General features: G+C 46.7%; 2 protein-coding genes across 5 annotated transcripts; one reads left to right on the top strand and one right to left on the bottom strand.

Annotated features, from left to right (window-relative positions):
* The first annotated feature begins 3067 nt into the window (after window positions 1-3067).
* Window positions 3068-42729, top strand: BPHL (biphenyl hydrolase like). 2 transcript variants are annotated; one of them, XM_008159925.3, is made up of 7 exons: window positions 3068-3229; window positions 11517-11620; window positions 13280-13446; window positions 15358-15511; window positions 30868-30999; window positions 34055-34178; window positions 42188-42729. In XM_008159925.3, the coding sequence occupies exons 1-7, from the start codon at window positions 3123-3125 to the stop codon at window positions 42273-42275; spliced, it is 876 nt and encodes a 291-aa protein (XP_008158147.2). In that variant the 5' UTR covers window positions 3068-3122; the 3' UTR covers window positions 42276-42729. The 2 variants fall into 2 exon arrangements, with proteins under 2 accessions (XP_008158147.2, XP_054577532.1); XM_054721557.1 differs by lacking the exon at window positions 30868-30999.
* A 179-nt stretch (window positions 42730-42908) lies between these two features.
* LOC103302885 (tubulin beta-2B chain) lies at window positions 42909-97709 on the bottom strand. Of its 3 annotated transcripts, none has more exons than XM_054721556.1 (4): window positions 47827-47981; window positions 46283-46391; window positions 45830-45940; window positions 42909-44155 (listed from the first exon to the last, which is right to left on the bottom strand). In XM_054721556.1, the coding sequence occupies exons 1-4, from the start codon at window positions 47881-47883 to the stop codon at window positions 43095-43097; spliced, it is 1338 nt and encodes a 445-aa protein (XP_054577531.1). In that variant the 5' UTR covers window positions 47884-47981; the 3' UTR covers window positions 42909-43094. The 3 variants fall into 3 exon arrangements, with proteins under 3 accessions (XP_054577531.1, XP_054577529.1, XP_054577530.1); XM_054721555.1 differs by lacking the exons at window positions 42909-44155; window positions 45830-45940; window positions 46283-46391; window positions 47827-47981 and adding exons at window positions 94602-95901; window positions 96237-96347; window positions 96661-96769; window positions 97551-97709; XM_054721554.1 differs by lacking the exon at window positions 45830-45940 and having other exon boundaries at window positions 47827-47943.
* Between the last annotated feature and the right edge of the window lie 22602 nt (window positions 97710-120311).

Genomic DNA, 120311 nt, shown 5'->3' with positions numbered 1-120311 from the left:
CAGCCTGTGGACTGAAGGGTCGGGGGTTCAATTCCCAGTCAAGGGCACATACCTGGGTTGCTGGTTTGATCCCCAGTCCCAATAGGGCGCATGCAGGAGGCAACCAATTGATGTGTCTCTCTCATGTCAATGTTTCTCTCTCCATCTCCCCCTCCTCCCTCCCTTTCACTCTCTCTAGAAATTATTGGAAAAAATATCCTTGGGTGAGGACTTAAAAAATAAAAAGGTGTTTATAGGATGATTGCAGAGCTTTCTGATCACAAAACTGATCAGAATGGTGATGCTACTGCAGTGAATTCTATAATATGTAATAATTCACATGCGGGATTCTAAAATTGAGCAGACAAATCCCGCTCTGCCACTGTTTAGTTAAATATCTGGGTCCTACTTCCTAACCTCTCTTAGCCTCAGTTTCTCATCTATAAATAGAGAGGGCAAAGTGTCTAAGATTGGTGTGAAGAGTAAAATAAGATAATGCATCATAAGGTGCCTGGCACAGAAATATAGTTATTTTTAAACTATACTATAATGTTAATCCACACTATAAAGGACTAGTTCTCAAATGTGTACTTTAAATTGTGACCCCAATAATCTAAAATGTCACAGTGCTGCCATTTTGCTTACAAATAGGATAACTGGTGTTAATTATAGACAATTATTTTTAATCCTCATCATCTCTGACAAGAAACCCCAATCAACATTTCAGGAAAAAATAAAATGTTGGCCCTACCAAAGATTTGTGACATTCAAATGACAGCATCCAGCTGAAATATATGTTTTCTTTCTATTTGGGAAATTTAATGGGGTAGATTTATGTTGAAAGTAGAATATAAATATTTTTGCATCTTCCATATTAAGCCAAACCTGCCTTTACTGATCAAGAAGTTCTAATGGGCTAGTGAGGTCCCCAGAGGTAACAGAACTTTCCATGGCTATAACACTTAGAAGCACAGTGGGTTTCTTGGAGAAGAAATAATATATGCAAGGGAGCTGTAGTCATCTTGAATAATTCAAGCCAAGACTAAACAGCCACGAATCTGCCAGTCATTTCCAGTTAAGTAAGCATAATGGTAGAAAAAAGGGGTGTTGTTTTTCTCCACTGAATCTCCAGTTGTTAATAACCTTTATAAAGCTTGAATTATATGGTCACGAAGAAAATAATTCTAATGTGGTAAAATACACATGACATAAATTTACCATCTTAACCATTTTCAAGTGTACAGTTCAGTGGCGTTAAGTACATTGACATTGTGCTAATATCACCACCATCTTTCTCCATAACCTTTTCATTTTGCAAAACTGAAAGTCTGTCCCTATTAAACGACCTACCCCTCTGCCCCACTCCCTGACAACCACTATTCTACTTTCTATCTCTATGAATTTGTCTGCTTTGGGGACCTATCTATAAGTGGAATTGTCCAGTATTTGGCCTTTTGTGACTGGCTTATTCCACTGAGCATGATGGCCTCAAGATTCATCCATGTAGCAGGTGTCAGAATTGACAAAACAATATTCCATTATATGCATACATATTGTATTTATACCTTCATTCATTGATAGACAGTTGGGTTGCTTCCACTTTTTAGCTATTGTGAATAATGCTGCTATGAACTGGATGTATGAATATTAGCTTGAGACCCTGCTTTTGATTCTTTGGGGGGTCTATACCCAGAAGTGGAATTGCCTGATCATGGTAGTGTTACACTAGTGAGACGACAAGACCTCAGTTCTTGTCTTCTTGAAGGAAACATTTCAATTAAGAGACAAAGTGCAGGAAATTGTATTGGCTGCAGGAAAAGCACACTTAGGACAGTGAAACAAGGAAGGCATAGAAGAAGCAACAGGAGAGCCTACAGCCCAGGCTGAGCTGCTGTGTCTCACTGAGAAGTCAGAGAAAAGGGGGCCTTGGAGGCCGGTTCAGGGGGTTAGCCTGGACGAACTGCCACTGCCCATTGCTCCCCTGGTTGGGAGTCTTGTGGGGTCCCTTAGAGGGAAGAGGGAGAAAGGGAATGGCTCAGCTGTGCTCCCCTGGGGAAGAGCCAGCACTGGGTCCGTTGTGTTGAGGGTATTTACTTCTCTCTTGTAGGTGGGACTCTTAGGGGAGGTCTCAGGGGAAGGTCTCAATAGAATATTCCTCACGTTTCCAGGAGTGCTCTTTCAGGGTCATCTCCTCTGATTGGTCAGCACCAGGGCCGGGGTCATTAGTCAATGCAGCTGGTCCTGAGGCAGCCAGGAGGTCACTTGCCTGGTTTTGATGTTATCTCTTGAGAGGAAAGGCGTGTGTGTGGGGAGGGGAGAGGGGGGGGCGTTTTGGGGGCATTGTCTAAACCGCCTGACCAGCCAGATGAAAACTGCCTGACCAGGGATATGCTAGTTGAGGAAAGGCTACCTTGGGGACCAGGTTCTTGTTTTCCCAGTTTTGCCTCTTGCTAGGCCCCAGGAACTTTGCTCCCTGGTGACCTTCTGCACCTGGTCCATGGTCCTTGCTCTGCTCATGTCTATCTGACTGCCTATAACAGTAGTACAATGTCTAATTTTTTTTTTCCTATTTTTCACAGCCACTGCACCACTGTATATTCCCAACAATGCACAGGGTTTCTCCACATCCTCCAACACATTAATTTCTGTGTTGTTTTAAAATAACAGCTATTCTGATGAGTGTGAGGTGGTATGAAGAACAAAAATGTTTTAATCACATCATCTCTAGAAGCAAATGCACTTCACCCGCCTTGACAGCCAAACTCCGAGCCTACCCCCTCCTTGCCTCTAGGTGAGCTGGACAGGGGCTGCTCGCCCACCTGCACCGCCAGGTTACCCCGCCGAGCGCGGGGTGGGCAGATCCAACGGGGACGTGCCCTCGGAGCTGGAGCTGGCATCCCAAGTGAAGACGATCCGTGCCCGGGTCCCCGCAGGACCGCCAGTGCCCGTTCGGTCACGGATCAGCGAGCACCCACATTGCTATCCAGCGTCCGGCGGGGCGAGGCGTACCCGCGGAGGCTGGGACTGGGGGTGATGGGGCGGGCTGAGGCCCGGCGCATGCGCGGCCCGGCAGGCGGCGGCGCGTCCACGGAGCCTGAGTGGGTCACGCGTGCGCTCTCCTGGCGCCGGCGCGACCTGGGACCATGGCGATGGCGCGGAGCAGCCGCGGGGCGCTCCGCCTGCGTCTCCTCCTCTCGGCTCTGAAGTCGGGGCCCCACGTCCCCCTGGCCCGGCCCGCCGCGGCGTTCGGGTAATGGCCCCCTCCCCTGCGCGAGCTCCCGGGATGTGTTCGCGCCTCGGGGGGTGGAGTGGGGCGGGCGAGGTGCGCGGCCGGTCGCTGTGCACCGAAGGGCCGGGGAGGAAACGTCAGGGTTGGTCACAGGCACGCGTGGCCCATTACAGCCGCGAACCCGGTGCTCGGAGTCCGTGGCTCTGTCCAATCTCTTAAGCCCTTCAGGGCAATAATCTCTCCTGTTTCGTTTATCGAAAACCAGCCTGCGACTACTAGCGCTCAGAGCCAGGCTCCCTCCCGAGCGCCGAGCCTGCCTTGGCTGACCTCCTGCAGAAGCACCCGGTCCGGGAGCACCCAGGCCCCCGCCTGACTCCCACAGGTGCTGGGGGTCTGCGGAGACGCCCGAGAGCCTGCCTTTCTCTCGCGCCCTCCCCCCCCCCCCCCCCCCCCCCCCACACACACACATACATTTTGAGATAAACCACCACCAGCAACAAAAACCCGATTAATCTCTGACCCGCTGTCTTAAAAATGGTGCTTTGGGCCTAAGAGATACTAGGCGGACAGTGTGGATAGAACAGCAAGAATTCCCTACAGACCTACCTCCCTACACACACACACACACACAACACACACACACACACAATGCATGTAAGCAGTTAACTGGTTTGAAATATTTTTAAAACATATTTTTATTGATTTCAGAGAGGAAGGGAGAGGGAGAAAGATAAATATCAGTGATGAGAGAGAATCATTGATGGGCTGCCTCCTGCACACACCCCCACTGGGGCATGTGCCCCAACGAGGAATTGAACCATGACCTCTGGTCCATGCTCACTGTTGGAGAGTGGGAATTTTTGAGCACTACTGAGGCCGTGGACTATGCCCCAGATAGAGTTGTCAGTGCTGACACCAGGCCAGGCATTGAGATAGGGTCTCATGGCCCCTTCCCAGCACGTAGCCTTCTTTCACAGAACACTGTCAGCTTTCTGAAGAACAGGATGACCCTGTGAATAACATGGTCGTCATTGGCATGATCCTGACGTTGCTTGGGAAAAACTGTTTTGTCTTGGGTTACCTGTTCTGCAAAAACCGGATGTGGTTAATGTGCTTAAAAGCGGTCCTACACAAAGGGTCGCTGCTGCTCTCTGGTCTCCCTGCACGGAGAATGGCAGAGCAGTCGCCGGGTCTCCTGGCCACCCGGCTAATAAAGGCTCCCTAAATTTTAATTTGGTCTGGGCTCCAGTGGTCGTTCACTCGCATCTGCTCCATAACACTCACCACTGAGCCACACCAGGTGGGCGCAGTTAACTGTTGATGGGCAAGTTCCATTTGTGATTCGGAAGAAAAGTCAAATGCTAGAGAGAGCATTGAGAACCTCACTTTATCTAAGGTGGAAATTTCTCATTTGAAAACTTAATTTGAAAGGAGAAAGGAAGAAAATGTGACCAGCTTTACATTTTTATGTGATTGATTAGGAGTTTCATATTTGGTTCAGGTTCTTTTTTATTATTATTATAGACTAGAGGCCTGGTGCACGGAATTTGTGCACAGGCGGGGGTCCCTCAACCGGTCCTGCACTCTCTTCAATCGGGACTCCTCAGGGGATGTCCGACTGCTGGTATAGGCACAATCCCTACAGGACCACTGGCTCCTAACCACTCACCTGCCTGCCTTATCGCCCTTAACTGCCTCTGCTTGCTGGCCTGATCACCCCTTAACTGCCCCCCGGCTGGCCTGGTTGCCCCCTAACTGCCCCCTGGCTGGCTTGATTGCCCCCTAACTGCCCCCCTGCCATTCTGATTGCTCCCTAACTGCCCCCCTGCTGTCCTGATTGCCCCCTAACTGTTTCCCTGCCAGCCTGGTTGCCCCCTAACTGCTCCCCTGCTGGCCTGGTCACCTCCTAACCGCCTCTGCCTTGGCCCCTGCCACCGTGGCTTTGTCTGGAAGGATGTCCAGTCTAATTAGCATATGACCCTTTTATTAGTATAGATCTTTTAGAAGAATTTCAAGATTGTTTTGATGCAAATGGAAATATATGTCAATGGCCACAGTTGTAAACCAACACTGTAAAATGACAATTTATCCAGTTTCCTATTTGCAGAACAAAACTGAAATAAAATTACTGTGATTTTAACAATATCAAAGTTATGGTAGGTTATTTAATGGTTGCAGGAAGGCTGATTCATTAGCATTCAAATCATTCTTCCTAATATATCTCAAAAACAGGTTTCTCTGGAATTTGAACTGCCATTTTATAACTGTGGTTGCACATTGATGTGACATTTAATCAGGGAAAATAAGCAGTGGCATTGGTTAATCCTGAAACAAGGCTGCAGCCCAGAGTAAGTAGGTAAAGGCGCCCTGTCACAGCCAGTGCCCAACTACAATTGAGTTGTGTTCCGAAAACTTGTTTGTAAGTCTGTTATTTGGAATGCTGACTTTTCTTATTTCTAATCTGGAAGTTATGTTACATACAGTTGCAATATTAATAATTTACAGAACCTAACTAACTGCCTGACAAAAAAAATTTTCCGAATTGAACCTCGGAATGTTCTTTGGGAGAACCAGAGAGCTTCCTTCCCCTGGAACCTGCCACCACCTTCTGTCTGGCAGTCAGGGTGAGTGGCCCTAGTGCTGGAGCCCTGTTGGGGACCCTCTCCGGCCATGAGGTTACAGAAGAAGCATGGCCTTTGGTGTTCAAATGGCTACATTGCCACTTCTGGCTACATTAACCTGAGCAGGTTACTTAACCTCTCTGAGCTACATGCCTTGCAGAATTGTACAGAGTATTTGAGAGAGTGAATGTTAAAGGCCTTGGAGGTAAAAATTAAGTAATTAGTGGGTAAAGTTAGCAATTATACATATATGAATATCTAAATAACAAAGCAGGGTATAAAAGATGTAAAGTGTGCCATTAAAATTCATGTAAATCCATGCTCTGCGAGGTAGCTTTATTGTAGCCAATGGTTACTTTGGAAAAGATACACAAAAGAAATTGCTCAACATACAAGATATAGAGACTATGTAGGACTTTCAAAGCGAGAATGTATCCTATTAATAGTCCCCGTTTTTATTTCCGAGCAAAGTGTAAAAAGTGCCACAGGCTCTGGTGTCAGACAGTCAGGTGCTCATCTTGACTTTGCAACTTCCCAGCAGGATGACGGGGCAATTGCCTAACCCTCCGAACCATCAGCTTCCTCAATGGTAAAGTGTGGTTACTTATAATTAATGTGCCTTACATCGCAAAATGAAGGAGATGAGATAAGCGCTTAGTAGTCCATTATTTAGTTTAATAGTGACACTAAATGTTACTGTTAGTTTAGTTATTTGCCCCAAACTCTTACCTTCTGACCTCCCCCACAGTAGACTCTTCCCCTTTGAGGGGAGTGGCTCAGCCCCTCAATCAGGAACTGATTGCCATTGCATTGCTCCTGACCTTCCCTTTCACAAAATTGTCCAGCCTCCCAGGAAAAAAGGAGTCGAGGACAAATACAAGGTAAGACATAAGCTCTTGTAGATGAGCATGCCTTTCTACAGGCTTTTTAAAAGGGAGACAGGATTTTTATTTTTCTCCTCCAAGAAATTAACTCAGTATAGTAGTTCTTTACCTGGATTACCTATTAGAATGTCTTGGGGATTTAAAAAAATACAAATGCCTGGATCCCACCCCAGAGATGTTGATTTAGTGCAGCCTGGGCATCCAGAGATTTAAATTTGCCAGAAAAGGAAAAAAAAACAAACGTAAAAATGCAGTTATAACAATTAAAAGTTTTGCCACATGATTCAAATCTAAGTTTGAGCCCCATTGACATAGCGGGAGGCTGGAGACACTCTCATAGAAAGGAGCTGAGTGGGCAGCCACGTAGATGATAGTGAAGGCGTGGCGAACTTGATGTCTGCCACCTTCAACCCCAGGGTCTCCTGTACCCCCTACTCTTCTGTCATAATACTTGGCGAACTTCATAGTACCTGCTGGTTGCAGGATTCATTATCTTTCTTCCATGCCAGCCTCCAAGCCACACGGAGTGCCCAACGTACGTGTTCAGGAAATATATGAATGAATAGTACAATAGGGTGTAGGCATTTTAGAGAGTACATGCCTGCGTCCTACTCCAGTTACTAACTGGTGGTCCCCCAGAATTGTCCTAGGCAGGTATGTTTTTCCTCTTCACAGGTAATTCTAGTGAACACACCTGCTTAAGAACACCTTGGTTAGAAAGTAGTGGAAACAACAAATTAACTGCCCGAGGAAAGGGATTTACTTTTGTTCTTTAAATTTTCTGAACTTTTCTATATTTTTCCTAGCTGAGAGTTGGGAAAGTTGGTACTTTGAATGTAGTTCAAGTAATACGCACACGTCAGGGCCCTTCCAGGCCTGCTCCCTGCAGGTGACTCTTCACAGTGTAACCATGTTTATCTGAGGCCTGCCTGCCATCTAAGGACCCCTTGATAAGCTGGAGAAAAAAGGCTGTACCCATTTAAATTTTTATGTGAAAATGAATCACTCAATAAATATTTTTTAAATAAAACTTTTTTTCTTACGTTTGAAATGGATTTTCATTTAATTTACTTTTGTTTATAAGAAGTCCTCTATCCTGTTTCCCAAGACGGGAGATTGGTATATGTTGATGGCAGTGCACTAGGCCATTCCTTTCCCCTGAACCATAAACCTGTCACTGCTCAGCCTCAAAATATGCTCCCTCTTTCCCCCCACTCCTGCCAGGCTGAACACTGCCCTATCCCCACAGGTGTCCTTCCTCCTGTGCCTTCTATCACACTACTTCCTCTGTTAGGATCACCCTCCCACTGTATTCTGGGAAGTTCATTTCAAATGCTACTTTCTTCCTCTTTTTCAAATATCTCTGATGAAATCTCTCTGCCTCTCCTTTGAAATATGTTTGTTTTTTTTTTATTTCAGAGAGGAAGGGAGAGAGAGATAGAAACATCAGTGATTAGAGAGAATCATTGATTGACTGCCTCCTGCACGTCCCCTACCGGGGATGGAGCCTGCAACCTGGGCATGTGTTCTCGATTGGGAATCGAACCATGACCTCCTGGTTCATAGGTTGATGCTCAACCACTGAGCCACACTGGCCAGGCTGTCTCTCCTTTAAAGCTGCCTCTGCCCTAGTAATTTGACAAGTGCCATCATGCCCATTTTAGACTACCTGATTTTATTTCTGTACTAGGGGCCCGGTGCACGAAATTCGTGCACTGGGGGTCGGGGGTCCCTCAGCCCAACCTGCCCCCTCTCACATACTTGGAGCCCTCAGGGGATGTCCTTTGTGGGAGGCAACCAGGCTGATCAGGGGAAGGCACCAGCCCCATCACCCTGCTGCTGCAGCCACTGCCAGTCACTACAGCCACCAAGGTGTTTTCATCAACACAGACTCCAGTCCCTTCACCAAGAAAAAATGACAACTTTCTTTAGGCATTTTCAAGATGTGTCTTTCATAGGATATGCATTTCTTTCTTTATTTTTTTATCCTCACCTGAGGATATGCTTCCATTGACTTTTAGAGAATGTGGAAGAGAAAGGGAAAGACAGAGAGAAACATCAAAGTGAGAGGAACACTTTGATTGGTTGCCTCCTGCATGAGCCCTGATCTGGGCCCGGCCAGGGAGGAGCCTGCAACCTAGGTACATGCCCTTGATCAGAATTGAACCCAGACCCTGCTGTCTGCAGGCCAAGGCATTATTCACTGAGTCAAACCAGCTAGGGCAGGATATGACATTTCTTAGCCTTCCAGCAGCGGACCTTCGTTTTTTTCTCCAGAAGTGTGGTGGAAAAACCCTAGATCACCTTTTTGGATTCTTATTACCCAAGTTACTAAGAATATTACCAGTGGCATACAGGAAGCTTAGCCAATGTGCAGTCAGAAAAGGTGTTTCCTCTATAGTTCACACCAATCGTGGGCTGGGCCCTGCCCAGGCCTAAGCTTCTGGCTGAAGCTTTAAGCCTGGGCAGGGGCCCTCCAGCTCCCTCTGATCACTGGCTCCGCTCCTGCCCAGGCCTGCCCAAGCCGAAAGCCTCTGGCAGAGACTTTTGGCCTTGGGCAGGGCACCCCCAGCTCCTGCCCAGGGCAGGGGACCCCCAGCTCCCTGTGATCGCAGGCTCCGCCCCTGTCCAGGCCTGCCCAGCCCTAAAGCCTGGGCAGGGGACCCCAGGCTCCCTGTGATTTCAGGCTCTGCCCCTTGAGCAGGGGACCTCCAGCTCCCTGCGATCGATCGCAGGAGCAGACCCCCAGCTCCCTGCGATTGATGGCAGGCTCCGCTCCTGCCCAAGGCCGAAAGAGAGGCTTTTGAACTTGGGCAGGAGCGGACCCCCAGCTCCCTGCGATCAATCGCAGGCTCTGCTCCTGCCCCCTCATTCTGATTGCAGGCTTGGCCCTGCCCAGGAGCCCCCTGGCTCAGGCCCTTCCCAGGCTGCTCTGGGCCCATGCGGCCTTACCTCACAGTGACCTGGGTGCCAGGATGTTCCTGGGACACAGGAACTGGGCGCCTATGTATGCAAATTAACCGCCATCTTTTTTGGGTTAATTTGCATACTCACTCTGATTGGCTATGGGCGTAGCAAAGGAACGGTCAATTTACATCTTTGTCTATTATTAGGTAAGATTACTAGGCAACCAAAAGAATATGGGATTGGGATAATAATAAAGAAAAGAAATTTGGAATGGGGAATCAAAACAGAGAGCAAAGTGCAGAGGGAAAGCAGAGGGTTTTTTCATAACAGAGGTGAGCACTGAAGGGAAGGGAAGCCTGTTGGAGACAGAGCCCTAGGGCTGGCTCCTGGGTTCCCAGAGAGATGCAGACAGCAGCACCCAGTCATGAAAATGCACCAGCTTGGACATTGACAGAGTTGGGTGGGGGAGGGGGGACCCTCTGATGGTGCATAACATCCTCAGTGTACAAAATTACTTCTACAAGCAAGGAAGGGAGCCCCTTAAAAATCTTTAGGGCACAAGGAGCAAGAAAGGTACACATCACTATCGTGAGCTGTGCAAATGCCAGTCATCTTATCTGGGAACTTCCGCATCCCTGGGTGGTAAACACAGGAGATGCTAATAACCTTTGCTCCAACTGTGGACCTCAACTTCTTCCCTCAGTCATGACCTACCCCTCCCTGAGGGTTTGCTGGTGAATCTCTGTGGCTTCATCTTTTCTCCTAATAGACTGTGAGCAAAGCAAATGTGTCAGTAAACAAACATTTTAAATGAATATTAGTACAACGTTATTTGCTTTTATCTTGATCCTAGAGGCATCTTGACAATAGCAATAAATTAGAGGAATAGGACATCAATAATAAGTAACTTGGCAATGTTGGTATGATACTACCAGTGCCTTTATTATTGCTCTTCCCATAATATTTCTGTAGATAATGAGCTCACAGTCATGTCAGGCTTTATTACCAATCAATTCTGTCTTATTTTTCCAGAAATTATGTGTTGTTTAAGACTTGATGTACCTGTGTTCAGCACATTTGTTCCAGCATCTGTCCTGGCATGCCATAATGTCCCTTCCTGAAGTCACCCAGCCTTCTGGGAAATTGGGGGGAGGCTACTAGAACCTGATGTGGGGGCCTACATCCCGGCATCATGGGAGGTCTTGGGCCAAGGAGGGTTGGTAGCAGGGGGAGGGCTCTTGAGATGAGAGCTTATGGACCCAGCTATTTATCTATCAACACAGAAATATTTCAACACCTTAAACACTAGTTTGGCCATATCAGTGCAGACAAGCATCCTTAACTAGAGCCCTTCTGTAGTTGGCTAAAGAACGTGAGAAGTCATATGCCTAAGGACAGCCTTGAGATCCAGGCCTTCCCTGTGGACCCTGGAGATCAGTCTCATCCTTGGGAATGCTGCCAGGGCAGCTGCAGGTCCAGGTCGCTCCTCTGGACCCACTAAGGTTCAGAAGGTGGTCTGTGCTGCGCAGATGCTCATCATGTCCCCGTGTGGAGCTCCCCCATCAGCCTGCACATTGGCACTCCTGGCTTCCAGCTCCCTGGGCTTGTGCCCAGGGGCCTGTCTGGTCACTGATTTGAGCAAGCCTCTCAGTACTTTTGTAGGGTAAGCCCCAAGCTGGCATTCAAACGTGAAGACCCAGCCCAGATCTGCAGTCTAGTGAGGAAGATACAAACTCAGGTCATTTTTCAGGTTTGGAAAACTGAAGCACAAATCAGAATACTCTGAGAGGCCTGAAAAGGGCACTGGAGCCCTTGTATGAAAGGGCAGTTTTGTCATATTACATTGGCCCTGCTAACTTATCCTTTTCCTTTCTGGATGGGGTTTTTCTATTCTAGCACCTCAGTAACCTCCACCAAAGTGGCTGTGAACGGTGTCCACCTGCATTACCAGCGGACCGGAGAGGGCGAGCATGCCGTCCTGCTGCTTCCTGGAATGTTGGGTCTGCAAGGTTTTCATGGACTGCTCTAGCATGCGGTGTGATCCATGAGGCTTTCACAAGAGTAGTGGCCAAATGCTGATGACTAATTTTAGTGCTTTGCAGAAATGCTTTAAGTAGTATTTGCTACAGTAAATGTTAGGTGATTTAGAAAGATAACTTTCTGCTATATGTATTTTTTATTCCTTTATATACCTGTTTTTCCCCATGCACGTACACTGTGTAGTTGGTTGCCTACATTTTGGGAGGATGACAGGGTCAATGAAAGAGATATGGGAAGAATCTGAGTGAGTGACCAGCCATTCCGGATTGCCTGGAATTCTGGGTTTTCCATTTGGGAGACTTTCCGTGCTGAAAGATGGATTGATGGCCCTTTGTGGTTGACTGTGTGTTAAAATAAAAGCTAAGAACAAAACAGAGCTTAAAGATGTTTTAAAAATCAAAATTAGATCAATATGAATGGACTATTGTAAAGCCAGTTGAATCTCAATCTCATTTTACAGATAGGGGGTTTCAATGTAGTAGCAAGTTCAGGGGGAGGTTTTCTAATGATCTCAGGACATCTAAAATTTAGTTTTAAGTGTCTTAGTATTGGGTCGTTTTGTTTAATTAAATAATCCCAATTTATGCCTTTTTAAAAAAAATAATTTGCTTCTTTCTCCTAAAGTATTTCAGTTTATGGTTCCTCCTGACTGAACTTGAGCTGAATGTGGTACTGAAGCTATGGAGGCATCCTTGTCTAGATAGCATTTAGTATATGTTTTTCCTTAAGCTATTGTAATGAAGAAGGACATTTACTCCAATGGCTAATGTCGAGCCAAAGCGATCTATAAAAGCAATAAATAATTTACCGACTTAGATTTTCATTATTTCAGTATTGCAATCATTATCCAGTTGTAAAAACTTTGTTTATGTAAAACATTAACCTGATTCAAAAATCAGACAGTCAAATAGTGAGATTTTAATCTCCAAATCCCCTGTCCCCGGCACCCAGTTCCCCTCTCCACAGGCAGCCGGGCTGTTTTGTAAATTTTTAATGAAATAAACTAAATTGAGTTGTTTCTTCCACACCCCATCATTTCTGTGTTTAATTTTCTGATTTCTAGTTATAACCCCAAAATACCTACAGAGCTATTCACATTCGCTTAGTAAAAGAACATCTGGGATTTTAGAATTCTACTTTAAATAACTTGGATCAAATCTCATAAATTTGTTTACAGATATTATAATCTCTCTCACTTGTAATAGTCATTTTTTTAAAAGAAAAGAAAAAATAACCCATAATCATATCATATCAGTAAGTCTACTTCTGTGCAGTATCATGATTTATTTTTTAAAGGAGGATTAAGCTGAAGAGATATCAAAAGTGCAGGACTTCAGTAATAACACAGGACCAAATGAAGAATCAGGGCCTCTGTCTTTCTCAAAGTAGCCACTAGGGGGAGATAAGAGGCAGCTCTGAACTCTGTAGGGAAAGGAAGTCAGCCTCCCAGTTAATGGATTCTCATTGCAAGCAAGACTCCTTGGCTGATTACATTCTGATGTCTAACTTTGAGTAGAAACGAGTTACTTTGATTTAATAATGTAATTATTTATTTTTTACAATAATGTGTTTGAAACAGTGAAAGCATTCATCTGAATTAACCAAGTGGCTATTTTTAGGAAGTGGAGAGACTGATTTTGGACCTCAGATTAAAAACCTAAATAAGAAGCTCTTCACAGTGGTTGCTTGGGATCCTCGAGGATATGGACATTCCAGACCCCCAGATCGAGATTTCCCAGGGGACTTTTTTGAAAGGGATGCAAAAGACGCTGTTGATTTGATGAAGGTGGGTCTCTTAGGGAAGAGCCCAGGGAGGGAGAATGGCTGGACCTGTCACTTATTTTGTTTTTGGTTTTTATTTCTACAAGGGTAATACTGTGTGGTTCCTATAGAAAATTTTAAATGTTTAAATAGGTATAAAGAAGAAAGTAGAAATATCCCACAGCCCAACTATGTAGAGCTACCACTACCAAGCCTTTGAGGCTCTGCCTTTTTGGCTAATCTTATCTCTATATATAAAAGCCTAAGCAACTGGCCAACTGGCCAGTAGCTATGATGCATACTGGCCACCAGGGGGCAGACGTTCAACACAGGTGTGGAAACCACAGGCATGGAAACATGGAACAGATTGATGAATCTCAGAGGGAAGAGGGGAGAGGGGAAGCAGGAAGAGATTAACCAAAGATCTTATGCATACCAGAGGCCTAGTGCACAGATTCATGCACCAGTGGGGTCCCTCAGCATGGCCTGTGGGGATTGGGCTGAAACTGACTCTCAGATATCCCCCAAGGGGTCCTGGATTGCGAGAGAGCACAGGCCAGGCTGAGGGACCCCACTGGTGCATGAATCCGTGCACCGGGCCTCTAGTTACATATATAAATACACCATTTTATATTGATGGCATTATACCGTACCTACTGTTTCTCCAATTTGTCAAAGAGATACTTTCATGTCAATAAATATAAGTTTACATCAGCATTTTCTTTCTGCATTAAAAAAAGAAATCCTCACCTAAGGACATGCTGGGGCGGGGGGGGGGGGGAGGCGGTAAATGGGGGAAAGAGAAAGAAACATCGATATGAGAGAGAAACATTGACAGGTTGCTTTCTGTATGCTTCCCAACTGGCGATCAAACCCACAACTCAGGTATAGACTAGGAATTGAACCAGCAACCTTTTGGTACTCGGGACCATGTTCAACCAACTGAGCCACTCCAGCTGAGGTACATCAGTATTATAGGTGCATAGCATTTCCTTGTATGGATGTACTACTTCTTATTCACATCTCTTCTAATGGTAGATAAATAACTTCATTTTTACGTTGCCCTTTTCTTTGGTGATTATAAACAGCAGTATAGAGATCATTCTGTTGTCATTTTAGTCCTGTTTTTGTTTGTTGTTTGTTTTCTATTATAACAATGCTGCTGTGGATATCCTAGACCTATTTCCTGGTACATATGCATAAGAGTTCCATCCCACTTAGGAGATGGCTTGCTGGGTTACAGAAAATGCACGTGTTCGTTTCACAAGGTATTGCCAAGTTGTTATCCAGAGTAGTAATCCCAGTTTATCAGGAACTATCTTGGACTGGTATTTGTTAACTCTAACTTAATTTTCCTAATTCAAGTTTTACTTCTAGACAGCATCTCTGTTCTAGACAGCATTTCTGTCAGACAGCATCTCTGTTCATTTTCCCTGTGAAACACATTTTTAGAGCCCCGTTGGTTCACTCTGGGACTAACATAACCTCCCCATGACACCATACTCTTCCAAACTTCCTCCAGCCACTTCTTCACAATGTTGCAATTAGGGACTTTACCAGATGCAATGACTTAATTTCATCCAATTTCCCTTTCTGATCTGCACAGCTGTTCTCAAAGTCTTTGCTCAAGTGTTCATGTTATTGGTCATGTCCAAGTTCAGGTGATTTCCATTGTTTCCAGTTCCTGGAGATTTTATCCAAACAGAAGTAATTTCTTCAAAATTCAAAACAATACTTATGACAATTATATTTACACCAAACTAATTGAGAGAAAGCATTTATGTCGTCAAGTGGTAGACTCAATGATTTTTCATTAATTACCAATTGATATTCCAAACCCCACAGCTATATTGATTCTGTTAATTATTGATTATTGGATTCTTTTGACAGAGAGGAGCAATAATCTATGCTGTGCTTTTTGTTGTGTTTACCACAGACGCTGAAGTTTAAGAAGATCTCTTTGCTGGGGTGGAGTGATGGTGGTATAACAGCCCTCATTGCAGCTGCAAAATACCCATCTTACATCCATAAGATAGTGATTTGGGGGGCCAACGCCTATGTGACTGAGGAAGATGAGATGATTTATCAGGGTAGGTTCCATGAACTGGATACGTAATGATAAGTAGCATCCTCCTCTCCCCTCTCCCCTTCAGTTCTTATTTTGATATGTCCTGGCAAGTCATATCCTCTTCTAGTTCTCATTTCTAAGGTAGGAATAATAATTTCTCAGAAAAGTAATGCAATTTAGCCAGTCTGTGATTTAAAGCTTTCTCTTTCCAGAAGTGGCACATTTACGATTCAGGAAAGGGCAAAACTAGTATTTACATTTTCTCCTATTTGTAGTGAACTTATTCATAACCTCAATTAAAATAACATGAGTACAAAAGGAAATATTGTATTCAAATATGAAACCTGATATTTTCATAATGTTTGCGCTATTCACATTTTTTATTTTATTTTGTTTTCTTAATATTTTATTAAATGTACTAGAGGCCTGGTGCACAAAATTTGTGCACTGGGGGCGGGGTGTCCCTCAGCCCAGCCTGCACCCTCTCCAATCCAGGACCCCTCAGGGGATGTCCACAGGTATCAGGCCTAAACCAGCAGTTGGACATCCCTTTCACAATCCAGGACTGCTGGCTCCCAACCGCTTGCCTGCCTGCCTGCCTGATTGCCCCTAACCACTCCCCTGCCAGTCTGATCGATGCTGAACTGCTCCCCTGCTGGCCCTATTGCCCCCAACTGCCCTCCCCTGCCGGCCCAGTTGCCTCTAACTGCCCTCCCCTGCTGGCCTGGTTGCCCCCAACTGCCCTCCCCTGCTGGCCTGATTGCCCCAACTACCCTCTCCTGCCAGCCATCTTGTGGCAGCCATCTTTGACCACATGGAGGCAGCCATCTTCTGCGAGGGTGTGAGGGCCAATTTGCATATTACCTCTTTATTAGATAGGATTGGGGTGACATTGGTCAACATGAGCATATAGGTTTCAGGTGTGGGTTTCTATAAGATCAGTATATTGCACCATGTACTCACCACCCCAAGTCAAATCTTCTCCTGGCATCATATATTAGGACCCCCTTCTCCCTCATCCCTCTGGTAACCACCACACTGCTGTTTGTTTTCATGAATTTCAGTTTTATATCCCACATATGAGTGAAATCATATGGTTCTTAGCTTTTTCTGACTGACTTATTTCATTTAGCATAATGTCCTTAAGGTCCATCCATGTTGTTGCAAATGGCACAACTTCATCTTTTCTTATAGCCAAGTAGTATTCCATTGTGTATATGTACCACATCTTCTTTGTCCAGTCCCCTGTTAGAGGGCACTTTCGTTGTTTCCATGGCTTGGCCACCATGAATAATGTGGCAGTGAATATAGGGATGCATATATCTTTGTGAATACACCATTTCAAGGTTTTCGGGGATATACCCAGGAGAGAGATTGCTGGGTCATATGGTAGCTCTATTTGCAAATTTTTGAGGAATCGCCTGACTGCTTTCTATAGTGATTGTACCAGGCTACATTCCCACCAGCAGTGGATGAGGGTTCCCTTTTTTCCACAACCTGTCCAACACTTGTTATTGCTTGTCTTGTTGATAATGGCCATTCTAACTGGTATAAGGTAGTATCTCATTGTAGTTTTGATTTCCATTTCCCTAATTGCCAGTGAGGTTGAATCTCTTTTCATATATCTATTGGCTGTTCATTTGTCTTCTTGGAGTGGTGTATTGTTAGGTCCTCTTCCCATTTTTTGATTGGGTTGTTTGTTTGGTATTGAGTTTTATGAGTTCTTTATATATTTTAAAGAAAAGTAAACTTTTGTCAGAGCAACTATTTTCAAATATCATCTCCCATCTGGTTGGCTGCCTCTTTGTTTTATTGTCAGTGTCTTGCTGTGCAGAAGCTTTTTAGTTTGATACAGTCCCATTCCCTTATTTTTGCTTTTATTTCCCTCTTTGTTTTATTGTCAGTGTCTTGCTGTGCAGAAGCTTTTTAGTTTGATACAGTCCCATTCCCTTATTTTTGCTTTTATTTCCCTTGCCTTTGGAATTAAGTTCATAAAATGCTCTCTATGACCAAAGTCCATAAGTTTGGTACGTGTATTTTCTTCTATATAACTTATTGTTTTGGGTCTTATATTTATGTCTTTGATCCATTTTGAATTAATTTTTATACATGGGGACAAACTATAATCCAGTTTCATTCTTTTGCCTGTGGTTTCCAGTTTTCCAACCCTTTATTAAAGAGATCATTTTTACTCCATTGTGTGTTTCTGGCTCCTTTGTCAAAAATTATCTATCCATATACATGTGGTTTTATAGCTGAGCTCTCTATTCTGTTTCATTGATCTGTGTGTCTGTTTCTCTGCCAATACCATGCTGTTTTGCTTATTGTAGCTCTGTAGTATAATTTGAAGTCTGGTAGCATGATACCTCAAGCTTCATTCTTTTTTTATCAGGATAGCCTTGGCTATTCGAGGTCTTTTGTGGTTCCACACAAGTCTGATGATTTCTTTTTCTATTTCTTTAAAAAATTACATTCAGAGGCAGAAGGAATTGCCCCACATTGTTGGAAAACCTCTCGCCCCACCTGTGGACCATTGCTATTGCAATCAGTCTTCAGACAGAGGCAGGTCTCTGGAGGCTTTGAGTCTTTGCCTGATGTAATTAGTCAGAAACAGCATTTGACACTGTCCTGCACTAGATATTGGGAGGCATAGTAGATCTAGTTATTACATAGTCACAAATCCAAACAGGCAGGCAAAATGGGGAGACAAAAAACAACATTCCACAAACCAAAGAACAAGAGAATTCTCCAGAAAAAGAAGTAACTAAAATGGAGATAAGAAATTTATCAGACATAGAATTCAGAATAATGATGGCAAAGATGCTCAACAGCATGAGAAAATGTATAGTAACTATGAAGAATGGCATAGCACTAATAAAGAACACAGTGGAAGGAATACATAGCAGATTAGGGAAAGCCAAAGGTTGGATCAGTGAATCCGAAGACAGAGTAGAAAAAAATCAATCAGAGAACCAAAAAGAAAAAAAAAAAAAAACAATTTAAAAACAGGAGGACACTTTAAGGGAACTGTGGAACAACATGAAACATAACAATATTCGCATAATAGGTGTCCTAGAAGGACAAGAAAAGGAGCAAGGAATAGAGAACATGCTTGAAGGAATAAAGGCAGAAAACTTCCCTAACCTGATGAAGGAAAAAGTCACACAAGTACAAGAGGCACAAAGAGTCCCAAGCAAGAACCCACACAGGCCCATGCCCAGACACATCATAATTAAAATGTCAAAAATTAAAGACAAAGAGAGAATCTTAAAGGCAGCAAGAGAAAAGTAATTTGTTACTTACAAAGGAGCTCCAACAAGGCTGTGTGTTAGTCACAAGAGATACAAACTTGAATGACCTCCATGGGGTCCTGCTCTAAGCACCCTTCCTAGGGATCAATCACAGAGGGAAACAGTGGTTCTACTGCAATAGCTCTTGGTTTACAGATAATATGCTCTTTGACACAATTCCAAGGGCAATGGGAAGTGAGTTTTGGGATTCCAAGCAGCAGCAGGGCTCTGTGGTTCCATTTCTTTGTATGAAGCACCATTGCCAGCCAGACAGTGGAGAGCCACATGGCAGAACCCCATGCTCTGACCTCTGTTCTCTCTCTTGCCTCTCACCCTGCTGGTCTATCCTCCCTCCCCCACAGCTCTCTGTTCCTCCTGGGTGTGAGCTCCCAGTTGCCAGCTGCGTCTTCAGGTCATCTGCGCTTTCCCTCTTGTTGTCTTCCTGTTTATTCCTGGTTGCCCACCTTTAGATGTTTTAATGCACGGGTCTCTCAGGCATGCATCTGTGTTGAGCAGGGATTTCTTTGTTGAATTATAGTTGGTTAACTTGTTGAAATTTTGGGGGAGAGGACAAGGGGTTTTTCACACCACCATTCCTCTCTATTCACATGTTTTAAGATAGTACAGCTGCGTTGCTTGGAGGTGGGATTGCCCTACAGGCTTATCTTTGAGGTTTGTGGAGACATGAGAACATTTCCAGTTCACCATGTTTTTTTAAGACTCGGCACCAATGGGGAGGCTATTGTAGTGAGTCTTAGAGACCAATATAGGGTGTTCCTCTTCATCCCCATTTCCTCCTCCACTCCCAATATAGCTACCAGGACCTGGATTGGTGGTCATGTACACCTTGGTGACTGTTGATTATAACAAGGCACCCAGTCATAGAATTTCAGTTGACAATTCAGGAGTTGCTTAGCCTCCAGCAGGCTGCCCAAATTAAGACTGCCTGGCCCTGAGGAGAAAAGGGCGTATCAGTATCTGGGGGTCCCTGGAGCACAAAGTGAAATTGACCTGGGCTACCCTCCCTCCATCGCATGCTGGCCTGGCCCACCAAGACCCTTCTCTTCAGGCCAGGAGTGTGTTGCTGTAGGTTCCCAGATGGCCTACCCCAGACAGTTAGAGCCAGGAAGATCAGAAGTTTCTCTCCTTTTTCTACATATCTTTGGTTTTGCCTCTTGGCCTACAAAGCCTAAAATATTTACTCTCTGGTCCTTTACAGAAATAGCTTGCAGACCCATGTGTTAGAATATTACAAGTCTAGTCTTTTTCAGCTGTTCTGCAATTCACATGACTTAAGTAAGCTCTTTAACGGAAATGATTTATTATAGAACTAGAGGCCCGGTGCACGAAATTTGTGCATGGAGGAGGGTTGTCCCTCAGCCCAGCCTGTACCCTCTCCAATATGGGACCCCTTGAGGGATGTCCGACTGCCCATTTAGGCCCGATCCCGTCCGACTGCCCGTTTAGGCCCGGTGGGATCAGGCCTAAATGGGCAGTCGGACATCCCTCTCACAATCCAGGACTGCTGGCTCCCAACTGCTTGCCTGCCTGCCTTCCTGATTGCCCCTAACCGCTTCCCCCTAACCACTCTGCTGCCAGCCTGTTTGCCCGCAACTTCCCTCCTCTGCCGGCCTGGTCACCCCTAACTGCCCTCTCCTGCAGGGTTGATCACCTCCAACTGCCCTCCCTTGCAGGCTTGGTCCCTCTCAACTGCCCTCCCTTGCAGGCCAGGTGCCTCCCAACTACCCTCTCCTGCTGGCCATCTTGTGGTGGCCATCTTGTGTCCACATGGGGGCAGGATCTTTGACCACATGGGGGCAGCTATATTGTGTGTTGCAGTGATGATCAATCTGCATATTACTCTTTTATTAGATAGGATAGAGGCCTGGTACAGGGCTGGGGGCCAGCTGGTTTGCCCTGAAGGGCGTCCCGGATCAGGTGGGGATTCCCTTGGGGTGTGGGGCGGCCTGAGCGAGGGGCCTGTGGTGGTTTGCAGGCCGGCCACGCCCCCTGACAACGCAAGCGGAGGCCCTGGTATCTGGAATTTATTTTCCTTCTACAATTGAAACTTTGTAGCCTGGAGCAGAGCCAAACCTGGGGCTCCCTCCGAGGCTAGCAGCCATTTGTGTTGGGGTTATAATTGAAACTTTGTTGCCTTAAGCGGGTGGGCCCGGCCAGGGTGTGTGGAAAGCTTTGCTTCCCCTGTTGCCCGCGGCAACCCTGGCCTGCTCTCTCAAGCTCCATTCTGCCGCCATTTGTTTGAATTTGTTTGAATTTGTTTACCTTCTATAATTGAAACTTTGTAGCTTGAGTGGAGGCTTAGGCCTGGCAAGGGCAGGCGGAAAGCTTGGCTTCCTCTGTTACCTAGGAATCCTTGCTCTCTGTGGCTGTAGCCATCTTGGTTTGGGTTAATTTGCATGCTCGCTCTGATTGGATGGTGGGCGTGGCTTGTGGGCGTGGCTTGTGGGTGTGTCGGAGGTATGGTCAATTTGCAAATTTGTCTATTATTAGATAGGATCTTAGTTCTTTTTTGTTGATGTTAATCATAATCCAAGGATATTTTTTCCATTGATTTTTAGAAAGAGTAGAAGGGAGAGGGAATGACAGAGAGAGAAAGACACATCGATTAGTTGCCTCCTGCAGGCGCCCTGACCAGGGTCAGGGATTGAACCTGCAACCTTGATTGGAATCAAACCCAGAACCCTTCAATCCATGGACCAACGCCCTATCCACTGAGCCAAACTGGCTAGGACTGTAGAACCTTAGCTCTTGACAGTCTTTCTGTTTGATAAAGAACCATGAAATTCTTAAATGACAAGTCTGATTTTGTTTCCAATCCCAGTCGGAACTCCTGCCTGTCCTTAGTGTATCGCCCCCTGGTTCCAAGGAGAGTGTCTGTCTTGTGTAAAGCCGTTCCACTCTGTTGCTAGTCCTTTCCCTCCTGCTGCCTCTAGGACATGGTGCCTTTGGTTCTCCCTCCCTCTCCTGTATTATTGACTTCTCTCCCTGGACCTTCCCTCTCAGTCTATAAAGGTGGGCATTGTTCCTCCTCCAAAAGGTTGCCCTTCTTACCTGTAGTCACTACCTTACCATTCTTTGTCCTTTCCTGCAATCTTAAGGAAAAAGTTGTCTGCACTCCCTGCTTCTACACATTCTCTTCACATTCCTTCTTCAGTCTCTTCTGGACCATCTCTCATTCTGGCCCATACTGAAACTGTTCTCACTGAGATAAGTATAATCTCCTTGTTGTCAAAGCCAGTGGATTATTTTAGCGTACTTTGTAGTATTCCCTTATTACTTTTTAAAAGATTGTAAGGGCTATAGTGATATCCCCTCTTTTATTCCCCGAAACTGGTAACTTGTATGATCTCTCTTTTTATCCTGACCAGATTAACTAGAAGATTATCAATTTCATTGTTTTTTTCCCCAAAGAACTCGATTTTCTGAACTTAATGTTCAGAACAAATATTTCATATGATTTCAATTCTTTTACATTTGTTTTATGTCCCAGAATATAATCTATATTGATAAGTGTTCTATGTGCATTTGAAAATAATATGTGTTATGCTGCTGTTGGATGGAGTGTTCTATAAATGTCAATTATTAGTAGGTGAAGTTGGCTGGTAGTATTGTTCAGCCCTTCTTTATCCTTTCTGATTTTTCTCTACTTGTGCTGTCAGTAATGGAGAGATAAATGTTGCAGTCTCCAGATATAATTGTGGATTTTTCTCTTTCTCCTTTTTTAGTTTTTTGCTTTGTGTATTTTGGAGCACCAAATTTGGGAAATTTGTAGTCATTATTCTATCTGATATTTTTTCTTTGTCAATATCTTTCTCTTCTTCTGGAACTCTAATGGCACATGTGTTATAAAGTCTGCCCAGTTTCTCTTTAACTTGTGTGAAGATGGCTCCCCCCGCCCCCCACCCCCCCGCCCCTCCACCAGTCCAGAGAAAACAGTGCCTTTGTGCTACCACACCCCCAGGACACCTGGAATCAGACTTCTTAATTCCAGCCAGTCAATTAGTGATTAACTCACTAATTGATGATGAATGAGTGTTTTCTTCATTAAGTTTCCAGCACTTATCACAAATTATATGCTCAAAAAGAAATATATCAGTTTCTTTTTGGATATAAATTAGTTGTTTTGAATCAACAAACAGTTTGATTCAAATGGTAACTTTAGGAACTTAACCGTATAACTATGAAACGTAATTACTACTTATTTTTGGTGGAAATTATACTTTGGTGTAAAACTGGCTTCCTCTTTTAAAAAATTACAGAAGTAAATATATAAATACGTGGACTATTTTTGAGTGCTTGTTATAGGCCAAGCACTGTTGTTAGCACATTTCATCTCTAACTTATTTGCTTTTATCCCATAATGTTATTATAATTCTCATTTCTTAGGTAAGGAAACTATATCACAGAGAAGTTAAGGAACTTACTTGCTCAGGTTCGCAGAGCCAGTAAGTGCAAGAGCTGGGTTTCAGAAGTAGGCAGTGTGACTTCTAAGCCTGTGTTCTAACCACAGTGCTTGGTGTGAACAATTGGCTTGCCCAGCTCCAGCTGGATTTCCCTGCCCTTGAGATTCAGGTGATATTTCCTGTAGGAGGCTAAGGTCTTAACCCAGATTTCACATTCCCATAGGTACCTCTTGCTCCAGATGCCTGGCTTTACTAAGTTAATTCATTTGAAGGATCGCCTGCTGTCACAGTGTTTCAGTGACCCAGGACCTCTGTCTTTCTAAGTCCATCTCCCACTTTTCTCTTCCCTACCCCACGAACCCATCCTTTCCTTCAGCACCTCGTTAATCCAGTAATCATTATTGGAAGTCTGCTGTGTGTTAGTCACAACAGATACAAACTTGAATGAGATAGCATCTCTGCTCTTGAGTCAGGAACTTGTGAACAACCATGGTATTAGAGGGTCCTAAGTTGTCATGGCAGGAATTTACATTTTAGCAAGAAAAATATCTTCATATTGGACATTAGCCAATTTAGTTCTTAAAAGGTCTTGGCCTTCCTACCATGGGGGACTTACTTTATTTTGTAAAAATGTATATAAATTTATAAAATATATGTTTAAAATATTATATACAATATATTAATTTATATATTAACTAGAGGCCCAATGCACAAAATTTGTGCACGGGGGTGTGTGTCCCTCAGCCCAGCCTGCACCCTCTCCAATCTGGGACCTCTCGAGGGATGTCCGACTGCCCTCTCACAATCCAGGACTGCTGGCTCCCAACTGCTCGCTTGCCTGCCTTCCTGATTGCCCCTAACTGCTTCTGCCTGCCAGCCTGATCACCCCCTAACCACTCCCCTGCCAGCCTGATTGATGCCTAACTGCTCCCCTGCCAGCCCGGTCGCCCCCAACTTCCCTCCTCTGCCGGCCTGGTCACCCCTAACTGCCCTCCCCTGCAAGCTTGATCGCCCCCAACTGCCCTCCCTTGTAGGCCTGGTCCCTCCCAACTGCCCTCCCCTGCTGGCCATCTTGTGGCAGCCATCTGTGTCCACATGGGGGCAGCCATCTTTGACCACATGGGGGCAGCCATCTTGTGTGTTGGAGTGATGGTCAATTTGCATATTACTCTTTTATTAGATAGAATAGAGTCCTGGTGCACAGATGGGGGCCAGCTGGTTTGCCCTGAAGGGTTTCCCAGATCAGGGTGAGGGTTCCCTTTGGGCATGGGGCAGCCTGGGCGAGGGGCCTATGGTGGTTTGCAGGCCGGCCATGCCCCCCGGCGACCCAAGCGGAGGCCCTGGTATCTGGGATTTATTTATCTTCTATAATTGAAACTTTGTAGCCTTGAGTGGAGCCAAGCCTCCTGCTTGCTCCGTGGCTGCAGCCATCTTGGTTGGGTTAATTTGCATACTGGCTCCTGATTGACTGGTGGGCATGGCTTGTGGGTGTAACGGAATGATGGTTAATTTGCACATTACTCTTTTATTAGATAGGATGTTATAAAAATGTGTAACATTTCTATATAAATGTTAGATATATAAATCATAAATTAAACATACATTTATATTTTATTACATGCTATATTATATGTTTTATTATATATTTTGTTTTTGAACTATACTGAGTGATTTCACACTGTAGCTTGTCTTTTGTGATACTTCAGGGAGCATTATATTCCTAGAATTCATTCATGATGTTGATGTATCATACTCCACTGAGCAAGCATACTGCATTCTACTTTCACTTTCTTTTATCAATAGACAATTGGTCTGTTTCCAGTGTTGTCATGTACATTCTTGTACTTGTCCTGTGGAGCATGTGAGCCACAGTGTCTCTGTAGGGTGTAGGAAATTGCTGAGTGTTGTGGAATACAAATACACCCCATTGCCAGTGACAGATTGTTCTGCAACTAAATAAATTTACACTTACACCAGCAACACATGAGTACCTTAACTTAGATCCTCATCAAAGCTTGGAATCATCAGCCCTGGCCAGTTTTGCTCAGTGGATAGAGTGTTGCCCCACAGACTGAAGGGTCCCTGGTTCGATTCCAGTCAAGGGCATGTACCTCAGTTGCAGGCTCGATCCCGTAGGCAACTAATTGATGTGTCTTTCTCACATCGATGTTTCTCTTTCTCTGTCTCTCCCTTTCCCTTCCACTTTCTCTAAAAATCAATGGAAAAACATCCTCTAGTGAGGATTAACAAAAAAACAAACAAACAAACAACTTGGAATAATTAGACTTCTTAATTCCAGCCAGTCAAATGTGTGTAAAATGGTATCTTATTGGGTGTCCTAAATTTGCATTTTTCTATTACCAATAGGGTTGAGAATATTTTTATGTGTTTACGCACCACTAGGGTTTTTTCTTCTGTACTATACTTACTCATGTCTTTTTTTTTTTTTTTTTTGAGTGGAAGGGAGGGGGAGAGATAGAGAAACATCGATGTAAGAGAGATGCATCAATTGGTTGCCTCCCACACAAGCCCCAACCAGGGATCGAGCCTGCAACTGAGGTATATACCCTTGACCAGAATTGAACCTGGGACCCTTCAGTCCACAGGCCGGCACTCTAACCACTGAACAAACTGGCCAGGGCCATGTCATTTATTTTTCTTGATTTTTAAGGGTTTTTTTTTTCTTTAAATATATTTTATTGATTTTCAACAGAGAGAAAGGGAGAGGGATAGAGAGTCAGAAACAGCAATGAGAGAGAAACACCGATCAGCTGCCTCCTGTGCACCCTCCACTGGGGATGTGCCCGCAACCAAGGCACATGCCCCCGACTGGAATCGAACCCAGGACCCTCCAGTCCACAGGCTGACGCTCTATCCACTGAGCCAAACTGGCCAGGGCAATTTTTAAGTTTTTATCATGTAACTAGAGGCCCGGTGCATGAATTCGTGCATGGGTGGGGTCTCTCTGGGTGACCTGCAGGGATCAGGCCTAAACCCGCAGTCCAACGCTGCTTGCTGCTCCCAACTGTCACTCCCGCTCATCCCAGCCCTATTGTGCCTGCTGTGGGCTCGCGCCTAATCAGTCCTGTTCGGGAGAAGCTCGTGCTGCCACAGCAGTGCTCTCCAGCCACGAGCCCTGTGTCTGGTGCCCTCCCAAGGGGAGTGGCCTGCAGGATCAGGCTGAAACCGGCTCTCCAACATCACCTGAGGGGTCCCGGATTGCGAGAGGGCGCAGGCCAGGCTGAGGGACTCCACTGGTGCATGATCCAGGGAGGGACCTCAGGAGGGCTCCAGGGTATGTCTGGCCCATCTTGCTCAGTCCCAATTGGCTGGACCCCAGCAGGAAGCTAACCTACCAGTCAGAGCATCTGCCCGCTGGTGGTCAGTGCACATCATAGCAAGTGGTTGACCAGTTGACTGTCTGCCCCCTGGTGGTCGGTGCACATCATAGCAAGTGGTTGAGAAGCCTTAGCATATCATTAACATACTACGCTTTGATTGGTTGTTCCGTTGTTCTGCTATTCGGTCTTTTTGCATATTACCCTTTTATTATATAGGACTAGAGGCCCAGTGCATGAAATTTGTGCACAGAGGGGGGGTTCCTCAGCCCAGCCTGCACCCTTTCCAATCTAGGACACCTTGGGGGATGTCCGACTGCCGGTTTAGACCCGATCCCTGTGGGACCCTTAGACCTGTGGGATCGGGTCTAAACCGGCAGTTGGACAATCCAGGATGACTGGCTCCTAACCACTCGCCTGCCTGCCTGCCTGATCGCCCCTAACCCCTTGCCTGCTGGCCTGATCTCCCCTACCTTGCCCCCCTGCCGGCCTGATTGCCCCTACCTAGCCCCCCTGCCATCCTCATCGCCTCTACCTTGTCCCCCTGCTGGCCTGATTGCCCATACCTTGCCCCCACGCTGGCCTGATTGCCCCTACCTTGCCCCCCCTGCCTGCCTGATCACCCCTAACCTCTCTGCCTGCCTGCCTGATTGCCCCTAACTGCTTCTGCCTGCCAGCCTTATCACCCCTAACTGCCTCTGCCTCAGCCCCCACTACCATGGCTTTGTCCAGAAGGAAGTCAGATGTTTGGAAGATGGCTGGTCAACCCAGTCCAATTAACATATTACCCTTTTATTAGTATAGATAGATTATATAGGATAGGATTGCTTAAAGGGGGCGGGGACCCTTTTTCAGCAGGAGGAGATGCTCTTGGCAGACGAAAATACATAATCCCTATATCTTAACTGATAGCCAGCCATATGCACTATACTGCCAAACTGGTCATTAAAAAATTGAATCACTTTCTTACACCTTACACCAAACAGCTGTTGCTCTTAAAACCCCTCCTCAGCCCCCACTTTAGGTTCTGCCTTCGCAGTTCACCCCGATTTGGTTCTGATTGGTCAGTTTCTATGCCAGTCAGTGTCAAAAGTCCTGCCTCCTAGGCAACCATTGGCTCCTTGCAGTTCACCCAGATTTGGTTCTGATTGGTCGGTTTCTATGCCAGTCAGCATCTCTGGGCCTATCTCCGGGCCTGATCATAGAGGCAGGGCTGATCAGCAGCTGCCCCAGGCTGCTGGTGAGTGGGCTGAACTGCTGACCTCTAGGAAAGAGAGAGCGGCTTGGCTGCTGGCAAGGCCGGAGAGAGAAGCAGGGTCTGATCACCCTATTTCTCTCTCTGGGCCTCACCAGCAGCCACTGCCACTGCTGATCAGCCCCACCTCTCTCTCTCTCCGAGAAGTCAGCTGTTCAGCCCGCTCACCTGCTGTGCATGCAGCCTGGCATTTGGTCGAGCCTCCAGTCATTGTGGATGTTACGACCATGGCTCTCTCTATATATAGATAACTACACATATAACACAATATGTCTAACAGGTATACTTTGTTAGGTATAACAACAGACTGGAACACTTCCAATATTATTTCAGTGTTACTGGTTTGCAGCAGGGATGGTGGTTTTTTTATTAGTTTTGTTTTTTGATCATCTGATTGCTATCCCCTTGCTGGTTAGTAGTTATGTTGTACAACTTGTGGCTTGTCTTTTGCTTTCTTTTGGGGCAGAATTATTTAATTCAATGTAGGGAAATGTTATGTTTTATTTTATCATTAACTTGGTGAGTTTTGTTTTTACATTTACCAAACTGTCACCTGTCCTTTTTTCATTTCAGACATTCCTTCTAAGATCCTTTCTCTCTTTCCTGAAGTTATTCTTTAGAAGTTCTGTAAGGGCAGGTGTGTTAACCGTACCCTCGTACCTAAGAATGTCTTTTATGTCACCCTCATTCCTTAAAGATTGTTTGGCTAAGAATAGAAATATAAGTGGAAAATTATTTTCTCCAACATTAATCTGTCTGCTGCTTTCTTTAATTGCTATTGAGAAGTTTTGTCAATTTAATTTCCTTGCGATGGAGTGATGTGTCTGATCTCTGCTTGTTTTTCAGATTTTCTCTTTTTCTTTGATATGTTGCTGATATACTATTCTGTGTCTAAATGTGGCTTCTTTTTATTTCTCTTATTTGAATTACATTTTATTTTTGTCTGTGGACTCTTCTCTGTTATCAGTTCTAAAATCAGTCTTGCCTGTTTCTTTCAAGTATTGCATGCCCTGCATTCTCCTTCTCTCCTAATTTTCTGGAACTGGTTGGACTTTGTAGACCTTGTCTTTCCATCTTTTCTACCTCTTGTTCATTTTCCTATCTCTCAGTGTAGTGTTCTGCATAATTTTTTAAACCTTCTCTTTTAAGTTTATTTTTTAGCTTCATAAAGATTCTGATTGTTTTGTGATCTTGATTAGGAATGAGTATTTGCTTATTCTTACTCTGGGAACCACAGGAAAGACCAGTGAGTGTCATTGAGAATGCTTTCTCCACAGAGCATGTGCATTCACTACTCCTGGGAACCACAGGGTTGGACCAGGCGGGGCCAGTTTCACTTCAGCCAACCCAGGAGTCTCAAGTTCAGCTCCATGCTCCCAAGCCCAGCTAATAGTCACATTTCCCCAAAAGCAGCCCTTTGAGTAGTCTTACTACTCTTTGTTCTATTTTCAGGGTTCACTTTCGCTTACACATACACATATAAACTCATACATTCAAAAAAAATCTACAGGGAATATTTTTTAAATTTATTTTTAAAGCCTTCCCCCACCCCCCTTTTTCTCCGGTAATCACCATACTGTTGTATGTGTCTATGAGTTGTTGTTTCATTTTTTATTACTTAATCCCTTCACCTTTTTCACCCAGCCCCGCAACTCTTCACTCCTCTGACAGCTGACAGTCTGTTCTCTGTGAGTCTGTTCCTATTTTATTAGTTCATTTTGTTCATTAGATTCCACATATGAGTGAAATCATATGGTACTTGTCTTTCTCTGGCTAGCTTATTTCACTTAGCATAATATTTTCCAGGTCCATCCATGCTGTTTCAAAGGGTAAGATTTCCTTCTTTTTTATGGCTGAGTAGATCCCATGTACAGGGAATTTTTAATTGGCGATCTTGCTAGCACCTCTCTCCAACCACTTCCCCTCCCCACCCCCTTCAACTTTCCTTTTTCTTCTCCCCAAATCTCTTCCCACCTCTTAGTTTTTAGGCTCCTCTCTACAGCCATCTCTGGAGTCTTTTCACTTTTGCACAGAGAATTTCCACCTCCAGATTTAAACCAATCAGCAGAATGAAGGCAGGCTCTGGAGCAGGACCTTCCCCTTTTAGAAGGCAGTTACACAGCTGTAAGTAGCAGTTTCCTCCCCCCTCTACCCCCTTCCCGCCCCATTTCATTACTTCCATTCACTGAGTATATATTGGGCGTCTGCCAGGTCTGAGTGCTAAGATCTTGTTCAATGTGAATTCTCATTATTAGTGTCAGCTTGTCTTAAAGGTGCATCTTGTAGCAGAGGCGGTGTATTAAAAGTTCTAGATGAGCAACATTTAATATGCTCAGGAGGATTAGAATCTGTATCTCCGTGTATTTAAAGAATTATGGAAAAGATTAGGCTACGTAATTAAATGTGTTTATTTATTTTAAAGAGGTTTTTAACTATTATTTCCTTTTCTAATAGTGAATAATCTACAGTATAGTTTGAAGTTAGTATTTAGCCTTTTACAACCATATTTCTTCAGTAGCAGGAATTAGAATAAAAAATGTGTGTGCATTTCTCAATGTACATAAACACAATTCAGAAAAACAACCTCTTTTGTAAATAATATCACCCTTACTCAGATGACCCTAATTAGAGGAATATCTTTTTTAATTATATACCTTTAACAGAAAGCATTAACTGCAGATCTGATTTCACTCACTTGGTAAGAATTTATTGTTGCTTATTTTGTACTAAGCACTGGTCCAGGCCCTGGGGGTACAGTGGGGGGCAAAACAAAGCAAAGTGCCTTACACTGGGGCTTACATCCTTTTGGGGAGACAGACACTCAGCCATGGACACAGAAAACACTGCAAAGAAGTGGTAAGTGCTAAGCGGAGTAGGTGGAGGGAGGGTGGTCGGAAGGGAAGGCCTCGCTGACCCAGATGGAGTGAGGAGTGAGCCATACAGGAACCTGGGGAAGCGTTCTTGGCAACAGAGAGCAGACAGTGGCTCTGAGCTGGACTGTGCTTGGAATATTTACAGATAAACTTTAGTATGACACTAAACCTATCCTTGTTCACACTACTATTTTTCAGGTATCCGAGATGTTTCTAAGTGGAGTGAGAAAACAAAAAAGCCTCTAGAAACCCTATATGGGTATGACTACTTTGCAAAAACCTGTGAAAAGTGGGTGGATGGCATAAAACAGTTTAAACATCTTCCGGATGGTAGGTTACATGAACTATTTAATGGTTTCTTTGCTGATTATAGAGTTGGCCTGAGTTCCTCCCTGATGTTCCAGAATCCCTCAAGGATGAATGCATTCGCCCATGACCCTCACACATTGACATAGGAACAAAGGGTACTAGTGACTGTGTACATGCAATTTCTTGGGTATTAAATCCACTTCAACTAGACAGAGTGTTTAGTATAAAGGTCTTTAGTAGCAGACTGTTCTTTCTTCCTCAAAATAATTATCCAGAAGCCTCCAAGAGTCTTCATTTCCTAACTTCAGAATGAGGAATTGGAAAACAAACAAGCTGCAGTATATGCCACGTTTTTTTCTCTTTGCCCATTTAGATGAGTTACCCCAGGACAAAGAAGGAGGGACTTTCGCCTCTGCAGAATTAGCATGAGGAAGAGTGTTCAGTTCATCTCCCATCTTCAGAACTAAGTTATATGTCTTTAGCCCTAATCAATGTCTTCCTGTCTTTATCTGAAAATTAAAGATTTCCAATTACAGTAAGAATTGACATCTTTAAGAGACATTCTTAATTAAAGTGTTTTGTATAGATATTTACATTTTTAATTGCTTGTGTTTTGTTTGTTTTTTTAATTGCTGAAAAAATAGAGAATAGCTAAGATCTAATCTTGGAGAACATTCAGTACAAAATCATTGTGATTGAAGGGCCAATTTGATCTCTTAAGTAATAATTTCCAGAATGAGTCATCTGTCAAAACTTTCACAATGAAAAGGACATTTGGAAGTGTAACTTTCTTGGCTTAAGTTCAAAACAGCCAGTATCTCCTGTTTGAAAGCAGTATCCACTCATAGAAGCAGGTCCTTGAAATCCTTTTCCCCGAGCTCTGACAGCAAACAAAAAAACGCTGTACAACAATGTCTGAGACAATTCTCCACTAAAGAAGGCGACTTTGTGACATGCAGAGTTCTATGCTTTCTTGAAGAGAGTAGTGAACAGGTAGGATTTCTCAAAGGTAGAAGCAGAATTAAAAGAGCAGTTCAAAAATATGTCCTGTATATGTTAAAATTAAGAACTGCTGCTCTGCAAAAGGTACTGTCAGAAAAATGGAAGGACAGGCCACAGACTGGGAGGAAATATGTGCCAAAGACCCATGTGCAAAAGAACTACCCAAAATATACAAAGAACTCTTAAAAGTGAACAATAAGAAAACAATCCAATTAAAAACTGGGCCAAACAACAATGTGATCCCCTATTCACCTATTAGAACGGCCACCAGAGGGATTCTGAGACAGTGCAAATGCTCTGTGTGCTTACCATACTGGACATGTCCTTATACATTAGTCCACACCCACGGTTTGTCCAACACCAAGCGTGAGCCCTAAGGAAAACTGTGGACTTTGGGCGAAAATGGTATGTCAGTGGAGGCTCATTCACTGTAAAAATGTATCACTCAGGGATGTTGGTATGGGGGAGGCCATCTGTGAAGGCAGGGGTGTTGTGGGGAAATCTCTGTCCTTTTCCCTCAGTTTTTCTGTAAACCTAAAGCTCTAAAAAGTAAAATCTATCTTTAAAAAAGAAAAAGAGAGTGAAAAAATGTCATAATATGGAGGATCTAGCAGTGTATCAATCATCTTATGGCAAGATTGTTAATAAACTACTCATCCCCCTTCTGTACTAATTTGGCAAGAGCCCTTTTTCATGGTTGTACACTCAAGTTTATGGACGCTCAGACTAGCATAGGGATTAATTGCACAGATTTGGAGTTAGACAGGCCTGAGTGTGAATTCTGGTTTTGCCGCTTGGCTTGCTGTTAGAATGGATGCCGGCAGATCATTTTGCTTCTCTAAGCTGCAGCTTCCTGTCTGAGAACTGGAGATACTAGTAACTACCTCATGCAGTTGTTTTGAGGACTGAATGAGTTATATATGTTCAGCTTTGGTCACTCCCAAGTACAGAGGAAGTGCTTAATAAAAGTACTTGATTTATAGTCGTACATACTAAATGAGTTAAAAGGTAACTGCCATGTGTTTTGTGGGTATTAAATAATTTGAACAGTTCCTAACAGACAATGAGCACTCAGTAATAGCACTTTAATTATCTGAGTATACAGTTGGCAGGTGCGTGTCATCCCAGGGACAGGCGAGGGAAGTGTCAGTGACCTGGGGAAGTATTTCCCTGGTCCACCCGACTGAGAGGAGGGGAGAGGCAGGTGCCCAGACAGCACCCCAGGCTGGCCCCTAGCTTCTCGGAGCCACAGAGCTTTCTGCTGGGCACATGCAGAGGAAGGGAAGAGGGAGGTGCTGGCTTTGTGGAGCAACTGCTGGTGCCAGAAACCTGAGCTCTGGCTTCTCTTCCTGGCCCCTTGGCCACCAGGGAACTGGGGTTAATCCCTGTTTGATCAGAGGAGAAGGCTGAAGCTCAAAGTGGTTGAAGAGCCACTGAGACTGAATGGTGGGGGGGGGGGGGGAGCAGGTAGACGGGGCAGGAGCCCAGGCTGTGCCATATTTGCCTCAGAAATGTTGTTAAAAGTGGGAGTGAGGACTTTATCATCTCTCAAAAGTCTGTCAGAATGTCAAAGGCAGGAGGGATGAGAGAAGCTGTGTAAATTGTAAGTTCACTGTGAAGTGTATAGGCTTTGAGGGCTAACTGGGACCCCAAGGACCACCTAAGCCATTGTTGCACAGCAGATGCTTTTCAGACGCAAGCACCTACCATGGCTTTGCACACTGGGAACTGCCTCTATGTAATATAAAGAGTTGTGGGCGTTTGTTTGTTTGTTTTTCTTAATGTTTTACATGGATGATGCATTTAAACCAGGCAAAACCGTTCACTACTAGAGCTTTCAAAGAAAAGGAGACAAAAACAAAACAAAAAAAAACAACCACCCAGCAGAGAAACAGAAAAGGAAACCCTAAGAACGTTAGAGCGGGAAGGCACCTCAGACCACTTCTAATTTAAACCACTGACTTTACAGACGGAACCCTGGGTCCTAAGAGAGGCATGACTTGCCCAGCTCTCGCTTCGCCTACGCTTGTGGAGTGGGCGCATTAAAGCCGACTCTCATGCATTTGTGTTTCAGGTAATATCTGTCGGCACTTGCTGCCCCTGGTTCAGTGCCCCACCTTAATCGTGCATGGTGAGAAGGACCCTCTAGTCCCGCGTTTTCATGCTGACTTCATCCACCAGCACGTGAAAGGGTCACGGTAAGTCCAATCTCCGCGTCGGCATCCGGTGCCGCAGGGCTTCGGAGGAAATGGCAGAGCTGCAGTAAGGAAGCGACAGGAAGGCTCCCCACCCCCATGTTACCAATGTCCATAAACAGTACCACTGGCTACAGGGCACCCGGGAAACGGGGAACAGTAGAGTCCTGGTTTGTGGGCAACCAGTAATCCCCAGGAAGGGAATCTCAGGTACAAGTCTTGTTACTGTGAAGGCAACTGTGCTGACGCATACCAAGTTCTGTACCACTGGCGGCAGTTTAGGTTTAGAGCAATCATTGTGAACTAAAGCAATTTTATGCAACTTGGGAATTTTCAAGCTAGTTTATCATTATCATTACCCAATAAAGAAAGTCAGTAAAATCAGAAGGAAATAAATCGCCTTTTGCTTGCCACCCAATTCTTTCACATTAGCATTTTTGTGTTTCTCCTTTTTTTCACATAGAAATAATCATATTCTATATTCAACTCTGATGCTGCTTTTTTTCCCACTTAAAATTATGTTGTAAACTTTTCATGTTATTTCAGCCTTAATTATGTACATACCAGACATAAACCTGTTATTCAGAATAATAAATACCAACATATGCCCAACCATGCTGGTGACGTGCTTGGTTAGACAGCAGGTAGATGCTGCTTGTCCTTTGCATTCTGGTTTCTGCCAGCCAGCTCTGGGCTTCAGGAACATTGTAAGCTATGTCAGCAAAAATTACATTCTTCGGTTCCCTACATTTTTATATAGAGTGAATAGAAATTTATATTTTATTTTATTTTAGTATTATTATTTTTTACCTGGAGACTGTTATGCTAACTGAAATAAGCCAGTCAGAGAAATACAAGTATCATATGATTTCACTTATATGTGGAATTTAATGAACAAACTGAATTACCAAGCAAAATAGAGACAGACTCATAAATAGAGAGTAGGCATATAGCTCTGGTAAGAGTAGATGAGGAGGGAGGATTGAGAAAAAGAGAGAGAGAGAGAGAGAGAGAGAGAGAGAACGAACTGATGGACATGGATGACAGTGTGGTGATTATGGGATGTGGTGGGTTAGGGAGGAGAAGGGGGTAGGTGAGGGCATAGAGGGGATAAATGGTGATGGAAAAATTAAAAAATTAAATTAAAGAAAAATGTATTGAATTTGAAAAAATATATAAATTTATATTTTAAATACTTTGGCTGGCACAGGAGCCAGCTTTTGCCAGCCAAAATCTACAGCCCACTCTGTCAAGATGAAAGTTCAAAGTGGAATAAACTCAGTATTTCCCTTACATGCAATGGATGCATGTCCTGAAGGAGAAAATGAGGTGTGACTAGAAGATAGTTACCTCATTTTTTTTTAAAGCAAACATACTGGAAAATCAACATCCCATGAGCCTCCGCCACTTCACAGACTGTATGTAAGCTTCAACGGTACTGTCATTACTCAGGGCACCTTTGGGACCCTGGAATTTTTTTTAAAATATATTTTATTGATTTTTTACAGAGAGGAAGGGAGAGGGATAGAGAGCTAGAAACATCGATGAGAGAGAAACATCGACCAGCTGCCTCCTGCACACACACCCCCCCCCACCAGGGATGTGCCCGCAACCAAGGTACATGCCCTTGACCGGAATCGAACCTGGGACCCTTCAGTCTGCAGGCCGACGCTCTATCCACTGAGCCAAACCGGTTTTGGCTGGAATTTTTTGAAACTGGCTTTTATTAGCAGCCTCAGAAAATCCTTCCTTGCTCATTCACTCTCTCCTTTCATCCTTTTCTTCTCCCCCCTTTGTTCCTTCCCCTCATCCTCCCTCTCTCCTTTCCCTTCATGAGCCAACTTCTGATGCCCACTGTGGGCCAGCGCTGCCCTGGGAGCTCCCACAGTTCAGGAGGGAAAGTGACTCAGAAACCATTCCACTGCTTCCTAATCACACTATCCCATGCTATATTTTCACAAACAAATTTCTCAGAGAACGTTTTTTGTTTTTGTTTTTGTGGGTTTTTTTGAATCATATATGAGTGTTTATTCCAATACTGTCAGCAGTATGGGAGAGCAGCAGGTCATCCTCAAAAGTCTGCTCTGCAGCCCCTCATAAGCCAGCTGCTTATATAGGGTAGGACAAGGATTACATGGGGAAGTAGGGGTTACAGGCATGGAGAAGTAGGAAGCTGGGGTGGGACTCCATTGTTTGGGCAAAAAAGGTTGTTAATCTTTCCATAATAATAGGCAGGGTTTTTTTTCTTTATTGATTAAGGTATTACATATGTGTCCTTATCGCCCCATTGCCCTCCCCACCTCCCACTCATGCCCTCACCCCCCTGTTGTCTGTGTCCATTGGTTAGGCTTCTATGCATGCATACAAGTCCTTTGGTTGGTTCTTGAATGAGAATGGTTCCAAGGTTGAATCCCAGGTCCAAGGTTGACTCCCAGGTCCCAGGGGCATGCAAAGTCCAGCCAGGTCAGAATGTCCTTTCTTTAACCAACACAAGGAAATCATGGTTAACAGAGCATGATTAATATTTCCCATAACCATAGCTAGTCCCCAATATTCTATTTTTGCCCCTAACTTTCCCCACTGCTATTTCTATCATCTCATATCTATTAGATTAATTTTAGATGAAAAGGCTCATCCTGCTGGACTGCATCTGCTTCTGCCCTGAAAGCAGTTCCCAAGAGAACTTTTAAATGTGGGGGCATGCTTCTTATTCTACAATAAATAATTACCATGAGCCTGTATAATGTCTATAGTTATATAGCATTTTATATTTTAAAAGGCATTTTATATACAAAAATCTAATTATACTTTACAACTAACTTATGGAAAAGAAATATCGTCCCCATTTTACACATAACAATATCAAGGCTGAGATGCTAAGTAATCGTCCAAGGTTGCATAGCCAATTAAAGACAAATTCTAGATGGTTTTTCCCCCCACAGCACAGCTGCCTCTCATAAACATACTCTTATTTTAATATGATGGTTAGATGCCTGGATTATATACTTGCTGCTCTGGTTAATTGTTTTCTACCTTCAGAAATGACAGGGTTTTGTATGCTGACTCTCGTAGTAAATGCATGGGTTCCCTTGGACAGCCAGGTTCAATAAGGTCAGTCTGCAAGGAAGTTTAATGTAGGAATTCTATTCCAGATCCGTGTCCTAACAGGATACATCAGTATGAGAGGAAAATATCCCCTTACTGTTCTGGTGTTAATTGTTTCAGCAGACTATTTTATGGAAGATCACTTTTCTTAGAGCAACATTCTTTGGAACAAATCCGTTGAAGGTAAAGTGCTGTTAGCGGTGATTATCTAAAACTAGCTTGCAGTTTACACCTACTCCCTTCCTCTGCTGAAACAGCCCTTGATGTTGGACATGAATTTACCTAGGATGGATGTGGTTTATTTTGAACCCCATAAAAGGAAGGTGGATTCCTTGAGCACCAAAGTCATACTGTGGTTCTGTATACCATGCCACTTGACAACAGGTGTAGCAACTCAGAGTGTAGCAAACTCCAGGGAACCTGGTATTTTATTACCTTGTCAGGTACTTTTATAACTCAACTTAAAGATACAGTCTGTCCCTTCAAAGATGTTACCAACAAATAAATATCAAATATGAAACCAATGCCTTTCTCTCCTCAGAAAGAGGTTAATGAAGGGTGGGGTTGTTCAGCAGGCCTGCGTCTTGCTCAGGTTAATGTCTCTCTCTTTGCTCTCTTTGTGGGCGAACAGTGATAGAATCTCTTGGAAGCAAAGAGGCTTTAGAGATCATTCAAGTTCACCAGTTTTAAAATTTGTTTTTAGACAGTTGAACCCTTTGTCCCAACAAATCTTATGCATAAGTTCAAGATATAAACATAAAGTAGGAACTGATCTGATCACAATAGTGGTGGGGAGCAGACCTGCCCCTTTGGTCCCCTGTCCTGCCCCGGTCCCTGTGTATCCCTGCTTGTCCGGCCCTCCCTCCGAGACAGGAAAGCACTGACACTGCTCACCACCTGTCTAGCTAGTCAGCCTCTGCTTGGGCGTCTCCTGTTCCCAGACAGGCATCACCCATGAGGCCAGCCCCAGCTCGTTTTCAAAGAATTTGCATTGAGGAGAGGCTGGCATCAGACTCTTTGGAGCTGGGGTGATGGGTCCCAGGAGGCAGTGGGGCTCAGACCTCTCAGAAGAGCTGATGACTCCACAGCTTGTTGAACTGTGTGTCTGCTCATTATGTGTATTAGTCTGCCAGGGCTGCTACAACAAATGCCAGAGACTGGGTGGGAGGCTTAGATACTAGACGTTTATTTCCTCACAGTTCTGGAGGCTGGAAGTCTGAGATCATAGTGTCAGTAGGGTTGGTTTTGAGGCCTCTCTCCGTGGCTTGTAGATGGCTGTCTTCTCCCTGTGTCCTCACATGGTCTTCTCTCTGTGCCTGTTTGTGTCCTGATCTCCTTTTCTTATAATATTAGTGTGGGCCCTAATGACCTCATTTTAACTTAATTACCTCTCTTTAAAGACGTATATCCAAATAAGGTCACACTGTGCTGGGGGTTAGGACTTCAACATACAATTTTGGGAGGATGCAATTCAGTCCATAATTGTTTCTGAGGAGATGCTCCGATCTCAGGAGTTGGAGGCCAGCAGAGGTCAGGATCTGAGACCTGGATTTGAGACCCAGTTGCAAGTGACCAGCACTTTGCCTGGTCCTGCTCTAGCCCTCGCCCCTTCACAGCCTGGCCAAGTGTACTCATCCTTCAGTCTTCTTCTCCTCCTCTTCCTCCTCCATCTCCAATTACTCATCTGCCTGAGACCACACAGCTTCTTATTCATACCTTTATACAGCGGTGAACATGTGAATTTCGTTTTCCGCCTGTTGAGCATGTCAACACCTATCCGAGGATGCAGTCTAGTACATTTTGAAAGAAAGAGAAAGTGGGAGCAGCAGAGGCACATAGGGCCAAGCCTCTGTGGATGGCCATTGGTCACCAACTGGTGACTCAGGGCCAAAAAGCATGGTACGGAGTCCAACTTCGTGTTCTGGGCTGAGGCCAGAGCAGATGGGAAAGAATGAGGAACATCCACGTGCGCAGAGTGGCGCCTGGGGCCAGTGTCGGCCAAAGGGGAGCAGTGGGGAACGGAGTCCTGCCAGGAGAGCAGACTGGGTATTTGGGATCCAGAGAAACACTCACAGCAGTGTTGGTGAGGAGCAGGAATTGGGGGAGGGAGGGAGTGCTGGCTCAGTCACTTACTTAGGCAGTGTACATGGATTTCTGTGCCTGTTTCCTTGTGAGTAAATCGAGGATGATATCATTCAAAATATTTTTTGAGGACTGAGTGAATATTTTACAACACACAGTAGCTGCCACTTTTGTGGGTGGGAGGCTGGTGTAGGTGCAGGTGATCAGGGGCTCCTGGAGACACCAGGAAATCGCTCCATAGCAGGTGAGAGGCAGGTTGCCCTCCGTCCCACGTTCAGCACCATTATTAGTCTGGGTGTGTGGGTGTGTTAGTTGGCTCACACAGTGGAGAGGCCAAGAAGCCCAAGATCATCTGTCAGCAAGCTGGAACGAGTTAGGAAGGTGGGGACCCGGGAGAGAAAAGGCGTGGTTCAGTCTGACTCTGAAGGCCTGAGAAGCGGGAGAGCTGGTGCTTCAGTCTGACGCTGGGGGTGTGAACAGCCAGTAGCCCAGTCCAAAGGCAGCTGGTCAGAAGCCTACTTTGGTTTTCCATTAAAACAAAGGTACAGACTTGCTGGAAACTCTATGGGTTCATAAATAATTTAGAATTTTATTATATCAATGTGGAAAAGAATGCTACAGCACATTATTTACCGTCTTGTTCATATCTGTAGCTCTCAGAGCTGAATTTGAAAGCTGTAGAAGGTTGGACTGAGGAAAGGATGGTAGATGGCAGCATCATTTCTCCTTTGCTACCTGGCTATAAAGAGTGAGATCCTTGAAGGACTGTATCAGGCAGAAGTAAACTGACCACTGGGTTTATACTATGAAGTTAAACATTTTAATTTCTCAAAAGATCTAGAATCACATCTTTTTCTAAAAGTGCCAAATGCAATGAGGAACCTGTCCCAGCAAATAGGAACTCCTGGGCACCGTCTCAGAGGTCCTACAACTCCAGCTGAACCCTGTGGTAGGTGGTGGGGATTTCCTCCTGATTTTCCTGAGGGACGTGGTCATTTGAAACACGCTCCATGGAGCATGTGATCGGACCCTTTTGTCATTTGGGTGAGGTGCTGCGTTGCCTGGACACCTCTGGCTACTGCCTGTCATGGTGCTCTTCCCAAAGAGGAGCACACAGAGGCCTCGGGTCCCGGGACTGTGTGTCAGACCTGAAGGAAGCATATTCAAGAACTTGAAATGACTCCCAGAAGGTCTCAAGGAGAAGAGCAATTTTCTTTACAGCCTCATCTGTCCGTCCATCCATCCATCCATCCATCCATAATTCAGTGCAGTTCTGAATGTAGATGCCCCAGAACAGATCTCCCATAATCTTAATGAAGGAGACTTGTTTTTATTTCCCTGAGACCTAGAGCTTACTATAGGAAGAATGCAGACAGCAATGAGGTGGGAGAGAAGGGACTCACTGCTGGTGTCTCTCCTGCCTCGTTGGGGGCGCTGAGTGAATGGATCACAGAGATGGGGAAGAGCACAGGGTAATCAGCATGGCTATCCGCAAAGGAGGCCTTGCAAGTTGGGAGGATTGGGGTCTCTGCTTCTGAATCCAACTCAACACACATTAGAGAGGATGCAGTTTAGCCTAGACATGTCCTTCATGACCTTTCCGCATTCTCAGCAGCTGGTTCCTTGTCTCCTGAAAACAGAGGTCTTGAGCATCCCTACAAGCCCTTCCTTGTATGGGGCAACTGGGACCCTATCTTGGGGGTTGGTGCAGTTTGCCCTTATTTACTGAACAGCATTAGAACTGAATTTGGAATGTTCTAGTTACTGTGAATGGCCTTAACTTTCCTAAGAGCCTCAGAAAGATGCCAACAATGTATCTCTCCTCCTTTCTAGTAAATGGCCTTAATCATCTTGGTACCCCCCTCCCCATGTGGTTGAGCTGCAAGGGCAGCTGTGCCACAGGACCTTTTCACAAGTTCTCCCAGTGTTCGCCGAGGTCCTGAGAGCTCTCAGACCCCACGTGCTGACAGACCAGAGAATTAGGCAATTCGGAAACTGGCGTTTTGTCCCTGTATGCCCAATTGTCATTGTGGGCAGAACAACTCAATTGTGTGCTTATATTCTAGAAGCTTTCATTTGTTTAAAACTTTTATTTCTGTGCTTTTATGGCCAATAAATAAAATGTAGAACTCAGAGAAGCCTTCCTTTATTAAAGAAACTGCCAGCCAGCCACATTTGACCACAGCCCTATGGAAGGGAAGGAGCCATACGAGGACAGGGAGGTTTGCCACAAAAGACAGGTAGTGACAACTGCAGAGCATGGTTCCGTGCAGGCTGCCCCGCCCTCACAGCCTTAAGGAACACTCCTCCCCCTCCGTCCAGTGGCTTGTGTTTAGGGTTACTCAGTTCTCCAAAAATGGCCAGGCCATTTGGAACCTTGAACGACTCTGGTGGTGGCCGAATTGACTTGGGTTTTCCCACTATATAGATGCCCCAAGCAGCTCACCTGTTCCTATCCAGCGCATTCTGGACACTATATTTTATCATCTTTCTAATCTTGTTAAAATCAACCATATTACTAGTAAAATTGTTTTTGTTTTTTGTTTTTTTAAAATAACGAAAGCCTGTGCCCCTCTCAGTGAGGTTCAGTTAAACCATCCGTTATGGAATACAATTCCAATACAGCCTGTGCGCTCTGTTACTGAGTCAGCCTCAGGAGGCTTTCACTCTAAGTCTCAGGGAAGTGTGTACTGTGCACCTTACATCTTCTCCCCAGTAGTAGTCAGGAACAAATGCGGCAGGTTTTACTATAGATTTTCAGGTCATGTTGGGGCGGGTAAAGGGTTTAAATGCTGTGCCATTAAGCATAGGCTTTTTATCTTTAGGTTGCATCTGATGCCAGAAGGCAAACACAACCTCCATTTACGTTTTGCAAATGAATTCAACAAGTTGGTAGAAGACTTCTTACAGTGAAAGTGTGCCCGAGAACCTGTGAGCTGGGGCGGCAGGGGCTTCAGCTGCTGCGGCCTCTGCACCCACCCCAGGGCACACCTCCCTGCACCTGCCCTCCGGTTTCCAGCTCCTCCCTCCACTACTCCTTAACATTAAGCTGTGAATTTCTGACATTGACAAAATAAATTCCTGTCATGATTTACTTTATTTGCAAATAAATCTTAGGTGAGCACTTGTAGTGCTCCTGACTGCTCTTTTAGGGCACCTGGAACTCATGCTGTACTTTTTATCTGAGAGGTACGAGGGGTCACTAGTCTTTGTAGTTGTATTATCACTTTGTGTAAAGGAAGTACATAGAAGAAAGTCCTTGCCTAAGGTCCCGGATTCTACATTTCACAGGGTTGCTCTAACTCCCAACAAAGGGAAGAAAGTCTCCTTTATCCTCAAATCCCCATTCACTCCCTTACCTTTGCTGGATTCCTTTACTTTAATACTTTGAACCAGTGAAGATGGAAAAATATTTCTTTTTATCTCTTTATTAAAAGAACTATTACTTAAAACATTAAATACAAATTCTATTTTGTTAAAATTGCTAAACCCAGAAACAGTCAAGAAGAATGTAGTGAAAAGAATAAAAATAAAAAAGCCACAAGATTTTGGACACATGCATTTTAATTAGTATAGTATATATCTTAATTTTTAGAGGAGTTCCACATTATTATATCAACAGTGTGAATTTCTGACAGGCAAAACTGAGCACCATAGATACAAATAGAAAGACCATGCTTCACTGAGGACAACAGAAATTCACTGAGGCGGCACGATGTCTATGACAAGTTCTTAAGCCTCTTCCTCGACCTCCTCCTCCTCGAACTCGCCCTGCTCGTCAGCCGTGGCGTCCTGGTACTGCTGGTACTCGGACACCAGGTCGTTCATGTTGCTCTCGGCCTCGGTGAACTCCATCTCGTCCATGCCCTCGCCCGTGTACCAGTGCAGGAAGGCCTTGCGCCGGAACATGGCCGTGAACTGCTCCGAGATGCGCTTGAACAGCTCCTGGATGGCCGTGCTGTTGCCGATGAAGGTGGCCGACATCTTGAGGCCCCGCGGCGGGATGTCGCACACGGCCGTCTTCACGTTGTTGGGGATCCACTCCACGAAGTAGCTGCTGTTCTTGTTCTGCACGTTGAGCATCTGCTCGTCCACCTCCTTCATGGACATGCGGCCGCGGAAGATGGCGGCCACCGTGAGGTAGCGGCCGTGGCGCGGGTCGCACGCGGCCATCATGTTCTTGGAGTCGAACATCTGCTGGGTGAGCTCGGGCACCGTGAGGGCGCGGTACTGCTGGCTGCCGCGGCTGGTGAGCGGCGCGAAGCCGGGCATGAAGAAGTGCAGGCGCGGGAAGGGCACCATGTTCACGGCCAGCTTGCGCAGGTCGGCGTTGAGCTGGCCGGGGAAGCGGAGGCAGGTGGTGACGCCGCTCATGGTGGCCGACACCAGGTGGTTGAGGTCCCCGTACGTGGGGGTGGTCAGTTTCAGGGTGCGGAAGCAGATGTCGTACAGCGCCTCGTTGTCGATGCAGTAGGTCTCGTCCGTGTTCTCCACCAGCTGGTGCACGGAGAGCGTGGCGTTGTAGGGCTCCACCACCGTGTCCGACACCTTGGGCGAGGGCATCACGCTGAAGGTGTTCATGATGCGGTCGGGGTACTCCTCCCGGATCTTGCTGATGAGCAGCGTGCCCATCCCGGACCCGGTGCCCCCGCCCAGCGAGTGGGTCAGCTGGAAGCCCTGCAGGCAGTCACAGCTCTCTGACTCCTTCCGCACCACGTCCAGGACCGAGTCCACCAGCTCGGCGCCCTCCGTGTAGTGGCCCTTGGCCCAGTTGTTCCCGGCCCCGCTCTGGCCTGCCAGAGAGAAAGGAGACTATTAGGGAACCCTAAGGAATCCAGAGTTCTGCCATTCTGACTCTGCACTAGGTGCCTTTTCTTACCGACTGAACATTTCTCTATTCCAGTGACCTTGAAAACACTGGAGGTCATAATAAAATGAGATTAGTTCAAACGAGGTTATTAGTTGGACAAAACTATTTCTAAAGGACAGAGAATTTAAGAATGATAACATTACATAAAACTTTAATTAAGGCACTGGCCGGGTGGCTCAGTTGGTTGGAACTTTGTCCCTTGCACCCTGTCAGTGCACACACCTAGGTTTTGGGTTCAATCCCTTGTTGGGGGCACATATGGGAGGCAATGGATTGGTGTTTCTCTCTCACATCAATGTTTCTCTCTCGAATCAATAAAAACATTATCCTCAGATGAGGATAAAAAAAAAAAAAGCTTAGCTAGACTAACATGGTTCAGTGGTTGAGCATCAACCTCTGAGCCAGAAGGCCGGGTCAGGGCACAGGCCCAGATTTAGGGCTCGATCCCCAGTGTGGGGCGTGTAAGAGGCAGCCAATCAATGATTCTGTCTCATCATTTATATTTCTCTCTCTCTCCCTCTCTCTTCTCTGAAATCAATAAAAATATATTTAAAAACAAAATACTTAGAGCCCTGGGTATCTAACAGTGGACAATCAATTGTGAGGTGGGATGTGGCCCCCAGGGTGACTTTTCCTCTAGCATATCGGTGGTCATGGGGTTTGGACACCCTGACTTTTCCTCCCTGAAGATAACATCTAGGCCTTAGTTGTATTTAAGCTCCAGGACCAGATAAGCAACCAGTCCAGCCACAGCTGACCTCAGGGCCAGCTGCATTAAGTAATGACCCCCTGTCCTGGTGCCCACCAGGCAATCAGTGGAGACCACAACCCTGAAAGGACACACCTGGAAAGCTGCTGGCTATTCTATTGAGATCTTCCCCTGGGACTTCCCCTAAAATCCTAACCCTTAAAACCCTTGGGATGGAGGACCCAGTGTGCAGTCCCTCGAGGGAGTGCGTCCTGCCCTTTCTTTCCCTTTCCTTCCCCCTCCCGCCTCCAGGCACTTTACCATTAGCTTCCTCTCTTCCAAGCTCTAAGGGCTCTTCCTTTACCTGAATAACTTGTTTGCTAAGCCAATTCCTTCTGGGAATTACTTTTAATACCTCTGTAACTTACCTAATAAATGTTCTCTTACTCCCCCCCATGCCCCCCAAAATAAAAACAACAACACTTATATTAGACCCCATTACCAGGCAAGAGCAAAGGCACAATGAGATCAGAGGAGAACACGGGCTCCAAGCAGGTGCCTCACTCCTGTGCCTTTGCTTCTTGGAGTGGCCACCTACTGTGACGGGCCCTCTGAACTGACCAGTGGCCTAGTAACTCCCACTGGGAGCTTGTTCATCGCCCTTCACCCCTTACCCTTCACAGGCTGCTCTGTGGTTCGAGGACGACCTACCAGCCCCCGCAGGCTGGCAGTGCTCTTAGAGCCGTCTGGACAGTCACGGCCCGTGGACTGGGTGGAATGAGGCCACGACTCAGGGCCGTCTGTGGACACACAGTGTCCACCTTGGCACTCAACACGAAAAACTCTGGTTTCCACAGTGTTTAGGAAGAAGACTCAGTGAGCCAGTTCCCACTGATCACGACAACATACCAAACACGAAGTTGTCCGGCCTGAAGATCTGGCCGAATGGTCCAGACCTGACCGAGTCCATCGTGCCGGGCTCCAGGTCCACCAGGATGGCCCGAGGAACGTACTTGTTACCTGCGGGGGAAGAGCTGGACTTAGACCTGTGATGGCGAAGGAATCAGACAAGGCGGTGCTCTCTGCACCTCTCCCAGCAGCGTTCACTAGAGCTCATTCCAGCTGTGACACAAAAGGACAAGAATAGGGGAGCGTTGCTTCTCCATAAAGGAGCGAATGAGCAAGCGTGGCCACGGCAAACATGCAGGAGTCTTAAGGAACTGTGCTGTATCTTTTAGCAGCTGACATTTTAAATGAATGCAAGAAGCATTTCTCTGTCATTTGTATGTTCCTAGTACATTGCATCTGCCCCAGTATGGAAAGCAAGGTAGGAAGAAAAGCAAAAAACATTCAAATAATCACCAGCAGCTTCATTGTAGTACACATTGATTCTCTCCAGCTGCAACTCGCTGTCTCCATGGTAACTGCCAGTGGGGTCGATCCCATGCTCATCGCTGATGACCTCCCAAAACTGGAAATTTAAATTTTAAAAAATCACATGAAGGCCTGGCTTCCTAAACACCAGTAAGGACGGCCCTTTTCTTCTCTGGTGCCCTTGGAGCAGCGGCCATGGTGGTCGGATGGTCAAGGAGTCCCAGACAGACCAGGTAGCTGTGCACCCCTGTCCCTCCAGCAGGGGCTGCTGAGGGGCTTGGAAACTGGCAGAGCCTGGGCCATGTGATGGGGACAGACTGAAGAGCTGGGAGGGGCCTGAGGAGGAGGGTGGGCACAGCAGGTCTCCTGGAGGAACTGTGGGTGCTGGGGAGGCTGGCAGCCCCAGGCAGGGCTGAGGTCCCAGCGTCCAGGCTGATGTATGGGTCTTGGCAAGATCCAGACCCAATTGGATCCCACCCTGTGGCTGCGTTGGGAATCAATGTCTCCTGGCACAAGCCCCACCCAGCCCTCCAAGTGTGCAGTTTGATGCCCCTGGCATCCATACTGGCCTCTGGCCACTGAGCTCATGGGGGGGATGGGTGAGTGGGTAAGGGAGGAGCCTGGAACCAGGACTGGGGCAGTGAGTGTAGCTGATCCCTGGTGAGGGCGCAGATTCCATTGTGAACTGGCAGCAGGAAGGGCGGCACCGTGGGTCGGGGAGCGGATGGCTGGCTGGGTCGGAGGCCCTTGGTGCTGAGTCTGGGCTCCCTCAGCGGACCAGGGAGACCCGTGGGCGCGACGACCAGCCGGCGCGCAGGGCCCTGGCACCGGGGAGGCTGGGTGGGAACATGGCGGTTCCGACAGAGACCTGTCCTCCCTCAGATGCCGCCCACACCCCCGCACCACGCCGCTCCGGCCTCGCCCACTGGGGGTAACTGCAGCCCCAATACCGTCACCTGCCGCCTGGAAGCCAGGAAGCCAGACTGGCACATATTACCATGCAGATGGTGCTCGGATTGGGGAAATGACCTAACATTGCATCTCTGTATCCCAACAAATAGTCTGCATAACATCTGTCACCTCAATGACACTGCAATTTTTTCATTCAAACTATAGGCAAAAATATCCCATTAAATTCCACATGAGGCCTCTGGATTGATTCGGCCGCAGCCTCTATCCAAATTTCAGAGACTAACACACCCAGAGAAACGCCAACTACACGCAGCTTGAGGTCGGTTCCGAGGAAATTTCAAAGGGCCTTGATTAAAGGCACTTACAGCTGCGTCACCGCTGATCGCAGCAGGTGATGGGGCTTCCGGAGCCCGCGGGCGGCCGCCCTGAAAATGCGTCCCTGGTCCGGCGGGTGCTCCGGAGACCCGCTGCCACCCCGGCCCGCACCCTGGGGACCCGCTGCCACCCCGGCCCGCACCCTGGGGACCCGCTGCCACTCCCGGCCCAGTCGCTCCCTCGGGACCCGCTGCCACCCCCGGGGTCCGCCGCCCCCCAGACCCCCTCTTCGGGGACGCGCCCACCTTGGCGCCGATCTGGTTGCCGCACTGGCCCGCCTGGATGTGCACGATCTCGCGCATGGTGCCGGCTGCGGAGCGGGTGGAGGCGCTGGACCTCGGGACTGGGAGCGCGGCGAGACCGAGAACCGGAACCCTGAGACCTGCGGGTGCGCCTGGGCTCCACCTTTTATGCCGACGGCCCCGCCCGGCCTGCGCTGACGTGCAGGGGGCGGGCGTGCGGAGGGCGGCGCGCCCGAGACTGCGGCACCGCGAGGGGGAGCCGGGGCGCGGTGCGAGGTGCGGGGTGCGGCTGGTCGTCGCGCCCACCGGGTCCACGGAAGGAACCTAGACCCGGCACCCCAGGGCCTCCGACCCAGCCAGCCGCCCTCTCCCCGACCACGGTGCCGCCATACTCTGCCCTGGGTCATTCAGGAAAGCCGAATCCCCGCCCCAAGCCACCCCGTCCCTCTGGATCCCTGAGAGGCGCTGGAGACCTGGGTCCTGGGACCCGGAGGGGAGGCTGCCTCCAAACAGGGCCCTTGCCTCCCGGGCAGGGGAGGGCGAGAGACCCCCAGCACCCTTTGGATTGGGGAGCCCAGACTTTTCAGTGCAGTCTACGGGGGCTCGCTGAGGTTCCCTGCGTCCTGAGCCTGGTTTTCTTTCTATTCCGGTGTGTGGGGCGGGGGGGGGGGGGGGAGGACGGGGGGGTCTGCAAGTGGGGAGGAGTGGGTGTTCTCCGGCGAGAACGCTGGGCAGGCAGCTGGCTTCCAGGAAAACAAGGAGGGAGGGCGGGCGGCTCTCCCCTTCTGCGTGTAAGGAACATGGTCGGTTTGGGAGGGGCTAGGAAAAGGGACGCGGTGCTGGATTTGTCTGCTTTAGGTCTTGGGTCCTTGTAAAGGCCACTTAGATGTGGGAAATTATGCGAGCGTGTGTGGCAGAGAGAGAGGGAAGGGGATGAATGTGAATAGAATAGCCACGCTTCAGCCAAAGTAGGAGTGCCTTACATACACGGTGTCACCTCATCCTCACAGCAAAATCTCACAGATCTGGGCAGCCCAGTCCCGGCGCCACCAGCCACGTGTGAATACAGAACACGTGAAACGTGGGTAGTCTGAACTGATATGTGCTTTCAGTGTAAAATACTCAGAGGATCCCATGGATTCCATACGTTAAAAGAATGTAAAACATTCCATTACTGATTTTGTATATTAATTACATGTCAACATATTTGGGATATATTTTGAAATTAATTTCACTTGTTTCTGTTAACTTTTTAAATAGCTTCTAGACTAGCAGTGATAGCTAGAAATTTTTAAATGACCTATGTGGTTCACATTGTATTTCTAAACAGCACTATTCTGGAGCAAACAGTATTACTATCCCGATGCCATAGCTCAGGAAGGAGGCTGAAAGAGCTGAGTAGCCAGAAGCTAGTAAATGAAGGCACCTAGACTCCTTCTATAAAGAGAAGGCCCCCGGTGAGTGTTAAAGGTTTGGTTAGGGTGAGGTATGGCCCAACCTTAATTCTTCTCGAAGATGATCCTAACAGTGGGCCAGGTGAGCAGGGGCCTGGGACTGCTTTTGTTTCTCAGCACATCCTCCTTTTCCTCTCTGGGGCCAGTTTCTCCGACTATAAAACGTTGATAATTATAGGAGCCCCGAAGCCAGCTTTGTGAGCAGGAAATGAGCAGCTCTGTATGAAAGCCGGTCGAGTTTCTGGAGCAAAAATACCCCATAAAACCCGAGGTGATGCTGTCATAAATACTAAGCCTATTTGTCATGTTACTATGAGCATATATCTGAGGTGCGTGGGCAAAATCATGGCTTTATCACCCGGCTTTAGGAAGCTGGTCTTTCAGGGTGCCCCACCACACAGGCAGGCACCTGGGGCCTCCTCTCAGGGTGGGAGGGGTTTCCTAGACTTTCTCCTCCTCTTTCCCCTCCCCACATGGCTGCCCCCCCCCCTCCCCTCCGTAGAGCCCATCCCACAAGTGCTGTTCCCAGGTTCCTAGCGTTGGTCCTGCACCTGCTCTCCACTCACAGGGCTTGGGCTCTTCACGGCCAGCTGGAGTCTTCCAGAGCCTCTCCAGAGAAGGGCCTGCTCCATTACACAGTTCCGCAAAGCCTTTCTGGAGATAATTGCCTCTTGGCCTTTGTTGTTTCAACCATGGTATGCCAAAGAGGAGAGATGATAAGACCAGGAAGGGATGCTATTGGTGATGTGAGGACTCTATCAGGTGGGCATCTCTCTACCTGTGGAGGTGTAGATCACCCTGTGGAGTGTGCCCACTTGGCTGCATTCTGATCGGGTTGTTAAGCAAGTCACCTAACCTCTCAGAGCCTCTCTTACTGGTCTGAAATTTGGAAATCAATTGTATTATGTTGTGAAGATGAGAGACAGTGTCTGTGAACTGGACCTTTAGTGTACATGCAGTCAATAAATAAGTGACATTTCTTACAGCAGGGCCTCTGTGGGTTACTGGCAGCCAATGTTCTTCCCAAGGCCGCCTCCTCCTGCCCCAACCTTCTTACTTGTTTGCCCATGCCTCCTCCAATACCTGCCCCTGATGTCAGAGAACTGTGGCAGGCAGTTAGACAGACCTGAGCAGAGCAAGGATGATGGGCCAGGTACAGAAGGTCACCAAGGCAGAAAGCTCCGGGTACCTAGCAACAGGCAAATTTGGGAAAACAAGGACCTCACCTCCAAGGTAACCTTTCCTCCCCTAGCATATCACTTAACCTCTCTATGTTCCAAGTGTCTCATCTGTCATGTAGTTTGGACCCCCTGACCTTTCATTTCACTGGTCATGAGGTTTGGACCCTCCCCTGACCTTCCCTCCCCTGGCCTGTCACTAGTCATATGGTAGTCCCCTTCAGAGGAGGAACAAGGGCCTAAGAGTGGCCTCATTCAACTCCCATGCAGGCCCTTGCTGGACCACTCCCTTCAGCATTAACCCCTAGGGATAACATCTAGGCCTCAGTTGTGTTTCAGCTCCAGGTCCAGAAAAGTAGCAAAACAAAGACAAGTGATGTGGTAGCTGAGATCAGGACCAGCTGCATTGACTAATGACCCCTTGCCCTGGGGCCCACCAATCAGCAGAAACCATGACCCTGAAAGGACACACCTGGAAAGCTGATGAATATTCTATTGGGATCCTCCAGGTAAATACCCTCAAGACCCATGGCCCAGTGCCCTCTCCCTCCCTGTAGCACACCTTCCCCCACATCTCCCCCCCAGGTGCTTTACCTTTACCTTTCTCTTTCCTAAGTTCCAAGGGCTCATCTTTGGCCTCTGTAATTTGTTTCCTGAGCTCACACCCAGCTAGCTCACTTTTCCTACCTCTGTAACTTTCTAAATAAACTTGCTCTTATAATTTGAGTCTTGTAACTGAATTATTTCTTAGCCAGAATGCAAGAACTGAGATCTCTGAACTCAGGTCGTGTCACCGGTGACATTCTGGTGCTGTTTCACCAACAGAAGCACACAAGCAGGTTTTTATTTTTTATTTTTATTTATTTTTTAATATATTTTATTGATTTTTTTTACAGAGAGGAAGGGAGAGGGATAGAGAGTTAGAAACATCAATGAGAGAGAAACATTGATCAGCTGCCTCCTGCACACTCCCCACCGGGTATGTGCCTGCAACGAAGGTACATGCCCTTGACTGGAATGGAACCTGGGACCCTTGAGTCCGCAGGCCAATGCTCTATCCACTGAGCCAAACCAACCAGGGCACACAAGCAGGTTTTTAAATAATGCCTGCCCACCCTAAGCTGGCTCATCTGAGCGCTGGGCTCCTGCTCCCCTCCACCTGTGGGCAGGCCAGCCACCAGGCCATGCCACCATAGTGCTATCCTGCACAGCACAAACAAATAATAGCAGGAAATGGGGCCGACCCAGGCCCTGACCAGAATCAAACCATGGCCTCCTGGTTCATAGGTTGACACTCAACCACTGAGCCACATAGGCCGGCTGTTTGTTCCTTTTTAACGTAAGTTCAATTATTTTTGCCTTCAACATTAAGAATGTAAAAATACTATATTTTATTATGCCATGATTTAAATCAGACATGATCTTACAAACTCTCAGATACAAACTCGCAATCTTCTCTGAATGCTCTTTTCCTATAACCTGTGGTGTCTGGGCCATATCAAATTCTCAGGGCATACTGTCCCTGTTCCACTGGCCAAGGCTGTTCACGTTACTGGACTAAATTACCCCCCATTCAGCCCACTCCATGTTCCCACAGGCCCTGGACAGAGTTGGTGCAAATCTTGAATATGCCACTTACTAGCTATGTGACCCAAGGCAAGTTACTTAACCTCTCTGTGCTCCAATTGCCTCATCTGTAACGTGGGAATAACAATAGTAACTGCCTCCTGGGGTTGTTACAAGGATTGAATGAATATTTGAAAGAAAGCACCTGAGCCATGGTGTTATATAAATTTTAGCTGTTACAATTGGTCTTACTATCTCCTTGCTTCCTTCCTGCTCTCCCTTCTCCCCACCCCTTCCCCAGTCTTTCCCTCCTCCCCCCACTTCAGGAGCTCTTCCCCTTGAAGCAGGGCTCAGCTCTAGTCATTTCCTCTGTGATGCTCCCTCCTTTGTGCCCATACAGTGTGTACACACCTCGGTACTGTGATTCTGGCCCCTGGTCCATGAGGTTGTCCACAGCAAGGCAACGAACAAGCAACACAACTCGCAATGCTCTTTCTCTCACCCAAACCCCAAGGGTGTGCAAGTCAAAGGGGTCCCCGCCTTGAGGATGGTTGAGCCCGAGGACCCCCAAGGCCGGTACAGGACTGGACTAGCGCCTGGAGGAGCCAATTCCCTTCACTTTCCCGTGTCCTGATCCCCTCCCATCTATTTTCTGAATACTGGCCCTTTTCACGCTGAAATCGGAGCTGCCAAAGCATTTGGGTGGGGCCACCATGCACACTTCACGGCGCCAAGCTGCGGGCAGAAAGGGTGCTGGTCATTTGCGCCGAGGCTCCAGAGCCCAAGGTTTGTTCTTTCACTTTCAAGGCAAATAACAAGGTTGACGTCAGCCTTTTCCTCTACGTGCTGCCAGCTAGGCGTGCAGAACCCAGTCTGTCTGTCTTCTACTGAAAGTGTGCTGGGAGGGGCTCACAGAGGCACAACTGAGGCCTAGATGTTATCCCTAGGGGTTAATGCTGAAGGGAGTGGTCCAGCAAGGGCTTGCCCAGCTAAACATTCCAGTCCCTTCCTGCTCACCCCATCTCCCCCCCACCCCCCCAATGAAACAGAATTTGGAATCAGCTATAATCTAGGGAGGCACTGGATTCAGAACTAGTTGGGTTGTACTTTGTTTTCCTTTTTCTCTCTTTGAAAAAAATTTTTTTTAAATTATACTTGACATACAACATTATATTAGTTTGGGGTATACAACATAGTGATTAGATATTTATATATCTTACAAAGTGATCACCCAGATAAACCAAGACCCATCTGACACCATACCTAGTTATTACAATATTATTGACTATATTCCCTATGCTCTACTTTACATCCCTGTGAGTATTTTGTAAGGATCACTTTGTACTTCTGAATCCCTTCACCTTTTTCGCCCAAAGTTGGGTTGTTCTGGATGGAGAGTTGCGTGGAATGCAGGCTGACCACAGCTTCTGGGCAGCCTCATCACACTGTGACTCAGATAAAGCTGGCCTGGGTCTTTGTGGAGCTGCTAGCAACCCTCTCACCCTTCCAGGCCCTCCGCTGCCAGCGTTTGGATTGTAGAGAGGACATGACATTGACTGGGTGAGCTGGACACTGTCAGGGCCCGATCCTGGGGAAGGACACGTGCTCATGACCAGTTGGCACAGGTGTGTCTCAGTATTTATACACTTAAGTTAGGCCCCATTACCAGGCAGGAGCAAAGGCACAATGAGATCAGAGGAGAACACGGGCTCCAAGCAGGTGCCTCACTCCTGTGCCTTTGCTTCTTGGAGTGGCCACCTACTGTGACGGGCCCTCTGAACTGACCAGGGGCCTAGTAACTCCCACTGGAAGCTTGTTCATCGCCCTTCACCCCTTACCCTTCACAGGCTGCTCTGTGGTTCGAGGACGACCTACCAGCCCCCGCAGGCTGACAGTGCTCTTAGAGCCGTCTGGACAGTCACGGCCCGTGGACTGGGTGGGATGAGGCCACGACTCAGGGCCGTCTGTGGACACACAGTGTCCACCTTGGCACTCAACACGAAAAACTCTGGTTTCCACAGTGTTTAGGAAGAAGACTCACTGAGCCAGTTCCCACTGATCACGACAACATACCAAACACGAAGTTGTCCGGCCTGAAGATCTGGCCGAATGGTCCAGACCTGACCGAGTCCATCGTGCCGGGCTCCAGGTCCACCAGGATGGCCCGAGGAACGTACTTGTTACCTGCGGGGGGAGAGCTGGACTTAGACCTGTGACGGCAAAGGAATCAGACAAGTTGGTGCTCTCTGCGTCTCTCCCAGCAGCGTTCACTAGAGCTCATTCCAGCTGTGACACAAAAGGACAAGAACAGGGGAGCGTTGCTGCTTCATAAAGGAGCTAATGAGCAAGCGTGGCCACGGCAAACATGCAGGAGTCTTAAGGAACTGTGCTGTATCTTTTAGCAGCTGACATTTTAAATGAATGCAAGAAGCATTTCTCTGTCATTTGTATGTTCCTAGTGCATTGCATCTGCCCCAGTATGGAAAGCAAGGTAGGAAGAAAAGCAAAAAACATTCAAATAATCACCAGCAGCTTCATTGTAGTACACATTGATTCTCTCCAGCTGCAACTCGCTGTCTCCATGGTAACTGCCAGTGGGGTCGATCCCATGCTCATCACTGATGACCTCCCAAAACTGGAAATTTAAATTTTAAAAAGTCACATGAAGGCCTGGCTTCCTAAACACCAGTAAGGACGGCCCTTTTCTTCTCTGGTGCCCTTGGAGCAGCGGCCATGGTGGTCGGATGGTCAAGGAGTCCCAGACAGACCAGGTAGCTGTGCACCCCTGTCCCTCCAGCAGGGGCTGCTGAGGGGCTTGGAAACTGGCAGAGCCTGGGCCATGTGATGGTGACAGACTGAAGAGCTGGGAGGGGCCTGAGGAGGAGGGTGGGCACAGCAGGTCTCCTGGAGGAACTGTGGGTGCTGGGGAGGCTGGCAGCCCCAGGCAGGGCTGAGGTCCCAGCGTCCAGGCTGATGTATGGGTCTTGGCAAGATCCAGACCCAGTTGGATCCCACCCTGTGGCTGCGTTGGGAATCAATGTCTCCTGGCACAAGCCCCACCCAGCCCTCCAAGTGTGCAGTTTGATGCCCCTGGCATCCATACTGGCCTCTGGCCACTGAGCTCACGGGGGGGGGGGGGGGGGGGGGTTGAGGAGTAGGCAGGAGCCTGGAAGCAGGACTGAGGCAGTGAGTGTAGCTGGCCCTGGTGAGAGCACAACCTCCTTTGTGAACTGGCAGCAGGAAAAGGGGTCAGGGAGGCTGGGTGGGCAATGTGGCGGTTCTGACAGAGACATGTCCTTGTTCAGATGCCGCCCACACCCACACACCATGCTTGGGAGCCAGGAAGCCAGACTGGCATATGTTACCATGTCTAGATGGTGCTCGCATTGGGCAGATGATCTAACACCTCATCTATGCGACTCTGTTGCCAAATAGAAACATATCTAGACTTCGGTAAGGAGCAACTTTAATCGAAGGCTAATGCACTAGGGAGAATGCTCTCATCTCAGACACCTGCAAGTGTCTGAAATCATACAGAATCGGCTTATCTTTTTGGGGAGGTTTGAGCAGGACCATGGAGCTTCGTGGGTGAGGAGGAAACACGAGTGGGGAACAGGCACAAAATCGGGTTGCTGCCATGTGAGTATTTTTCTCTGTTGTCAGCAGATTCTCAGTGTGAACTGTTAAGGGGCATAGTGTTCACCTGTGTGCTTGCTTAAACTTGGGGATGACCCCAGATTCCCGGTTTGTGGGTAGGGGAAGCCTGACTAAAGTTGGGTGAAGCAGGGAGAGGGTGGAAAGGGGCAGGGTGAGCAGGTGTCAGCGCCCCTGTTGTTTCACACAGGCGGTCTGTGGTTAGCACTGTTAGGAACGGAAGAGGAGTCATGTGAGGTTGACTTTGGTCCAATCAGTTGTCAGAGGTGGGCTGGCTTCCCCATTCCTGCCGGCCCGAAAGGACTAGCTGTTATCGTCTGCTGAGCAAGTTCCTTGACTGGCAGGTGAGGAGGGTCTTAGAGATCAGAGATTTCACAAGAGGCAACCTTAGGAACATGATGAAAAAGAATTATTATTAAAGGTTAAACAAGGCAGTCGACCCACAATTTGAGGTTTGAAGGGAGCTAGCTGAGAAGGCTCAGAGATGTGGGGCCTGAGCACACTTAGGTGGCAGAGTTAGGTTGACAGTGGCAATTTGCTGAATTTCCAGGTTGCAGTGAATAGTTCTGGAGGTGGCATAGACATTTACGGGAACGCACACACAGCGGTTCCTTCTGACCACTGCACAGGTGCTCCCTGGGGAAGCCAGGATCAGGTCCAATGCAGACTATTTGCTGGACTTTCTGTCATTCTGTGGCGATGTTGCTGGTGTTGTGGTAAGATTGCCTACACTTCTGGTCATTGTCGGAAGCAGAGCATGGAAAATGGGGGATTCTGGCAAACCTTCTGAGTGGCCCAGCCAGCAGCAGCTCTGGACACAGATTGTCCACACATGGTCTGCTGAGCGGTCCAGCCTTGGAGTCCTCCAGCCCCTCAGCTTCTTGATCCAAAGCTTCTTGAGAACCTGGCAAGGACGGAAGTCAAACCACTTTCTGTGTCTGGGATTCTGCACCTCGTCTTGCAGATGTAATGTGCTTCTGTGCACCTTTTGGATCATCTAGGACCCGGTGAGCTGAAGTCAGAGGTGATAGTATAGTTATGGCAATAAAGGAAGGCAGTCTGGTTGAAGATTTGATAAGGGTGAATGAGATTTGCTAAATAACAGGATCTGTTTCAACTGCAGGCATGCTCTTCCCTTTTTTGCCTATGCCCCTCTCCAGGGGTGACATTTGTAGAACCAAAAGGTCAATGTACCCAAAGCTTGCACCCCTCCAAGCCCACTTCTAGTGCATGTATAATCCACCCTCCCTGAGTAGCCCAAAGGGCAGGCCGTGCATGCGTATCCCTTAGGGCCCAGGGAGACTGCAGTGGAGAGGGGGATGATAGAGTTTAGATGGGTGGGCTGGGACATCCACAAACATGCACCCAAAGCATAATAAAAACTCTGAACACTGAGCTCAGGTGAGCTTCCCTGGTTGGCAACACTCCCTGTATATTGTCAAACATCTGTCCAGGTAAAGTAACATGTTCTGACTCCATGGAGGACAACAGAAATTGTGTGTTTGGTATTCCTCTGGACTTCGCCCTATGTGCTCTTGGCTGATTTGAATTTGTATCCTTTCTCCATAAAAAAAGGAAGGAAGGAAGGAAGGAAGAAAGGAAGGAAGGAAGGAAGGAAGGAAGGAAGGAAGGAAGGAAGGAAGGAAGGAAGGAAAGCTGTGAGTATAATATCTTTCAGTAAGTTCTGTGAGTCCTCCTAGTGAATTATCAGATCCAAGGGTGATGTTAGGGCTCCCTGACCTTGCAGTTGGTATCAGAAATAAGAATGATCTTGGAGGCTGTTCCCTCTAACTTGGCAGTTGGCCCAAATTCTTCTCAGTTGCTGTCAGAAGTGGGATTCACTAGCCTGACCTCGACTCGCTGAAACATATGGTTCAAGAAAAGGAAGGATGAAAGGGTGGAGGCTGATGAGCCTTTGATTTTGGGGTAACCACAAGGTCACCTGTGGTATAGAACTACAGCTGTGTTATAATTAGTTATTGGAAGGTAAAATTTACCAAAGGAATTTAGAAATGAAAGCTCCAACTCCTGAGAAGTTGGCTCACTGGATGCATAAGAAAACTAAGTAACAGGAAACAATCTAGTATCAAGCCTGTTGTTGTTATCAAACGAAAGGTAGAGTGTCGGACTGGATCTGGAGGCTGAACCAGCTTGGATTCAGGCTGTTCTGAGGCACCTCAGGGCTGCCACCAAAGGGAATAGTTGGCTGCAGCCAGTGGAGGCTAAGATTTCCAAGACAATGAGGGGAACCACAATGGGGAGAGCCCAGAGACCCATCCACTAGGACAGAAATCTTTAAACAGTTACTATCTATATATATAAAAGCCTAAGCAACTGTTACGACTGAATGACCAGAACGAGCGGTCGGCCAGTCACTATGATGCGCACTGACCACCAGGGGGCAGACACTCAATGTAGGAGCTGTCCCCTGGTGGTCAGTGTGCTCCCACAGCCAACCTCCCATGGCCCCTCCCCACACCCAGCTGGCTCCCCCATCGACCCCGATTGGGGGGGGGACCTGGCCGGCCAACCTCCCAGGGTCCCTCCCCCTGGCCGGCCGGCCCCCGATAGGCCTTGATCGTTGGCCAGGCCGAGGGACCCCACTTGTGCACGAAGTCATGCACCTGGGCTCTAGTTGGATAAATAAAGTGGGTGTTGATGGGATAAAGATAAAGGTTGTGCCTCTATCTCATCTGGCAAAATTGGGGTTAACAAGTGAATGGAGCTGTATTTCCTAGTGGTCAAGGCAGCCCACTAGTTCTGCACCTGTGAGCCCCACGCTGTATAAATGGAAGTGGACTGAGGGGAGGCACTTGCTAGACTAGTATTGCTGCTGGCTTCTAGACCAGCAGTGGCCAAACCCAAATCCTTTCTAAACAAAAGTGCAAAAGTTTGATAAAGATAAAATGATAAATGTGGAGAAGGAGGAATGGTCATGAAGGATAAAGGAACGGTTTATACAATGAGGAAAGTAAAATATTTATATTGGTCCCTCGAGAAAGACTTAGCCCAGTTATACCAGATGCCTGAAGAGCAGAGCCACATGCTGCTGAGACCACTCTTGTTTTTGGAACCTGAGCGGGTGAGTGGAAACCTGCAGAACTGAGCAGCGTCACTCAGACAACATCCCGGGACATGACGATGGACTGAACTAAGTGTTCGTGGTTCACTGGGCTCTGGTGATGTGGCAGCGTCTGTGACTCTCACTGCTCAGGTCACCATACTGTGATGCAGTGTAGCACTGGTCTTGTTGGTCAGATTCAACCACCTTGTGTAAACAGTCTTCTAAGATTGATATTGACAATCAAATATATTGAGAAATAGAGTTAAAAGCTCCTCAAGATGTAACAAAATGACTGGTGTGGGGAAGAACTGGACTTACCTAACCATCAGCTCATTTTTAGGCTTAATAGTTACTGTATTTTCCGGCGTATAAGAAGACTTTTTAACCCAGGAAAATCTCAAAAGTCGGGGGTCTTATACGCTGGAAAATACGGTATTTGGGTTTTAAGCAATCTGATATACATTGTCAGAGATTTTTCTAACCTACCATATTTTCTGGCATATAAGACCCCCAACTTTTGAGAAGATTTTCCTGGGTTAAAAAGTCGTCTTATATGCCGGAAAGTACGGTATGTGCAAGTTTATCATAAGATACAAATAACAGCAAATCAAGAGTGGGAAAGAGTCAACTTCATCCAAAAGTATGAAAATATATGTAATGACTTTATAGGATGAATCGCTTAGTGTTTCCTGTTGCTCTAATAGATGCTACATGAAATAGAGATGCCCAGACAAAGATGATTTGCTTTCAGAGTCTTAGCTAAAGGCCAGGGGTGACCTGTGTTGTGAAGAATTAATTTACCCAAAGGTCTGGCTGGCCCTTGCCGTGGCTCCTGGGAGGTGATCTTTAGGACCCTGGGATGCCCTGACTAATAGGAGTGTCTTGGTTTGCCTGGGGCTTTCCTCACCAGCCCCTCCATCACTGTGATTGTTGATGGGGACTCTGGGTCACATGGTGCCAGTTCAGATCTCCTAGGAATGAGAGACTAAAGGTAGCAGCTCAACCTCCAGAGGGGCTGGAGTGTGCAGGTTGGCTATGCAGCAGCATGAGGTCTAACCCCAGTAACACTCGACACCAGCAGCTCAGGTGAACCTCCTTGGTTGGCAGGCCTCTGTGCTTGCTGTCACACATTGATGCCGTGAGTTAACATGGTCTATTACTCCGCAGACAGAGGATGACTGGAACCTCTATATTTGGACCCCTCGGACTTCTCCCCATGTGTCTCCTCCCCTGGCTGTTTTTAATTTATACTCTTTCACCATGATAAACTATAACCATAAGTGTAACAGCTCAGTGAGTTCTGTGAATTCTTCTGGAAAATCATTGAAAGCGAGGGTGGTTTGAGAACCCCTAAGACTTGCACGTGTCAGAATTGAGGGCAGTCTTCTATATGGAGACTTTGTTCCCTCTACAGCTTCATAGTTGGCCTAACTTATTCAGAGGATTGTATAAATATTACATGCGAAATGCTGAAACCTCCAGGCTTCTACTCAGCTGTCAGAATGCTGACAGCCAGGCATAGGAAGCAGGAATATTTTGGGGTATATGACCATTTCAAGAAGAAAGATGTAGTAATAATGGTTATATCTGCTATCTTTTGCAACCTAACAAATTAACCCAAAATTTAGTGCATTGAGGCAAAACATTTCTTTTTTAAAAAATATGTTTTTATTGATTTTTAGAGAGGGGAAAGAGAAAGGGAGAGAGAAACAGAAACACTGATTAGAGTGTTGATTGGCTGCCTCCTGCACACCCCCCACTAGAGATCGAGCCCACAACCCAGGCATGTGACCTGACTGGGAATTGAACCAGTGACCTCCTGGTTTCTGGGTCAGCGCTCAACTGCTGAGCCACACTGGCCAAGCAGAAACATTTCTTATCAATCACACATTTGAGGGCTGGCTGAGTAGTCTTGTTATGGGCGAGTTCATGTGGGGCTTGATGTTCTAGGGCAGTGGTTGGCAAACTGCGGCTCGCGAACCACATGCGGCTCTTTGGTCCCTTGAGTGTGGCTCAGCATTAGAACCACTTCTTCAAAATAGACTCGCCCAGGCCGAAAACCGACTTCTGCGCATGAGCCACGAAGTTTCAATTGCACTTTATGTGCGTGCCTACACATGGTATTTTGTGGAAGAGCCACACTCAAGGGGCCAAAGAGCCGCATGTGGCTCACGAGCTGCAGTTTGCCAACCACTGTTCTAGGGCAGCTTCACGCACGTGTCTGTGGTCAGCAGGCTTGTGGGTCTAGTGAGACGCATTGTTATGTCTGGCAGTTGGCTTGGTGTCAACTGGAGCAACAACCATGTGTCTTTCATCGTCCATCAGGTTAGTAATGCTTGTTCCTTTGGTGGCAAAGGGGTCCCCAGTGGCAGGAGAGGGCAAACCCCCATTCACAAATGCCTTTCCCACCCTTGCTTGTATCACATTTGCTAATGCCCCATTAGCAAAAGCAAATCATGTAACTAAACCCAGATTGAGGAGGTAGAGGAATAGAATCCACCTGTAATTAGAGGAGAAAAGTCACTTCCAAAGAAGCATGTACCGGTCAGTGTTCTCTGGAAACAGACCCAGCAGAGTCTGGAGTGTGCGGGGAGGCCAGCAGGCCAGGAACTCAGGCAGGCGCCTGGAAGGGATTCTTCTCTGTGGAACCTCAGTGTTTGCTCCTAAGGCCTTCACAGGATTGGACAAGGCTCATCATGAAAAGTCATCTGTTTTAAAGTAAATTGATTTTAATATGAGTCGAGTCTACAAAATACCTTCACAGCAACACTGAGACTATTGTTGGACCGAATAGCTGGGCTCCACAGCTAAGCCAAGTTGACATATAAAATTTCACCATCACAGAGCAAACATTCAGCTAGCGTCCTATCTGTACAGTCTCCGATGGTTCTCTGAGCAAACAACTGGACAGATCACCCATACTTCACCCAGTGAGTCCTGTCGTCTAAAAGCTCCACCCATGGGCTGAGAGATTCCAATAGCTTCATGTCTCTCTTAAAGGAGCATAAACCTAAGATTACCAGCCACCTGAAGAAAGCCTCTATCATGAAAGACAGAGGCTCAAACAAGCAAACAAAGATTTAAAAAAAAAGAAATATGGCCCTGCTGGGGAGCTCAGTTGGTTAGAGTGTTGTCCTGAGACATCAGGTATAGGGGAGCTCAGAGGCGCAATATGTCTCCAGCAGTAAAGGCGTCTGGGAAATATTGGACTCTAACCTTCTGTGACTGTTTAACTCTGTGGCCTTAGGCTTGGCTGACTACCCAGAAGCCAGAATACCGCCCAAAGATAACCCTCAGGCCCCAGGAGGGAGGTTGATGAATGTATAGAGTATGATAATGGCCTGTTAACTGAGGAATGCATTGCTCTTTCAGGTGGTCTACAGAACTGCACCCCACATGCTTTTACTACTAACCCCCCATGAAAAGGGAAGCCCTGTTCTGGGGGGGGGGGGTGCATTCTTCCCAGCCTGGCCACTACTGGGAGCAGCTGCTTGGCCCCTGTATGTAAGTTTCTCCTATTAAAGCTCTTATGAATTTGAATAAGGCTACTGTCAGTTCTTTGGAATCCATCCTGAATTTAGACTTTTGAGGCTTTGCCCCAACACCAAGGTTGCAGGTGCAATCCCTGCTCAGGGCACATACAGGAATCAACAAAGGAATACATAAATAAGTGGAACAACAAATCTATGATTTTCTTTCTTTCTCTCACCTCTTCCCACCCCCCTCTCTCAAATAAATCAATAAATAAAACATAAAGAAATATGGAGGAAATTATATAAAGGAGACAAAAATGTCTGTTAAAAATTTCATAAATCTGCCCTGGCCAGTTTTTCTCAGTGGTTAGAGTGTCAGCCTGTGTACCAAAGGGTCATGGGTTCCATTCCTGGTCAAGGGCACATACCTTGGTTGTAGGTTCGATCATGGCCCCGGTCAGAGTGTGTGGGGGAGGCAACCAATTGATGTCTCTCTCCTCTCTCTCTCTCTCTCTCTCTCTCTCTCTCTATCTCTCTCTCTTTCTCTCCTCCTTCCTCCCTCCTTCCCTCTCTCCTTTCCACTTTCTCTAAAAATCAATTGAAAAAATATCTTCAGGTGAGGATTAACAAAAAAATATATATCTCATGAATTCCTCAGATATGAGATGATAGTGCATCCATAAAATAAGAACAGAATGCTATAAAAATATAAAATTTAAAGAAAATGCTCTTAGAAATCAAAATTTACAAGAGCACAAATGAAAACTTAAGTGAGACACTGGAAGATGAAGACAAGCAAATCCAGAAAGCACAGTAAGAAGAGAGAGGGATAGAATATGGAGAGAATTTGATAAGAAAATTGGAAGACTGGCTGGAAGTCCAATCTTAGATGACCAGGTACTCCACAGAGAAAACTGGAGGGAGGAGGGGGGTTGGAGAAATAGCCTATATGATAAAAGCCTAATATGCAAATTGTCCCCCCAACTCGGAGTTTGACCGCTCGCTATGACATATGCTGACCAGCAGGGGGGTGCGTGGAACATGGCGGGTGTTGGCGACACAGCACTGGCAGCGAGCGGCAGTGGAGGCACTACCAGCCCCGATGGGCCCTAACGAGAGCAGGACTGTGGCAGGATGGTGGAGCAGGTGAGCAGGTGGCACCAGGCCAAGGTGGGTGCAAGCAGGGCCCTATCCAGTGGCAGTAGTGGGGGGCAGATGCTGAGGGAGCTGGGCAGGGGCCCGATGACTCAGGTGGAGGGGGCTGTGCAGGAGCCTGGGGCCCCAGGTGCTGCCCAGGGCCCAGAGATCAGCTAGGACCTGCCCTTCCACGCCAGACACTTGCACTTCAATTGCCGGCCAGGCCTAGGGACTGCACCCATGCACGAATTTCGTGAACCGGGCCTCTAGTCATTATATAAAAATATCACTTAAATGACAGAAAAATGTAAGTTTCCAGATATAATTCTATATGGTGAAGTCCATCACCTTCTTACAATCTAAGTGCATGATTTAGTTACTTGGAAAACTGTCAGATCAGTTCCTCAGGAAACAGACTCAGAGAGAAATTTATATAAGAAGCACATTGGAGAATGAAGGAAGCCGGTTTGGGGGAAGTGAGGAGTGAATTGTGCAGTCCCAATAAAGGGCTCAGCCCATCCCAAAGGGTGCTCTGGAGCTCAGATGACCCTTCAGAGATGTCCCAAATTGAAGCAAGAAGGCTAAACCTTTGTACCTTCTCCCCACGAACCAGCTCTTTTAAAAAAAATTGTATTTCTTGATTTGGAGAGAGAAACATCGATTTGTTGTTCCATTCACTCATGCATTTATTGGTTGATTCTTGTATGTGCCCTGACCAGGGAGCAAATCCACAACCTCGATGTATTGGGACAACACTCTAACCAACTGAGCTACCCGGCCAGACTCTGGACTAGCTCTTGTACATGAGGTGGCCCCCGAGGAAGGGCTCATGGCTCTGGGTGGGGCAGCTCTCTTCAGTGCAAGTGCCATAGTGGCCTAAACTCAACAGCTGGGGATATGAGAGCCTCATAGCCCTGAAGAGGGATCACTTCCTTAATTAAACTGGAAACATGTAGCCTGAACTCTGAAGTCTTCGGTGCACACGTGATCGACAACCTCGGATTCTGCTGCTCTGACACCAGCCTGCACGCTGAGAGAGTGAGCTGGAGTTGCCCATGTCTTACAGCGGCTCCACCAGGGAACTAAGGCAGGGAGTGGCCACAATTGTCCGGCGCTGCCTGAGATGAGAGTGTGAGTCTTTCCAGTTCTGAGGAGCAGCATCCAAAGGCCCATTGTTTCTGCACAGGACAGTAACAGGTACTTTATCAGTAATAATGCTGCCTTTCTGCCGGTGATCTGTCCAACTCCGACATTCATTTCTCACTTGGTCTGAACTTGAGCAGAGCAACAGGGAGTGCTGTTTCTGAGGCCCTCACGCCCCTACTATGCCGCTGTGGTCAGTCAAAGGGCAGCTAAAACATTAAACTAAAACTTTTCATTTTCCAAAGCTGATAAATTAGAAGTATTTGTAAATAATTTTTCAATTTACTAAAGATTTATTATCTAACACCACATAATGAATTTTCTTATTAAGTGTTAAATTATCATTTTAGTTATAACAATTGAATTAACTTCTCATTCATTACCCCAACTTTCCATGTCAGATCTATATCCCATTTATTCAATGGTGCCTTTTAATGTCTTCTGCTTGTGAGGCAAGTAAGAAAGATGGAAGGAAATACACACTGAGCTCCTCCTGTGTAATGCAGCTAGCGGAGGCGCTTTGCTCACACACACCCACACTCACATGCACACCCCCCACACTCACATGCACTCACACACCCACACTCACATGCACACCCCACACACTCACATGCACTTACACACCCACACTCACACGCACACTCCCCACACTCACATGCACTCACACACCCACACTCACATGCACACTCCCCACACTCACATGCACTCACACACCCACACTCACATGCACACCCCCCACACTCACATGCACTCACACACCCACACTCACATGCACACCCCACACACTCACATGCACTCACATAGCCATTCTCACTTACACACCCACATTCACATGCACTCATACACCTACACTCACATGTACTCATATACCCACATTCACATGCACTCACACACCTACACTCACATGTACACACATCCTCACTCACATTCATACACACCCACACTCATATGCACAGAAACCCACACTTACATGCACTCACACACCCACATTCACATGCACACACACCCATACTCATGCACTCACACACCCATACCCACATGCATTCACATACCCACACTCATGCACTCACACACCCACACCCACACCCACATGCATTCATATACCCACCCACATGCACTCACACACCTGCGTGGTAGATGTACTGATCTCCCTGCACATGAGGAAACCGGTTCAGAGCAGTTAAGACAATGGCCTGGCATCATGCAATGCCAGCAAAAAAATCAGCAATTGCATTGGCTGCTGCTTGATAGCACATTTTCTGGAGTTTCACATCCAAGCTGTTTCCTAGGTAACCAGCACACAGCCTCCAGCACTGTTTGCATAAAAGGGAGGAATGGGCGAGCCATTTAATGTCTGCTCTTGCCCTCCTTCCCTGCATCCGCGGTGCTGCAGCCCTTTGTCAGGGCCTTAATGTGGTGGAAACAGAAAGCCCCAAAGCTTGTGGGGGTCGGGGAGGGAAGTTCTATTTCAAATGAGATATTTCCACTCATTGAGGGACCAGATTAATTGAGGATCTTGCCTGTCAGAGCATCAAGCCTGTTCCTATTTTTATTCACCCCCTGCCTTTTCCTCTTCTCTCAGCTTTTTGTCCTTGCAGCGAGTTCCTGTTACTGGCAGACAGCAGTGAACACTCCACTCAGCTGAGCCTGTACCTGCGGTAGCACCAGGATCTCTTCCCCAGGTCAAAGGGCTCTTCGGAGTCCTCACCGTTCCTAGCCTGCAAGTGACCAGGGCAGGGACCAAGGCTGGAAGAGGTCTGTGTCACATGCCCATTTGTCCTGGTGCCGAGTCTTAGCTCATTGGGCGCCATCCTGTGATGGCCACGTGCTCTCCCTGCCCTGCTGCAAGAGCAGGCTTGAGCTGAAAGAATAAATGAACAAGAGGAATGAGAGAGGAAGCAGCCCATCCCCTCCCCACCTTTAACACTTTGACCTTCATCTGACCAAAGCATTTTCCCTCACTAAGAACCTGAAATGCACGTGGCTTTTATGAGAACCTATCTTCTGATATAAATGTTAATGAAATTCAAGCTCATGGGTGTTGCTGCTGAAAGCCATTTTCCATGGTAGCATCATGTGCAAGGAACACACTGGAAATGTCAATGGCCAGTCCTATTATGTACGATTAACATGCTGCTATTTTAAATATCAATGGGCAGCTACAACATGGCCACAGGTCAAGGTCAAGAGGCATCAGCCTAGCTGTGGGGCTGGCCCGCAGGGATGGGGAATGGGATGGGGGGAGTGTCTCAGTTATAGGGGTCTGGAAGGCGTCTGCATCCAGGGGTCTGAGCTGTGGATGAAGGTGCCTGGCACAGTCTCTGGGCAGTGACAGTGCCCACGTCAGGCTTTTAGTCATGAACAGGAGTGTGGGCATGGCGGGGACAGGACTCGACGCACAGGCAGCTGAGCTGGCAGCTAGTTCCAGCAGGGAGACGGGCTGAGTTGACACACAATCCCAAGGCCACAGGATCCTAAGATACCGCAGCAGGTTATTATGTGATCCTGTTAAATTAATGATACACTTCTTGGGTGTGGTAATGACATTGTAGTTCTATAAGAGAATCTCTTTGTTCTTAGGAGGTGTGACTGAAACTTTTAGGGGTGAAGTGTTGTGATGTCTATAATCTACTTTCAAATAATTTCAGCAAAAATGTATATATATATATACAAGCAAAAGCAGCAAAATGGGCAAAACAGTAAAGAACTGTTGAAATTAGAGAAAGGGTACACAAGGGTTGACGGTGCTATTCTTTCAAGTATAGGCTTTAAATTGAGTTTTTAAAAATATATTTATATTGATTTTAGAGAGAGAGGAAGGGAGAGGATAGAGAGATCGAAACATCAATGAGAGAGAACCATTGATCAGCTGTTTCCTGCACCCCTTCCCCTCCCCCCAATTGGGGATCAAACCCGAAACCTGTGCTTGTGCCCTGACCGCAATTCAAACTGGTGACCTCTCGGTTCATGGGTCAATGCTCAACCACTGAGCCACACCAGTCAGGCTTAAGTTGTATTTTTTTTAAGTTTTTTTTTTTTGGTCCAGTGGGTATGGCTCAGTGGTTGAGCATTGACCTTTAAACTAGGAGATCACGATTCCAGTCAAGGCACATGACCGGCTTGCAGGCTCAATCCCCTGTAGAGGGCGTGCAGGAGGCATCTGATCAATGATTCATCATTGATATTTCTATCTCTTTCTCCCTCTCCTTTCCTCTCTGAAATAAATTTAAAAATATATTTTAAAGTAAGTTTTTTCTAAAGTGTTTTTTTTAAGAGTTAATGATTAATTCTGGGCTTCAAACATAAAACAGCTTTCCTCATAATGGCCTAGAGTTGAAAACTAGAGTTAAGTGGTACGGTTAATGTTTTGCTGACTTCCTCCTTATAAATGTGGCATAGTTCAGAAAGTATGGAGGATGATAAAAATGCTACCATTAAACCCACCAGTTAAAAATACATTTTATAAAGCAGGCTGGTGAGTTCTATTTTTATCTTGTGCTTTCTTATTCTCACATTTTCAATGCTTAATTGTTTTTCTCATTCAAAAGAACATTTTATCTGACTGCCAGTCCTATGGCAGGAAGTAGAAGGGAGTGCTGTCTGGAGATTAAACCACAGAAGGAGAAGGCAGGTCTGCCATGGTTCTGCTTTTACAGCCTTGAGGAACTAACTCAGTGCACCAAAACATACACTGCCACTCTGGCCACTTGTACATGATGAGCGAACATTAAAAACGAGATATTCTACATGTTGAAGCTTGTGCAAATATAACATGAATGTAGGACTCATGTGGGTAAATGCATGAAGATCACATGATGGCCATCTCCCCTCCTAGATGGCAGGGACAGTGTCTGTCTTATTTATATTTGTACCCCCACTACCTAGCACCATGAATGTGTGGGATTAATGAGTAAATGAATGAATAAATAAATGAAGAAAAGTAGAATAAAGAGATGTTACAATACTCAGATTGTACAATAACTAAGGATTTTGCTAATCCATGATACCATTGTTTTTATGATTTATCATGTTTGTAGACTAAATAATAGCCAACTGATGTCTAATGTTACGGGGAAAATGCTTAGTTAATGATACAGCAAATAAGTGTATCAGATATCTGTGTAGTGGAGCAAGGATCAGGTGGCGATATAAAAAAATGAAGCTAACTTTTGTGTTGGAGTGGTAGAATTTAAAGTAGCCTTCTTTATTCTGTGCACCATTTAAAAATATATATTTCTATTGATTTCAAAGAGGAAGAGAGAGGGAGAGAGAGAAAAACATCAATGATGAGAGAGAGTCTTTGATCAGCTACCTCCTGCACGCCCCATACTGGGGATTGAGCCCAAATCCCAGACATGTGCCCTGACCGGGAATCGAACCATGACCTCCTTGTTCATAGGTTGACACTTAACCACTGAACCGTGCCAGCTGGGCACCATTTTGTGTGGTTTTTTTAAAATATATTTTTTAATTGATTTCAGAGAGGAAGAGAGAGGGGAGAGAGAGAGATAGAAACATCAATGATGAGAGAGAATCATTGATTGGCTGCCTCCTGCAAGCCCCCTACTGGGGATCGAGCCCACAACCTGGGCATGTGCCCTTGACTGCCTGGAACCTGGGACCCTTTAGTCCACAGGCCGATGCTCTAACCACTGAGAAAAACCAGCTAGGGCACCATTTTGTTTTTAATAAATGTGTATTACCCCTGCCGGCAAGCAAACTAAAGTTGTTTAATAGATAAAAGAAATTGCACAAGATGGAGAATTACTTGCCTCTGTCCATGTGGAATCAAGATTCAAAGAAGCACATGTTGATTTTATTACAATATTGGGAAAGAGAAGAGAGATGTTGGAAATAACAAAATCCGGATTCACATCGAACGCAATTCCCGGCTTTGTTTCCAGCAGCCAGTCAACAGAGCAAACAGGAAGACACGCAGAGAGGGGTGCGTGTGAAAACAAGGTGTGACGCCCATGGTGAACAGCATGAACACATGAGAAGGGCAGAAGATGAACTTGAAATAGAGGAGTACGACTCTTCAGTGGTCTTGTTACAGGATTCCAGGGCAGGAGGGGCAGGGAAACAGACAGGAACGTTAAAACAAGGCCAAACAGTACAGGCAATTTGCAGCCAGCTTGTAACTAACAAGCCATTATCTTCCCCAGCCAAAGACACTTGAGAGCAAAAGGTTAAAAGCCTCCCAAGGAGAGAACGCTGAAAGGGAGAGGGAAAGGGAAAAAGGGCAGTTTACTCCCTAAGCAGAGAAGCCAGCAGTGTCAAGACTTGGCAAGATAAAGTGCCAGGTGCTGCTCAGGAATTCTGGGAAGGCCACGACCAAGTAAAACGGGACCCTGAGAATTAATCTGTACCAAGATATTCAGCAGAGGAATTTTGAGACCTATAGACAGGAGGGTATATAACGCCTCTGACCCCCACCCAACTCATCACTCTTCAGATTAGCTGAGAGCCCCTCTGCGCTTCATAAGCCAGGTGTATAAGCTTCCTTGCTCCTTCAATAAATAAAGGTGCATGCTTTAATTGTTTTAATTAATTGGCTTTTTACAATGCAGTTAAGGTCTCTCGTATAAATTCATTTATATGAGAAGTCAAGGATCACGGTGGGGGACAGCCCTCTCCCATGACTCAGAGGGATGTCTAGTAGCACCTCTCTGGTGTTGGTGAGAGGTGCTTGACAAACCCTAAATCGGCTCACTTTAAAGGTGAAAATAGCACTCCCAGTGTGCATACGGGTTCGTCTGCAGATCTAGTCTCCTAAACTGTCAGCATTAACGGCCCTGAATTCAAAAGCACTGTGGTGGATTCAGAAATAACGCCCCAATAATACATGAATGATGTTCATCCTCACTGATCATTAATTAATAGAAATAAAATCATCAGGTTGGCAAATTTTTAATTTAAGTCTTGTTAGAAAAAATGTATGTTTATGAAAACATTTTAAAGTTTTCTAAATTCCCTAAAATTGACCTTAATTTCTATCTCAGGAGCCCCTATTCTGTTTGACAGAAACAATATCTTCAACTCAGTCACTGTAGGTTCATCTTTGTCAATTCAGGGGTCCCTCAGTCAACTCAGGGTCGCACTCTCCCCACTTCTGGGGTGACTCTAAGCTATACAGGGCATATGTGGTGTCACTAGTTATTTCCTGGAACACAGAATTGAATGGAAAAAATGTATTGGGATATGTACAGACAGTGCCACAAACATGACTGGACATCTTTCAGGAATTGTTGCAAAGGTGAAAAATGTTGGTCACCCAGACATTTTGTCCTCACACTGCTTATACATCGTGAGCAATTTGTGGCGAAAAATATGTCCCCAGATTTACATGAAGTATTATCAGATGTTATTAAAGTTATAAATGAAATTCAACACAAAGTGCTCAATTCTCAAATATTTGAGGCACTTGGCGAAGAAATGGGCTCCCAGTATACTCACCTTCTTCTTCATGCTGAGGTGAGATGGCTGTCGAGGGACAAGATCCTAACCCGACTGACTGTTCACCCGCGCAAAGAAGTAAAAATATTTTTCCAGCAGCAAAATAATCCGAAATTACAAGAACTCTTCTCCAATGATGAGTGGGTAGCCAAGCTTGCATACCTGGCAGATATTTTTTCACTATTAAATGAACTAAACATATCCTTGCAAGGACAACTTAAGGATGTATTCACACTACGAGGTAAAATGGATGCTTTTCAAAAGAAAATATTACTGTGGCAAATGCAGTTGGCTCAAGAAGATCTGCAAATGTTTTCAAACTTTGATGAATATATGAGAGAGAAGGATGTCAACCGGCAGGTGGTAACCATTGTTCAACACCTACAATCACTCACAGAATCTTTTGGTCGTTATTACCCAAAGAAAGAAGATTCCAGACACTGCAATATGTGGATAACATCCATTTGCAGCAAACACTGAAGATAGCAATTTAAGCATGAATGAAAAAGAAGGCCTCATCGATCTATCATCTGACGACAGTCTCAAAGCTAAATTCCAGTCATCCTTATCAAGACCTCATTTTTGGATCTCCAGTAAAAGTGAATACCCATTGCTGAGTGAAAAATATGAAAATTTTGATTCAACTTTCATATATGTGCAAAAAAACATTTTCATCTGTCACAGCAATTAAAACTGGTCTCAGCTTGAAATAAATACAGCTCTCTGTCTTGCAGTAACGTCATTGGAGCCAAAAATCCGTAAACTTATTTCAAGCAAATAGGAGCAATATCACACTCTAAAAATGCGTAATACTTAATAAGCTTCAATTATTTCATAAAATTAACTGTACTTTAATAAATTTGTTATAATTAAACAACCTTTGAAGATTTTGTTATGATTAAATAAGTATTTATAATGTTGATATATTAAATAGGTGCATTTCATATTAATAAAATGGAAGTTCTCTAATCATTATTTTACAAATGTATTTATCTTTTTAAATACATTAGTGGTCTGCGGGATTTAAAATTATGAATTTAGTGGTCCGTGAGGTCTGAAAGGTTGGCGGCGACCGCTGGTCTAAACCATGTCCCTTTCAGCCCTCTCTTAGCCACCCCCCTCTTCTCAGTGAAAAGATGGAAATCTCTCTGAAGCTCTCTTGCAATGTTCTAGGACCTAGTGAGGTTCAGGACCTCTCTGCCTGGACACGCAACCTGTCATTTCTCCTCTCCTGCTGGCACTGTTGAAGGATTGTGGGTGGGTTTGCCATTTCCCAGAATCCAAGATAGACATTGATTGAAGATTTCTGCCTGGAGAAATGACCCTTGGGGTTTATCAGCCAGGATGCTTTTGGCCACAAGCAATAGAAGATCCAACCGAAAGTGGCTTTAATAATAAAAAATGTATTATCCTATCTAATAAAAGGTAATATGCAAATTGACTGTCACTCCAACACACAAGGTGGCTGCCCCATGTGGTCAAAGATGGCTGCCCCCATGTGAACACAAGATGGCTGCCACAAGATGGACAGCAGGGGAGGGCAGTTGTGGGCAATCAGGCCAGCAGGGGAGGGCAGTTGGGAGGGACCAGGCCTGTAAGAAAGGGCAGTTGGGGGTGACGAGGCCAGCAGGGGAGGGCAGTTAGGGGTGACCAGGCCCAGCAGGGGAGGGTAGTTAGAGGTGACTGGGCTGGCAGGGGAGCGCAGTTGGGGGAGGGGACCAGGCATGGAGGGGAGAGCAGTTGGGGCAGACCAGGCCCGCAGGGGAGGGCAGTTGGGGGTGACCAGGCCTGCAAGGGAGGGCAGTTGGGGGTGACAAGGCCTGCAGGGGAGGGCAGTTGGGGGTGACCAGGCCTGCAGGGGCGGGCAGTTGGGTGGGACCAGGCCTGCAGGGGAAGGCAGTTTGGGACAACCAGTCCTGCAGGGAAGGGCAGTTGGGGGGGACCAGGCCTACAGGGGAGGTCAGTTGGGGGTGACCAGGCCTGCAGGGGAGGGCAGTTAGGGGTGACCAGGCCTGCAGGGGAGGGCAGTTAGGGGTGACCAGGCCTGCAGGGGAGGGCAGTTAGGGGTGACCAGGCTGGCAGGGGAGGGCAATTAGGGGCAACCAGGCTGGCAAGGGAAGGCAGTTAGGGGTGACCAGGCCGGCAAGGGAGGGCAGTTAGGGGTGACCAGGCCAGCAGGGGAGCAGTTAGGCTTTGATCAGGCTGGCAGGGGAGTGGTTATAGGGTGATCAGGTTGGCAGGCAGAAGCAGTTAGGGACAATCAGGCAGGGAGGCAGGCAAGCGGTTGGGAACCAGCAGTCCTGGATTATGAGAGGGATGTCCAACTGCCCATTTAGGCAGACCTGTTGCCTCCCTCACACACCCCAACTGAGGATCAAACCCACAACCTGCGTATGTTCCCTGATCGGGGATTGAGCCCACAATCAAGGGGTCCCAGATTGGAGAGGGTACAGGCTGGGTTGAGGGACACATACCCACCCGCCATGCATGAATTTCATGCACCAGACCTCTAGTGTCATATAACAAAAATATGACACTATTTATATTTTTTATAATAGAGCAGTTGTTCTCAAAGTGTTGATAACTGGAATGGTGAGCCGACATTTTTTCCCTGGGGATGAATGAGCACCATGGACCAGAGGATTTAAGCAAAAGTGGGGAAATTTATTACAAACAGATTCAAACTCCCACACAGGGAGGGGGCCCAATAATGGGTGCGAGTTAAGCTAATTGGTCGAGGGCAGTGGTTGGCAAACTCATTAGTCAACAGAGCCAAATATCAACAGTACAACGATTGAAATTTCTTTTGAGAGCCAAATTTTTTAAACTTACACTTCTTCTAATGCCACTTCTTCAAAATAGACTCACCCAGGCCGTGGTATTTTGTGGAAGAGCCACACTCAAGGGGCCAAAGAGCCGCACGTGGCTCGTGAGCCGCAGTTTGCCGACCACGGGTCTAGGGGTATATATGTGCTACAAGCCTGCTCTATATCTACCTGTGTCATCACCTGATTGATTCCCTAATTGTTCTTGCCCAGCAACGAACCTGAACTTTCCCTGTTCCTATGTGTCAGTTCACCTCATTGTTGCAGCCCCTCCCTAGTTTGACATGCCTCCAGATCTGAGTCTAAAAACATTCTGTTATTTCAGCATGGTTGGTTCCTGTGATTAGGCTTGCTCTGCCCTGTCCGCCCCAGCCTATGTTCCACCTGCCTTTGCTTTCCACTGGACCCCTGCCCTGTCTGTCTGTATGTCAAGCTAACTCCTCTCAGTGTGGTCTAGTGACACCTAGAGGTCCCTAAAATCCTTTAAGGGCGTTTGCATGGCCAAAATCATCCACTCCAAGTCCAGATAGATGAATGGATTTTAATGCAACAGAGCCGAAATCAGAAGATTTTTTTAAAAGTTGACTACAAAAAAGAGGTTTTGTAAATAAGGTTTATTGGAACATTGATTTGTTTGTGTGTCATCTCTGACTGCTTTTATCATGTACTGGCAGATTTCAGTAGTTGAGACAGAAACAAGGTGGAAACTCCTTACTATTTGCCCCTTTACAGAATAAGTGTACTGAGATGCAGGAACAGGAGGACTCCTTGGAGGAGATTGGGTATTACCAGGAGGTCCTGCCTGGCTGGAGGAAGAGGGGCAGACCCCAAGGACAAGATGGCCCTGCACCTGCGCGAGTGCCAGGACCTGCTCAACATCAAGTGGGCCCTGGACATGGAGATGGCCACTTGCAGGAAGGTGCTGGAGGGCTCAGGAGGAACATCGTGGTGAAGACTGTGGAGATGCCAGATGTGGAGGTCATGAAGGAGTCCAAGCAGGAGCACAAGGATGTGATGTGAGGCGGGCCCACCTGGTAGCCCCTGTGCCATAACAGCAGGAGACAGGAGAGCTGCCCCTCCTCTGATAGCTAATTTCCCTGGACCTGAGCTCCACCCCCGACTCCCCACCTTGCCACCCCAACTGCTCCCCTCCCCCTCTGTCTCTATGCTTGCTGCCCTAGGCTTCATCAGCATTAGCCCTGACAGGCAGCACCTACCCTGCTCCCAGCAACTCTAACAGGGCACTCAACCAAAGGGGCTGCCTGGAGGGGCATGGCCAGCAGCTATGTTAGGATTGGGAGGAAGGACGGAAGTTGGGGAGGACCTGGAGACCCCATAGATCACCCTCCATATCCTGAAGAAGAAAAAGCTTACTGAGCCCTATAATAGAGGATGAAACATTTTTGGAGATAGTTTTCTATTCCAAATTGCAAATAACCCTTAATGAACTAGTATTTGATAGGTTTTTAGTGTACTATCAAAGAATATATTCAATTATCAGAACAGGCATGAAAATACTCCTCCTTTTCTATAACATATCTGGATGAGGCCAGATTTTTTGTTTGTTTGTTTTTAATCAAAATAGCATATTAAAACAGATTGAACACAAAATCAGATATGAAAATCCAGCTGTTGTGTATTAAGCCAGACATTAAAGAGATTTGCAAAAATATAAAACAGTGCCACTCATGTTACTGTTATTTTTTTGTTTAATAAAACATTATTTTTCATGTTAATGTGTAATGTGTTTTATATTTTACTAGCGGCCCGGTGAACGAAATTCGTACAAGGAGCTGAACCCTCACAGTCACAGTGGCTTGCCTCAGCCCTCGCAGCCTCGACTTCATCCAGACAGTCATCTGGAAGGTTGTTCAACTGTCTGGTCTAATTAGCATATTATACTTTTATTATTATAGATAATGGATTAATTGTCCATTTGATTTAATGAATTAATAAATAATATTTTTAAATGTTCTCAATTTCAATTATGGTAAATACTGATAGCTATAACCTGCATATACAAAAGCTCATAGGGTCCTCGATAATTTTTTTTTTATATTTTTATTGATATCAGAAAGGAAGGGAGAGGGAGAGAGATAGAAACATCAATGATGAGAGAGAATCATTGATTGGCTGCCTCCTGCACACCCCCCACTGGGGATTGAGCCCGCAACCTGGGCATGTGCCCTTGACTGGAATCGAACCCAGGACCCTTGAGTCCATAAGCCAATGCTCTATCCACTGAGCCAAACCAGCCAGGGCCCTCGATAATTTTTAAGAGTGGGCTCTGAGACCAAAATATTTGAGAAGTGATGGTTTAGAACTAGGACAGTAAAAGGGTTGGTCACTACATCATCTCACTGACATTATCACAGACCAAGTGATCCCTACCTTTCCTGTCGGTCATCCTGAGCATCTTGGCCTGTCCTCTTATATAGCTCTCCTTATGTTTGCTGCTGCAACAGTTCCTCAAAGCATGTGTCCTCAGAAGCAGAAAAGGTACTATTTATTTTTGCTCAACAATGTTTTCAGAGAGAGGGGAAAAAAAGAAACTTTCCCCAGAACCAGTGTACTATTTTTTATTACCCTAACAACAACAACAACAAAAATCCTCATTTAAAAGGAGTGTATGGGAAGTCATTGATAGCAGATCAACCAGAGCACTGAACTAAATATATGAAACAACTGTTTTCAGTCCTTAGAAAATACACAGGCAAGGACTGTAACTTCTGAAAGATGGGAAACAAAGGAGGTGAGCCTTACAAGGCTCTGCTTTCTGCCTGAAGTACTTTCTAAACTATGTTAAAAAGAGAAGAAACCCCAGCAGAGCGCAGCAGTCTTACTGCTCTAAGAAGCTGAGAGCTAAGAAGACAGAGACAGTTTTTTGGAATGCTGAGGGAAGTTGGATTTTCAAAGATAAGCAAAGAAATAGCTCATAAATCATGGTGCCTTGAAAGTTTGGGCTGAATGCTAGGTTATGATGTTCAGGTGAGATTCCACAAGGCCATGCAAAAAAACCCCAAAACAACAAAAAAACAAAAAGAAACAACCAACTGACAGGAAAAAGAGTAACTACTGGGTAATTACAGAGTGCACAGGACTGGAGACATGTGAATTCTGACCAGCCACCTGGAGATTCTATATAATGAAATGTTAATATGCAAATTGTCCCTACGGGCGGGAGTTCGACCAACCAGGAGTTAGACATACACTGACCACCAGGCGGTGGCGTGGAACATGGCGGGCATCGGCAATGTGGCACTGGCAGCGGGCAGCAGTGGAGGCACTGCTGCCCCCGATGGGCCCTAACGAGAGCAGGACATTATGCTCAATTAATATTTGACAAAGGAGGCAAAAGCATACAATGGAGTCAAGACAGCCTCTTAATTAAATGGTGCTGGGAAAATTGGTCAGATACATGCAAAAAAATGAAACTAGATTACCAACTTACACCATACACAAAAACAAACTAAAAATGGTTAAAGGACTTAAATCTAAGACAGGAAACCATAAAAATCTTAGAAGAATCCATAGGCAGCAAAATATCAGAAATTATGTCATAGCAATATCTTTACCAATACAGCTCCTAGGGCAGTGATGGCGAACCTATGACACGTGTGTCAGCATTGACACGCGTAGCCATTTATGATGACACGCGGCCGCTGAGGCGGCCGCATGCCGAGGATGAAACATTTGCGAAATAATGTTTTTTCCTCAAAGTGACACACTACCCGAGTTATGCTCAGTTTTTTGGTGAAGTTTGACACACCAAGCTCAAAAGGTTGCCCATCACTGTCCTAGGGCAATGGAAACTAAGGAGAAAATAAACAACTGGGACTACATCAAAATAAAAAGCTTCTGCACAGCAAAAGAAACCATCAACAAAACAACAAGAAAGCCCACTGCATGGGAGAACATATTTGCCAATGCTATTTCAGATAAGGGTTTAATCTCCAAAATTTACAGGGAACTCATACAACTTATCAAAAGGATGATAAACGATCCAATCAAAAAATGGGCAAAGGCCTTAGCAGACACTTTTTAAAAGAGGACATACAGAAGGCTGAGAGACACATGAAAACATGCTCATAGTCACTAATCATCTGAGAGATGCAAATCAAAACAACAATGAGGTACCATCTCACACCTGTCAGAATGGCTATCATCAACAAATCAACAAATGACAAATGCTGGAAAGGATGTGGAGAAAAAGGAACCCTCTTGCACTGCTGGTGGGAATGCAGACTGGTGCAGCCACTGTGGAAGACAGTATGGAGTTTCCTCAAAAAGTTAAAAATTCAACTCCCATTTGACCCAGTAATCCCACTTCTAGGACTACATCCCAAGAAACCAGAAACACCAATCAGAAAGGATATATGCACCCCTATGTTCATAGCAGCACAATTTACAATAGCTAAGATTTGGAAACAGCTTAAGTGCCCATCAGCAGATGAGTGGATTAAAAAGCTGTGGTACATCTACACAAAGGAATACTACACTGCTATAAAAAAGAAGGAACTTTTACCATTTGCAACAGCATGGATGGAACTGGAGAGCATTATGCTAAGCGAAATAAGCCATTCAGAGAAAGATAAATATCACATGATCTCACTCATATGTGGGATATAATGAACAACATAAACTGATGAACAAGAATAGATCCAGAGACAAGGTAACACTGAACAGACCATCCAACCTCAGAGAGAAGGCAGGGGAGGGGGGTTTAGAAATCAACCAAAGGACTTGTATGCATGCATATTAGCATAACCAATGAACACACACACTGGGGCGGTGGGGACTTGCCCTCAGGGGTGGGAGTGGCTGGGGGGGTCAATTGGGGAAAAAGGAAACATATGTAATATTTTAAACAATAAAAAAAAAAATAAATAAAATAAAGATAATTTCCAGATAAAACTGAATATATCAACAGCAGGCCTACATGATATGAAATGTTAAAGGACATTGTTTAGACTAAAGGAAAATAAAAGCAGAATGAAACTCAGGTACAGCCACGTGATGTGTAATGATAGGGTACATTGTGAGAAATGCATCATTGGACAATTTTGCCCTTGTGCTAACATCATTGAGTACACTTACAACAAGCCTAGTTGGTATAGTCTACAATACACCTAAGGGATAGCCTATTGCTCCTAGGCTACAAGCCTGTATAGCATGTTACTGTGCAAAACAACATGAGATTAATTCAAGAACCAGAGAAAATGACGCAATCAAGAGATTAAATAAACATGAGATGTGTGAGGCTGCTGCCAGTGTAACAAAGCACACTGTTTTACAGCAAACTTTTTTATAAGTAGAGAGTATACGCTAAAATAATGGTAAATATGATAGTACAGTAAATACATAAATGGGTAACAGCCATTTATTATCATTATCAAGTATTATGTACTGTACATATGACATGTGCTGTACTCTTACATGCTGGCAGCACAGTAGGTTTATTTACATCAGCATCATCACAAACATGTGAGTAATGTGTTATACTATGATATTACAATGGCTATGATGCCACTAGGCTCCATTATAATCTTACTAGAGGCCCGGTGCACGAAATTCGTGCACGGAGGGGGGTTGTCCCTCAGCCCAGCTTGTACCCTCTCCAATATGGGACCCCTTGAGGGATGTCCGACTGCCCTCCCTTGCAGGCTTGGTCCCTCTCAACTGCCCTCCCTTGCAGGCTGGGTGCCTCCCAACTGCCCTCTCCTGCTGGCCATCTTGTGGTGGCCATCTTGTGTTCATATGGGGGCAGGATCTTTTACCACATGGGGGCAGCTATATTGTGTGTTGCAGTGATGATCAATCTGTATATTACTCTTTTATTAGATAGGATAGAGACCTGGTACAGGGGTGGGGGCCAGTTGGTTTGCCCTGAAGGGTGTCCCGGATCAGGTGGGGGTTCCATTGGGGTGTGGGGCGGCCTGAGTGAGGGGCCTGTGGTGGTTTGCAGGCCGGCCACACCCCCTGGCAACCCAAGCAGAGGCCCTGGTATCTGCAATTTATTTTCCTTCTACAATTGAAACTTAGTAGCCTGGAGCGGAGCCAAGCCTAGGGCTCCCTCCGAGGCCGGCAGCCATTTGTGTTGGGGTTATAATTGAAACTTTGTTGCCTTAAGCGGGTGGGCCCGGCCAGGGTGTGCAGAAAGCTTTGCTTCCCCTGTTGCCGGCGGCAACCCTGGCCTGCTCTCTCAAGCTCCATTCTTCCGCCATTTGTTTGAATTTGTTTACCTTCTATAATTGAAACTTTGTAGCTTGAGTGGAGGCTTAGGCCTGGCAAGGGCAGGCGGATAGCTTTGCTTCCTCTGTTACCTAGGAAACCTTGCTCTCTGTGGCTGTAGCCATCTTGGTTTGGGTTAATTTGCATACTCGCTCTGATTGGATGGTGGGCGTGGCTTGTGGGTGTGTCGGAGGTATGGTTAATTTGCATATTTGTCTATTATTAGATAGGATGGGACCACTATTGTATGGGGCCACAAAATGTTATGGGGCATAGGACTGCATACACAAAAGAATGAAGAACAATGGAAATGATAAATATGTGGATAAATTTAAAAGGAAGTCTAAGGAGAGAAGTAAAGTAAAAAACACACCTGTGTGTACCCAAACTCCCCAAATAAGGTCTAGATCAAATTTTAAGAACCTAGCAGCCACCACATCAACTCCAGAGTGGCCCAAGCGGAGCACTGGTGTTATAACATAACTTCTGAGGCCGGTATTGAGGCTGGCAAGCAGGACCTCGGCCACTACAAAAGGCTCAGTCATGGTTAGTGGAGAATGGAACCTGGAGGTCCCAGCTAACTTCTGGTTCACATGCTGCACTGTCCTCTCCACAGCCTGCCTGACAACAGCTTGACCTTGACTCTGGCCCTTATTCTAATCAGATTCCAGGCCTACCCACCCCTTATAATGTTGCCCCGCAATTCAGACACTAGCCCAAAGGCTTTCCTTTTTCTTCTTTTGGCTTGGGGATACCTGGAGGAAAGAGAGAAGAACCAGCCGGTCTTCCCTCACTGCTATAGGGATTGGCATTGTGTCCAACTCCTTCCTTAGGTCACCTTTACTCCCTGTTGCACAATGTCTGCTGTATGTGCTGTGAGTTTCACCTTTCCCTTAACTTGGCCCCCCTGGGAGTGTTTTTTTTTTTAAATATATTTTTATTGATTTCACAGGGAAGAGAGAGGGAGAGAGAGAGAGAGAAACATCAATGATGACAGAGAATCATTGATTGGCTGCCTCCTGCATGCCTCACCCTGGGGATCAAGCCCACAACCTGGGTATATGCCCCGACTGGGAATTGTGACCTCCTGGTTGGTCAACACTCAACCATTGAGCCACTGGCTGGGCCACCCTGGGAGTCTTAAGAAAATGTGTTATGTGAGTGCAGCGTAAACTAAAATGTGTTTGCCAAGTGCTGCCACCCAATATAGTTCTTATATAACCTAGAAAGTTGAGTTAACTAGCTACAGGCTACCTCAGAGGTATTTTGGATTCAGTTCCAGATCACCAGAATAAAGTGAATATAGCAATAAAGGGAGTCACATGAATTTTTTGGTTTCCCAGTGGATATAAAAGTTATGCTTACACTATACTGCAGTCTATTAAGTGTGCAATAACAGGTGTCCAAAAACACCTTAAAAAATTATGCTAACCATCACCTGACCCTTCAGTGAGTCCTAATGCTTTTGCTGATGGCGGCTCTTGCCTCAGTGTTGATGAAACACAGTGTCTGTGAAGTGCAACAAGGCAAAGCTCAGAAAAGCGAGGTGTGCCTGTCATGCCTCTGGTCCCAGTGGTGAACCCCTCGACTGTCTTTCCCATCACCACCAGAGCACCTATTGCAAGTTATCCTCCGAACACCACGTCACCACCCAGTTAAAATCAGAACTCTCTTCTAAGGTACCACTGCTCTAACCCGGAGGCAGCGACTGCCAACATGTTTGCAGTGAGGGCCCAGGGTTGGGGGGACAAGGGAAGTTAGAGATCATAATGGGTGATGGGTTAGTGGATGAAATAAACGTCAAGTATACATGAAATGCTAGAGGATGACGTCATTTCCAGTGCGATTTTACGCATTATACACTGAGTGGCCAGATTATTATGATCTCTGAACGCATATATACTGAGTGGCTGAGTGGCCAGATTATTATGACCACCCCATCAGTACTTCGTTGGGCCACCTTTTGCCTTCAATACTGCGGCGATTCTTCTTGGCATTGACTCCACGAGATGTTGAAAGGTGATGTGAGGAATCTGACACCATGCCTGATGGATAGCACTGTCCAGTTCTGTGAGATTTGGTGGTTGTGGAACCAGCTGCCTGATGGCTTTTTAACTTCGTCCCACAAATGCTCAATTGGATTGAGATCTGGTGATTGTGGGGGCCACCTAACCAAGGTAAAGTCTCCCTCATGTTCTTGAAACCACTCCTGCACAATACGAGCACCATGGCATGGCGCATTGTCTTGTTGGAAGAAGCCATCTCCATTGGGATACGACATCAACATGATAGGATGAACTTGATCAGCAATGATACTCAGGTATGTTGTGCTATTCAGACATTGTTCCACATGAATTAAAGGGCCCAAATCATGCCAGGAAAACATGCCCTAAACCATAACACTGCCCCCACCAACTTGAAGGGTTGTACTCATGCATGTGGGGTGCATGCTTTCATGTTGTTTCCGCCAAATTCTCACTCTGCCATCTGCATGATGCAACTGGAAACGTGATTCATCGGACCACATGACTTTTTCCCAATGCTCGACTGTCCAATCCTTGTGTTCCTGTGCGAATTGGAGACGTTTTATCTTGGTAACTGCAGACAGCAAAGGTGTTCGAACAGGCCTTTGGCTTCCATATCCCATACGATGCAGTGTATGGCTAATTTGCCTACAAACATCAGGTGATCATAATAATCTGGCCACTCAGTGTGTGTGTGTGTGTGTGTGTGTGTGTGTGTGTGTGTATTAGAGGCCTGGTGCATGAATTCCTGCATGGGTGGGGTCCGGCCAGCCTAGCCAGGGGGAGGGGACATGGGTGGTTGGCCTGCCTGCCTGCTGGTCGAACTCCTGGTCAAGGGGACAATTTGCATATTAGCCTTTTATTATATAGGATATACACTGAGTGGCCAGATTATTGTGCGTTCAGAGATCATAATAATCTGGCCACTCAGTGTATAGATCAGATATATGTGTGTATTTCAGGCATTTGAATTACAAAAGCAATGCGATATCAAATGTAGAATTATAGCCTCCCCTCACCTCTCCTCTCCATCACCACAATGCACATATCCCTTTCTAGCCATGACCTTGGAAAGATGGTTTCATGGAAATGCACAAGTTTGCTCTGCAGAGCTGATGGTCTCAGACGCTCATTGTTACATTTTTGCTGATTCTCTTTAAAAAGACAGGAAAATGTCTTTGGGGCTACACCTGCAGCTTTGGGGCTGCGGGGCAGTGCCGGCCTGAGTACTGCAGGTGCTGCAAGAGTCTGGACGCCGCCCAGCCACACCCACCAGGTCCAAGGTACCTGATCTTCCGCGGCTGCCACCCACCATTGAGCTGCAACGGCCTGCGAGCTTTTAGGAATCAGTTTTAGGACTTCAACACCTTTTGAGGATCAGCCCCTCCCCTGCCCCCGCCCCAGACAGGAGAATCTCTGTGCCTCCAGCTCAAGCCTGGTGCTCATCCTGCAGGGGTGGGGCCTGTTTGGGCTCCAAAAAGAGTCTCCAGAGATCACAGGCGGTGCTTCAGAGGGAGCATCGGGTTCTGATTGGAGATGGGCATGAGAGGGTTTGATTTCCCTTTTCGTCTCATTATATCCAAAATGGAGCGACTTCCAGGGTGGGAGCAGCTCTGAAATTCCTGGCCAGCTCCGTTTCTCAGTGTAACATGGTTGCAGTAGACAAAAGAGCCTGGCAGGGTTTTATTGATCTGTCCCGACAGCTGGGCTGTGAAATGTCACGCACCATGGACAATGCACATTCGCCCTGAAATACTTCTCCGTTCCCCAGAGGCTGGGAGGCCAAAGCGGATGCCTTGGAAGCAGTTCATAGCTCGTGGGCATCTCAGATGGGGAACCTGGAGTCTGGAGGTCCTGCCAGGAGGTGTAGTACTCAACCCAGCTGCTGTTCAGCGGAAATGTGGTGCTGGGGCTGAGACTGAGACATTTCTCTACGCTTGAAGCACTAAGTTTGGCAGAGAGAGAAGCAGAATTCAATGTAAAACTGTCTGAATGAAGAGGGCGTAGGAAATCCGCCTGGGAGCACAGGCGAGCCCGGAAAGGGGTGGCAGTGAGCCACATCTTGCAGGGGGCGAGTGAGCAATGCGTGACTGGTGACAGCCGTGGGAGGGGTGTCTGCAGGAAGAGGAGAGGAGGAGGAGGAGCCAAGCTCACAGGCTGGTCAGCAGATTGTGGGGACAGTTTCTCATAGCGGGTAGGGCTTGAGGTTGCTGAGCTGTTGGGTGAGGGGATAAGTCCACGCTAAGCTGGTGTTAGAATGCGTCTTAAGGCACTTGCACTACATATTGTGGGGAAACAGGAGAATTGTAAGAGGAAGGATAACAGGGTCAGGTTTTCATTTCTTACCTCCGCTGCAGTACAAGGCCTGGGCTAGGATTTTTCTTCACTTACATGGTAGGTGCTCAGTAAGTATCTGTTAAATGAATGGTCAGTGAAGAAAGGAAAGAAAAATAGCCTTGTTAGTAGACTTGGAGGGCTTGCAACAAAAGGTGGGGTTGGGGGGACATGTTACATGCAACTTTGCTTTATTTTGTTTTTAATATGCTAATGTGCAAGGGAAAGGTTAATTCCAGGATCTCCAGAGCTAACTCTACTGACTACTTCCTAGCAGCAACAGCACCCCCTGGGAGCTCAGAATCTGCATTTAACACGAGCCCCAGGTAAGGAGCAGGTCTAGACACAGACTGGCTGCATGACGAATCAGCAGAAGAACCTGGGAGAAGTGAGAGGCACTAGGAGACCTGAGGAACCCGCATTTCCTCACTTCTCTGCCTGGAACTAACATAAACCTATAGTTTTCTCCCAAAACCCCAGCAATTTCATATCATTCAAACTCATACCCTGGGAGCACCGATAGTGAGACTCCTGTGTCCACACACCCTCCTCCCCTTTCTCTCAGTTACCTTATGGTGTCACTGTGTCCCCGCTCTCTGGCCTGGGTACCAGCCGTGCCTCCTGAGGAGCGATGGTCAGGATGCTTGCCTAGAAGGGCCCTCCCCTTCAGAGGGGACAATTCTGCACCTCCTTTAATGTACCAACAATGACGCTGACACCCGATGCTAACATCAAACACTGCTGTGTATGAGGTACAGTTCTAGGTGCTACATTTGTTTTTCACTTTATGGAACAGGCACAATGATATTCCCATTTTATAGGTGCAGACACTAAGGCCCAGAGAGGTTAAGTAACTTGCCCAAGTCACACAGCTTATAAATGGAATTATGCCTGCTTATCATTTGCACCCAATGGCAGAGCTGTGTGGTATCTGAGTATTGAATAGAACCTTTAGCATAAGAGTTTGCTTCACTTATTGCCGGATGTATGAGCTAAAAGCTAGGGAAACCACTGAGAAGGAACAAGAGACTCGGTGAATGGTTTTAAATGAGTTAAAGAAACTAGGACATGAAAAGAATCTGACTACGGCCATGCCCGTGTAGGGCAGGTGAGCTTCCAAGGTGCTCCTACTGGGTGCCCATAACCTCTAGCATGATCAGGCCCAAACTCTACTGTGCCACTGGGACAAATAGGGGGACCTCACTGAAGGATGCAACTATTATGGCCACAGATGACCAGCTGTGTGTGGGGAAGGCTGGACAAGACCAGAAGTGGGACAGAGGCGGGGAAGGAATGCCAGGCCACGGCCTTAGAGGCCTCCTGGATAGAGTAGCTGCCGGGTTTATTTGCTCCAAAAGCTTGAAGCTCCAAAGGTAAATGCTGACTGTCCAAAGGGGAAGTGTCTTCATCAGTGGCCCAGGGATAACTGAGGGAACAAAACAGAACCCCCACCTCCCTGGGGCAGCCTGATGCCAAAGGTCCAACCTTGGGCCATGCCCCCCGTGAGAGCAAGAAGGAAGCCGTGCCTAGGGGACTGAGGTCCCCACCCAGATCCACTGTGTCTGCGCGTGCCCACTCAGAGCTGATGTGAGGAAGAGGAAGAGGAGACCCTGCGAGCTGTGCCCACAGAGCCAACCTGTAAGACATTTAAATGATTTGGGGCAGGAATCGTGTAGCTGGACAGCCATTGCAGTACATGAGCCATTGCAGTACACGAGCTCCACAGAGACAGCGCCGGGGCAGGTGCGAGCGGGGCGGGCACTGGGCGACTGAGCGCTTGCTGAGGAAAAGTAGTAAAACTGGGCAAAGGGGATCCTAAGGCTCCGAGAGGCAAAATGTCTTCGTATGCTTTCTCTGTGCAAACGCCCGGGAGGAGCACAAGAAGCGGCACCCAGAGGGGTCAGTCAGCTCCCCGGTTTCCTGAGAAGTGCTCACAGAGCTGGGAGACCATGTCTGCTAAGGAGAAAGGAACCTTTGCAGACCAGGCAAAGGCAGACGGCCTGCTGTGAAACTGAAAACTTACCTCCCTCCTAAAGCGGAAACAGAAAGGAAGTTCAAGGATCCCAATGCACCCGAAGCCTCCTTCTGTCTTTCTCTTGTTTTGTTCTGAATATCGTCCAAACATCAAAGGAGAGCCTCTCAGCTGGGGCTGCTGCAGAGAAGGGGGAGAGTTGTGGAGTCACACAGCCTCAGGGACAGGCAGCAGATGGAAGGGAGGCGGCTAAGCTGAGGGAGGAGTAAGGAAAGGGTATCTCCGCATAGGAGCAAAGGAGAGCCTGGTGTGGCCAAAAAGGGAGTCGGCAAAGAAGGAAGTCACCAAGGCTGAAAAAGGCAAGAAAAAGAAGAAAGAGGAAGATGAGGAAGAGGAAGAGGGAGAAGATGAAGAAGACGATGAAGATGATGAATAAGCTGGTTCTAGTGCAGTGTTTTTCTTGTCTATAAAGTATTTAACCCACCCTGTACCCAACTCACTCCTTTTAAAGAAAAAAAAGTGGAAATGTAAGGCTGTGTAAGATTTGTTAAGCTGTTCAGTGTCTTTTTTTGTACTGTTACCACACAACTGAATGCGTCTTTACATGGCCCTGTCCTGGTGGTATTTTCAGCAGCCACTAACCTTGCCTGGTACAGTGTGGGGGCTGCAAGCTGGCGTGCAGGCTCTTGCTGGTGTGCAGCACAAAGTAGTTAGATATGGGATGGACATTGTCTCATCTTCAGTTCTCTGATGCAGCTTATAGGAAATCATTATTGTTCTGCTAACTGAATACCACTCTGTAATTGCAGAAAAGAAAAAGTTGCAGCTGTTTTGTTGACATTTTGAATGCTTCTAAGTAAATACAATTTTTTTAATAATAATAAAAAAAGAATCTTGTAGCTTAGAGCAAAGGACTTTCTCTATTTCTATTTCTATTTGCTTAAAGGAAGTTTCCAACCAAATCATGCAGACTGGTGCAGCCACTGTGGAGAACAGTATGGCGTTTTCTCTAAAAACTAAAAATGGAACTGCCATTTGACCTAGTAATACCACTTCTGGGAATATATCCCAAGAAAACAGAAACACCAATCAGAAAGGATATATGCACCCCTGTGTTCATAGCAGCACAATTTACCATAGCTAAGATTTGGAAACAGCCTAAGTGCCCATCAGCAGATGACTGGATTAGAAAACTGTGGTACATCTACACAATGGAATACTATGCTGCTATAAAAAAAGAAGGCATTCTTACGATTTGCAACAGCATGGATGGACCTGGAGAGCATTATGCTAAGTGAAATAAGCCAGTCAGTGAAAGAAAAATTTCACATGATCTCACTCATTTATGGAAAATAAAAAACATTATAAACTGATGAACAAAAATAGATACAGAGGCAGAGAAGCAGCAAACAGACTGTCAAACTACAGTGGAAAGGCTGGGGAGGGTTGAAGTGGGGGGAAGTAAGAGATCAACCAAAGGACTTGTATGCATGCATATAAGCTCAACCAGTGGACACACACACTGGGAGGGGGATGAGGGCATGTGCCGGGGTGTGGGGGAGGCTGGGGGAAAGTCAATTGGGGAAAAAAAAAAAAAAAAAAAAAAAGGAGCCGAAACTGGTTTGGCTCAGTGGATTGAGCGTCGGTCTGCGGACTGGAAGGTCCCGGGTTCGATTCCGGTCAAGGGCATGTACATTGGTTGCGGGCACATCCCCCGGTGGGGGGTGTGCAGGAGGCAGTTGATCGATGTCTCTCTCTCATCGATGTTTCTAGCTCTCTATCCCTCTCCCTTCCTCTCTGTGAAAAATCAATAAAATATATATTTTTTTAAAAAGGAGACATATGTACTACTATTTGCAATACTTTAAACAATAATAAAAAAATGAATCTTGTAGCTTTAGAGCAAAGGACTTTCTCTATTTCTATTTTCTTAAATGAAGTTCCCAACCTCATCATACAGAACTGTCTAAAGGGATTTCCTCACTTGATGAAGAATTTGTGGGGGGTGAGGGGAATGTCAGTGACCCTCAGAGGCCAGAAGCAATGTTCAACTGCAGTGACTTGCCTCAGGGCCTGGGTGCAAGCTAAGAAGCTGGAATAGGGGTGACAAGGCACCCAGAGGGGCAGGGGTTTGGGTCCTGGGATGGCTCTAATCCCTTCTCTTCTGGACTCTAAATTCCCTTCCTCCTCCCTTTTTAGTCAACAACTTTGGGCTGTGCTTGCCAGTAGCTGTCCCCCTGCTGGATGGCCACTGCTGGGGTCAGACAGGAAGAGGCCTTTAGCTCACACCATCCCGTCTGCTGCCCTCGGGAGTGAGTTACCTCTGAGCTTTGGTTCGGGAGGAAGGCATAGCAGCATGCACTGAGGAAATGCTGCAAGTTCCAATGATAACACATCTTCTATGTCTTCTTTTAACTGTCTAACTGAACCTTTGCATAATTGAATACAGAATTCAATGCACACACACAAAAAAAACACCAAAATAAACAAAAATACTGCTCCCCGTCCTCCCCCCCCACCCCGCCCCCACCTTCTTATGTCTTAGAAGCAAGACACACGCATTGGGCCTGGCTGGCATGGCTCGGTGGTTGAGCATCAACCTATGAACCAAGAGGTCACAGTTTGATTCCAGGTCAGGGCACATACCTGGGTTGCGGGCTCAATCCCCAGTATCTCTCTCCCTCTCTCTTCATCTCTGAAATAAATAAAAAACATATTAAAAAAAAAAAAAAGACACACACATTGGTAATGTACAGTGAAGATCTACCCACAAAGATGGCTCTGGGTAAAAACTAGGTGGGTGGTAGCCTGCCCTCTTCCTGTGCCAGCCTACACACCAACCCACTGGCTTTTTATGAGAACCTCCAATCCAAGGGGCATGATCATCACCAGGAGCCAGCCTGTGAGCCTCCCCAGGTGATGGGTGGTATGGAGCTGGGTTGAATGGACAGGTCAAGAACACAGAAATGCTCAAGGCAGGACCCCTCTTTCAGCAGAAGATTGGAAAGCTATAATCTGGTGTGTCTTCCACAAAGGGAAAGATAGCATCTGCACCCAGCCCGGCCATACTGTCTTCTTCCCTGAGGCCTGTCCAATTGCCAGGGAAAGAGGGAAACCAATGAACGAAGGAGGCCAGGCTGACGGTGGTGATGAGCACCCAGTGCCGCGGAGGAGGCAGCACTAATTACCTGGCTGCATTTTCTTTAATGACACATTTTGGCTGTTTTGAATGCTATTGTTTAAATCAGTTCACCCTCCTAAAGAACCCTGATTCTCATTATTGTGTGAATCACGTTAGACCTTCTAGTTTGGGTGGGGGGTATAACTGTTGTTTCTTTATGAAAACTGCCTGGTTTGAAACTAAGGAGAATTAGTTGATGCTTTCTTTCTGTTTCTGTAGTTTCTTCACAGCATTTGCCACAGCCTGTTGCACTTTGTTGTGCTTATATTTGTCTTCCCCACTGACTTGGAAACTCCTTGAAGGCCAGAGTATGCTTCTTCATATTTGTATTTTTTAAAATGTTTTTATTGATTTTTAGAGAGAAAGGAAGAAGAGACAGAGAAACAGAAACATCAATGAGAGCAAAACATCCAGAGGCTGCCTCCTGCACACCCCCTATTGGGGATGGAGCCCACAACCCAGGCATATACTCCCACTGGGAATTGAACTGTGACCTCCTGGTTCTTAGGTTGATGCTCAACTACTGAGTCACACCAGTTGGGCTCATATTTGTATTTTGAGCGCAGTGTCGTGCATGTAGTCTGTTGTATCGATACAGGTGTGAACAAAAACCATCTTCATCTCCGTGCCTTCTCATACTGTGACTTCTGGCCAATCTCACTGTCCTTAGCAAGCACATCAAAGCCCTTTAGTTAATAATTATCTGTGTTCCTTAAAATGTAACCATAAATACTTTTGTTAGGTGTAGCCAGAATGACAACCAAGCTGAGTATCAAACTGGTGATATTATGGACCACAAGGAGGGGTGGCCCCTGGCACTGCTGCATTCTTTTCCCCTTGGTCTTGTCAATCAGTAGTGCCTGAGTTATAGTATAAAAACAGCACAGTAATGGGGGTCTTTGGAGGAGAATAAATTGTGCGAAAGTGAGGGGCTGTCTAGTCTGCTCCAGCCCAACTTTCCCAAAGGTAAATTATCCCATTTTAAATTCTGTTCTATTCTATGGAGTTGCCTGCTCCATCCTTCAGTCTGAAGGTATCTTCTCATTACAGGGACAGAAAAATATTTGAAGAAATTATGGTAGAAATTTTGTGAATCTGATGAAAACTATAAGCTCACAGATTCAGGAAGCTCAAGTAATTCCAAGTAGAATAAACACATAGGAAACCATACCGAGGCACATCATATTAAAGCTGCTGGAAAACGGTGATGAGGAGATTATCTTAAAAGCAGCTAGACCAGAAAATAAAACATTACATGCAAGGAAACAAAGTTGATAATTACTAGTGACTTCTCACTTTACACAGCACAGGTCAGGAGATAAAAGAATAGCATCTTTATCATGCTGACAGAAAACAAGTTGTCCACCTAAAATTCAGTATAAAGCAAAAACATCTTTCAAAAATGAGGCAAAATGAAGATTTTTTTTCAGCTAAACAAAAGCACTAGATTCATTTCCCACAGATCTGCACTACAAGAAATGTTAAAGAAGTTTTTTTGGGTTTTTTGTTTTTTGTTTTTTCAGGCAGAAGGAAATGTGATCTACCCAAAGAGATGAAGAGACCTGACTGGTAAAATTGGACAAATATGCTTTTAATCTCTTAAAATGATAACTGTTTAAAGCAATAACAATGTATAGTGGGTTTTCAAAATATGTGAAAATAAAATATGGTTGCAGAGCATGGAAGACAGAGGGCCGATGGAAGTGCATTATAAGGCTCTCATCCTGTGCATAGATGAGAAGGCATTATTTCAAGTGGAGGGTGGTAAATTAAAGATTAATGTTGTAAACTCTAGAGTAGCCATTGAACATATAAACACAAATAAGCCAATAGTGTAGACAAAAACGGAATAAAAATATCTGTAATAATAAAAGTGTAATATGCTAATTAGACTGGATGTCCTTCCAGATGTTTTCCAGATGACCTTCTGGACAAAGCCGGGGCTTCGAGGGAAGCCTGAGTCCAGGGTGCCGGAGGGAAGCTGGTGCCAGCAGCCAGGGGAAGGAAGGCCTACTCTTGCATGAATTCTGTGCATCGGGCCTCTAGTTTATAATAACCAATGAACAATAGCCAAAATCTAAGTGAAAATGTCAGGATTGGGACTGAAGTTGCCTGGCTCCTGGGTCTGTGCCCTTATTAGAACAACTGTGCAAATAATGTGCTGCATGGAGCATCAGAGTAAAGAAAGTTTTTTGGGGAAAAAGGGAAACCTTAATATACTTGAAGAGCTGAAAAGCATTTTAGGAAGAGAAGTGAAATAAGATATTCTAGTGAGGGAGAATGGCATCGGCAACGGTGAAGGTGGGAGAAGGGGAAGTACAATATTTTTAGTTGGAGAAGAGGATTCATGCAGAAAGTAATAAGAGAATATTGAGAGGTTCCGGGGTTGTTGGCAGATGGTCAAGTGCCTTGATTAGACGTGGCCTGCAGGCCAGAGGGAGGCTCTGAAGCTCTGCCTGTCTCTGAGTCAGTGCCTCGCCCTCAGCAGCTGCTCTAGAGGTCCTTTTCAACCTGTGTAACCACTGTTTCTGGTGTCAGAGTGCCATACACTTTGGAGTAAAAAAACCCCGGGGTTTATATCCAGGTACTGTGCTCAGAAGTGACTATCCTCCTGATGGCACACCAGGGAGAGATCAAACAGTTCCTTTAAAGAGTGTTGAAAAAACACAAAACCACCACTACCACCACCCCAAATCCCATCACACAATGGTAACGTAACAAAGGAAGCTAACAGGAAAGGCATCTCTTATCCAGGCTAGTCTGTACATTTTCCTGCTTTTGAACTATTTTCCTGAGTGTGTATTTCACATGCATATTGATATGATACAAGTGTGTTTTCAAGCTTTGCTCCAGAGCGTCCGCTTGGCTGAATAGTGTGGCACCCTCTTCAGGTCATGCCTGAGCTCCAGCCGGGTGCGGACGCGCACATGCTGGCAGGCTGGCCGGCTGGCTTGCTGCTGCCTGAGAGCCCCTTCTCACAAGGCGGGAGAGAAGCACAAGGCTCAGTGCGCCCGCCCGCCCGGCACTGGCAGCAATCCTCTCTTCTCCAAAGTGACTGGGCATGTGTCTGACAGGTTGTGGGAATGCACGGCCAAGGAGAGACCCGGGGCCCTGGCAGCTGACCCATGTCTTCAGGACATTTAAAACCAATGTCACCCTTCAATTAGGAGGTTGGAAGCTTTACACGGGGCTCCTGCCAGTTCACTGTTAAATGTGGAACGGGAGCAGAAGCCGCAGCTCCTGACCTGCTTGGCCCTCGGTCTAGCTGCTGCGGTGTATGCATGTAAAGTGAACTGCTGCTCTTTTTCATTGATGGGAGCCATTTGGTAGAATTAACTTTTCATACTATTTATGAATGATATTACTCACTTTTCTTTGGAACTGTTTTCAAAGAGACATCCGTTTCTAATACGGAAATCCCTGTCTACCCTCATCTTTTCTTTTCTTTTTCTTTTAACACTTAGGTAGAAGAACCATGTAGAATGAAATAAATACAGGGTAAGATTTAAAGTAGTATATTTTTTTTCTAATTTTGAATTTGTCTAAAAATTAGAAAAAGCATAAACCTAGTTTTCTTGATTTTTTTTCTTCCTTTTGGGGTACATAAGTAAGTTTTGTACGTTTGTTTATAACTTACACTCCACTTCTTTTCCTAAACAAGACACTGACTGACCCAGATTAAGGCAGTGCACTGGCACCCTGTGACAAAGCACAATTTCTCCCGTGGAAGCATATCATCTTAACTGAAAGTCACTTGTTGAAATCCCACTGCTTCATTAGTGGTTGAAAACCCAAACCCCAGCTCTGCATGATAAGAATGCAATAAACCATAAAGATTATGGCTTGCCTATTTAAAGTAAAATTCTCCAATAATGCAGAATTCACTCTCATATAAATTCAAATGTCATTAACTTAAATACAAATAGTTTCCTATGGAGTATAAACATGATTGCTGGGAAGAAAAGTTGCTTGAAAATTTTAGTGCATTAACTATTTATAAATCCATGACTATTCCTAAGTACAAGTGATTTCATCAGCCTAAAAAAGGCATCACCTACCTTTTGACAGAAAATCTACTTAGCAAAATTTACAAGCTATTCTCATATACACCATCTTATATGCACATAATTATTCATTGTGGCACTATAAGAAATAAGTATAAACAACTACATGTCCATTGATAGAAATTGCTTAAATAAAATATGGTACAACTACATAATGGATGCTATGCATCCATTTAAAGGAGAGAAGGTCTCTGTGTTTTAAAGATATTCTATTTAGTAAAAAAAAAAAAAAAAGAGGCAGCAGAACAGTGTGTTAGTGTCATAACGTGTGTGACCAAAAAAAGGGGGGTGAGGGAATCTACATAGGTTTGACGTATATGGACTATTTCTGCAAGGATGCAAGAAAGATAACAATGCTAAGAATGGTTGCCCTCCAGGGAAGAAACTATTCCACAAGACACAGAAGGAAGATATTTGCTTTGCACTTTCTTTCCTTTATAATTTTGTGATGTGTGGATATAGTAAATATTTTAAAAAATGTTTGTAAAGGAAATAGAGGTATAGTAGGATTTCCACATTTAGTGTGCTTTCAGGTAGGCATCCTTTCAATGAATTTAATCGTTATTTAAAGGCATTTTAACACTTGGATTGATGTCCCATCTTAAGTTGGGTTTGACTGTGATTGATTCTATTTTACCACTGAAAGACTAAATTCATTTGAACTTTTACCTATCCTTTCCCTTTTCTAAAGGAAGAATCTATAATAATAAAAGGGTAATATGCTAATTAGACCAGACATCTTCCAGAGGTCATTCCAGATGTCCTTCCTGACCAAGCCGGGCCAGAGGGAAGCCAGCCCGGGGGCCCGGGTGCATGCCAGTGGCTGGAGGAGGGAAGCCTGGGTCCTGGGTGCTGGAGGGAAGCCAGTGCCGGCAGCCAGGGGAAGGAAGGCCTATTCTTGCACGAATTTTTATGCATCGGGCCTCTAGTTTAATATAATGTGTTCTGCAAGTTACATTTAAGTTGATAATAAAGAACTCAATAAAGAGGAGACAGAAAAGAGGACTATTAGGACACAAACGTTTATGTGATTTTAGCCATTACAGATAGTTCAGAAATATCTCAAATGTTACATCGATGTTGTCAGTGTTACAAAAAGAAAACAAACAAAGGAACAGGCAACAGTGAAGAGCACCAGAGAGTCAGCGCACACACCTAGAGCAGACCATGCTTCTTCCCTTCCACTGCAGGTATTTTCCCCAGGACCCCCCTCCCCTTGCTTTCCTTTTCAGCTCTCCCTAACCTGCACTGAACTGCAAACTTAAGCCTCGTCCTCCCCCTCCTCCTCCTCGAACTCGCCCTGCTCGTCGGCCGTGGCGTCCTGGTACTGCTGGTACTCGGACACCAGGTCGTTCATGTTGCTCTCGGCCTCGGTGAACTCCATCTCGTCCATGCCCTCGCCCGTGTACCAGTGCAGGAAGGCCTTGCGCCGGAACATGGCCGTGAACTGCTCCGAGATGCGCTTGAACAGCTCCTGGATGGCCGTGCTGTTGCCGATGAAGGTGGCCGACATCTTGAGGCCCCGCGGCGGGATGTCGCACACGGCCGTCTTCACGTTGTTGGGGATCCACTCCACGAAGTAGCTGCTGTTCTTGTTCTGCACGTTGAGCATCTGCTCGTCCACCTCCTTCATGGACATGCGGCCGCGGAAGATGGCGGCCACCGTGAGGTAGCGGCCGTGGCGCGGGTCGCACGCGGCCATCATGTTCTTGGAGTCGAACATCTGCTGGGTGAGCTCGGGCACCGTGAGGGCGCGGTACTGCTGGCTGCCGCGGCTGGTGAGCGGCGCGAAGCCGGGCATGAAGAAGTGCAGGCGCGGGAAGGGCACCATGTTCACCGCCAGCTTGCGCAGGTCCGCGTTCAGCTGGCCGGGGAAGCGCAGGCAGGTGGTGACGCCGCTCATGGTGGCCGACACCAGGTGGTTGAGGTCCCCGTACGTGGGGGTGGTCAGTTTCAGGGTGCGGAAGCAGATGTCGTACAGCGCCTCGTTGTCGATGCAGTAGGTCTCGTCCGTGTTCTCCACCAGCTGGTGCACGGAGAGCGTGGCGTTGTAGGGCTCCACCACCGTGTCCGACACCTTGGGCGAGGGCATCACGCTGAAGGTGTTCATGATGCGGTCGGGGTACTCCTCCCGGATCTTGCTGATGAGCAGCGTGCCCATCCCGGACCCGGTGCCCCCGCCCAGCGAGTGGGTCAGCTGGAAGCCCTGCAGGCAGTCACAGCTCTCTGACTCCTTCCGCACCACGTCCAGGACGGAGTCCACCAGCTCGGCGCCCTCCGTGTAGTGGCCCTTGGCCCAGTTGTTCCCGGCCCCGCTCTGGCCTGCCAGGGAGAAACACATTTCATACGTCACTGAGGACTGCATTTAAATGAACCTTAAACCCCTTCATCAACGAGTCAGTGTTCAGATGAGATTAATTTAGGTTATCACCAGAATGTGCAGACACTAAAATATTTGGTCATGGATGTAATTATAAATAAGGAAGGCTAGGAATACCTGGCTATTGGAGGGCAAATTCGTTTTAGCTTAAACTAAGATAGAATCAGCACACAACCGGATGTTCTTCACACTTTCCCCTAGGCAGTCACACCCCTCGATGCTGAGCTGTCTGGTGTCAAATGAGCCTCCCGCGCCATCAGCCATACCAGTTACTCACCAAACACGAAGTTGTCCGGCCTGAAGATCTGGCCGAATGGTCCAGACCTGACCGAGTCCATCGTGCCGGGCTCCAGGTCCACCAGGATGGCCCGAGGTACGTACTTGTTACCTGCGGGGGGGGTGGGGGGGGGGGGGAGAGCTGGACTTAGACCCGCCCACAGAGAGCTCTGAAGAGGAGGGCTCGGCACCAGTTTCCTTTTTGCAGGCACTGCTGATGACCCCCAAACAAAGGCAGGCACAAGACCCACCCAATTCTCAACGGGTTCATTCGATTGTGAACCGGGAAGCTCCCTGAAATACCACAAACAGTGTGAATTCAAAATCCTTTAGTCCACCCTCCCTTGGAGCCAGACTCCCAGGGTCAAGCCCCTGGAAAAAGAGGGGGTAAAAAATTAGAGGTGGGGGAAGAAAAAGGCAATTACCAGTGGCTTCATTGTAGTACACATTGATTCTCTCCAGCTGCAAATCACTGTCTCCATGGTAACTGCCCGTGGGGTCGATCCCATGCTCATCGCTGATGACCTCCCAAAACTGAGACACAGTAAAAGGTTGCACTGAGCCATGCCCAACCCTCCAAGGGACCAAGACTTAAAATGAATAGTACCCCCGACTCAGTTCTGACGACCCAACCTTTCAGGGGCTTTAGGACTGGGTGACCCCCACAGCCGCAGGATTGTATTTTGTAAGGGCACAATGTTGAAACTGGGCGTTTCCCCGACGCGTAGAAGGGACTTTGGGGGCGAGGGGCGGGGCCAGCAGCCGAACCGCCGGCACCCTTCCGCGCTCAGGGTCACAGCTGCCTGCCGGCGCCCCAGGGAGGCCGGCGCGCGGGGCCGCCAGCCGGCGCGGAGGGGGTGGGCGGGGACACCGCGACCGGAGGGACCAGAAGGAGGGTGGTTTTTGATTCAAAGCACGTCCTGAGACCTCAAGACAATTGCTCTCCACCCCTCCCCCGCCCCCTCTCCCCCGGCAGCTCGACTAGGATTCCAGCGAGTAAAATCAATTCCCTGCGTCCGGGCGCCTCCCGCAAACCCGCCCGCAGTCTCCCAGACAGCCCGGCGCCTTTTCAAGGTCCGTGTTCCAGGCTAAGTGAAGAGCAAGGAGAAAGCGGAGTGTCCATGATTCTGACCGAGTTACAGAAAAATGAGCGGTTCCCCGCCCCCCTCACTAAAGTCCACGCCCCACTCCTCTGCACAAAGCACCCGGGAAGGTCGGTGCTTGGAGCGCCTTGGGCCTGCTCAGGATGCGGCCGGCACCCAGGAACCCCAAAGAGCTTTGGGCCCGGGTCCTCGCCCCCTCCCAGCCCAGCCACCTTGGCGCCGATCTGGTTGCCGCACTGGCCCGCCTGGATGTGCACGATCTCACGCATGGTGCTCGCTAGCTTCTTCTGGCCCCGGGCGGCGTCTGGTCCGTCTGTTCGTCCTCCCTTACACACCCACTGTGGGGTCACAGGGAAAGCGCAGGGGGAACCGACCGGCTGAGAGGACCGGCCCAGCGGGCTCGGCCTTTTATGCAAGCAGGGTGGGGCGGCCCGCGCAGGCCGCGCCCCCAGCCCGAGTCCCCCAGTCCCCTTCGCGCTAGCGCTCTCCAGGCCCCGCTGACGTAATGCTCCCAGCCTCGGGGGCTGTCCGGGGGGCTGGGCCACGGGCCCGTAGCCAATCAGCACAGGTTTGCAGACCGGGCGAGGAACGGGGGCTCTGCGGAGTAGGGTGGGGGCCTGCGCATTGTGTAGGGCTGGGGGTGGGGTGGAAAGAGCTGGGTTCTGAGAACGGGGGGTGGGAGATGGAACCGAGGGCACTGAGTGTGGCAGGCAGGCCGGGAATGGGGGAAGCGCTGGCACTGGATGGGGAGGAGGGGACGCCAGGGGATTGGAGCAGGTGGAGAGGCCCGCAGGTGCGCCGGAAAGGAGCGCCGTATACTTCGGGTGCTGGCAGGTGGTACGGTTGAGGTGGCGAGGGTTGTGCTGCCAGCGCCGGTTGGGGCGCCTCCTCCTCCAGGGGCCAGAGATCCATAAGCCAACCCTCCACCCCTCCCCCGTAAGAGCATTGCCCCTTTCCTCAACCCTACAGGTCAACGACTGTCTAGCGGCTGAGCCCTGGTCGCTCGGAGCCTTGGGAGAGGACAGGCGGCCGCAGGAGGAAGTCGTGTGTCATCAGGGTGTTGGGGTCTGAAGAGCCGCGACCCTGGACACCTGAGGCCCTAGGGCCCCAGGATGCCCTGCGCCCCGCCCCCAGCATCCACCGGTTCTCTTTGTCTCTGACAAGGTCCCCTTGCGGCCTCTCACTGGCTGCAGCATCCAGGGCTGCGACCCTCTACGCTTCTCCCGCCCGGCCGGACCCTCTGCAAGAGTCCACAGCTCCTCGGCTGGTACCAAAGGCTCCTCCACCCCGGGGGTTGGCTTTTGTTCCTTGGGAGTGGATGGGGTGGGCGGGCGGGCTGCGCAGTCTGGACTGTCCAGCGGTCAGAGCAGGGTGGGGTCCAGGGGCGGGGCTGTGGCAGAACAAAGGGCTCGTACGTGCGTGGATGCCTCCCACAATCGAGTATCTAAAAACCACACACCAGGCGCCCCCCGGATCTGGGTTCGGTTCATTGATTGTGCAGTGTGGGCACGGGTTCCCAGGCTGGTCACCGTACACCCCATCGCTAACATTCTCATCGTCCATCAGGCTCCGGACCCCACGGGGGCCACGAGGTCTCCAATCTTCGAGCTCCCGATGGAAGGGAAGGACACGCCTAAAAACTGCGGCACTGGGAGGGAGAGCCCCCCTTTCTCTCCTCCCCCCCCCCCCCAAGGAGCACAGGAAGTGTGTGCGCAGACTCGGAGCACCCACCCTCCTTCAAACCTAAGGTTTCCAAGTAGTCCAAGAAGGAGCTGATCTCTTTGTCACTTTTCTTGTGTGTGTGTCTTAGGTAGGAGGAGAGAGAGAGGGAGAGAGGGAGAGAGAGAGAGGGACAGAGAGAGAGAGAGAGAGAGAGAGAGAGAGAGAGAGAGAGAAGAAAGGGAAGGGAAGGAGAGGAGAGAGGAGGGGAGGGGAGGGGGAAGGAGGAAAGGGAGGGGGAGGGGAGGGGAGAGAGGAGAGAAGATGAACCTGAGTGTGCCAAAGGGTGGCTAAAACGTTCACTACATTCACTGCAGACCTGGATCCTGGCCCCTGAAATTCCACGGGTGAAGCGCTCCCAACCCCTCCCGACCCGGATGGGTCCTTTGCGAGGTGACAGGACTCCCTTTTCATGTCCGGGGAGAGCAGGCGAAGGACCCGGGTTCCCGCGGCGGAACGGAGCGGGCAGCTGTCGAGTGAGACCCGCCCAGAGCCGTCAGCAAGCTGTCCGCGCTCCCCTCCCGCTGTGGTGGGAGGGGGACTCGCAGCTCCGTCCCAGGCACAAAGAGAAGCGGAACAGGAGCCGGCGCCCCCATGTCACCCAGACTGAAGCCCGGCAGTTCCCAGACACTGCTGCCGGGGTTGGGGTTAGGGGGCCCTGGGCGTGAGGTGCACGAGCGCGGAGGGCCCGACCGCGTGCTGCAGTTGGGGGGTTCCCAGGATCTGGGACCTGACCCCGAGTTTCTAATCCCGCTCCGGCAGACGCGGGAATGCAGAGGGCGAACGATTCCCAAGGTCACACAGCAGGTTAGGACTGGGCTCAGGCAGGAATCAGTTCCGTGCGCCCCAGCCCCGTGGAAGCTGACCACGTCCAGGCCGAAAGGGCCGTGGCGGGTGTCAGCACCCAGCCCTGGGTGGGGCGCTCCGGTGGGACCTAGTCGCGCGGGGAGGAAGCCAGCGAGAGCCGCACCCTGGCTACTAGCTGAGTGCCGGCTGCCGCGCCAGGTAACTGGAGCCCGCCTAAGGGTTTATTTTCTCCAATTCTGTTTCAGAGCTAGATCGAGGAGTGCCCGGGTCAAACGCGTGTGTAGGATTATGTGGATAAAAGGACCCTTTCCTCTCGGGGAAAGGAATTGGGATGAGGCGAGGCTGGAATTTATCCCTCTGAAAACCCGGGGACTCCACACTTTTGGTTCAAGATCTGCTTTTCTTTCCTATGTTTTGCTCGCGCCCCACCCACTCCCGCCTTTTGAAAATTTTTATTGTTGACCCTATTACAAATGTCCCAAGTCCCCCCCCCCTTTCCCTCCTCTTAGCACCCCCCCTCCCGCCCCCTTAAGATCCGGCATTCTCACTAACTGGCCTACACCACTCGCCCAACTTGGAATTATTATGCTGCACACTTTTTTCCCCCCCCCCCCACAAGGAACTGATTTTGTATCCGAAGGGGTTTTCAAAGCAAAAAAAGATTAGTTCTCAGCTGGGTCCCCCTGAATTTCTTTTTGTCTATTACACACAATTTCTCTCCATCTAGGTCAGTGTATATCAGATATGAAGGTGTCAGGACCATACAGTTCATCATAACTTGCACAGGGTCAGTTTTAATGATGAGCTAACATTCCTGAATTTTCCCTTCCTGAGACCGTTGTAGAAATAACTCAGTGTAAAATAAACTTCAACATTTGTTTATGCGTATGCTGTGGCTGAAGTAAGATAGACCCTAAGCTCTCACGATTTTCAGAGTGCATTCAATGGCAGATTCTCAAGTAATTTTGCATTTCTTTATTACACATAAAATCTTTGTTTTAATTACTTGAAGAAGTTTGATAGAAAGGAGGCAATACATGGCTGATGTGGTAGTAAAATTTCAAAGTATTGTTTTCTTAAAGCAAGGTATATCTTTTTACACACTTACTGAAATTACAAAACATCAAGCTTTCGGATTTTCCCACTGCCTGCCAGCATTCACCACTTAATACACAACTCACAGTCCTAGCCTAACAGCCAACCCTGCAGTTTCAGGATGCAGGCAGTTTCCTAGGCAACCGACACTTAGCCAATGAATGAGGAATTGAAAGAGACTGGGAATCCATCATTATTTCCTATATTACTCTTCTCAGTGCTCTCCAGCTAGAAAGATTGGAAAGCTACCAATCCTAACATTTATGAAAAGGAGTCAAATGTTCAGAGGATTGGGACTAGGAAGCTCTCAGCCTTATAATATGACCGGGAGAAGAGGGGAGGGGGCGGTTCCTGGGACCCACAGAGCCTTGTGCTTTCTCAGCTTTGTCATTCTCCTGTGTATTTCCCACCGTCGCCCCCCTTTCATCCCTGGCTTTCCCTTGCCCAGAGGAGAAGCCAGCTGCCTGGGTGGGAACCTCAGAGCCCTGTCCTCCTGCAGTTTAGGGGCTCAGTGGGGACCAGTGGTCCAGGTAACAAGAGACTAGAATGAGCAAAGAAAATTCCAAGAAAGCAGTTCAGTGCGGGCACATTTAGTTTTGTTCCTCAGTAAGGCAGGCAGTTTTCCCTTTGCTGGCGTTCGAATGTGGGTTTAAATGGCCTGAATCCAAACTGGGGTTGCTGAGCTATCACGGAAGAGATTTGCCTTCTTTGTGCAGAGGGAGTTGAGCCCTTGCTTTCCTGGGCACCATTTCCCTTCTGTAAGCGGCCTCTCGCCCCCACACTATCAGTGATTTGTGAGCTCCTTAGGCTGGGGGAGGGCAAGCCAGAGAATGCTTGTCTCTGTAAATCCTGGGTAAATGGCATTTTATGATACAGGGCCAGGTTGTGTAGGAAACAAACAGAAGAGCAGAAAGTATTAAATGAAACATTATTAAATACTACAATTGACAGGGTTCCTTTGCAAAGTGCAGTCCCCGAAATCAACAAGCTTACAAATAAATCCCTTCTGAAATGAATGAGGATACACAGGAAGGTATGCTGGGGGAGCCATTTTCAGTTCCAGCAGCAGATTGCTGCAGGCGTGATGTGCTGGCAGGGTTGCCCCTCCACAGTACAGGCTGTTTCACCAGCAGCCGCTGCTCTTGAAGGTCTCAGCAGCTCTCCATTTGTCTTCTAAATCTGCCCTAGACCTTCGTTTGGCATTTAAATAAAATTAAAACATGCATATTCAGATAGATACACACAGATTCATATAGCAACAGTGTTTGCCTCTTGGCTTTAGATGCCTAGTTCGTATTAATTATGTTTTCAAAGCAGAAACAGGTCAGCTTCTGAACAGGAATTCTTGACTTGGCAGTCTAGAATGCCCAGTCTACTTTATAAAAATTTATTTTTATTTTTTATTGATTTTAGAGAGAAACATCAGTGATGAGAGAGCATCATTGATACGCTGCCTCCTGCATGTCCCCTACTGGGGACCAAGCCCTAAACCAGAAATGTGCCCTGACAGGGAATCAAACCTAGACCTCCTGGTTCATAGGTCAGCACTCAACCTCTGAGCCACACCAGCGCCCAGCCTACTTTTGAATGGCCACCACATATTCATACATTTTTTAAGGAAACAATGCATTAAGAGAGCTTCTGAAAGAACTCACTACCTCTTTCCAAATAACCCCTAGAAAGGAAACATCAAAATATTTAATTTCTCATTTATACTCCAAAAAATATTTAAAGCAGAGTTCAAAGAAATATGTGTACACTGATATTCATAACAATATTATTCACAATAGCCAAAAGGTGAAAATAATCCTAAGTGTACATCAAACCATGAGTGGATTAAAAAACAGTGTATCTATAATAATCTATAATAATAAAAGCATAATATGCTAATTAGACCAGACATCCTTCCGGACATCCTTCCAGATGAAGCCAGGGCTGTGAGGGAAGCCCGGGTCTTGGGTGCCTGCTGGCGGCCGGAGGGAAGGAATGTCTACTCTTGCACGGATTTCATGCATTGGGCCTCTAGTATATTCATAACAAAATTCAACTGAGTAAATTTGAAGATCTAATTGGCTTTATTAAGCAATTCATGAATCGGGTAGCATCCCATCTAGCAACTAGAATGGTACTCTAAGGGGTTATACAAAATGGGAGGTTTTTATAAGAAGAAAGGTGAGGCAAGGGAGATATTAACAAATGAAAAGAAAGGGTTATAATTAGACCAGGACACCTTCTTTTGGGGGAGAAGGGAATGGCAAAGGTTTTTATCATGAAGACTGCCTTTTCTATGTACGGAGAATGGAGAAGACCCATAAGAAGGACTACCTCATTGGTGTTGACCTATGAAAATTCCAGACTGGTTGATTAAGATTATGTTTCTGGGGGAGGTTGAAATAGCAATTATAACCGCAGAACCAGTTCAAAATGGCCCTCTCTGGTTTAATCAGATACTGAGTTGCTTTTTGGAAACAACAGACCAAAAACACAAGTTGTTCGGCCAAAGCATAGGCAGAAGAGAGGACTTTGACCTTAAACTGCACCTAGAAACAAAAGATGGGGATATAATCAGAACTTGAACACTGGAACCCTTTCAGAAGCAAAGGGTCCCTTGTCCAGAGAGATCTGGTGTTGACACCCTTTTACCATCAATGGCTAAGGTCCAACATCCTCCAATTAAAACGTGCCCCACCAGCCCTTCCCCATACCTGTTCCCCCATACCCTTAAAAAACTAGCCTGAACCCTGGATTGGGGAGTTTGGGCTTTTGAGCATTAGCTTCCCTTTCTCCAGTTCTCTGGGTAGTGCCATTTATAATAAAACTAGAGGCCCAGTGCATGGATTCATGCACTGGTGGGGTCCCTCAGCCTGGCCTGCGCCCTCTTGCAATCTGGGACCCCTCAGGAGATGTCGGAGGCCTGGTGCACAGATTTGGCCTGATCCCTGCAGACCAGGCCAAGGGACCCCACCAGTGCACGAATCCGTGCACCGGACCTCTAGTATGCATATAAGATCTTTGGATAATCTCTTCCTGCCCTCCCCCTCCCCCTTTCCCTCTGAGATTCACCAGTCTGTTCCATGTTTCCATGCCGGTGCCTTGAGCGTCTGCCCCCGGTGGTCAGTGTGTGTCATAGCTACCAGTGGAATGGTCAAGTGGTCACTTAGGCTTTTATATATATAGACTAGAGGCCTGGTGCACGAATTCGTGCATGGGTGAGGTCCAGCCGGCCTGCCCCAATCAGGGCCGATTGGGGTTGGCCAGCCTGTCGGAGGCAGGGGCCATGGGAGGTTGGCCTCCAGCCCCACCCCTGATTGGGGTTGGGGGGGCTGACTGGGGGCAGGGACGGCCTGGGGGAGGGGCCGCAGGAGGTTGGCTGGCCAGCCCCACCTCCATCGGGCTGGTTGGCCGGCTGCAGTGCGCATCATAGTGACCAGTTGTTCCAGTCATTCCAGTTGTTCCAGTCATTCTGATTGCTTGGCTTTTATATATATAGATAACCAATCCTTCTCCTCTGAAATTCTCAGTGTTTAGTGTTTGGCTCTGCTGGCTCCAGGTGGACAAGTCTTTCTCTTCTATAACAGTTAGATCAGGTATTAAATCTAGGTTTGGGGTTTGGTATCATGTGTTTTCACACAAGAGACACCATTTTTGGTTTTCTCTTTAATACATACAATGGAATATTAGTCAGCCTTAAAAGAATTGAAATTCTGACACCTGCTACAACATGGGTGAGTCTTGACGATATTATGGTTAAGTGAAATAAGCCAGTTATGAAAAAACAAATACTGTCTGATTTCATGTACATAAGGTAACTGGAGTAGTCAAATTCATAGAGACAGAACGAATGGTGGTTGCCAAAAGCTGGGGAGAGGATGAATCGGAAGTTAGTGTTTAATGGTACAGAGTTTCAATTTTGCAAGATGAAAAGAATTCTGGAGATGGATGGTGGTGATGGTTGCACAACAATGTGAATGTATTTGATGCCACCAAACTGTATGGTTTGAGAAAAATATTTTATGTGTATTTTACCACAATTAAAAATAAAAATTAGGAGGTGGGCAGGGGCTGGAAGGAGAGGGGTAAAGGTGAGGGAGGGGGAATGGGAGATATCTGTAATAATATCAACAATAAAAATATATTAAAATATATATATAATTTAAAAAATTAAATTTAAATTTAAAAAAGGATTCGTTTTTCATTATCTTCTACATATTGAGTGGCATTTTTTTTCTTTTTGGTCTTGGTGCTAATACAGTACTCCAATTTTCTCAACAATGTGTAACCAAAATGAAAGAGAGTTCATCTGTCCTGCCCACAGCAGAGCCAAACCCTGAACCCTGAGAATTACAGTGGAGGAATTGGGTTCACTTAATTGCAAGATACCAAGCAAGGAGAACAGGAAGCTAATTCTTAAAACCCCATAACACCCCAAATTCCCCAGTGGCTTACAATTAGTTTTAAAGGCAAAAAAAAGAGCAATCGTAAGTTAAGGGGTTTAGGGTCATGGGCTATGTTGATTGGTCAGTGCTTGTGCAAGCTTCAGTGATTTTCTTCGCCTGATTCATTTAGCTCTTGGTAGCACCCTTCCTGGAGTCTTTGTGGCTGTGATCAGGTGGTCTTGAAGCAGGTTAGTAAGAAGCTAGGAAAATTCCTTGTCAGATGGAATGGGGAAACTGAAACAGATAGCAATTTACAGCCAGATAATAAATTGCAATGTCTCATCTTCCCTAACCAAGTACACTTAGGAGCAAATAGTTTACACATTCCAGACCATGTTGGGACAGACCTTCCTCAGTCCCGGTCCCTCTTCAGTGACATTCTTTCAAGGTGAAACTGACCAGAGAATGACCAGGACCCCTGTATATGCTCATTTGGGTGAATCAGCATATTAAAGGACATACCTGGAAAACTGATGAATATTCTATTGAGATCCTCCCCTGAGACTTCCCCTAAAATTCCTGCCTTTAGAAAACAGATTAAAAGCCTTAAGAGAAAGGACCAGTGCTTGCTCTTTCTTGAGCATGGCCAGGCCTTCCCCTCCCTTCTTTCCTTAGATGGGTATCTTTGCTTTTTTTCTCCTAAGCTATAAAGGTTCCCAGGAAACTTGCAACCAGGGGAGCAGCGGGCTGGGGCAGCTCATCCCAGGCTAACCCTTGAGCCTATCTCCAAGGGCCCTCCTTTTGCCTCTGTAATTTGTTTCCTGAGTCTATGCAGCCCAGCTGGCTCACTTCTGCCCCTGGGACTTTCTTTGCTCAGACTCACTCCTGTTGCTATAATCTTGCCTCTTCTATTTTAAGCCCTTCCTTCATTTCATTGCCTCTAGCTTTAATGAAAGTACTCTCAAAATCACCTGGACTGGTGTCATGAAATGTTTCCTGCATTAAGTCAAGAACTCATACATTCCAGACTGTACCGTGACAGACCCACCTCAGCCTGGTCCTAGTTCCTTTCTGGTGACAGTCTTCCTTGCTCACATAGTTCTGCAGAATATCTTGGTATAGTGAGCCAGTTATGCTATCTTAAGGGCAAAAACAAACAAACAAAAACACAGAGCTATATATCTTTTGCTTAACAGGCTATATTCTTCTACTAGCTTAAGCAAGTTATACCTTTACTAGAGGTATGGTGCACAAAATTCATGCATGGACGGGGGGTTCCTCAGTCCGGCCTGCACCCTCTCCAATCTGGAACCCCTCAGGGGATGTCTGACTGCCAGTTTGAATGTCTAAACCAGCAGTCGGACATCCCTCTCACAATCCGGGACTGCTGGCTCCTAACCACTCGCCTGCCTGATCACCCCTAACCCCTCTGCCTGCTGGCCTTGATCGCTCCTACCTTGACCCCCTACCGACCTGATCATCCCTACCTTGCCCTCTGCTGGCCTGATAGCCCCTAACTGCCTCTGCCTCGGCCCCCAGTCTGGCCTCCCTCTGTGTCAGGTGACCTGGTGGATCAGGGGAAGGCACCACCCCCATTACCCTGCTGCTGCTGCTGCCACTGCTGGCCTGAGCTAAAGCCTTTGCAGCTGCCCATGGCTGCCTGAGCCTCGGCCCTTGCAGCCGAAGACAACCACTCTAATTAGCATATTACCCTTTTATTAGTATAGATTTGGGGATCATTACAACCACGCAGAACTTAAAGAAAACACATGGCCCTGGCTGGTTTGGCTTAATGGAGAGAGCATCGGCCTGTGGACTGAAGGGTCCCAGGTTTGATTCTGGTCAGGGGCACATGCCTGGGTTGTGGGCTTGATCCCCAGTAGTGGACCTGCGGGAGGCAGCTGATCAGTGATTCTTATCATTGATGTTTCTATCTCTCTCTCCCTCCCTCTCCTTTTCTCTCTGAAATCAATAAAAAAAATTTTTTAAAAAGGAAAACACATTATCTTCACTTTGGGCTTTGTCATTTTACAATATCCTTTGTGTAGTATTTTAACTTACCTCAACTTTCCTTTACCCAACTTTCTTTTTCTTTATACAGCTGGTTTTGCATTGATTACAAAAAGCAATAGTCATCAATGCAATTTATTTTGGGGAAGATGATCAGGAAAGTGATTCTAGTGTGTAGAAGTTTTTTTTTTGGAGGGGATGGGGTCGTGAAGATATTTAAAAATTGAGCATGGTGATGGTTGTACCACTCTGAATTTACTTTAAAAAAAACAGTTCATTGTACACTTTAGGTGACATGTACAGTATATGAATTATATCTCAACAAAGCTGTTATTTTATTTATTTTTAAATAAAGACCAGTCTTATAATCAATTGCAGATGTGTTCAGAGGCCCCCCAGGATTTGCTTACCGCATCCCAAACCACGGCTGCAACTCCCAGTTGCCTCCAGTCCTGGTGGATCTGGATGGTGTGGTTTGCAAAGGAGAAGGTGGCAAGAGACTTGTGGAATTTCTGCAACCCCATTCCCGCGGTCTCCTCATAGGGCACCAGGGCCATTTCCACTGTGCCAGCTCTCTGCTTCCTTTAACCTGTTGGGCAAAAGAATCCTGCATGCTCTGGCAGAAAGTGCATTCTCTCTTAGGTGGCCTGAATGCTTTTTTTTAAGGTCATTTTATGGGTTCAAAAGAATAAACAGAGATGTGGAAAGCTTTTGTTGAATTCCTTTTACATGGTTCTTCCAGTCTCGTGGAAGTGAGATGTGGCTCTGACTTCATCCCAAAGGGTGTCTTTGGGCAAAAGCACCCAGAATGGCACAACTCCTGCAGGATGCCCTACACACTTCGCTGTCAGGACTCAGGGGGGTTTGAGGATGAGCAAGGTGGTGGTGCCAACACAGGACCTGGGAAAAGGTAGCGCTTTCTACACTGCCCAGGCCATGTGGACTGCAGCTGCACCCACCGAGGTGGGCAGGGTGTTTCTGCTGTTTTGTTTTGGTCTGGCCTCCACTCCGTCAGCCACGGACCTGCACCTGCACTGAGACTGTGAACGGTTCGATGGTCCTACTTTTTGGTGGACAGTGGATGCACTCCCACATCCCAGAGACAGGCAGTTAGACACTGGAAGCTTCCAAGTCGCTTGCGTGGAGAGCGCGGCCCTAGGTCCAGAACAGACTCGGGCATCCTCGGCTAGGAGGCCTCCCCAGGCTAGGGGCTGCCAGTGGTTTGAAGGCTGGCCACTCCCCCAATCGTGGTGGGGGTCCCCTCTGGGGTGCTGGCTGGCCTGGGCTAGGGGCCGCCGGTGGTTTGAAGGCTGGCCATGCCCCCTGATCTTGGCGGGGGTCCCCTCATGGTCACTGTTTGTCCCACTCCCTCAGCTCCCTAGCCTGCTGTTTGGTCGTTCGTCTGGTTGTTTTGGTCGTTACGGCCCCTGGCTTTTTATATATTAGGATAATCTTTCCTAAAACTTGCTTAATAGGCAGGCCTCCCAGCTCCAGGACATGATTATATTTCAGTAAAGCTATAACTTTTAAAAGGGCTAATTTAATAATTTTAACTGAAAGCTAAATTCTAGTTTACCTAGTCTTTATAATTTGCTATCAGTTTCAAACAGATAGATATTTTAAAAACCAGTATTTATATAATCATTTATTGCTCCTTCTTCTGGCCAGTAGAGATATCTAAATTACTAATTGGATCATGACACTTGCTTCTGTTGACTTCCTATAGCTTATCATATATGTCCAAAATCTTAGCATAGAATTCAGGCCCTTCAAAGATCGATGTGATCTGCCTTCCCAGTGTTACCTGCCACCCTTCTGCCTAGATACAGTATATTTCAGGAGACTTGGGCTTGCCCACTGATATTTTTTAGGATATGCTCTCTGAGCCTCTAAGTCACTGCTCATACTGTTCCATCAACCTGGAATAACACCCTCTCCTTCTTTATCTGGTGACATTTCATTCATTCTTCATGATGCACATTAACTATCTGTGATATGTCCCCCTGATTGCCAGGAACAATGAACTATCTATATTCTGCTCTCCCAAAGGTTTCTTTATACAGCTGGTTTTGCATTGATTACAAAAAGCAATAGTCATCAAGCTTTTTCATTGCATACCTCTACCAGTTAAAAAAAGTTGAGCATACATTCCTAATAGATGTATGTTTATTTACTCACAAACTATATTTTTATTTAAGCCAGCATCTCAAGGTACAATGCATCCTATCTAATAAAAGAGTAATATGCAAATTAACCATCACTCCGCTACACCCACAAGCCACGCCCACCTGCCAATCAGGAGCGAGTATGCAAATCAACCCAACCAAGATGGCTGCGGCCACGAAGTGAGCAGGAGGATTGGGTTTCCCTGGCAATGGAGGAAGCCAAGCTTCCTGCACACCCTGGCCGACCCAGGCCTCCACTCAAGGCTACAAAGTTTCAATTATAGAAGATAAATAAATCCCAACAAAAATGGCGGCAGCCACGGAGCTGGAGAGAGCAGGAGACTTGAGTTGCCCCTGGCAATGGAGGAAGCCAAGCTTCCACAGCCCTGGCCTGCCTTGGCCTCCACTCAAAGCTACAAAGTTTAAATTATAGAAGATAAATAAATCCCAGATACCAGGGTCTCCACTTGGGTCACCGGGGGGCGTGGCCAGCCTGCAAACCACCACAGGCCCCTCACCCAGGCCACCCCATGCCCCTAGGGAACTCCCACCCTGATCCAGGACACTCTTCAGGGCAAACCAGCTGGCCTCCACCCGTGCACCAGGCCTCTATCCTATCTAATAAAAGAGTAATATGCAAATTGACCATCACTCCAACACACAAGATGGCTGCCCCCATGTGATCAAAGATGGCTGCCCCCATGTGGACACAAGATGGCTGCCACAAGATGGCCTGCAAGGGAGGGCAGTTGTGGGCAATCAGGCCAGCAGGGGAGGGAAGTTGGGGGCGACCGGGCCTGCAGGAAAGGGCAGTTAGGGGGCACCCAGGCCTGCAGGGGAGAGCAGTTAGGGGCAAATAGGCTGGCAGGGGAGCAGTTAGGCATCAATCAGGCTGGCAGGGGAGTGGTTAGGGGGTGATCAGGCTGGCAGGCAGAAGAGGTAGGGGGCAATCAGGAAGGCAGGCAGGCGAACAGTTGGGAGCCAGCAGTCCTGGATTGTGAGAGGGATGTCCAACTGCCCATTTAAACGGGCAGATTGGAGAGGGTGCAGGCTGGGCTGAGGGACACACACCCCCATGCATGAATTTCGTGCACCGGGTCTCTAGTTTAATATAAGGGGTTTCATTAATGACATAAAATGTTAATCAATATTTAAAATACACTTTTCTATAAGTTTTAATTTTATTTTTGCCAACATCTTCTCAGACTTGAATTCTTCATGGTTTTCTTACCTGGCAATGGGCTTGACTAAGGGCTTATACTAGGAGCAGCGTGTCAGCTCTGCCACTTCCTTATTTTTTAAATGAGTTTTCATCACTAATATAATCTTCACTTTGCCATTTCTTTGCTGTTGTGTCTTAAGCCACTTGCCCAGTTGTGAGGATCAGCAGAGCACATTCTAGATAATATGGCTGGTGAGCACATTGTCAGTTCCTCCTTCATGGACACCCTTTCCAGGGAATGATTCATGACACATGGCCACAAGACATAGCATCCTGTGAGGGCACTAGTGTCATTAGAAACATTAACTATTTAAAGCATAATTTATTTACTTTTATAGAAACTAATATAAATAAGAGTTCTCATAATTTCTTTCCATACTGCAAAGGATGCTCTTGCTGCCCACTTTGAGATCTGTGGATTAGATTAGAATCAGTTGCATAGAGGCCTCTGTTTCCTTCTCTTTGTGGTCCCTTTATAGCAGGGACCACTGTGTCTTATTAGCCTGCATATGTGCCACGTTGCTTGAAACTAAGTACAAGCAAACAATAAATATTCTCTCAGTAAATAAAATACTCAATTACAAGGAAATTAGAAAACCCCCCAGCTATTTCTCACCCAAACAAGAGCAGGTTGTTCTTCGAGTAAGCACTATGAAACCATCCTTCTTTCTCTTTATCATTGCCTCCTGGCCTGGCCAGGCCACGGCTCACCCTTCACAGACTGCTGTCCCAGCAGGACGTTGGACACTGCAGGTTTCCAGAAGGTGCACCCACCTCTGGATTTACCTTTCAATTCCTTGCAAGCAGCTGCCCAGCCCCTTTCATGCATTTGCACCCTCTCTTGTCTGTATTGGTAATGCATAACTGAGACTCCTGGATAAGCCTACCTAATAGGGCAAAAAGAAAGGAGAGAAGGAAATGATTCCCTCAGGAATCAGCATTGATCACTAGTCTGTGTCCTCCTTCTCAGCTTGTCTTCCTGAGCAGTCAGGTTTAAAGATACCAGAACAAAGTGGGCTTTCCCCTCCCTGAGGAGAAGAAGAAACAGAAATGCAAATCCCATCTTTCATGAACCTAAAGGAAAGACAAAATAGTTGGCACCATCTTTATGGACCTCTCTAGTAAGGAAAGATTAATTTGGGCAATCTAGAACAACGATAAAGTCATGAATAAAACTGGGAAAAAGTCACAGTTGTCCCAGACTTTTCCAAAAACAATAGTCAATGCTAAAAAAATAATAAAACAATCCCTATATATATTTTAAGGAAAATGTGTCCTAAAATTTGTATATCTAACTACATTGCCTTTTAATTTTAAAGATAATAAATATACTTTTAAAAATTTTTATTGTTGAGAGTATTACAGATGTTCCCCTTTTTTCTCCCTATTGTCCCCATCCATGTGGTTCCTGCCCCAACCCAAGCCTTCACCACCCTACTGTCTGAGTCTATAGGTAATGAATATATGCATATTTGGTTAATCTTTTCCCACCCGCCTCCCTCTTCCCTTTGAATTTCATCAGTCTGTCTTATGTTTCCATGCCTCTGGTTCTATTTTATTTGTCAATTTAATTTGTTCATTAGATTCCTTGTTCATTTATTTTGATTTTTAGATTCAATTGTTGTTAGATATGTATATGTTGCCATTTTATTAATCATTTCTCCTCCTCCTCCTCCTCCTCTTCCTTCTTCTTCTTCTCCCTCTTCTTAAAGAATATCATTCAACATTTTATGTAATACTACTTTGGTGGTGATGAACTCCTTTAGCTTATTCTTATCTGTGAAGCTCTTTATCTGACCTTCAGTTCTAAATGATAGCATTGCTGGATTTCTGGGTAGAGTAATCTTGGTTGTAGGTCCTTGCTAATCATCACTTTGAATATTTCTTTCCACTCCCTTCTGGCCTGCAAAGTTTCTGTTGAGAAATCTGCTGACAGTCTATGGACACTCCCTTGTAGGTAACTAATTGCTTTTCTCTTGCTGCTTTTAAGAGTCTCTCTTTGTCTTTAACATTTGGCATTTTAATTATGATGTATATTGGTGTGGGCCTTGTTGGGTTCCTCTTGTTTGGGACTCTCTGTGCTTCCTGGACTTGTAAGTCTATTTCTTTCACCAGGTAGGGGAAATTTTCTGTCATTCTTTCTTCAAATAGGTTTTCAATATCTTGCTCTCTCTCTCTTCTCATTCTGGAATGCCCATAGTGTGAATGTTGGCATGCTTGAAATTGTCCCAGAGGCTCCTTACACTATCTTCATGTTTTTTAAATTCTTTTTTTCTTTTTGCTCTTCTGATTGGGTGTTCTTTGTTTCTTCATATTCCAAATCGTTGCTTTTATTCTCAGAATCCTCTACTCTACTGTTGAATCCCTGTACATTGTTCTTTATTTTAATTAGTGTATGCTTAATTTCTGACTGGTCCTTTTTCATGTCTTTGAAATTATCACTAAGTCCCTTGAAGCTCTCATTAAGATCCTTGAGAATCCTTATAACTATTGTTTTGAACTCTGGATATAGTAGTTTGCTTGCTTCCATTTCCTTTAGTTCTTTTTCTAGAGATATATTCTATTCTTTCATTTGTGACATATTTCTTTGTCTCCACATTTTCACTGCTTCCCTGTATTTGTTTTTATGCATTAGTAGAACTGCTATGTCTCCTGGAATTGGTAGAATGGCCTTATGTAGTAGGTGTTCTGTAGGGCCCAGTGGCTCAGCCTCCCCAGTTACCTGAGCTGGGCTCTGGATGTGGGCTGTGTGCACAGTCTTATTGTAGTTGAGTTTTGATTGCTGTTGGCATCACTGGGAAGAATTAACCTCCAGGCCAATTGGCTGTGAGGACCAGCTATAACTACAGCAGAAGAGCTGTTGTGCAGGAGACACCACAATGGAGCAGGACTTGCTTCAGTGGGGCTTTGGTGCTCACTGAGTCTTCCCTTTGAGTGTGTCACTCATGGATGTGTAGAGTTGTAATCTGGTAGGGTGTGATGCTATCCACCAGGTGCACTGGCTCTAGGTTCTCCTGGGAGGTGCAAAGTTAGCTACTGCCTGGGGCCACAGAGCAATCTGCAGATGGCTGCTACTTGTGTTGAGCTTGGGAGTGCCCAGGCGAGGTCAAGCTGTGAAGGAAGGTAGGCTGCTGCTAGTGCTGGGCCCCCAGGGGCCTCTTATTGAGAGGAATGGGGCATGCTGCTTGTTTGAGAGATTTTAGGAAAGTCTGAAGCCTGAGTCAGGACAGGCCATTGATATGGAAAAGCTGCTGTAAACACCTTCGGTGGGGCTGCAAATTGGGTGGGGTGGGGTCTCAGGGTATCACCAAGGCAGAGTGAACAGTGTTAGCCAGGCTGATGGAAATTCAGAAATGGCTTCCAGTCAGCTCTGCAATGGGGGAGGTCTTGGCACAGGAAGGATGATCCTTGTGAGCACCCCTGTCTGGAAGAAAACCAGCTCCGAATTCTTGCTCCCATGACAGACAATCCAGTTCCTCCCTATACCGTATGTCCCTGGATCCCCCACAAGCTGCTGTCCCAGTGTTGGAGTTCAGAGGGAGTGAGTCTGAGTAAGTCTGTGTGCTTGCCCTTTAAGAGGGATTGCCTGGGTCTCCAGCAGCCTCCACGTCATTCAGCCACAATCCTAGCTGGTTTTTACAGCCTGAAGTTACAGGGAATTCTCTTCCCAGCTCTAGACCCCAGATATCCCTTCCGATTCAAAAATGCCACACATGGGTGTGGGACCAGCTGGTTCCATGTCTCTGACTCTCCTACCAGTCTCAATGTGCTTTCTTCTTTACTTCTTTAGCTGTACTATTTCCATCCAGCCAGATTTCATGTGTTTCTGAATAATAGTTGTTCTGTATTTTAGTTGTAATTTTGATGTGGTTGTGGGAGACAGCAAGTACCATTGCTTACCTATACCACTATCTTGGTTCTCTCCCATTTTTAAACATAGAAGAACTAAGAAACTGTAGCTTCTGTGATTATTCTTTTTTGGGGGGTGGGGGGTGGGGGAAGTATCCCAGAGAATATAGAAATAGATCTTAGAAAGTTTGGCTCTTTGATGGCATGTGACCTAAAAGATAATGCTGTCTTTGAATGTAGCCTAGATACAAATACAGAAATCATGCAGATGGGGAAAGTTCTGTTCCTTCAGTGAAGGGCTTTGGAAATGCCACCCCAACATGCTAGTGGCCAAGGACCTATGGGTGCCAGGTCTTCATTGAGTCCCCTGAAAATTAAAACTATTATTGCCTTTCAGGGAATCCCTTGTTTGTCAGTTTATTCTGGAAGCTACTTCTGCCACAGTGTCGAGGACATCAAGTAATGGAAAAACAGGCCGCACAGACATTAAAAATATCACATAAAAGAACTTAGCAAATTGTAAGATTTTAGGCAGAAAATCAAAACAACAAAGACATCTTTTGAAGGTCTCACTATTGAGGAGGCAAGTGGGCTTAGAGACACAGTGCTTGAAGAAAGGAATCGACCTTAGTAGAAAACCTGCTTCCTGTCCTGGCCAGTGTGGCTCAATTGGTTGAGCGTCATCCTGTGCACCAAAAGGTCGCCAGTTCGATTCCTGGTCAGGACATACACCCAGGTTGCGGGTTCACATAGGAGGCTACCGATCACTGTTTCTCTCTTCCTTCCTCTCTCTGTAAAATCAATAAAAACATTTTTAAAATGAACACCTGCTTTTTACTTTGATAATGATGTAAAGAAACAGGATCAGTTATTGGAGATCCAATACCCTATGGAAATATCACGTTTCTATAAGGAATTTTGAAAAAACTTTCAGAGGCAAAAATATGCTGTAATGAAGCTAAACTACTAAGGAAAGATAAAGTCTAAAGTCTACCAAACTTAAAAAGAATATTACCCAATTTAAGAAGAACGTGGAGCAGTTATTGTGGAAAAATGGAAATAGGACTACTCAGAGCTCAGTGAGCTAACTAAATTGTTTAGGAATGCTTTGAAAGATGTCCGAGAAGCTCTGCCTGCAGAGAGAAGGAAATTGAAGTGTTAAATCAGTGCATTTTTACTGTTGATATAGAGGCAAATTAAAAAAAAAAAAACTCAGAGAAGGAGGAAGATGAAGTGCTCATAGACAAACCTTGTCTAAATCCTTTGTTTCCAACATAAACTGAGTGGTGAGGGGTCATTTAAGCATGACCTTTGTCCAAAATCCTGCTGGAGAACAAAAGAAAAAGCCTTGCAGCAGAAAGTAGGGACTATTAATCACTCTTCTCTCAAGAAATGTGAGGTTCTGCAAGAGGAGTGGACTCATGACTCATGTAAGTAGGAAAGAGATGGTAGAAGCTACCAGCTGCAGGGAGTGAAGACTTACAAGCAGAGGAATGAAGAAATGTTGAATGAATTATGGCCAACAGAGAGATCTTACAAAACCCAGACTGTTTTTCATGGTGAGAAAGCTCATGACAGCTGGCCCACTATTCTCACTGGAGTGGAAGTGAAACGTTCCAGCCTGGGTCAGAAATTAATGCAGCTAAACTGGTGGTGTCCAGAGTGAAACCCTCTTTGCCATCTCCTCTGCTCCACCCAGTAAATTGGAGGCACACGCAAGCTCTGCCCAGTACCCAAGTGGACGATGTCTCCACAGCTCTGAACTTCTCTTCTCGTACGGAAGAAATACATCCCAAATAGTCTGTGGGTGGGCCCAAGTCTGGTCTGGGGAATCATAGGAGGTTTTTGGAACAAAATTTGCCTAGCACCTGGGCACCAGGAGCTTTTATCAATAAATCCAAATAACATCTCCCCCCCCTCCCATTTTTTAAAATGTCTTTATTGATTTTAGAGAGAGGGTAAGGGAGAGGGAGAGAGAAAAACATCAATGTGAGAGAGAAACACTCTTTGATTGCCTCCTGTTACTGGCGACTGAATCCGAAACCTGGGTATGTGCCCTGACCAGGAATGAAACAGGTGACCTTTCAGTGCAGAGGACAAGGCTCACCCAGCGGAGCCACACCGGCCGGGCAGCGTCTTCCCTTTCACAGCGATGAACAGCCAGGTAACTCTGGGGTCAGAGAACCTGAAGGTTCAATGGGAGGAGGCCCAGGAGTCCACCTGCTCATGCTCACCGCGAGGCTCTGGGCGTCTGTGCTTCTTCCACTCCACATTCCTGCTGGGCTTCTCCTCCGGGCCTGGAGCATTCCGCACTCGGAGCGGACTTTCACAGGGAGAGGGGTGTGCCTCTGGCCCTGGGGATAGTCCACCCTGTAGGAGCTGAGGCCCTCAAGTCCCGTGCCTCTGACCTGGCACTACCACCTCACCCTCATCTCATCCAGGGCTTTTGTCGTCACCTCATGCCAGTTTCAGAAATGTCTTCAGGCTCCTTGGTTGGCTTTCCTCTCAAGGCTTGTCACAGGATGACCCACAGCCTCCCCGGATCTGCAATGGGGACAGTGAACGGGCCTTATGCTTCAAATCCGTTTCCATTGTACTGTTTATTATTGAATTTTTATTTGCTCAGGCCCGTGGTCAGCAAACCGCGGCTCGTGAGCCACATGCGGCTCTTTGGCCCCTTGAGTGTGGCTCTTCCACAAAATGCCACGGCCTGGGCGAGTCTATTCTGAAGAAGTGGCGTTAGAAGAAGCTTAAGTTTAAAAAATTTGGCTCTCAAAAGAAATTTCAATCGTTGTACTGTTGATATTTGGCTCTGTTGACCAATGAGTTTGCCGACCACGGGCTTAGGCTTACCTGAAATTGTGCATTTTGAGCCACAAATGAAGAAGACTCTGAAGATGAAGCCACCTACAGTGTTATCTGTTGCTGTAATTGAAGTAATTAACAAATTATTTTAAACATTGTGAAAACATTTAAAAACAAAATACTTTCAATGAATATTTTTAAAATCCGGAAGTGTTGTCAGGGAACTCTAAAATGGAAGAATACAGCCCTTGTTGCAATTTGAAGTGTAGAAACGAGGGCTCCACCTACACACGTAATAACTTCTTCACTCGGGAACTGAAGGACCGGAAGTGCCACAAACAGGATTTGTTCCTGTGTACTAATGGTTGCTTTTATCCTAGAAACTGGATGAAATCACATGTGCTCCTGAGCAGGGCACCACACTGCCACTTCAATGGTGCCTGGACCTCTCGGACCCAGTTCTCTTCGGGATCAGCAGATCCCAGGGAGAATGGGTTATGCCACAGTGGGAGATGAGGGCGAGAACACAGGGCTTGCTTTACAGTGCTGCCCAAAGCCACCTTGGTTACAGATGTAGCACCAAGTGCACACCACAGGGCCTTCCAAGGAGAAAGGAATGGCTCTGGCTCCTCCTCCAGGTAAACTAGGACCCTCTGCCCACCCGCCCCCCTCCCTGCTCCGTGGGGCCCTCAGGCCTTTGCAATACAGCCGGGCACACCCAGCTTCATCCTTTAAAGTGGTGAATTCACCCACCAAATGCTTGCTGTGCCTCAGGCACTGTTCTGGGCAGCAGAATGACACCAGGGAGCAATCAGGCCCACATCCCTGCCGCCTGCATTGCACCTGAAGTCCTGGGGTAGGAAAAGCACAATTCCTCAGGTCTGCAGTTTCCTGCCTTTTGTTGTTGCTTCTTCCTTATTTCCTTTCCTATCATTACTTTTTTATCCCATTTTTATTCTGTTTTTTTGTACCTTCCTCTTTTCTCTGCTGAATAGTGTGTGTAGTGGAACGAAGTAATTAAAGGTTACAAAGGACTTAGTTGACACTGAATAGTGTCTGGGACACCTTATTAGACAGGTGCCACCAAGGTGATCTGAGTCACAGATGCTTCCATAATGACACTGTTCCAGCCTCCAATCTGGCTTCCCTCCCCCGCCCCCCTTTTCTATTTCTTTTTCTCTAATACCTGATATATAAAAATAAGTGACTGATTCTGGGATTTCATTGAAAAAAAAAAATACACAAAACAACCCCTCTACCCCGCCCCCTCCCACACAAAGTAACAAACTTTCAGCCTAAAATTTGGTGTCTTTAGTCATTATAGGATCATCACTAAGGTGAACTCTAAGGCAAAAGCCAAACCATCCGGTCACGATAGCCAGGGAAGAGAGATGTTTCGATGCTAATGGACAGACAGATGTGAACCTGCTTTCCCAGACACACCTACCCGTTGTCAGGGCAGCCAGGGTGGGTTGGAAGGTTTGACAATGACGGTTTGACTTCAGAATACAAGCGGCAGGAAGAAGAGCTGCCCTCGCATTGCTTTCTCAGCCTCTCACTGACTCCTAGTAGCTGTGAGACCTCGGACCAGCCGCTCGACCTGTCCCCGCGGTGCCGCCTTTATCTGTAGACAGAATAAGAATAACATGCTTTCCTGAGATGAGATCATGCTGCCATGTGCTTTGAACTCTTTTAAGGCTGGCACTGAGGGACCCCACGGTGTTATTATAGCCGTGGTGGTAACACATCAACGTTGGATTAATATAACCTGTGTAGTTGCACCCTGGAACATAATTTTCTTAAGTGTCTGTGTTCTTTCATACCCCTTGCCTGCAGAAGTGGTACATAGATTAGACTTTAAAAATGTGCTCATTTAGTGTCATTGAACTTTGCTTTTTTCCTTTCCTCCACCCATAATTGTCAGTCTTTAGTTATTGAGTGACTGCTGTTGCATCGAGAGAGTAGGTATGTTGTTTCAATAGAGTTGCAGTGTTATTGCGGGTGTGTGCATGCGCACGCGCCTGCGCTAAGAGAGCATACTGCATGTGGCTAGCTTTAGTTCTGCTTGACCTCAGGCTTGTTCTCTGCAACGGAGATGCCTTTTTAATCTTATGTGTGTGAAATGTTTGCACTGTCTTTCCTTTGAATAAACTGTCACCTTAAGCTATATTGCCATAAGAAGTAAAGGAAACTTCATACCATTGTCCCTACCATGCTCCTACCTGTAATTCAATTCAAACCTTTGTTAATAAGTGACTTAATGACTTCTACTTTTTTTTTTCCAGGTCTTTCTGCTTATGATGCCTTTATTTTCCCCTAAAATCCTAACATACAGCACTTTTTATGACACTATCAGATTTCTGTCTGGTCAGACCCCAAGTTCTCCCTCCATCCATCAAAGGTGACTTTTGCTCTAAGAGAGATGGAGTGTTGAGGTGTGGAGACTTGGCCGGAGTTTGACTGCAGATGAGATCAGGTGATGCCCCTTCCACATCACTCACTCAGCGCTCTGCCTCTCACTGCTTTGCTCAGATGGGACTCAGGAGCAATTTATTCTTGAATTGTTCCTTGTTTGGTGCCAGAGTTTTCAGCACCCCATGGGCAGTGTCCGGTGGGGAGAGCTGTGCCGCTCTGTAAAGTAGGGGCGGTGGTGTGGAAGCCCAGCTGGAAAAGGTGAGCTCGCAGAAGGCAGACCGTTCTCAGGCCCAGTGCTCACAGGAAAGGGTACCCGTGTAAGCTGGAGGTCTGTAAACAGACCCTTAATGCGATTCATGACTCTGCACTCCTGGGAAGTCTCTATGTCTCCCAGTTTGTATTCCTTGCTCTGAAGCCCACTTTGCTACAGCCCAGACACCCAAAGAGAGAGACCCAATCTCTCTGGCTCTCAAATGCAAATTGCTGCAAAAGGGATTCTACTGGGGCCTG

This window comes from Eptesicus fuscus, chromosome 9, assembly GCF_027574615.1.
Source record: "Eptesicus fuscus isolate TK198812 chromosome 9, DD_ASM_mEF_20220401, whole genome shotgun sequence".
Lineage (NCBI taxonomy): Eukaryota > Metazoa > Chordata > Mammalia > Chiroptera > Vespertilionidae > Eptesicus > Eptesicus fuscus.
This window is presented reverse-complemented; position numbering and strand designations above follow the sequence as displayed.

What these genes read in the sequence shown, in the direction of transcription:
- BPHL (XM_008159925.3), top strand. Translation starts at nt 3,123, where the DNA reads ATGGCGATGGCGCGGAGCAGCCGCGGGGCGCTCCGCCTGCGTCTCCTC. An exon ending in ACGCTGTTGATTTGATGAAG is followed by an intron (nt 13,447 to 15,357) that starts GTGGGTCTCTTA and finishes TGTTTACCACAG; the next exon opens with ACGCTGAAGTTTAAGAAGAT. An exon ending in AGATGAGATGATTTATCAGG is followed by an intron (nt 15,512 to 30,867) that starts GTAGGTTCCATG and finishes ACTATTTTTCAG; the next exon opens with GTATCCGAGATGTTTCTAAG.
- LOC103302885 (XM_054721555.1), bottom strand. Translation starts at nt 97,607, where the DNA reads ATGCGTGAGATCGTGCACATCCAGGCGGGCCAGTGCGGCAACCAGATC. An exon ending in GCAACCAGATCGGCGCCAAG is followed by an intron (nt 96,770 to 97,550) that starts GTGGCTGGGCTG and finishes ACTGTGTCTCAG; the next exon opens with TTTTGGGAGGTCATCAGCGA. An exon ending in GCCGGACAACTTCGTGTTTG is followed by an intron (nt 95,902 to 96,236) that starts GTGAGTAACTGG and finishes TCTCCCTGGCAG; the next exon opens with GCCAGAGCGGGGCCGGGAAC.